Source organism: Oryza sativa, chromosome 3, assembly GCF_034140825.1.
Source record: "Oryza sativa Japonica Group chromosome 3, ASM3414082v1".
In the NCBI taxonomy this organism is placed as follows: domain Eukaryota; kingdom Viridiplantae; phylum Streptophyta; class Magnoliopsida; order Poales; family Poaceae; genus Oryza; species Oryza sativa.
The window spans coordinates 9,247,225-9,369,120 of NC_089037.1; the positions used below are offsets into that span (position 1 = coordinate 9,247,225).

The 121,896-nt window shown below is 44.6% G+C and overlaps 9 protein-coding genes and 3 long non-coding RNA genes across 16 annotated transcripts; 8 read left to right on the forward strand and 4 right to left on the reverse strand.

Annotated features, from left to right (window-relative positions):
• Positions 1-5,668: 5,668 nt before the first annotated feature.
• LOC4332401 (uncharacterized protein C24B11.05) lies at positions 5,669-7,783 on the forward strand. Its single transcript, XM_015777750.3, has 8 exons — positions 5,669-5,801; positions 6,000-6,084; positions 6,211-6,276; positions 6,370-6,467; positions 6,576-6,613; positions 6,700-6,787; positions 6,875-7,150; positions 7,253-7,783. The coding sequence occupies exons 2-8, from the start codon at positions 6,024-6,026 to the stop codon at positions 7,475-7,477; spliced, it is 852 nt and encodes a 283-aa protein (XP_015633236.1). The 5' UTR covers positions 5,669-5,801; positions 6,000-6,023; the 3' UTR covers positions 7,478-7,783.
• Positions 7,784-22,041: 14,258 nt separating this feature from the next.
• On the forward strand, positions 22,042-27,325 carry LOC4332402 (oxysterol-binding protein-related protein 3C). The gene is made up of 10 exons (XM_015776571.3): positions 22,042-22,447; positions 23,228-23,321; positions 24,718-24,834; positions 25,304-25,376; positions 25,452-25,570; positions 25,686-25,807; positions 25,894-26,070; positions 26,306-26,450; positions 26,575-26,753; positions 26,859-27,325. Exons 1-10 carry the CDS (start codon positions 22,332-22,334, stop codon positions 27,106-27,108), a joined length of 1,392 nt encoding a protein of 463 aa, XP_015632057.1. The 5' UTR covers positions 22,042-22,331; the 3' UTR covers positions 27,109-27,325.
• Positions 27,326-29,481: 2,156 nt separating this feature from the next.
• Positions 29,482-30,518, forward strand: LOC136355731 (uncharacterized). Its single transcript, XR_010740047.1, has 3 exons — positions 29,482-29,633; positions 29,723-29,830; positions 30,143-30,518. It is a non-coding gene; the product is annotated as an uncharacterized lncRNA (long non-coding RNA).
• A 20,133-nt stretch (positions 30,519-50,651) lies between these two features.
• Positions 50,652-55,831, forward strand: LOC4332403 (telomere repeat-binding protein 5). 4 transcript variants are annotated; one of them, XM_066308611.1, is made up of 10 exons: positions 50,652-51,104; positions 51,721-51,908; positions 52,013-52,871; positions 52,986-53,165; positions 53,248-53,307; positions 53,399-53,478; positions 53,601-53,845; positions 53,930-54,253; positions 54,326-54,389; positions 55,083-55,831. In XM_066308611.1, exons 2-10 carry the CDS (start codon positions 51,819-51,821, stop codon positions 55,257-55,259), a joined length of 2,079 nt encoding a protein of 692 aa, XP_066164708.1. In that variant the 5' UTR covers positions 50,652-51,104; positions 51,721-51,818; the 3' UTR covers positions 55,260-55,831. The 4 variants fall into 4 exon arrangements, with proteins under 4 accessions (XP_066164708.1, XP_066164707.1, XP_015631846.1 ...); XM_066308610.1 differs by having other exon boundaries at positions 50,652-51,084; XM_015776360.3 differs by having other exon boundaries at positions 50,652-50,782.
• Positions 55,832-63,030: 7,199 nt separating this feature from the next.
• On the forward strand, positions 63,031-63,955 carry LOC136355732 (uncharacterized). Its single transcript, XR_010740048.1, has 2 exons — positions 63,031-63,402; positions 63,490-63,955. It is a non-coding gene; the product is annotated as an uncharacterized lncRNA (long non-coding RNA).
• A 179-nt stretch (positions 63,956-64,134) lies between these two features.
• On the reverse strand, positions 64,135-66,223 carry LOC112938199 (uncharacterized). Its single transcript, XR_003241240.2, has 2 exons — positions 65,947-66,223; positions 64,135-65,694 (listed from the first exon to the last, which is right to left on the reverse strand). It is a non-coding gene; the product is annotated as an uncharacterized lncRNA (long non-coding RNA).
• A 3,025-nt stretch (positions 66,224-69,248) lies between these two features.
• Positions 69,249-73,352, forward strand: LOC4332404 (uncharacterized). Its single transcript, XM_015776343.3, has 4 exons — positions 69,249-69,361; positions 70,048-70,300; positions 70,987-71,234; positions 72,680-73,352. The coding sequence occupies exons 2-4, from the start codon at positions 70,054-70,056 to the stop codon at positions 73,085-73,087; spliced, it is 903 nt and encodes a 300-aa protein (XP_015631829.3). The 5' UTR covers positions 69,249-69,361; positions 70,048-70,053; the 3' UTR covers positions 73,088-73,352.
• Positions 73,353-73,427: 75 nt separating this feature from the next.
• LOC4332405 (receptor-like cytoplasmic kinase 176) lies at positions 73,428-76,553 on the reverse strand. Of its 2 annotated transcripts, none has more exons than XM_015776341.3 (6): positions 76,351-76,553; positions 75,583-75,905; positions 75,320-75,455; positions 75,076-75,218; positions 74,857-74,980; positions 73,428-74,072 (listed from the first exon to the last, which is right to left on the reverse strand). In XM_015776341.3, the coding sequence occupies exons 1-6, from the start codon at positions 76,418-76,420 to the stop codon at positions 73,750-73,752; spliced, it is 1,119 nt and encodes a 372-aa protein (XP_015631827.1). In that variant the 5' UTR covers positions 76,421-76,553; the 3' UTR covers positions 73,428-73,749. The 2 variants fall into 2 exon arrangements, with proteins under 2 accessions (XP_015631827.1, XP_015631826.1); XM_015776340.3 differs by having other exon boundaries at positions 75,583-75,911.
• Positions 76,554-88,548: 11,995 nt separating this feature from the next.
• LOC4332406 (probable protein phosphatase 2C 31) lies at positions 88,549-92,078 on the forward strand. The gene is made up of 4 exons (NM_001417499.1): positions 88,549-90,149; positions 90,349-90,462; positions 91,090-91,354; positions 91,461-92,078. Exons 1-4 carry the CDS (start codon positions 88,749-88,751, stop codon positions 91,574-91,576), a joined length of 1,896 nt encoding a protein of 631 aa, NP_001404428.1. The 5' UTR covers positions 88,549-88,748; the 3' UTR covers positions 91,577-92,078.
• An 8,013-nt stretch (positions 92,079-100,091) lies between these two features.
• LOC4332407 (E3 ubiquitin-protein ligase XB3-like) lies at positions 100,092-103,223 on the reverse strand. Its single transcript, XM_015772558.3, has 8 exons — positions 102,927-103,223; positions 102,767-102,826; positions 102,611-102,682; positions 102,390-102,511; positions 102,134-102,274; positions 101,897-102,004; positions 101,491-101,764; positions 100,092-100,849 (listed from the first exon to the last, which is right to left on the reverse strand). The coding sequence occupies exons 1-8, from the start codon at positions 103,107-103,109 to the stop codon at positions 100,412-100,414; spliced, it is 1,398 nt and encodes a 465-aa protein (XP_015628044.1). The 5' UTR covers positions 103,110-103,223; the 3' UTR covers positions 100,092-100,411.
• Positions 103,224-110,683: 7,460 nt separating this feature from the next.
• On the forward strand, positions 110,684-115,463 carry LOC4332408 (uncharacterized). Its single transcript, XM_015775245.3, has 11 exons — positions 110,684-111,164; positions 111,255-111,389; positions 111,837-111,903; positions 112,063-112,159; positions 112,271-112,367; positions 112,452-112,535; positions 112,755-112,795; positions 113,429-113,494; positions 114,754-114,813; positions 114,912-114,963; positions 115,041-115,463. The coding sequence occupies exons 1-11, from the start codon at positions 110,993-110,995 to the stop codon at positions 115,115-115,117; spliced, it is 948 nt and encodes a 315-aa protein (XP_015630731.1). The 5' UTR covers positions 110,684-110,992; the 3' UTR covers positions 115,118-115,463.
• Positions 115,464-116,982: 1,519 nt separating this feature from the next.
• Positions 116,983-119,929, reverse strand: LOC4332409 (putative clathrin assembly protein At2g25430). The gene is made up of 2 exons (XM_015775246.3): positions 119,690-119,929; positions 116,983-119,264 (listed from the first exon to the last, which is right to left on the reverse strand). Exon 2 carries the CDS (start codon positions 119,147-119,149, stop codon positions 117,194-117,196), a length of 1,956 nt encoding a protein of 651 aa, XP_015630732.1. The 5' UTR covers positions 119,150-119,264; positions 119,690-119,929; the 3' UTR covers positions 116,983-117,193.
• Between the last annotated feature and the right edge of the window lie 1,967 nt (positions 119,930-121,896).

A 121,896-nucleotide genomic window follows, 5' to 3' on the forward strand; every position in this document is an offset into this window, starting at 1 on the left:
CCATGAGAGGCAATTCACGCTACATCGCTGCCACTTTCAGCTCAGCATGTGGAGGGTTTTGCCCGAGCCTGTGCGGGCCCGTTCACTGCACCCTTCACAGTCTGAAGATGGCTTCTGGCTGCATTCCGGCCAGCTCTTGCTCGTGTAGCAATCAGAGCTGTTTGCATTTAGCAAAGCAAACAGTGCTCTTTCAACGAGCAACTCTCAGAATCCTGTGCCTCTGACGCGTGACTAGTGCATGCATTGTCGTTTCTGACGTTTTAAGGCTTAGAGGACGGGATGGTTAATCAGTAACTACAACTAACTTCCAATTTGATTCGATTCAGATGTCCTGAATCTCTGAAACTCAGCTAGTCAATTTGACTCGTTTGGCAGGTCCTCGCACGGAGCTACTAATAAATACTCCAAATCTGAATAGTATATGCTATGAAGCAATAGCATATATGAAATCCAAATTGAACATTAGCCAATGGACACTACAAAATTGTGTCAGTTGTTGGATGACAGTGGCAATGAGACCAACAATCAGCAAAACTTAAAAATTGTGTCAGTTGCTGGATGACACTAGCTATGAGGCTGACAATCGGCAAAAATTATAGAACTGTACTGATAAGGAAGGGAATTACTGCGGCAGTGTGAACAACAAAGGTGAGTAGTTTCTCTGACGGGCTTCAGTAGTTAACACTCTCAAACACACCAAGCGGATCTTCCAATCTTTTATATTGACTACACCTATAAACAACAGCAAGGGATGCCATCATGGACATAAACAAAGGCTGTGGCGCGTCGCATTGACGGCTTCTTCTTGCAATATTGTAGAGTGCCCTGACCAGCAAGGTCGTCGTCAAATTATTGCTGCGTGTTAGCAGAAGCGTCTACCATACAGGCACCGTGACACCGGCCCCAACCGTGGGTTTACTACTCGGCGGCATGATCAACGTTTAATTAATATACTTCCAGTCGCCTCCTAACCACTGCTATTTTGGTTTGACACTCGGTGTTCAGCATTAGTTATTCGTTGTTATTAGCTGGAGGCAGCAATCAGAAGATTTTGTGAGGAACTTGGTGTGTTCATACTCCATACTTTATACTTCTTCATAAGGCCCTTTCCTGCTAGGTAGGAGTGGTTTTCTCAAGGCGATGTGTAAGGATGCAAACCATGTGAATGCAGGAATGCATGCTCAATGAAGAAGGATGGGCAAGGAACTGAAGAAGACCAGCAATTAGCACACGTGGTTTTAGGCATGTTTGACATGCATGCTTCATTTCGTTCCTTCTTTTCTTTCTGGAAAGATATGTTGGTGAAGCAATTGATTTTGAGAATCTGCTTTTTATCCTTTGTTGTACTAAAGTAAATGTTTCCCTTGCAACCGTTTGGGTCTGGATGGTCATTTTCCTTCCCAGCAAATAACCATCCTCTCGCTTGTGTCATACTCCCTTCATTCCATAATATAAGACACAACCACTTTTATTAAATGTTCCATAATATAAGACATGCATGCAAGCATGGAATTAACTGTGACATCTTCTTCATTAAATTATAACTTTTTTAAATCATCCACTCTCATGTTATCTAATCCTATTGGATGCATGCATTATATTTATTAGGATAATCCAAACTACAATATGATAATAAATATTTCTTGGTCTTTGGATTAAGGGTGGTTGTGCCTTATATTTTGGAATGGGGGAGTACTATATATCTAATTAGACAAATTTTACAGTTTTTGAGAGATCTAAGAGATGCTTAAAAAATATGATATCTCGCGATACCTCTCAATGACTGTAAATGACTCATCTAATTAACATATTGGAGGAATGTGTTTTTCTCAAATTTTGAAAAAAAAATGCTATTCATGGAGACGACACGTGAAAAAGTTTGGCTACAGAGCAATCCGGTTGGATGAGCTAGATTGGCTGCAGGAAATTTTAGCTTATCGCTAACCTCAGTAACTAGCTTTCGCTCTATCAAGTTACTATTGCTATGCAGGGAAGCACAAGTGGCATGGTGCCATAGTCGTAGGTATACACGATCTATCCCCATCAAGGTTTAAATAATAATTTTTTTTAAGATATCACATGCACGCAAATACATTTTTAACTAGAAATTTAGTAAGACCGAACATTTATGAGGAATTTTACCGTTCTTTAGAAAGTACCTTGAGATACATAATTTTTACATAAAAATTTTTAGTACTTTAAGATACTTAGTACCAAATTTTACACTAGAAAATATGTTAGTATCTCTGAGTACTATCTTAAGGATGATAAAATTATCCAACATTTATAGTTGGCTTTCGTTTATTTGAACTGTGGTATGTGTTCCGTGTAATATGAAAATGTTTACTATTGCCATGCAACAGTTTGGATCGTGGATGACAAGTTTCCTTCTCAGTTTGGATCTAGTAGTGTATAATTTTCCGTGTAATAACAAAACTTTTACTATGCTGTGGGAGTACGTCATTTTAGCTTACAGTTTATTAGCAAAACCCATTCAGTGTTCAAGCATTTCCTTTCTGAACCAATCACCAAATGCTCGTAAATTCTGTTTCCCGAGTCCTGACAAGCAGCAAAAATGGACAGCAGTGCCGGGCTTTGGCGAGGGATCGATATCCTGACAGTTTGACACAATTCAAGCTGCCGATTAATTAGGTTAATCTGGAGGTTTATGTGATGCATGCAACTTAAAAAAACGTTGGCCACCGATTAATTAAGACACACAAATGGCTGCCAATGATTAGTCACAAGTACTAGAGCATTGGTTGCACGGCATAGCTTGATGTGCTGTCTCTGAATTATTGAGCCTCTCCCCCCGGATGCTTCCCTTCTGGGTCAGTGATAATCAAACACCATTGCATAGCACTCCCAAGTCGATCTTATCTCCAGTTTCCAATAATTTCGCCCCAAAGAACAATCCAAGCTTCCGAAGTTCAAGTGGCTGCGTTCACTTCAGCCCAACCAAAACAACAACGATATTTTCGTTAAGGAAAAAACACTATAGTATTTTTCGACGGATTACGACGTGTTTCTGCCCTCCCTGACAATGGCAGCTCGGTCGCAATTCTTGCCAGCATCTGGGAGCAATGCAAAGGGACGACGTACCTACGTACTTGGAGAACGGGAGGTAGTAGCATTACATTATTGGCTTTACGTGGTTTTGGTCCCTGCATTTGCTAGCAGAATACGGCAACGGATGCCTGCCTGGCGATGGTGCATCGCAGCTCACTGGCAGCTGCACAGCAGCAAGCTGTAGCAGCAGCAGCAGGGGGTGAGGAGGAGGAGAATTATTGGCTGCCGGTTGTGCTTAAATCGCACGCAGAGTGTGCGTTCGTGGTACGGGTCTGTACTAGGGGCCAAAGATATTTGTGCTTTTGTTGCAGCTGATTGCCCGTTCCGGTGGGTTGATCTCACTTGGACACGCTTTTATTAGGGTACGTTCCATGCATGACACGCAGGCACGATGTTTAATTCCGTCTTTGCTCCTGAGGTTGGGGGATCAGGATGCCGTGGTGGTGTTTATATTAGGCACCCCATGGATTTGTATTCGCGTTAATTGGGATCCCTGATTCCCTGTGCCGAGATTGACCCGTTTTACAACTCCACTGCCCCCAAACCGTATATATATGTTATCAGTGTCGTTTGAGGCAAAATTTTCTTATCTCACACGGCAAAATGTGGACACGAGCTAACCGAGTCGAGTAACCAAAAATCAAATTTGTGACGACGCGAAACCAAAACCACGAGCCGGCCCGAGAGCTGAAAGAACCAACACGGTCGCTGCCGTAGGTAGCACGTACTGGAAAGCGGGCCACCTTCGTCTGCCTGACACTCTGGCCGATTAGCCCGTGTGTGCGGGCGGCGCAGTCACCCACGGGAGATATTTTCCGGTCGTCACGAAGCCTTGGGCGCGCGCGGGCGACGAGATCGATCGAGAGAGCTCACGTGCCCACCCCGGCGAATCGGACGTGCGGCCCCGTACGCCGCGCCGTGCGTGCGCGCGCGCGGCTGTGAGCGATCGAACGAACGGGTGGTGGTGGGTGGTGGTGGGAGGTGGTAGTGCGGGCGGGCGGGGCCAGCCACAGAAGCCCACGACGCGGGCGGGCGCGCGCAGGCGCAGCCACCACCCAACGCGGCGTCGTACTCGTACTGTGCTCGCGCGATGTCAACTCAACCCTCGTCCTCTGACTCCTCTCCCCTCCCCGCGCAGCGCAACGCAAGGTCGTCCCTACCTTTTTCCGCCGAGACAGCCACTCGTGCCGCCCCCGCAAAAACCCCACAAAGGCGAGCCCTGCGACCGCATCCCGCGCGCGTTAGTGCGACGCCCACATTGAACTCTACTCGTCTCGTCGCAGCGCAGCGCAACGGCGACTCACGCATGATTTTCTTGGGCTTACGAGATGGGGAAGTGTATGATGGGGGTGTTGACGCGTCGGCGTGCGCAACCTGGGGGGAAAGAAAAATTTGGGGGCGAGTTCCCGGCGCCACGTGGCCCGGGCACGAGTATTATCAAATGATTTGCCTCCAATAATTGGCCTGTCAAATGATTTGCGCCACTGGCACTCTGTACCCAACTTCTTCTTTACCTTCCCCCCCAGTCCCGGCTGCTGATACCAAGTTATTTTCAGTTTCTATTTTGCCAGGTCAAGCTTCCTATCCATCCAGGAGAAAAAGGCAGGATAATGTCGCGTTATCATGCTCAAGGCGGTAACGTTTTTTTACGAAATTTGACAAACCTCGCGATGCGAAATTTGACAAAAATGTTTCAACCGAAAGTCGTGTCAAAGAAAAGATAAGAGGGATGAGCGAACTGTGTCAAGCAGAAGAAAAGTTGTGGGAGGACAAAATCTGTCCTGCGACCGAAGGAAGAGGCCCAAGTTTGTTGCGCCTACACAGCCACATGAACCCCTTTTTATCACCCTCTGAATCTCTGATCCAACCATTCAGATTTTTGCCGCCCATACCCTCGATTCCTCGTGATCTCGGGATCGTCCGCGTGGATATTCCTCTGCTAGTACTCCCGTACTTACGGCCAACCATCTGTCCGTTCTCGCCCTAAAATCTGTGCAACTGATGAGTGACCACCAAGTACATTTTTTTCGTTTAATCATTTTTTCATCTTGTTTCGGCGACACTTGTTGCAGTGCCCGTTCCATATGGAAGCTTGAGGTCACATGATTTGCCTCAGGCCACACGTCACTCGAAAGGAAGAAATGCCACAATGGTCTCCCCAATTAATTCCTCTGAACAACTTCCTCGTAGTTTAATGGCACTGCTATAATGTGTGTACGTATGTATGGTTCATTATCGTGCAACGCGCTCTCTCTGGTCTCTTCTCCTCTCTTCGTCTTCGTCTTTGCCCATGAAAATTCCCTGCCTTGTCCCTCCAGGCAACATTGCCAGGTCAAAATTATATACAGGAGAGAAGAGGGCCAATTCGGGGAGAAAAATAATTTAGGTTTTGTTTGCTAGGACCAATCATGGGGCGACAGCTGGGCGGCACTGGCCATGGAGGCCATTAACAACACGGAGACCTCCCCGTGCTTAGCGAATTAATTAGTGTGGTAATCAGCTGCTAACTACGACTGCTAAATGCTAACCCCGGGGTCGCGACGCCATGGGCTTCACCTCCTCCCCCTATATAAACCCACCAATGCCTGCCTTTTCTCCTCCCCCCTCCGCCTCGCACTCTCTCTCGCTATAGCCTATAGCGTCTCTCCCGAAGGCTCGAGACACCACACCTCTCTTCTCTTTGGCTCCTCTCCTCGCTGCATTGCGATCCCAAGAGCTGTGAGCTTTAGGAGGTACGCTCGTGTTCTTGGCTGTGGATTAATTCATGGCAAATGTGGCTCGGTTTAAGAGCTTTTGATGAACGTCGTGTGAGGAATGAGAGGGGAAATGATGCCGTTTATAATACATTAAAAATGATGATAAAATTGATATGAAACTGCACGGAGAAGTAATCGAAGGACCTGCTGATTTTTTCTTGATTCTTTCTGCAGCTTGTTCATCACGACCTGAAAATCATGGAGTTCGAAGACCGCTGCCACAAGGTCCAGGAGCCCAAATTCGACTGCCTGCTGTTTGGTAAGCTACCCAGTTCTTGCAGAATGTCACTCTCTGTTGATTTGTACATTCGCTTTCTTTCCCTGTTTTTTCTTTCACTGAATGCGAAAAGGTCTTGATCCTGTTCTTCCCTGGGGAACTCTGCAGACCTCGATGACACTCTGTACCCACTGAGCTCGGGGATCGCGTCCCATGTCAAGAAGAACATTGGAGGTACGATTAACTGAAACGCAGACTGATTTATTATTAGTTTAGTTAGTGAGATTTGTAGCTGAATGCGTGATTCTTGTCCGCCATTCCGTTCAGATTACATGGTTGAGAAGCTGGGTATTGAGGAGAGCAAGATTGAGAACCTTGGCAATCTGCTGTACAAGAACTACGGCACGACGATGGCCGGACTCAGGGTAAATTAATCAGCTCCCCTGATCCCTTACACTGTTCTGTTTTTTATTCTATAATTACTCGGTTACTGAAATTTTTTTCTTCTTTTTTCCTTTGCTTTGATCGATCAGGCAATAGGCTACAGCTTCGATTACGATGAGTACCACAGGTACAGACACGAACGCATTAAGCCCATTCATCTCATGGCAATCCTCTGTAATGATCTGCTTAACATCTTCTGTTCATTTCTGACAGTTTTGTCCATGGAAGACTGCCCTACGAGAACATCAAGCCGGACCCTGTCCTGAAGCACATTCTCAAGAACCTGCGCATCCGCAAACTCGTGAGTTCCTCCAGACCAGAATCGAAACCAATCTCACATGTCTCATGTAATCGTGTTTTGGTTCTGAACTGGCACGCGTCGTTGCAGATATTCACCAACGGCGACAAGGACCACGCCGTGAGAGCCCTCAAGAGGCTGGGGCTGGAGGACTGCTTCGAGGGGATCATCTGCTTCGAGACCCTCAACCCGCCGTGCCCGTCGCCGCCGTGCGACGGGGAGGCCAGCATCTTCGACATCGCCGGACACTTCTCCATGCCCGGCGCCGCCGCCGACGAGCTTCCCAGGACACCCGTCCTCTGCAAGCCCAACGTCGACGCCATGGAGGAGGCCCTCAGGATCGCCAACGTGAACCCTCACAAGGCGGTGCGTCACTCACGTCACTCCTGACGCCAAAAGGATCGTTCTTTTTTATTCCTCCCTTCGCTCGATCGATTGACCTTCGTTTTTTTTTCTCAATTTCTTCAGATTTTCTTCGACGACAGCGTGAGGAACATCCAGGCGGGGAAGAGGATCGGGCTCCACACGGTGCTGGTGGGCACGCCGCAGCGGGTGAAGGGCGCGGACCACGCGCTGGAGAGCATCCACAACATCAGGGAGGCGCTGCCGGAGCTGTGGGAGGAGGCCGAGAAGGCGGAGGACGTGCTCATCTACTCCGACCGCGTCGCCATCGAGACATCGGTGACCGCGTAGGCCACACCTACTGTCTCTCCCGACTCCGGCGAATCGCTCAGAACGAGCAACCATCCATCCATCCATGTCCATCCCTGGCCGGGCAGGTGATCATCAGGTGGGAATTCAGAATTGGCCGGGACAACAATACGTTCCAAGAAAAAAAGAGGAGGGTGTTCCGTGGAAGTTCAGGATTCAGAATGTAACAGCAATGTTGGAACGGGTCCTGTAGTATATATATGTATCGGTCAGATCTTTGCATGTAAATTAGTACTCCTAGAAGCAATAATAATAATAATTAATAAAGAGAATGGGGGTTATTTATCACTTCTTGATTGTGTATTTATCTCTCGTGTTTAACTGAAGCTCTGAAGGATTTTTATTAGCCTGAACAAGTGAGCAACAAACAAGTGTTCTGATCTGCTCTGCTCTGCTCTGAACTGATGACCAATTTCGCTTTCATTTCCTCTGTTACTTGGTGCGTCAAACTCCTCGACTAGGAGATGGGGGATATATCGTATCCGCGTGGATAGAAATCGGTTTCGCCAGTCGTGATACGCCAAAAGCTGAAGCTGTGCGTGCCTGTGTGCCTTTGGCTTGCAGGCTTGTGCTACTTGGGGCTTTGGAAAGCATCCACACGGATGAACACACACATCTGATCTACCTGCCCAGGAAGCAACACATAAAGAAAAACAAAGAAAAGAAGAAAAAAGGACCGTGCGTGAAGCATGTGAAAACATTTGTGTCATGGTCATCAACATCTCCCGGAGCCACTAACTGACTTTGGAGCAAGACTCCAAACAAAAGATGCGACACAGAGAGGAAACTAAACTACTAGTGATGATGAAGGTTGGGGAGGCTGCTAAACTAAGGCTTGTTTGTTTCCAATTTTTTTCCCTAAAAACGTCACATCGAATTTTTTAACATATGTATGGAGTATTAAATATAGATAAAAAAAACTAATTGCACAGTTTGCATAAAAATCACGACGAATATTTTGAAACCTAATTAGTCCATGATTAGCCATAAGTGTTACATTAACTCACGTGTGTTAATGATGGATTAATTAGGTTTAATAAATTCGTCTCGTGTTTTTCAGACGAGTTATGAAATTAGTTTTTTCATTTGTGTCCGAAAATCACTTTCGATATCCGATCAAACGTTCGATGTGACACCTAAAAATTTTCTTTTCTTAAATTAAACAGGGCCTAAAGCATGAATGGATTGATGGCTCTGAAATTACTTCCTGGTTTCTGATTATTATATCACTCAAGTCAGTCCCGTGTAAAAAAGATTTGGTATTCAGGTCAACACCGCTGACGCAGTGTTGCCTGTGCCTGTCTCAACTTTCCTTCGTGCCGTGACACCATGAACAAACTGCTTTGCTTTGCCTGAAATTACCTTACAGTTTCACTTCAGTGGATTAGAACTGATGTTTTGATCAATATAAATGAAACAGGGTTCGAGAAAACCATTCCAATGCACATAGGATTACTACTCCCTCCATTTCATAATGTAAGTCATTCTAATATATTTTTCACATTTATATATATCTATCTAAATTCATTAACAATAATATAAATGTAAATAATACTAAAATGATTTACATTGTAAAACGGAGGAAGTAGTAATTAGCAGTACGCAGCGATGATGCCTCCCTGATGAGATATGGAGTGCAGATCGAGAAGAGCCTGAAGAAAGGACTGGACCTTACTCCCTCCGTCCTATAATATAAGAGTTTTGAGTTTTTCTTCACTTGTTTGACCATTCGTCTTATTAAAAAAATTTAAAATTATTGTTTATTTTTTTACTTACTTTATTATTTAAAGTATTTTAAGCATAATTTTTCGTTTTATATATTTGCATAAAATTTTTTTTAATAAGACGAGTGGTTAAAGAGTGTAAGAAACAAAACTCAAAATTCTTTTATTATAGGGTAGAGGGAGTACTACTTTCTGATGCAAGGAATCAGACAACAACCCCGTACTACTTAATTAGCTAACGACATGATTGAAGAGACCTCTAGTAGCATGTATTAGTTGTTAAAAAAGTTTAGGACTGGGCACTCAAAAGAGGAAATATTTAGTGTGCAACTTGTGCAGGATGACAAAGGCACAGAAATGTCGCAACGTCAAGCCCCCTTTCCGTTGATACTTAGCCAAGCGATCCTGATTATTTTACAGGATTATCGCCCAATAATTAACGGCGACCGGGGTGCTAGTAAACAAGCTTGAAAGAAACATGTAGTTGCCACTGACATCAGGACAAGTGACAACGAACCATCAGTGCTTATTACCTCCGGGTTCAGGTAACCACCGGATTAGCACTAATCAATACCCATGAGTAATTTATATACTGGCCTATTGATGAGTATGAATGTATGAAACACACTCAACACATGGATGTCAACACCTCAATACTATTATAGTATCGCGCTTAGCCGCGTGAGTATCCAGAGTTTTCTCGCCGAACTGACAAGATTGTAGAGTACATCTATCATTGTTCTTGTACTTGTAATTTGTAGCAGAACTCGGAAGAGGATCTCAAGCTCGGCATTAGCGTGTTTTTTTTTTCTGTGTGTGAGAGAGAATGAATCATGAGAAATTTTACCATCTTTGAAGGTTTATTTAAAGTATCAAAATTATAGTACAAATTTTCGTACATGTTAGTATTAGAGGTACCGAGATGTTTAAATTTTTAAAAATTTTATAGTTCTTAAGGAGGTAGCATGATAAAAAAATTTAGTGTAAAATTTAGTATCTCCTAGTACTTTGGTATCAAGAGATATCAAATTTATAATAAAAAAATAGTACCTCATGGTATCTCCTTAAGGACTATAAAATTACTCCTAAATTTGACATATTCACCTTTCAATATCTCCTCTAGAATTATAAAATCTCATGAATCATACCCAGGGTGAAATGGAAGCATGCTGGCCGGTTTCAAATTTCAGTTGACAATAACATGCTACTAGTACACGCTTTAAAAATATACTAAAATATACTATTATAAAAATTTAAAATATTTTTGCCGGTATTTTGGTACGTCATCCCCGTGTATGAGGTGATTTTTAAATTCGTTCGTTTTTGGAAATACATATTCGTATTTGAGTCAGTTTTTAAGTTCGTTTGCTTTTAGAAATATAGGAGTCATATAAGAAAATCTCTTAAAAAATTCATATGCTAACTTAAAACAATTGGACTCCTAATTGCGACTCATAATTTTCTAAAAAAAATATATATCGAAGTGAATTTCACTTTAAATAAACCGTATAACAATAATAAAATTAAAATAATCTTCACTCGTTACAACGCACGGACATTTTTCTAATACTATATAAATACACCCACGAAGGTTCAGAACACCCTCTGAAAAAAGAGGAGGACCCACAACTCCATCTCTTGGCAATTTATTGATATGTCCTTATTACTGAACTTCAGCTCAAATTAATCAAGAAAAGATCTCGTTAAAGTTCTAAAGTTCCATTAAATTGAGACAAGGCAGCCGTAACTACGAAAATTGTTCACTTCTCAAACCTAAACTATCAAAACCGTTTACATTTCAACCCTATAGCTCAATATAGACTGGCTTTTCTTAACTGGTCGTGTTGACATGCCCCAAAGACTCTTAACGAATTTTAACAATTAGTATATGACTTTTGAATTCAGAAAATTCTGAGAAAGTCAGCACTTGCATTATAGGGTTTTAATGTTTTATAACTTAGACAAACATCGTACGAAACAACAAAATATCCTTTGGACCACGTCACCACATCTTCCCAAACCATTCTAAATTTGGGCTAATACTGAAAATAATTGAACAAGATTTATAGTGCACGACTGAATCAACGTCCAGTTAGAAAGGTTATGTTGCTTTTTTCCTAACTTTTATTTAAGTTTAGAGTTGGAAAATGCACCTTTTAAGTAATCAAAACAATTAGTACCCGAATGTAGATGTCAGTATGGCTAGTAAAAGGCCTCATATAGATAAATACTTCATAATTGAGTATTACTCCTTCCATCTTAAAATAAGTGCAGCCATGGTTTTCCGCGCACAACTTTGACCACTCGTCTTATTTGAAAATTTTTTGAAAAAAAATTAAAAACATAATTCACGAGTAAAGTAGTATTCATGTTTTATCATCTTATAACAACAAAATTGCTAATTATAAAAAAAAATTCAAATAAGACGGACGATCAAAGTTGGGCGCTGAAACTCATGACTGCACTTATTTTGGGACGGACGTAGTATCTCGGGTGTGCGATGATGCTGATGATTTGATCAATGATGTGATGTGCTGCGCAAGCCTACGACGACAGGCAATGGTATACTCCTACTTGGGTAAACCAAATGAATGATTTAGTTATAAAATACCTCAATTGCAATAGTAATCCTACGAAAAATAGCAAAGTGAGCGAAACTCAACTGGTTTAGGCTTATGACGATGGAACCTACCCATCCGAGTTAAGTTCTAGACTTGACATGAATACTTACATTTACAGCTACATAGTGACATCGTCACTCTCAGAATATGTTAGTCCAGTCTCTAGATATACTCATAGGAAGTAAATTTGCGTGTGCATATAAGTGCATATAAGCATACGTGTTTATACCGTGTTTTAAAAAAGATTAAATTTCACAAAACTACATGCACTTTGCCTAAACTATCATATATAAAACTACAGATTTAGGACGATATATCACAAAACTACAAATTTATCGAAGAACTCCATATTTAATATGGAGTATCATAAAATTACATGTTTAGTAATAAAATTATCACAAAATTACATGGTTTGCACCAAGTTAAGTACAAAACTACAACATCTATAACTCTAACATAATAGTAGTTGTAGGAATTTAGGACCTGTTTTGGGGAGCTTCTAGCAGCTGCAGCTTCTCCTAGAATCTCAAGTTGCCAGAAGCTCCCCCAAACAGTCCAGCTTTTTACCCAGATTCTGAGAATCTATAGTTGTAGAATCTAGAAAATGAACTAGAAGCCAGAAGCTTCTCAGAATCTTAAACTCCAGCTTCTTTAGATGATCACCAGCTAGCTTCTCAGCAGTTGCTTCTCAGAATCTTAAACTCCCCCAAACATGCCGTTAAACTTGTAAAATATGTAGTTTTCTGATAATTTAAGTTTGAGAGAATCCATTATATGCCACTGACTTTATCACACGTCTACGATTTGCCACTGACTTTGTCACGTTCTACAGTATGCCATCGACTTTTGCTTAACTTCTACGATTTACCATCGCTGTCCGGTTAGCCTTCGTTGGTACTGTACAAATTTGTCGAAATGACCAAAATACCCCTAGGACAAAAACTTCCAAATTTTGGATAAAATAATCGAAATATCAGATTTCAAGTTTTTGGCCAAATTTTGGATGTTTACAATCTTAAGTTTATAATACGATATTTCAATTATTTTATCCAAATTTTGGAAGTTTTTGTCCCAGGGGTATTTTGGTCATTTCGACAAATTTGTACAGTACTAACGGAGGCTAACCGGACGGTGATGGTAAATCGTAGAAGTTAAGCAAAAGTTGATGCATATTGTAGAACGTGACAAAGTCAGTGGCAAGTCGTAGATGTATGACAAAGTCAGTGGCATATAATGGATTCTCTCTTTTAAGTATTAAATCTACAGTTTTGTGATACGACGTCTTAAATCTGTAATTTTGTGATAATTCGATCAAAGTACATATAGTTTTTCGTACCTGTAGTAAAAAAAATCCCTTATATTATAAGACAGAGTGAGTATATCATAAGCTCTTGTTGGCAAGGCAAACCATTGTGCAGTCATACCTATCCACTCAGGCACAAAGCACTGGTGGAGAAACCATCTTTGGTCGGTCGACCAAATTCGACAATAGTCCCGGTTAAAAAAAATTTGATCTTTAGTCCCGGTTGGTACTAAAGATGATTTTTAGTGCCGGTTCATCCCCTGTCAGAGGCATGTCAGGGGGCCGAGGATCTTTAGTCCCGGTTCATACTACCAACCGGGACTAAAGATTACCACTTTAGTCCCGGTTGGTACTACCAACCGGGAGTAAAGATCATTTAGATCTTTAGTCCTGGTTGGTATTACCAACCGGGAGTAAAATTAAACACGTAGTATATAATCCATAGTCCTTATCCTCTCCTCCACTCGCAACCACTACCTCACCCACAGATCGATCCTCCTCTCTTCTCCCCCTCCTCCCCTCTCCTATCTTACACAGATCCTCCCCTTCCTCCTTCCTTCCCCTCCCCTTCCTCCTCCCTCATCTGGAGATGGATCTTACACAGATCCTTCCCTTCCTCCTTCCTTCCCCTCCCCTTCCTCCTCCCTCACCTGGAGATGGAGGAGGCCGCGCCGCGCGAACGCGGTGGACGGACGGACGCGCGGCGTGCGGCGCAGACGTGCGTTGCAGGGGAAGCACATGCGCGCAGTAGTAACGATAGCGGCAGCCGGCAGTAGTGGGATTGATATTTTGTGATTGATTTCTTGAGTAGTAGCACATCCGACAGCTTGTTTTCTCTCTCTCTCTCTCTCTTGATATTTTGTGATTCACTGAGATGTATAATTTTGTGATTCATTGTATGGATTTAAGATGTATAATATGTGTTATATTTGATTTGTGTAAATTTTTTAGGATTTGTGATGTATTATATTGGTGTGTATAAGTGACTTTAAGATTTGTGATGTGGATTTAGGATGTTACTTTGATTTGGGGATTTGGGGTTTGATTTTGGATGTGCATGCCATCCGATTCGGGAGAAAATAAAAAAGTAACAAAAAAAAATAAAAGGGGACCATCCGGGACTGTCCCTATCCTCTCCTTAGTCCCGGTTGGTAACACCAACCGGGACTAAAGATCCCTCTCTTTAGTCCGGGTTGGTGTTACCAACCGGGACTAAAGATTGATCTTTACTCTCAGTTATTTCACCCGGGACTAAAGATAGCGATCTTTAGTCCCGGATTTGTAGTCCCGGTTGGAAAACCGGGACTACAGGGGGTTTACAAACCGGGAGTAAAGACAGTTTGTCCACCAGTGAAGCCACAAACACTGGTACTAAGGCCCTCTTTGTTTAGGCTTAGGCTTATTGGCCTAGACTTTTAAGTCAGCTTATTGGCTTATATGATTTATAAGCCAGTGGATTTAATGTCCTAAGTTTAGTGGTGGAGTCATACATCTATCTCATATAAGCCAAAAAAGCTTCTCCAACCTAGCTTTTGGCTTAATAGTGTTAGAGTGGCTTATGGCTTCAAAAAAGCTAAATAAAAAAGCTGCTTGTTTGTTTTGGCTTAGACTTTTCGACTTATAAGTTGGCTTATAAGCCTAAACAAAGAGGGCCTAAGACTTATTGGCTTAGATTTTTAAGTTAGCTTATTGACTTATATGATTTATAAGCCGGTAGATTTAATGTCCTAAGTTTTGTTGTGGAGTCATACATCTACCTCACATAAGCCAAAAAAAAAAAGCTTCTCTAACCTAACTTTTGGCTTAATAGTGTTAGAGTGGCTTATAGCTTAAAAAAGCCAAACAGAAAAGTTGTTTGTTAGTTTAGGCTTAGACTTTTCGGTTTATAAGTTGGCTTATAAGTTTAAACAAAAGGATCTAAGTCTCCCTCTTGAAGTGTAAGCCAAAAATACCGGTATTTCCCTTGAAAAAAGTATGAGGATAATTCATCGTAACAAAATTGTTTGATAACAATATAACAGTAGTATTTTACTTACCAGTTAGAGACATATCATAAAAGTGCTATTTGTACTTACGTCTATTGAGGGGCTTATCACGACAAGCAAGTATATTATAGTGTTAAGCATATGACATGGATTGGATCCACATCAACAATGGTAAACGGAAATGATAGACCCATGAACACTTGTTCGTTTTTGCATTTGCTGTTCAATTTCTTTCTCGCATGCTGTGAGTCACTCCTGCAGCTTTTCCATTCGTGAAAAAAACCATCTTGTAAACCAATTAGCCAAGCCACCCCTTTTGCTACCTAAAGTACTCCATTTCCGTGAAACTACTCATCTGTGTGGTCCACGAAAGTGCTCAGCTTCAGTCTCCGACGATAACCTTTATGTGAGCATTGTCATCACTGTCATGCTTGCAACAAGCTAAGCTAGCTAGCACGATCGATGGTCTATCAGCCCACACAACTTGCCTCTATCAAGCCACAACTTGGTGGTGTTGATTAGTTGTCGCTAACTAGCATGGAAACTTCACCCCGGTGATGACATCTCAACTGTTGAGCTTGAGCGCTACCTAAGGAAAGGAACCTAGACATATTATAGGGAAGAAGTTCAGGACCAGTGTACTTACACACAAGAGTCCACTGAAACTTTTGGGGTGCTTTTGCCTGGATTATTACCCAAGTGGGAATTAACCACGGGTTGCACGCGGTGCCGTTGATCTTGGTGCGCGCCAAATGTACGTGCCCGATCTGATCGAGGAGCCAGCTTTGTCGGTGAGGATGGTGTTCGGCAGTACAAACCCAATATTGTGCGTACAAAGTGAACCACGAAGAAATTGACGGTTAAAAAATGGTCAACTTGGTGCCGCTTTTTTTCTTGGCATATATGGTGTGACACAGTAGTAAAATATTTCAGGCTCCAGTGTGGCGATTAGCAAATTAAGGGGAGAAGAAAACAAAACTTTGGCCGGCGTACGTAGCGAGAGCCCGCGCGGGCGCCGGCCGGGAGTGCATTGGCCCCTGCCTTTCGGCGTCCGTGGAGTGGACTTGCAATCTCGTCGTTTTCACCCGCGGTCGATCGAATCAGCGACGGGAAGTGACCGCCGCGTCGCTGTCGTGTGTGCTAACGATCCCTGGCCGGCGCCGGCGTCGCTTTTTTTTTTTTGCTCTTCGGCAACAGGAGCCACCACTGAGAGATCGATCGAACGAGCTCTCGCAGCTAATGGTGGAAAATTTCCCACCAGCAACGATGATGCCTCTTTGGTTAATTACTCGTGCGCGCTGCTGCAACCGTGTTTTCTGTCCGATTAATTAACTTCTCCTGCCCTGGATAATCTCATGCTAAAAAGTTCTCCTAGCTAATTAAGCTAGCTATAGACTCCAAGCTTAGCTAGGTGGGCGTAAAGCGTACGTGAACTGAAAGTCTGAAAAGGGAGTTCAGAAGGAGCAGCTTGTGCTACTGAACCATCAAACTTTTTTCTGAGCTAGTAGAGTACTTGTATTAAGATAAGGAAGAAAGGTAGCCAGTGTAACCTATATAGCTAGTACTAGATATTAAACATATCATGAAATGTAATATATTCGCCTAGTTTTAACATATCGTGTTTTGTAATACTCCCTCCATTTTTTAATAGATAACGCCATTGACTTTTTCTCACATGTTTGACCATTTGTCTTATTCAAAAAATTTATGTAATTATAATTTATTTTGCTATGAGTTGTTTTATCACTCATAGTACTTTAAGTGTGATTTATATCTTATACATTCGTATAAAATTTTTGAATAAGACGAATGGTCAAACATGTGAGAAAAAGTCAACAGCGTCATCTATTAAAAAACGGAGGTAGTATATCATATGTAACTAATATATATATATATATATATATATATATATATATATATATATATATATATATATATATATATATATATATATATATATATATATATATATATATATATATATATATATATATATATATATATATATATATATATATATATATATATATCTACTACTACTTAAAAAATAAGAGGTGCTTCCATCGTCCGTCAAAAAAAACCGGGTGAAAAAAAACCGGGCGAAAAAAACCAGTTTGTCCGATCCAAAAAAAACCGGTAAAGAAATTTAAACAAACTCCCATCTGTTTTCGTTTGAGCTGATTAGGACTTTGTTTCTGTTTGGGCGAATAGGACTTGGTTTGAATTATACCAAGTCCTATTCGGTTAGCATCACCAGGAGAACCGACACTATTCACAGAGAGAGAGAGAAAGAGACGACGCCGCCGCCTCTCCTGCCCTCGCCGGACCACAGCCGCTTCCATGCCGCCAGATCTGGCGGAGGCGAGGTCCAGCCCGCCGCCCCTCCCGCTCCCGCCGGGCCGCAGCCGCCTCCACGCCGCCGTTGTTCGGGGAGAGGGCGCCGCGCCGTTGGTTGTGGGGGAGGGCGCCGCCGCCGCCGCTCGCGGGAAGAGGGGCGCCGTCGCCGCCGCTCGGGGGCGCGGAGGGGAGGGCGGCGATGTGAGATGGGAGGGAGGGAAATGGGCTAGGGTTTCGGCGGCTGAGGAGAAGGAGGGGTTTTGTTTCCCCGATATCGACGCTCGGCCGTCCGATCAAAACCCTAAAGATCGGACGATCGGTGTCGTCCAGGCCGAAATCAGCCCAAGAGGGATCGAGAGTGAGGCCACTTTTCTGGCCCAAGCCCAGGTTGTGGCCTGGGGAGGGGAAGTGCACTTGCGCGTGCACAAAAGGCCGTGGACCGACCGGCAAGGGCCGGAAATAAGTCTATTTTAGGTCCCTCAGGCCCAAAAAAAGAGAATAAGTTCATTTTTAGTGCTCATTTTTTCAGAAGCATTACAATTATAAGTTATTGAATGTGTTTATTTCGAAGCAAACCTAAAAGGAAGTATTTTCTTTCTTTTTCCAAGTAAATAATTGTTAAATGACGTTTGTATTAATAAAATTAACAATTAAGCTCTGAAAAATTCAAATATAATTTCAAAGAGCGTAACTAATCATGGAGAATTTAAAAAAAATTAAATTTAACCATGTCATTTTATTTCTCACACTTGCTTTACTTGTAAATTTATTTAATTATACACATACCTACTTAAAAATACCAAATATTTCAGCGAATTTGTATTTTAATTAATTGCATATTTTTCTAATCTGTACGCTTCACATTGTAACACACAGGCACTTTTGCTAGACCAAACAACACTTTTGGTCAATATACACACTCCGTAATCACCCGGTGCAACGCACGGGCACTTTTGCTAGTATATATATATATATATATATATATATATATATATAACACACACACACACTACCGGTGTGTGTTGCTTGCATCCATCCATCGAAAGAGGCTCTCAACCACGAAAGCATGACACACGACGAGTGGTTCCCGTGCGATGATATATTCTGTCGACAGGAGACGAGTCAAATCCGATGATGGAAACAGAAGGAAGGGAGTGTATATACTAAACACAAGGCTGGCAGCTAGGGGACAACCACCCCCATGGAGTGAGGCCACATCTGCTAGGCCACTAGGTGCCCTGAACTAAGACAACGTTGTTAAGAGAAAAATTAACGCGATCGATCATAGCCATCAGAACCAATATTCTCCAGCTCAGCGCTTATCCCCACGACGCTGCACAAGTGGCCATCGATCGCTCGCTCGGTCGTGATTATTTACCAGCGAAATTAAACCAGCAACCGGGGCTCTGAATTTTCTGATGCGGATGACAGCGGCGGCGGCGGCGAATACGCAACATTGTGGACGCTTGTGGCCGCCGTTTGCTGCCGCGTCGGAGCTGAGCTGAGCAAAGGCGCCGGCAGGGGAGAGGAATGATCGATCTCGCTGGTCCACGAGCGATCACGTCTCGCATGATTCGTGGGCTTTTTGGCATGATTGGGTATTTGGGTGAAGAGCGTTTTACGTTGGGGTCGTTGGGGCCTGCGTGTGACTGGATCTCGTTTGGACTCACCCTGCTGCTCCTGCTCCTGCTGCTGCCTGTCGTCGTCAGTCAGTTCAAATAATGTGTGTTCGCGCGGATATGATCGACGTCCGTCGCGTGCAGCAGTGGTCTGAAAACATCGCGAACTTGTGTGGGTACAGATCGCGGGAACTGCAGATGGATTTGAACGCGATGCGTTTCCCCGCTGTGTGCCGTCCATTTCATGCTCGCGTGGCATGCTGTTCGGTGCTCATCTCATCTATCCCGTAGTATATGCTCGTCTATAGTTCGCTTCAGGTTCCAGCCCAACACGACCATTCAAGTAAAGCACACGGGATCATGGAAAGAAGCCCACATCAGAAATCACCAAGGCCACTACCATGCTGCTGCGAAGGAATAACCCTTTTTGGGCTGAAAAAGAGAAACTAGAGCTCGTGTGGGAAATAAGTCCACTGTAGGTCCTTTAACTATCGGCTGAGTTTCATCCGTGTCCCTCGACCGCAAAATTGGGTACAGAGTGTCCTCCAACTATTAAAACTCATGCATGCGAATTGAGTCCCTCAGTGGATTGGACAACAGTTTTGCCCTTTATGGCATCCACGAGGCATCTTGACCTAGCTTTTGTCTAATGGGATGAAAACTGGATATGGAATCGCATGAGTATGTGGCGGCGCTCTGATGGCCATATGTGTCCCGCAAGGGAAGGGGCGGGAGAGGCTTGGCGTGGAAGGTGGGAGCAGGGAGAGGAGTGACAACACGGTGGCATTGAGGTGGTAGGGGCAACAGAAGGAGAGGGAGGCTGAATTGGAGGGGTAGAGGTAGACGTAGATGGCGAGCATGGATATTAAGGCCCTGTTTGATTTAACTTAGGATTATTATAATCTGGATTATTAGAAGTAAGCTGAAACAAATAGGTAGCTTATTGTGATAGATTATTACAATATATAAGCCAAATTACTATAATATGGTAATCCACTTTAAAGGTGCTTTTTTAGATTATTGGGTGGCTAACAGCTAACATACAGCTAATAATATAGAGAAACAAACGGCTTGTTAGCTTATTATATGTCGGCTTATTATAATTCATTTTATAGTAGTCTCGCTCAATAATCTAGATTACAGTAATCTTAAGCTAAACTAAACATAGCCTAATTTAGGTGGGGATGTGGAAGGGATGGAGACAAGTACAGCTGGGAAGAGGGAGTCAGGTGTGCAAGTATAGCGGGAACAAGACCACATTCGATGTGTTTCGCATGGAGTCCATGGTTGCACTTGGGCAACAAGTGCACCTTCTCGACATCCGCCACTTTGGATTGGTACACCACAGACTCAAACTTCTCGTCATCGCCCGTCGTAGGCTTCGCGTCGACCATCGTCGGGAGCGCCCAAAGCTCGGTGGTGAGGAGCCCACCCTGTGGGAATGGGGAGTCGAGGACAAGTTGAGGAAGAGAAACCAAGATGAATGCCATGGCAGGGAGCTCGCCGGTATGCAGGGCTATAGGAGAGGAAGGTGGGAAAGGGAGTGAGAGAGTGGAGGAGGGCTAGGAGAGGGAGTAGAGATGTTTTTTAAAAAATAAATAAAAATCAATGTGACTGACGTATGACACAGTCTTTTAGTGTTATTGTACAATTACCTCCGACATATGGGTCCCACAATTTTTTATTTTTTTTCGCAAATTGTAGTTACACATAAGTTCCGCGTTGAACGAAGACTATGCCAATATGCCAAGTGGGATAAAGCCTCCGAGAAACCCTATTTGCACGGGTTTTAATAGTTGAGGACCGTTATGTAACCAATTTTGTGGTCGAGGAATGTGAATGAAACTCGATCCGTAGTTGAGGTACCTAAAGTGGACTTTGTCGTCCTAGGGCGAGCTCTACCCAGGGAAACATACTAGAGGACCGGGCCCGTTCGAAACGACCAAACGGACCAACACGGAACACGTCGAAACGGGCCCAGCATCTCATCAGAAACTTGAGATCGCGGACGCTCACGTTGTTGCTGTTGCCGCGGAGAGATTGGGCCCATGAGAAGTTCCCTTCCAGCGAAGATCCACGCGGCGAGGCGGCGTTCGCATGTGCCGCGAGACAGAGACTACTAGAGGAGGAACCTGTCATGATTCCATCAAATCAGGGCCGTTTTGGCAGCGTGCGACGTGAATAACGAAGTGAAACACCGTGGACCAGCTCAAAAGGACAGGGCATAAACATCATCTGCCAGCCGGCCAAGCCAGCAAGGTTATCTGGAAACATACCAGTAGAACGAATCATAAAATCTTGCTGTCCTGGCTTTTTTTTTTCTTTCATTTCACTTGATGTCTTTATTCCCTTTCAAACGTGTCAAAAGTCCACGATGCCCTCCTCCAATCCAACGCGGCTGATTGTGATTATGGTTAGAATTGTGTGTTTGATCTAGAACGACAGCTGTTTCATACTTTCATTTACAAAATGGTAATTGAATACGTAAGCCGAACACTATGCTTCTAATAGATATTTGCGGGTACGTTTTCCAAACGACTAGGACGATATGGTCCTTTAAGAAAAAACTTTCTATGTAAAATATTAAACAAATCTATATTTAAACGGTTAATACTTAATTAATGATACGATAATTGAATTTATTCTCTCCCAGCCAATCGGCTAATCAGCCAACGAAGGAAAAAGAGTTTCAACCGAGAGAAGAAACCTCGTGTAGAAGAAACCGCGTCGGTCAACAGAGTTGTACCTGTACTCTATCAGTTCTTCCGTCCAAAGACTTTTCAAATCTTCGTCTGAATCAGGGCGGCTTGGGTTTTACTAGCCAGCCCGCACACACCACATTGTTGGCATTGGCAATGTGGAGTCGGACGCGGAAAAAGCCCAAGAAATATCGCACGCGGAGGTGGGAGGTGGGGGGGCACCGTGGTCATCTCGCCCACCCAGCCACGACGCAGCGCATCCGCGCCTCGCCTTGCTTGATTTGCCTCGCCTGCCCTTTTTCTCGCGCGGCCGCCTCCGAGATTTCTCCTCCTCCTCCTCCTCCTCGACTCGACTCGACTCACCCCCCACTGAAATCTTCCTCCCACCACCGCGCCGCGACGTCGCACGCCCCCGCGGCCGCCGCCGACGTCGCTGTACCCCCAAACCCTAGCCCCGCTAGCGGGAGCGGTCGAGCACACACGCACGCGCGCGCGCGCGCGCGGAGTTCTCTCTCTCTCCTGTTGACCACCTGCAGATCGCCCGCGCGATGGGATCCAAGGACGGGAGTGGAGCCGCCTCGTCGGGAGGCGGCGGGGGCTTCTTCTCCTCGATCGCCGCCGGCGTGCGCAGCTTGGGCACCGCCGTCCACAAATCTGTCAACGGGTGAGTCTTCCCCACCCCCCTCGCGCCGGTCTCTCAGTTGCTTGCAACCCCGTGCCCTCTCAGATCCCGACCTGAGCTCCCCCGATTTGTTCACCCCCACTTTGGGCTGATCGGTTTTAGGATTGAGGCCTTCTCGCCCTCGTGATCTGGCGCTTCAGCGCCTGATTCAAGCTGGTGGGCGTTGATCTCTGCCGGCGGGGGTTCTAGACGAGTTTTGAACCGCGTCGTTTCATTGAATTTCAAGCTCTGGGCTTTACTGATCGTAGTATGATGTGGCGTCAGTTGATTGCCAACTTATAATTCTTGTTACTGAGTTATCTTCTGTACAGACTCCTAAGATATATAGTGGTATGATCTGCGTGTTAAATATGCCAATCCATCAGCCCTTCAGGCTCATACTTAGTACGACGAAGTGAATAATTGGTTATAAAAGCTCAGTCATTTATTTTCTGGATGCTGTAGTATATACCAGCCGCTAGCATGAATTGTGATTTACAGTCTATTTTTAACTCTTCAACCTAAATAAGATAAGATGTGTGATGTGGTCTGTACTTAATTCTCATGTCACATTTTTAGTTAATGAAACCCACCTTTTACATGCATAGCATTTGGTGCCTCTTTGCTTTACTTTATTAGTATTTCTTCTGTTTTAGTCTTGAATTCTTCTTCAACTTGCACATTTATTGGATGTGTGCTAAGCTCTGTTGTCAAGGGACTGTTTTTAGCTGGAAAAACAGTTTGTCATGCATTTTGTAACGAGCAGTTATGTGCTGTACATAGGTTGGTCGGCTATGAAGGACTTGAAGTTATTAACCCAGATGGAGGCACAGAAGATGCGGAAGCTGAGGCTTTGAGAGGGCGATGGAAACAAGAGGTGAGAATCACTGAAATGTCAACAAAATAGTAATTTTATTTCTTGAAATACAAGCATGTTATTAGACTGACCATTGTACTAGTTTATGTGTATGTCAATTGTGTAATTTTGAATTAACTACGGTCAACAAATGGTAATGTCATGTATGGAAAGAAAAGCATATACTTTTTTTATACAAGCTGTGGCATATGTATTACAGACACTATTCTGGATATGTGTTCACCAATCACCATCCTGCAAGTGGCAGTAAAAAATAGTTAGGATGAAAATGTTTGAGAACTTTTCGTAGCTAAGTTTCTTAGCACACCCATTGCCTATATTTTGGAGAAATTATATATAAAGTTTCAGGTTTTTATTGGAGAAATTGGCTAATGGTATTTCTGTAATCTGTACTTCTTTTACTCATACAACCTGTTCTTAATAACATCTAATGTTGGGGGCTGCTTTAGTGTTATATACTTGTCTTTATGTTCTCAAAAGCCTTTGTACGACAAATGTTGGACATGCTCGACAAAATTGTACTATGTTTGGCATTAGTGGTAAGCATTTACATGTTTTAACCTTTGCACATAACAATAATTTTTATTAAAAAATAAACCTTCTTTTACCTCATATTAGTGAATTCTTACTACTCTTGGTGAGGATACTCTTAAGTCTTAACTAGCTAGATTCCACTGTTTTGTGCAGCACAACACTGAAACGCAAGCTAGCTTTCAACGTTTATTTACTGAGTGACAGATTATTTCTGTTGCATTAGCTTATAAGTATGTTCTAATATATGGGAGTTTCAAAACCCCTAAAGCACGCGTAACAAAGCTGTAGTTTTCTCGTCTCTATTTCCAGATTTATCTTGTATGTGCCCACAGCTGTCATTTGTATATCATGTGCACTCTTCACAATTCCTTCATGCTGCAGCAGTTTTACTTGGATTAAGATTTGGGATTTCACATGCACACTGATGTGATTAAATGTCTGCCAAAAAACTGACTTGTTTAGTCGATTATATCCTGCCTGAATTATTGAACCTGCTGGATACTTACTGATGTCGTATTTATAATTTTTATGGTTCGTTCATGATTCATGATCCATATAGGGACGTGTTGAGATTCTATTTTATATTGTTCAAGTAGACATGTAGTATGTAACATCATTATTCAAAAGTTGAACCCTAGTTCTACTTGTGATGAGAAACAGGCAATTTGCATTACTTGCAGTTGGCTTCATCAAACAATAATTTTTGTGCATTTTGTGCCAAAATGTGTGATAACCTTCAGTTGGGCTTGAATTGGCATACTAGATCTTTCTAGAGGATGATTGGAACACCTTTGTATTTCAGCTGCACAGTGTTCTCGTGTATATCCCTTCATATGCTCTTGACATTCCAATTAATCTGCAGGATCGTGATAGTTATTGGAAGATGATGCACAAGTACATAGGGGCAGATGTTACATCACTTGTGACACTTCCGGTCATCATTTTTGAGCCAATGACAATGCTTCAGAAAATGGCAGAGGTTTGTACTGTTAAACTCACATTTAGAGCGCAGTAGCCTGTGTTCGTCTTCTCATCCTGTGCATTGGCAGAATGTTACGTTCATTTGCTTAGCGTAGTATGTTCCCCAACATATTAGCATGCTGCCCCTTGGAAAACTATTAATCTGGTGAGAACTCAAAGTTGCCATATAGTCTTTGTCTTGTTTCTTGGGCATAAAATCTAAGCTATTATTATTGTTCACTGAAGCATATATGTTATATAGTCATGGACTGTAAAGCAACAATTTCTTGTTCACAGGATACTTGTTATATCTGTATGTCAAAAGTCAAATAATAAAATTCAGGAACAAGATACTTTTGTGAGAATCTATTGTTAATTACTGTTGCAAGCTATAATTTGGCCAGTCATCCTTTTGTGCATCCATACTCTTCCTGTTAAAGTCTTAATACTCGATTGCTAATGATGTTAGCTGCATGTTCTGAATGCAGTTGATGGAATACTGTGAACTTTTAGACAAAGCAGATGAATGCGAAGACCCGTACATGCGTATGGCATATGCCTGTAAGTTTTGCACCTTCCCTTGTGAGCAATGCCTTTAATATCCTTGTTGTTTGATCTTTTAACTTAACTTTTCAGCTGCATGGGCTGTATCGGTCTACTTTGCATACCAGCGTACCTGGAAGCCTTTCAATCCCATCCTTGGGGAGACATATGAGATGGTTAACCACCAGGGTATTTCATTTATTGCTGAGCAGGTTAGTGATATCACCATTGCAGAAACCTTCTGCAAACATCTTCTGCCAGCCAATGATGCTGGTTCCACAGTTCTTTACTGCATGCCATCGATAATTTTTCATTTTATTTTCTCAGGTAAGCCATCATCCTCCGATGGGTGCCGCTCACTGTGAAAATGCACATTTTACATATGACATCACCTCCAAGTTGAAGACCAAATTCTTGGGGAACTCTCTGGAAGTTTATCCACTTGGAAGGTAATTTTGTCAAACTGTGATTGTTTCAGGATTATGAATAAACCAGCTCTTTATATCCTAAATGGTTTTTTGTTTCTGCATCACAGGACTAGAGTGTCACTTAAGAAGTCCGGTGTCAAGCTGGAATTGGTACCACCACTCACGAAGGTCAACAACTTGATATTTGGGCGTACTTGGGTTGATTCTCCTGGAGAGATGGTATTGACAAACCTGACAACTGGAGACAAAGTTGTGCTTTTATTCCAGCCATGTGGCTGGTTTGGGTATGATAACACTAATCCTGACTGTCTACTGCAATCTTCAGCCTTGAATTAATATTGTAATTTTATGTTTCCTTCGTTTTAGAATTACATTGAATGTTCCTGATTCCTGATTTAGTTGGGAAGGTGGTGGTATTAATTCAAATATATATTTTTTTATCTCTTGCCTTTGCCTTTGTAGTGTATCCAAAGCTTTAAGTTCATAATGCTTAATTTCTGAGTTTACTCTTCATTGTAGGGCTGGTCGGTACGAGGTGGATGGCTATGTGTATAGTGCAGCTGAAGAACCCAAAATAATGATAACTGGAAAGTGGAACCAGTCCATGAGTTGTCAGCCATGCGATCAAGAAGGCGATCCTCTTCCAGGAACTGAGCTAAAGGAGGTCAGAATTTCTTCGGATGTCCATTATTACACAGAACATTTGTTATATAAAGGCAAAGCTAATTAATACTTCTATAATAACTGTGGATATCTTCTCAACTCTTCAACATTATACTTTGTCCCAGATATGGAGAGTTGCTCCTACTCCACCAAATGACAAGTACCAGTACACGCACTTCGCGCACAAAATAAACAGCTTCGATACGGCGCCGAAGAAGCTATTGGCATCGGACTCCCGATTGAGGCCTGATAGATATGCCCTCGAGAAGGGTGACATGTCAAAATCAGGTTCAGAAAAGAGCAGGTAATTGCTCATTTTGTCCTAAACCTGCGTTGTTTTAGGTGTTTAATTTGAGGCATGTGGCAACCATCCAATTATCTTGACATTTCATTTCGTGGAAACTTTCAGGCTTGAAGAGCAACAAAGAGCTGAGAAAAGAACACGAGAGGCCAAGGGGGAGCAATTTACTCCAAGATGGTTTAACAGGACCGATGAAATCGCCCCTACACCCTGGGGCGAGCTGGAAGTGTATGAATACAATGGAAAATACACCGAGCACCGCGCTGCCATTGACAGCTCAAGTGTGGCCGACGACGATACAGACGTCACTTCGATCGAATTCAACCCGTGGCAGTACAGTAGCTCATCTTCCCAATGATTTTCGTAGGGTCTGAAACTGCACATCCGTATTTTTATTATCCAATATGCTTCCAGGCCTTGCTTTGCACGCTGATTCATCTCAGCAGAGTTTTCGTGCCTTTGTAGTATTATGACCTTCACTTTTTCCCTTCTTCATGCTTCTACTGTTCAGGAAGTGATGGTGTATTCGATGTAGTCCATATACTGTCGTTGTTAATCTAGCGAAAATTACAACATTTCCCTTGAGCCATTGTTCTGTCCAAGCAGGCACACCGTACACCTGCCTCGCACGGTTGGACGCTTGCACTCTTCTGTCACCTTTGCACCCATCCACCCAGCTGCAATTTGAATTCTTATCGTTCTCTGCCTTATACCTGCTTTGATTGGAACGTGATAATCTCCTCTCCTTGCCGTAAAAACTGAACAGTTTTTTCCTTTCACGTAATTCTGGTGAAATCCCATTGTTGCAAAGTCCTTTGGACAGGTAGCATTTGATTTTGATCCAACTGCAGGACAGGAGAGAGAGAGAGAGAGAGAGAGAGAGAGAGAGAGAGAGAGAGAGAGAGAGAGAGAGAGCATTGTGGATCTCGCTACAGCGGCCAGAAAGCTGATGAAACAACTGGCGCGGTTAGCATTGGAAGAGTGTACTTTGATCTGGGACGCTGGCAGAGGCAGGGCTGCGGATTAAAATCATGGCAGAGCGGTTTGTGGGTCATCAGTGTTCGATGGGCGGCACTAATGGCGTTGTTCGGTGATGAATGTGATGTGGCCCTGCCTGCCTTGGCGTCTTGCACCTGCTACGGGCGATGCCGTTTGGTGCAGCCGGTCCCCCGCTTTACCAAATGGCAGCTTAAGCTTAACCCCATTTCTCACCAGCGTCAGGTCACTAATAATGTGCGTAATGCTAACTCCTTGTCTTAGTACACTCCTCCGTACTGAATTCCCCTCCAAGAACCCATTTCTTTTCGCCCCAGAAAACCGGCACCAAACGATCATTTAGTACATCTAAAAGAAGGTAAAAAAAATCAGCTACCGGTAGGAGCAAATGGCGTCGGTTTGATGCTGGTATCTGCAGAAAAATTCCCCTGCATATGAAGCCAGCCATCAACTTGTGTTGTTCGACTGGCACGGAAATTCTCTGAGCTGAGCTGAGCTGAGCGGGAGGGGAGAAAAGAAGAAAAATAAAAAGGGCAGGGACAAGAAGATAAAGGTCACGTGGAGTGCGTCGCGAACGAATGACGCGAGGAGCAGCGGTGGCCTCGCCACTTGTCGCGTTGCTCAGCATGATTGGATCAAGCGTGTGTGGCGTCCCATGATGGACCTGTCAAAATATAACATCGAATTCAGATCACTTCTGCTGATCAAAACCGTGCGCAGCGTGCAACCCCCGGCCCAGTTCATACTTCCATTTCAACCAAAAGCGTCTGTACTGCAATCTGATTGAAGCTTGTGTGTGTGTGTGTGGCCATTTCGTCAGCAGTGGACATAGCTCAGCGGTGCAACTCCTTCCAATCTGTCATGAACAGATAGAATTTTGTATGCTAGATTGCTAGTACGACTCTGCAATCTGCATTCTTTTTTCAGGGAATTTTGGTTGGACAATGAGCGATGATCCAGTTGGTTTATTTCGACGATAATATACAGCTCTGTTGCACGGATCAGTGGTGGGCACTGTGGTCTGAACGTGTGATCCAACAAGCCCGGAGGAGGAGGAAGAGGAGGAGAGCACCTAACCGTCTCTCTGCTCTAGCTGGACGGCCACCATCTCCAACCCAAACCACTTCAGTCAGATCAGGAGATGGACCACTCCTCCCCCCCTCTCAGATGCCCTCCCCCCAATAAAACCATCGCCATCACAAGCACACCCACAAAAAGAAAAAGAAACCCCAAAAGCCCCCCCCAAAAAAAATTACAGTACTACACTACACATGAGCAGTTGCAAAACCGTGCAGCGGTGCACCGTCTCACACCGTGTCGTACTCATACGCGTCACGTACACCGGTACACCCTGTTGCCGTGCTGGCCCCAACGCAAACCAAACCAACCGAGCGCACGCGCGCGCGCGCGAGAGAGAGAGAGAGATCGAACGTTGCACAGCTCGACGTTCTCGCGCTCGGCTAACGCGGTGAATTCACGGAGGAATCACAGGGGAATTCACGGAAAAGGATGGTACACGATCGAGTCCCCCTCGCTTTCGGTTTTGGGGGGGGCTCGTGGCCGCGGCGGCCTCTTCGGCCCGGGAAACGAACGAACGAGACGGGGGGGACCAAGCGGCGAGTGCGTGCCCCCAGTTTAAAATGTTTTGAATGCCACATGCGTCCATGTGTACTTGGAGGCGACGCGAATTATTGGCTGCCCCTCCGCTGCGCAGCTTGGATTCTGGATGGATCACCCTGGATGGGGTTTTGGATGAGGGGAGGGCCTCAGGCAACAAGAGGGGAATCTCTCCCCCCCAAGTTCGGATAGATGGTGATTAGCTTAGCTAGTGTGTCTTATCTCCTACTACTAGTAGTAGATCCATCAGTTTCCGATAATTCTCATGAGGTGACAAACTGACACTCCTCCAATCTCAAATCTGTTGTTTCTGATGAGTTACACAGAGATGATCTGTTTTGAACGCATGAATTCTGCAGGATTTTTGCGTTTATCTCGCGGATGGGTGTTTCTTGTCTGATCTCCATGCATGCATGTCCAGTTGTCCATTCATCTCTGTGTAAAAACAGAGACAGATCAATGAACAGGTGATTTCCTATTACTGTCTGATCATAGTATGCCGTTAGCAGGTGGGGCACTGCAGAACGGAATCTATGCAAGCACACATCATCAAGCACGCGAATAAACCCCACATCCGAGCTGAGCATGCTTGTGCCTAATCCAGATGCAAAAGCAGCCACTTAATTAGCATTTAGCAGCTCGTTCCTGGAAGTAGAACCACCCCCCCACACACAACCCACTTGCAGTTTTGCATATCGCTGTACTTGCACATAGTAGTCAGTACATGTCAATTTAGCTGTAAATTTGCCCTCTCCTCTCTCTTTTTCTCCATGAAACAGATGGATTTGGATGTGACCCCAAGGAAAGAATATACCATTCATACATCCCTTTCTTTAAATTGTGGAAAAGGGAGGTAAACAAAGACGTGTTCATGGGAAGTCGGCTCACTGAAACTTCAGTAGCACATTTGGAGAGATTCTAGAGTAATTCTAGTACAAATAATTTCCTTTTGCTAGTGTCATTAATCTTTTAATTTTGTTGATTGTTTCTGCGCTTTTTCCTATAATTATATGTGGTTCAACTATTTAGAGAGCCCATTTGTATTTTCTGAAGGAAGATGCCTTTTCAACGGGATAGTGTCAGTGTAAATTAATGTTCTTAGGCTTGTAATGATATGAGTTGTTAAAAGAAACGCCCAACAGCATCCAAAGAATACATTTTTGGTTATCTAAAGAAATAATATGTTTGTCATGTGATCTGATCACAGCTCTAACTTTAAGCGTACCGATCCATGTGATTTCCCAACCTGGCTACATTTGCTCAACAAAAAGAAGAGTTAAAAAATGTAATTAGAGGTGAAAAATATTATTTGATCCAATGGCCTATGGGGAACTAGGCGTGACCTGTTCCTCCAGGAAGCAACAACCTGTTCTTGTAGAGTAGCATGGAGGTAGCATGTGACTGAGGCTCCCTTCACATGACGCCTTACTTTTCTTCTAATCAATATAGCAAGAACCAGTCTGGTAATTTTGTAATCACTTGTCTTTGCTTTAAAGAACAAAAATATTCATTCTCAAGTGGAGTTTTGTATATATAGATTTATAGTACTCTGAAAAGATAGCAAGGATTTTGGAAAAGTATATTCATGCCAGTTGGTATAGGGCAGCTAGCTAGCTAACTTTATTAATCTCTCACCACCAATGGCACTGGTGGATAATCTTAGGTAGGAGATAGCTAGGCAACTTTCTAGATCAAGGTGAAAGTGCATTAATGATGAACTTAAAAATAATTAGCCAATTTTAAGCTCATGGCAATATATGTTCACTGAAAAGGTCAACTCATTAATTGCTCTCTTACATGACAAGGGATCAAACTAGTCAACCCATGAACTATCTATTTGCAAAACCCTTGTATGGTCTCTAGATACAAAAATGTATGTTATTCACAGAAAGACAGTTTGATATTTTTCATGGTTTTGTCCAGTTTATTTAAGCTCTCACAAACTGATCCTATCAACAAAAAAAATCTATAACCGAAAATCATCATAATTTTAAATTGAGAATGTGGCAAGACATTGCAGTGGATTTCACACCCAGAGGGACAAGATTTACCCTGCTCCAAGCAGCTACTAGGAAGGCCATTTTGATCAAAGCATGTGATGAGACACTGAGCCCACACCTCCCATGTGAGCTACTATCTTCACTTGTTAAACCCTTTCTTAAACCCCTCCTACTCCAATGATCCAATGTCACATTTCCACTATATATGTACATATGAAAACTTGACAAAAGAAGAATTTTCAATAGCAGCAGTAGCATTAATCAAATAGGCACCACCATTTTCCTCTTGTCTTAGTTGGGAAGTTGGTGAGAGTGGCAGCTACTGCTCCCCAGTGCAGACAACCAATGTGATGCACGCCTCATTATTCCCTTTCTCCTCCAAAGATGGGGCCCTAATTAGAGGGGGGAGAACACCTTAATGATTAGCTAATTTTCTTAGCAAAAAGCGTCTTGCAGCACCACAGAATCTTGTGGTCAGTGAGGCTGCATTCTCACCTTCCATAAACTATATCGACAAAGTTCTTGTCACTAATAACTCTGCCGTAACATTCAGAACGGTAGCAATCCTCAAAAATACTACATCAGCTGTAACTCATGTTTGCTCTGAATCTCTGAAAAAATTGCAGCCAAAATTGGTGGATTTTTGTGTGGGTGTGCTTTTAAGGGTGACTGAAACTCTGAAAGCGTCGTCTTCTAGCTTGTTTTTATTTCTGATATCAAGATTGGAGCCAACCACCGGGCGATTCTGACCATCTAACAGATCGGCCGTCAAATGGAGATCGCTCCAGCTGACACTAATAATCAATATTATTCAGTGTAGACTTGAGGCGACTGTGACCTTTTCTATTTTTTGAAGCTTTCTATGATTGCGGTTAGATCGAACATTGTCATCACTGGCTGCATGTGACACTTAGCCTCCCCTTAATTAGCTATATATACATCCAATACGTAATTTGCTCTCCATCTGTTGCTTGCTTAGTCACAGCTAGATAAAAATAAAAATTAAAAAAGAACATATGGCACAAGCATGTGAATATACCATCCATTGTCTACCTTCTTCCCCTCTCCTCTCCAGCGTATCATGTGGTATGTATACATCAAGATTTCAATAAGAGAGAGAAACCATGTATGTGTGTATGTGTGAGAGAGAGGATTGTGTGGCTTGTAAGCAAAAAGCTCAAAGGTCCACTCTGAGAAGCAAGCAAAACCGATGGGAAAAAGCACAAGGGAGGGAGGAAGGTGTGTGTGTTCCAAGATCGATTAGAAACACCTTAAATACATTGGTTTCCTGGCATTTAGACCTGTGAAGCAACTGGCAATGCCTCATCTTAACAACACCAAAACAAAAAAAAAAATTGGCACAGGGGATCGTTACAGTCTGCAGATGAGATGAGATGAGATGGAGCTGTACGCCACGGACAGCGATCGGCATTTAGGCCGGGCGCTTTCAGACGGTGTGGCGCCTCCATCCCTGGATATGGCACCGGCTCTCTCTCTCTCGCCCACAAATTCCCTAACTACTACTGCTATTTTCTGCCATTCTGTGGTCATTGGCAGCGTTAGCCACGAACGAGAACCGGAGCACATTCCCCATGTTGAGATGCTCAGTTTCGCATGTTGAACGGACGCCTTTTGTTCTCTGAACGCTATGCTTCTTTTTTCCTTATCTGGATCTTCTTCTTTTTGTTTGGGTGAGATTAGGCCAACTGAACAAACTGCTCCTTGGGGGGCTCTAGCTCCTGCCAAACCAAGATCAGCTGAGAATTAGCTTTCTCTTTTTAGTGAGGAGTGCAGTAACAAGTTGTTTACTAATTACTGACAGTAACAGTGACTGTACGTACTGTATACTGTAGTATAGAACTATATTTGATTAGTGGTGGCAAATGGCAGTGCATGTTGTTGTTGAGCTAACCGTAGCTCCAAGTAATCATGCACTACTGCCCGATTAAAATACGTAACCGATCGATCTTATGCTTCCATTGGTACGGAGAAAAGGCCCCTGATTATATTTATCTTCCATCAAACGGGTGTTCCCCGTACTACTCACTCGGCAAGCCGATCATTACTGTCTCCAAGGACCACAGTGTACATAGCCCAACCATGCATGTGGCGTATTAGAGCGAGATTTCGCCTGATATAAACCCCAGCCACGATAACAATCACTCTTCTCCATGTGACATGTACAACATTAAATATTTAAAATTTAACTTGTATATATACCCACATAATATAATACTAGCCTTGATCTGTAATCAATTGATTTCATGTTATTTACATGTACAGGAATCAATCTGCATCATTTCAGTTTTGTCCTGACTGCTGATTTGATCGTAACTAAAAGCTGGAGTTATCTCTGATACGATCTTGGACGAACGGGATTGTACATAGGTGGGCAATGCCGAAGGTGTCACGCAAGAGATACCGGTAGCAGTAATAACACTAACAATTAATAAAGGCCACATGGCCAGCCCATAGAGGTTGTCTCACAGCTTGGTAAGGTAAAGAGGATGAGACCCATGAGAAAATTTTCATGATGCACGAGAGGGAAAGGAAAGGGAGGTGCAAGTAGAAGGAAGGAAGGAAGAAAGAAAGAAAGAAAGAAAGAAAGAGGAGGGTGAGAAGTGAAGAAGACCAATTGCAAGTTGCAGCTAGCTAAGCTGCCCGTTTGGTGGTGTTGCCATGGGTTGTGCAAGTGTGCGCAGCTCTGTGAGTGTGATGCTACTGCTCTTTTTCCGGTCTTCTCGTTGCTTGCCTTTCCTACGCCTCTCGGCTCTCCCCGTTGCCGGCCTTACACGTCAAGCAAGCTCACCCCCCCGTAGACCCACGTTTTCCTGCGGCCGGCCACCGCGCACCACCGGGGAGACGACCGTGCTTGGCACAGTTGTGCCGCTGACGGGTGGGCCCATAGCTCCCTTGCAGCTGGGAAGGGGAATTAAAACAAATGCGTGGAGTCAAGAACAATTCTGTTTTTAATTTCTTCAAGTAACCTCTTATTGGAAATTGAATAAATTGTACTTCATCTGTTTCACAATGTAAGTCATTTTAGCATTTTCCGCATTCATATTGATGTTAATGAATCTCCGTTTCACAACGTAAGTCATTTTAGCATTTTCCGCATTCATATTGATGTTAATGAATCTAAATAAATATATATGTCTAGATTTATTAACATCAATATAAATATAGAAAATGCTAAAATGACTTACATTGTGAAACGGAGGAAGTACAAGCAATGTATTGGAAAAAAAATATAGGTTACGTACTTGCGTGCTTATAGGAAATAGCGGTTCTAAATGGAAAGGCGACACACTCGTTACCGATGCCAACGGTGACTAGGGTTGCTAGATCCAGCGAAATGGCCTGATGTGGTATCTCTCTAGTAAGCAAAGCAGCTACAACACGGAGCGGCACTGTCAGAATGATAGCGGATTGGTTGCCACTACCGGTGATCGCTGGGACGCGATACTGGATTTGTGGGGTCTAAGTGCTGCTTAATCTAGTCCATTCGGATAGAGGCAAGTTACGTTGGAAATAATTATTCTCTATTTTTACTGGATGGCATTTGATGAGCGAAGGCACTTGCAAGCTGTAGGATCTAGATCGTATAGATTTGGCCAAAGGTACTAGTATAGCGAAGGAGCTTGTTAGAGGTGGATGGAATAAGGATGGTGCATGAGTTTTTCTTTTTTGCAGCGGGCCAGGCTCATCAGGCAACAAACATCATAAGCTTATAAGCTTAGTCTTGTACTCCCTCCGTTCCATAATATAAAGGATTTTGAGTTTTTGTTTGCACGGTTTGACTACTCGTCTTATTTAAAAAAATTTAGAATTATTATTTACTTTTTTGTGACTTACTTTATTATCCAAAGTATTTTACACACAACTTTTTGTTTTTTATATTTGCATAAATTTTTTGAATAAGATGAGTGGTCAAACACTACAAGCAAAAACTCAAAATCCCTTATATTATGGGACGGAGGGAGTAGTATTTATTTTTTAAAAAAGAAAATTGTTGTCTCTTAGTTAAGTCGGAATCTAAGCATTTCTTTAACATTTGATTGTGTATATCCAATTTTGGATATAGAGATCGGATTTCTATCCGTTACTTAAAAAAAAGAAATAATAGTTCACTGCTAATTGTGTGAGAGCCGTGGAAAGAAAAAGAGTACATGTGAGATGGCTAGATATTGTACTGGTGATTTTGTTAACAATAGCGAATGATAACAGACCAAGGGAGAAGCATCAAGCATGATGCTGCCTATTTGCGTCTATAATGATGGATAGCTAGTGCGTTAAGCAAAAGCTTGCCGAATTTCTCTTTTTTTTTCATGAGGCAATGTCATGTTAAGTTTTGGTGTGGTAGGGGTGCTTATTGGCAATATTTCTATATACGGAAAACTATTGAAAGCAACATTGGTAGAAGCATTAGGCATTGCATATATGATACTATTTGACTTTCCACATAAGTATTGGAGTGCATCGTAGGCCATTGCAATCGTAATCGCAACAAGCACAATATATTGTTAGTGGCTTAAACATATTCCTCGAATAGATAGTGTAGTTAAATGCTCAAATAATAAAGAGGAATATATATATATATATATATATATATATATATATATATATATATATATATATATATATATATATATATGCCCTGACTATCAACTAAGATAAATTTTATGGTTCTTAAAATGGTATCTACATGTATCACAATTTTACATTAAAAATTTTGGTATCTCAAGATAAGTAATACCTAATTACTTAGAGGTACCAAATATGATACCGCTCAATATCTTCTTAAAGATGATAAAATTATTTATTAACTAAATTTTTTATGTCTCTTAGTATTACTTTATCCGTTCTATATGGTTGCAGTTTTAATAATCTTATACATGCAGATCCATTCCTCGTGGGTTAACATCTATCCTTTTATTAAATATAAAATGACAATGTTACCTTGGCTCATAATCTACTTGTGAAACCTTACAATATGATAGAAATCCCGTAAGGCAGAGGACCTGTTTAAATTGGTGTCATTTTAAATCATACTATTTTTTTTATAAAATTGATAAATATATGGACATATTTAGTTTGGTACCACACATTGATAATGCCTAGAGATTTTTTTTTTGCAACACCACGTGTAGCCTATCCTATTAAAATTTGATAATGTTGCCAATTTATCAAAATTTTGGTATTGTCAAATTTTGGAAAGGTTCATTTTGGCACTAATCTGAACATGCCTAAAATTTTCGGCTATGACCAAAGTTTGGACACTAAATAATTCAAATAAACAAAATTTATATTCCTAGCTGTGTTTTGATTTGGGAAATTGGTGCATTTTTCCTGCTGTACACATTACCATGCTCAGCTCACCAACTGAGGATGTGATGTGTGTACCTGGAATTTTTGGCCGGCCAAACACAACCCTGTCAATATATAACATAACTTCCTCCAAACAGAACAATGAAACAGTAGAAAAAAGAAAAGACACTTCCAAAGCAAGGGTACTGTACTTCAGGAGCTCAGGGTAGCCGGCCGGCTGCTAGATCTCTGTCAGCTTTTTATGGACCGATGGAGAACAAAAGCAGAGGACATGGCGTCCCAGCAACGATTGGTATATATCATTAGCAATGGTCTATGTAACCAAAGGTGAATGACATCCCTTTCCAAGAACGTTTGGTATCTTTGGCGTTTTTACCCTCTTTTGGCAAACAAAAAGAAAGAAATAAAAGAAAAAGAAACACCTTCGTTGCTATAGTTGCCTCTGCAGTTCACGTGCAGGCAGGTACGCAATCTTTCCCTTCCCATCACCTCTGCTTTTTGTTTCCTCCTAATTTGTTTTATCGCCAGCAGCATAAATTCCCAGAATGCGGCTGGACCAATTTTAGCTTGTTTGTGCCGAATTTGATAAGGACATTAGGGATAGAACAAAGAAAGGGAAGTCGTTGAGAAAAATAAAATATTTGCAAAGAAAAAGTCTTGCTATGTACTCCGTATGGACATATCAGTATTACATTCTCTATATGAGGATGGGTCATATACACATGATATTATATTAAAACACATGGTTAACTTAAGGTAGGTTGGACAACCGTATATATGGAAGGAAAAGAAAAAGATATGTTGGACAGACTTAGGAATAATAATAGCTGAGCTTGGTTGTTGTGTATGCTGCGGTTGACTTAAAGGCTTAGTTATTTTCATATTATTTATCACATTGTTAAAACGGATTATTTGCTCCATGTTTCAAAAAGTATATTTGAAATAAGTATTCTTCAGTTGACCAATTGTTTTAAGTTATTTGTTAAAATTATTTATTATAATATTTAATATTATCGCTATAATCAATTAGATAATTTGCACCCATAATTCAGTCAACAATATGTTTCAACTTAGACTAATTTTTTAAGTCATGCCTATTGTTGTCATATATATTTGACATCATCTTATCATCTTTTCGTTTATACTTATGCTTATAATTATCAGCCAAATTTTGAATTTTCAACCTTAAATTTGAAGTTGATTTGAATTTTTTTTCATCGAAGTTAATTTTTCAGCCTTTGCTTTTAGATCGCTAAAACATGTATATAAAAGTTTTATTCACAAATTAATTTTCGTTTCCAAATATGCGAAACAATGGGGCCATTGGTTCTGCAAAGAATTAAATAATCATATCCGGGTGCATTATGTACAAAAGCAAGAAGTTAAGTGCACCGCATTTACACATGACAATGGGCTAATTTTGGATAAAATATTATCACAAAATCAAGGAATTTCTTCCTCATCTATTTTTGATAGTCATATTTCCAAATCTGAAAAAATTATTTTTGATAGGCATATTTCAATCCAACAACCTATTCTCTTAATGACTTTCTCGGATTTAATGCGTGACTCTTCATTCTTCCACACAAAATTGGCTACATGAGCATCGAGAAATGTGAATAGTAATGAATTGCTTATTTACGAGGAATGACTAGTAGCATATTTAAATAGATGATAAGTAGAATTACTTATTCTTGATCTGTGTGCCAAGATGAAATATGACTATCAAAAGTAGATGGAGGTAGTATTTCGAACTCCTTGTTCGTCACATTTCTCCCTGGTCTCAAAATAAAGAGTAATATAGCCTGTGTAGCCATCTTAGGCCATCCACAATGGGTACCCCTGGGTCGTCCCCCCGCTCACGTCGTCCGCCGTCCGTCCGCTACGCGTGTCCCTGGAGAGAGGCGTGACCCCCACGCGGGGAACACGCGCCTCTAGCTCCTCAGCTCCCTTTTTCTAGAGACACTCCCTCGAGGCTACGCATTGCGGCGACCCGGCGCCCCGTTCCCTGTCTCCTCCCCCGGTGTTTCCCCTTTTTGCCCTCACCGGCGGCATGGCGATGAGAGAGAGAGAGAGAGAGAAAGGAGAGAGAGGCGACGGCGACGAGGATCTGCGATGGCGACGACCAGATCCGGCCACCAGCCGGCGACGGGCGAAGACGGCTTCCTCGCGCCGCGGCAACCGGCGGCCACCAGCCGGCGACGGGCTCGGCTTCCGCGACGGAGACGATGACGATGACCCGACACGACCCCGCATGCGCCTCGGCTTCCTCTGCCGCCACCGAGCCCACCACTGTCGGCACCGTCACGGTCTCCTAGCGGATCTGGCTGCGGGGGGGGGGGAGATCCGCCCACGACGACGCCGGATCTGCCCCCTCCGGCCGGCGGCGAGTAAGAGAGGCAGCGGCGAGGGAGAGAGAGAGAGCGGCGCGGCGGCGAGGGGGAGAGGGAGACGCGAGGGGCGGCGGAGAGGGGGGAGAGAGAGCGGCGCGGCGGCGAGAGGGAGAGAGAGGGGCGCGGCGGCGAGAGGGAGAGGCGCGCGGTGGCAAAGAAAAAGAGAAGAAGGCGTGGTGGCAAAGAAAAAGAGAAGAGGGGTAGGAAAGTAAAAATATGAGTGGGGGCTTTGTGTGTTAGGACACCCATTGTGTACAGGAGTATCTCTACCAGGTTGCTTCAGATCTTGAGGAGTCCATTCAGGGATACCCTACACTGCAAGCTGAGTTTTTTTACGGTGTCCTCGGTTAGTGAGAACACTCTAGGAGTGTCTCACATTATGGATGCCCTTAGATGAGAAATCGGCTGCATTTGCATGACATCCCTAGGTCATTCTAAAACTTTTAGCGATTAATTTGCCGCTGCAAGCAACAGAGGGCGTCAATATATATTGTTCGGAGTATATATTAGCAAGCATGATACATACTACTAGTACAGTAGTAGTACTATATATGTGTGTGGACCATATCACCATACTCTTGCAACAACACGTTGTAATAGCACACTCGAAAACACCTCCTCGGTAGTGTTTGGACCAGCTAGCTAGCAGCTATCGTTTCACAAATTAAGCTGCGTAACTTCGAGACCACATATCCCTTGCCGGATCACAGCAAGAAACCGGTCATGTGCACGTCATTGCTTCGTTTTCTTTCCTTTTTCTTTTCCTTTTTAAATTTTGTCACCTCTATCTGCTAGCGATCGATCGACCCAGCCATTTGGATATATTGCACACAACATAAGCGTACTGTACGTGATGCACGTTGCCGATATCATCCCTTGGCCCACCGACTCCTCGCCGCCGTGGTCTCGCGCGCGAACGCACGCACGCACGCAGACGCAGGCATGCATGCACGGAAGTGGTCTTCCTCTAAGGCCCCACACGTCGCGGCTGCAGCAAATCCAGCCGTATATCTGCACGCGTGTACTACTACTTGTAGCTTCTGCCAATCTGCATGGCATTCTGGATGTGCGCCTCGTTTTGTAGGAGTATTTTTCTTTCTGTACAAAGGAATGGAAAAGGGTGTATATATTTTTTATTATAAATTTTGTATCTCTCGATACTAAGAAATATTAAATTTAAACTAAAATTAATTTTGATACCTCCTATTATTTCTCTTAGATTCTAAAATTTCTCATTAATGCGTGTTGTCGGTGACATGGGACCGGGAGTATCATGACTTAGAGACTTGAGGCAGACACGATCACCCACGTGGCCTAACCCCCTCGGGGGGGGGGGGTCGGGCCCGAGGGTGATACGGCCGCCCTTCTCTTTGTCTCCCCGAGGGGTCGGACCGCTCCCGTCTCGGCCCCGAGGGCCGAGGTGCCCCGACCCCTTGTGGGTTTTGCGCCGCGTATATGGGGTAGATGAGCATAGCGGGGCTCACCTAACCGCATTTATTGCGGTTTGGACGAGCGCCTCACGCCACATGTAGCGCAGTATGGCACGCTCGTTTATCCGGTCTGTGACCGGTCACAGATCGGTCAGATTGCGGGTTAGGTGGCAACAGGCCATCTGACACACGCCTCGCCCCGTCCCGTCAGGATGAGAGTCTCTAGGCACTCGTCCCTAGCCGGAGCCAGCGTGCTAGCTCCTGGAGATGGCACGTTGGTCCTGGTCAGATATATGCCAGGCTTTATCCCAACCATTATAAGCAAGACGTTGTATGAAGAAGGGCGAACATGCAGATTGTTAAACTGACACGTGGTGGACAAAGGTGACCGGTCTGTGACTGGTCTGACACTGGTTATGTCGCCGGAAGACAACCGTGTTCCCACGTTGCACCTGCTTCCGGCGGAGTGGAGGTAGGTATGGGCCGTCCCATCAGAAGGGTCACTCGGGCAGCAGCCGTTGCAAATCTCCGCCCATTTATGAAGAGATGACAGGGTGATCCCCGAGGTCAGACGAACGAGGACGCGTGGCCACACTCAAAAACAGGCAGTGTTTCAGCTTCCAAGAGAAGGCAAGCCAAGTTTTACTATAGATAGGATGGGCCCCCACCCAAAAAGAGAGAGAAGGAGAAGTGGTGCATGTGGTATCCCCTTGAGATATAAAAGGAGGACCTTGCCCACTTAAGAGAGGAGGTAAAAAAAGGGGGGGATGATCTGGAGAGGAGATCCCACGAGAGAAAAAAAAAAGGAGAAGAGGGTTTTTAGAATAAGAGCTCTCTGGCTCTCCAGCCCTTTGTAGCTTCTTCATACACAGATCCACCAGAACACAGGAGTAGGGTATTACGCTTCTCAGCGGCCCGAACCTGTATACATCGCCTGTGTCTTGTGCTTTTTCCATTCTCGCGAACTTTCCACAGACTAGGAGCTTAGAATCTCACCCAGGGCCCCCGGCCGAACCGGCAAAGGGGGGCCTGCGCGGTCTCCCGGTGAGGAGCCCCACGCTCCGTCACGTGTTCCGTCAAGCTGAGCCAAATCAGGAAACGCTCTTTTTCTTTTATATGTGTGAGGACATCTTCTTGATCCCATTATGCGGAGCATAGTTCTCCCCCCTTTTAGATTATAAGACTTTCTAGCATTACCCATATTCATGTATGTCTAGATTCATTAACATCTAAATGAATGTGAATAATGTTAGAAAGCCCTTATAATATGAATAGATGAAGTATATATATATAGCCATATACTTTCTCTGTTTTTTTTAAAAAAATGTTAATATTATATCAGTACACCGAATTTAGACATAGAGTATCTTTAGATTCATTATATTAGAATGTATTACATCCTAATATAATGTCAGTTTTTTTAACAGGGAAAGTATACTGTACTATACTAGGGGTGCACTCTAACATTAGTGGTAGTGGCGTGTGCGTGCATGATCGAGGCCATGATGGGGTGTGTGGGTCTTCCATGCAAATGCATCGATCATGCGGCGCTACAGGGACAAATTAAGCGAATGGTACTACTATGGTAGGCTAAATTCGTAAGCCAAAGCAACGTACTCTCCTCCTCCTACTTCGTCATGAATGGTGCCGTTTTGCTCATGCTCATGCATGGCCTGATTGCGCAAGATGGAAAAAGTTATCTTTTCCATCAAGTGTGTCAAAGCGGCAGGCGTACGAATGTACGATGGGATTACTGCACGCTAAAGCCAGGAATTAGCGGACAGAGGAGTCAGACGCGGCAGCTGGGTCCTACGGAGGGAGTACACCCTTCTGTCTGTTCACAGTGCTGCTGGTAGGGTAGGGTAGGGATGCTCTTTCTCTGGCGGGTGGGACCCACGGGTCGCTTCCGCATGTGGCCGGCCACCGGCGGCGCGCTCGATTACCCGGACTCTACAGTTTGCCCTGTTGTTTTTAGCTAGGAGTACTACTAACAGGGCCTGATTAGTTCGTGAAAAGAAAATTTTTGAGTGTCACATCGAACGGTTAACCGATGTTGGAAGGGGTTTTTGGATACGAATGAAAAAACTAATTTCATAACTCGCCTGGAAACTACGAGACGAATCTTTTGAGCCTAATTAATCCGTCATTAGCACATGTGAGTTACTATAACACTTATGGATAATCATGGACTAATTAGGTTTAAAAGATTCGTCTCGTGATTTCTCCCCTAACCGTGCAATTAGTTTTTAAATTTACGTATATTTAGTACTTCATGCATGTGTCCAAAGATTCGATGTGATGTTTTTGGAAAAAGTTTTTAGGAACTAAACAAGGCCATGTACAACCTTAAAAAATATGAGTATAATATGACAACGAATATATATAAACAGATTCATAGTTTTAAAATATGTCGTAATTATCTTTTGTTGTACTGTATTTGTAAAAACGAAGAAAGTAATAATATGTTAGAACTTATTTATTAAACAAATTTAAATAAATTTGTTCTGTTGTACTCCTTTCGTCCCATAAAAAAAATTAAATATCGCAAATACAATTATTCTTATAAGACGAATGGAGTATTGCTTAAACGAATTGTTCTGATCCACCTGTTAAGTTTGTTTCTTGAGATACATAATTTTATCTCTAAATTGGAGTATATAACGTATTGCAAAAAATCAGTCAATGAATACTCCTAGATACGTATTGGTATCGTCTCTCGGTGACACAGTATAAAAGCGATCGTACGGTGCACGCGTTCGTACGTATTGGCCGGTGAATTAGGCCAGTCACAATGGGGGTTTCACTGGTGTGTCATGCACATTTAATAGGGGTAAGACTGAATAAAAAATGATTATTTGCATGAAATGGGGATGAGAGAGAAGGAAAGAGTTTCATCCTGGTGAAACTCGTCAGCGTCGTTTCCAAGTCCTCGGTAACAGAGTGAAACCCCCGTTGAGGCCGATTCGTTTCATTCACCGGATCTCTTGCGTCCGCCTCCGCCGTGCGACCTCCGCATTCTCCCGCGCCGCGCCGGATTTTGGGTACAAATGATCCCAGCAACTTGTATCAATTAAATGCTTTGCTTAGTCTTGGAAACGTCAAAGTGAAACCCCTCCACTGTGGGGATTGTTTCATAAAAGATTTCATTTGAGAGAAGATGGTATAATATTTTGGGTAGCCGTGCAATGACACTAGCCATTGTGACTGGCCTTAGTACCAAGTCGTATTTTTGGCTGAAAGGCACAACAGTACTTATACGACCAGATTCATTCATCACTTGGCACGGTACAAATGCACGTACGGCGTGGCATGGAAAATGTGCAGTTGCTAATTGGCTGGTATGGCTATGTTATTTCAAGCCGTCGTACGGAGTACTTCGCTAAGGTCTTCAGCCACGAGCAAATTAAAAGCATGGACTACCTTTAGCTTGACTCGTGGCAGTGGAAGTTGTTTTTGGGTAACAGTAGTAATGGTCATTAAAAGCTGGCAAAAAATTAACTTTATCGTAGAAAAACTAATTAATTAAATAGTATATAATAACATAATGTATTAATTGTTGAACTGAGAAAAATGAATGTAGCTCAACCAGTGCTATTATAGTTATGTTTCTTCGAGTGGAATAGGTTCATCTGAATTTAAATTTTAAATTTAATATGTATTGCTCATATTTACAACTAATAATTCTTTTAATTATAGATGACTTTAAAATGTGAGTCCAATTTAACGCATGTATTTATATGAATAGAGTGTGTGCACGAACGTTTATTAGTGAGTGTACTCACGTGTATATAAGCATTTGCATTTGTGTTATTATAAATTATTTTTTTAACTGCCACGTTATTATTGAAAGATGAACCGAGATCAATCGATCGAGCAGGTTCATTGATATATTCTTACCAGATGAGGGGCTTGTTCACTTTGATGTCATTTTCAACCTTACCAAATTTTAGTAAAATTATAAAAAAAAAGTAGTATATTTAGTTTGCTGTCAAATTTTGGTAACTATATAAGAAATTCTGTCAAGTTACTAAAATGCCAAAATTTGGTAAGGTTTTTTTTCACATCAAAATGAACAGGCCCGAGAATATACTGCACCGACGTGTTAGTGGGCGCCCACCATCTGCACACCTCGACCACGCGACTCATGTCACGCACGTAGAGCGTGTTTGGTTGCTGCCCTGGAGCAAACTTGCCTGGCCTGAAGCCTGCCGGATTGTCTCCATGCATTTGTTTGGTTGGCATCCTAAGAAGTAGCCTGACACAGGCGAGTGAGCTCAGGCTCAGGCGTAGGAATATGGTGGCCTGAGTCAAGCAACTAGGTTAAGAGGAAAAGTTGGTTCAAATTGGAATAGTCATGCCATGTGTCAACATGTGGTACTGGTTGCTTGTACTAAATACTTGAGTTCTGAATATTTTATTCTTTCTCTGTTTGCTTTCACGTGATTCAATTTCTCAGGCCAAAGTCACCAACCAAACAACACATTTCATAGAATGCCTGGCCAGGCAAGTATAACCTCAAGTTTTTCTTCCACACAGGCTTGTATTTTTCTCAGGCACCTTGCTCAGGGCACCAACCAAACAGGTCCGTACTACCGCGCCGCCCGCCCACCCGCGCGCACCGCACCGCGCCGCACCGCAGCGGCAGCGAACCGTCGATCGGCGCGACGCGACGCGACCCGCACCGCCACGCCTCCTCTCCCGTGGATCCAGAAGTCCTACCTGTCCTCCCACGTGTCACCCCGGCCCCACCGACCATCTCGCCCGCGTGGGCCCGCGCGACGTCAACGTGTGGGCCCCACCCCCATCGCCCACGGACCCGCATCCGCCGTCGGTCTCTCTCCGCGCGCGCCGCTCGCCCACCGTTCTCCTCTCCTCTCCCCCCTGTCCCTGACCAATTGGGCCCACCACAACCGCGACCGGTTTGAGAAAAGAAAAAAAAAACAGAGAGACTCCGATCCTTATCCCCTAACTCGCCGTCACCGCTCCCGTCGAGGCGCCGTCACCTCCCGTGGACGGCGGGGCCGCCACGTGCGGCGGGCGGCGGCGTCGCTGACGGCGGCGAGCCGGCGACGTAGCCCTCCAGCCTCCTCCTCCTCCACCACCTGACGCGACGGCACGGAGAGGGAGAGCCCCCCCCCCGGGGGGGGGAAATTCAATTCAACGGGAGACGTCACGTCGAAACTTTTCTTTCTTTTTTTTTTTCGTTTTTCCATTCCATCTCCGACGGACGCTTTCTCCATCGCCCAATAAGAAAAGCGCAAGAAAACAGAAACTGAATTATTATCTTTTTCTGGGCTCGGGAGTACATGATGAAACCGAGAGGAATTGATGATTAAAAAGGAGAATAAAATGTTTCTTGTTGTGATTATCCATCGTCTCCGTGGGGGAGATAACGAGGGCCATGAAAATTTCCGGCGAAAAGTGACCGGAGGAGGAGGTAACGGAGGTGGGGAGGAGGATAGGCCGGCGGATAAGCGTAGGGGAAAAGGACCCAATCGGGGCGTACCGCATCGACACGTATGTCGCCTTTTTTTTTCTGACGTGGCAGGAGAACTAAACAGTATTTACTCCTTTTACACTATAAACTCTACTGGTTGAGACATGCAAGAAAAATACTAGCACACGAGCAGACGGGCTCATATTGGAGTAGATTTAAATTTTTCATCCAGAGCTACAACTGCGGTGGATGTTAATTAGGAGTAGGAGATATACTGGTAAGGTTAATAAACGATTTGTGACATACTCCCTCCGTTTCAGAGCGTATGTCATTCTAGTATTTTCCACATTCATATTAATGTTAATGAATCTAGACATATACCTCCTCCCTTTCACAATGTAAGTCATTTTAGCATTTTTCATATTCATATTGATGTTAATGAATCTAGATAGATTCATATTGATGTTAATGAATCTAGATATATGAATATGGGAAATGCTATAATGACTCATATTGTGAAACGGAGAAAATACTAATTAATTTATGTTTACGATTATTTATACCTTCTACTATTTGTACGATCTTTGAATCTTACACACACTCAACGTTTAAATCATGATTATTATAGACGCGTTTACAATAATAATTGAGTGAGATTCATCGTTAATAGTATCTCTGTTTCTTTAGTGTGTGTTAAAGGGTACTCTTTGAAGGTGTGAGTATACTGTGCGTATCCTCTATGTTATCTGAATCATTCTTAAACATGCTTAATCCTTAATAGGTGACATAGTTTTTACAATGGAATAGCAAAAATCCTTCCATCGGGTACCCGATGGGGAGTAAAAATCGGGCGCCCCCACGCCGCGCCTCCCACGCGCACGCACCGCCCCCACCACATGTCCCCACTACGCGCGCTCCGTTGCAACAACCGCCTGGATAAAACGGAAGCGTTCTATTAGGGGGATTCGTTTCTTTTTTTTTTTCCATCAACAATGTTTTAGTCAGTGTACTTGATGTTTCACTATGTGTGGATGAAATGCTTCAATGGATTTTTTTATAATGTTTTAATAATTTCATCTTGATAGATACGTGGTTGTTGATGTACATGGGGTTTAAGTGTTACAATGACTTTAATTCGTTTGTTGCATACGTTGAACCAAATTGTTTCATCTAACGATATGACTGTGCTTCACTTTTTTTTAAGAACTGAAACATTCTTTCGCTATTTGCTGACACAGTATTTTTATATAGAGTGAAACAGTGTCCGGTTTTTTTGAAACCGTTGTTTCATACGTTGTACCAAAATATTTTATGAGGTGATTTGGTTGTGTTTCAGCTTTTTATAAGATTGAAACATTTTCGATCTACCTAGTGAAATATTTCCGATCTACTTTGTGAAACATTTCCGATTTTTGCAAAAATAAATCGGACGTCCGATTTGTAGGCGCCTCCATATAACGGTGTGGCCCAACTTCATGAATTTTTCAATGGTATATATGAATTTGAAGACAAGTGAGATGAGCCAACGAAAAGAAAAAATATCTTCCATTTTACTATCTTTTCTTTTCTTGACCGTCATGACTCCTTTGCTTTCCTGATCATTATGCCCTACATTTTTATTTAGCAGTATTATCTAGTGTTGGATTCAGAAACAACTATAGGATTGTTCAGCAATGCTATCCAATGGTTACACATAGAGATGATAAAAAGGGCGATGCCACTTATCAACCTCCTTATAGTTGTGATACAATGGGTCCTATCCATGACATCCCTAGGTTATATGAGAAAACCACCAATTCGTTTTTAAGCCGTCTGATGACATGATGGGTAAACACTACTTATATTTTTTAACCATTAATATGTGGTTGGTGTTCAAGTCTATATTGAATCATTTCAAGCGATAATGTAAGGCCCTGTTTAGTTCCAGGGGTGAAAGTTTTTGGCGTGTCACATCGGATATATGGACACGCATTTGAAGTATTAAACATAGTCTAATAACAAAACAAATTACAGAATCCATCTGTAAAACTGTGAGATGAATTTATTTAGCCTAATTAATATGTCATTAGCAAATATTTACTGTAGCACCACATTATCAAATCATGATGCAATTAGGCTTAAAAAATTTGTCTCGCAAATTACACACAATCTATGTAATTAGTTTTTTGTCTACATTTAATGCTCCATGCATGTGTCCAAACATTCGATGTGACATGGTGAAAAGTTTTTGCGTGGGAAATAAACAGGACCTAAGATTATGCCTGGTATGAATGAGTTTTTCCCTATCATGTGTACAAAATACTGCCTCTTCAGAAAGTTGATGAAGCTCTAAATAGTGCCTAATTTGTGCATGTAGCTGCACCTTCTTGTGTTTAAATCCTAATGCTCATGTTTATTACTCATTTCTTGATTAGCATTTCACTATGCATTTCAAAAATGCTTTCATGAGGCTAATTAAGAGAAAAAAGTTATAACTTTACTATATGCATACGAACACAATTTAGTTCAGTTCATTTTCTATCGATAAAGCGTGGCATACAATACAAATGAATAATCACCTAATTGTTTTTCCTTCCATTTCATATTATAAGTCATTTGGATATTTTCTCTAGTTAAAATTATTTAAGTTTAATCAATTAATATAGAAAATATAGTAGCATTTTAGAAAACATATTACCAAAATATATTCAATGTTAGATTCAATTAAACTAATTTGGTATTTTAGATGTTGTTAATTTATTTTATAAACTTGATCAAACCTTAAAAAGTCTAATCGGGAAAAAAAATCAAAGCGACTTATAATATAAAATGGAAGGAGCACATTTTAAATAACAACAACTACATATTTATACATAGCACATCAAAATAGAGAAGTCGTGGACACATGAGGCAGCATAGGAAGAGCGCTGAGCGGACGAATGTATTGAGATGGTTTGATTTAGCTTAGAGAGTGTTATAAAGGATTGATGGATTTTTTGAGTGTTATAAAGGATTGATGGATTTTTTAAAGATGAAACTGAGTTAATAATAGCTATTTGAGAGCATAATTAAATACTAGAAAGTTAAAAAGTTTCTCAAAGAAATACCGATAAATAAGGTTATCTGTAAAAATCATACCGTTCACTAGCTTGAGAAGCATATTCGCTATAATCCATCCTCCGATTATTGCACATATGAAATAAAATAGGGAAAATTGGAACCATGCCATTATAATTTTGCAAAATTTGAGATATGTCATCCTGACCCACATGTCATTGATTCATATGGGTTCTACGTGTCATTGAGATACCGATGCCATATCTCAAACTTTGCAAAATTACAATGGCATGGTTACAATTTACCCAATAAAATAATAGCATAACCATAATGAATTTAATGCTTAAGATAGGACATGGAAGGATATTAGGCATTGGATGTAGTAGATCCGATGTATCACAGCCTTCAGTGTAAATTTGCTGCGTACACTTAAAAAAAAGAGAGTAAATGCTCCTTTTATTTTACAATATATGTATGTATAAGTTTATATGATAATAAAAGGCAGCAAGCATAGGTCTCAAACAAGCAGCAGTGAACTGAGCTTTTCAATAACAGTAGTTTGATAATGCTTATCCCCTCCAAATCCTTTTTATCCAAAGCTCAGCAAGATTAGCAATATTTACTCCCTACCAAATTAGACTGGATAATGCACGGTCGGTGTGACAGTGTGGTAACGTTTACAAGGAGTGGGAGTTAGTTCCATTTTTGCAGATGATGAGGCCGAATTGTACAGCAGGGAGTAACAAAAAAAACTCACCTCATTTTTTTTTGACGACGGTGTGCATGGCCGGAGGAAGACAAAGGCCACGAACTTCTTATCTAAAATTTATCTGGCCCCTGCTGCTTTGCTGCCTTGGAGAACCTCCGGAATCTTAGCACCTTTTCGAGCATCGTCCCTGAACATTCTCCTCCACGAACACCACGCTAGCCTCTCAAACCCCTCCAAAATTAACAAAACTTTATCGAAAAATAGGAGAGAAAGAAAAAAAAAGATAAAAAGTGGGAGAAAAACCCAAATTAAACCACAGGACAGACAGAGACAGACAGCGCAGGGAGAGGGTGGGTGATTAACCCCTCCTAATTTGCACGTTTTCTCCCTAACTAAAAACGCCCCCGCTAATAATCCTCCTCCCCTAAAACCCTCCACCCCAACCCACCGATTAATAAGGATCACTCCTCGCGTTCGTGGTCACGAGGGACTCCCGGGATCCGACGGTGGAGGAGGGACTCCCCGCCTGGAGCACCGACGGCTCGGATCATCGACACGTGGCGCCGAGCCGTGGGCTCGCGGAAAGCTCTCGCGTCTGTAATAGGGGGGAGGAAGAGCGAACCGCTACCCGCTCCCTTCGAGGGGGAGGCGCCCGCGCCGTCGGATCGGGGACACGTGGACGGCTGTGAGGGGGTCGGAACCGGTCGTTGGACGCGAGAGGGGTGCGACCGGGTGGGGCCGGTGGCCGCGTGGGGGTTTAACCGGGGGCAGCCGGTGGCTGGGGCGCGTGTGGGTGGTGGTGGTGTGGGAAGCGGGGGTTGGGGGGGTTTAAGAAGGGAGGGTTGGTTTTGAGGGGTTTTGGCCAAACCACACAAGAGAAAAACCAACAGGAGAAGAGAAGAGGAGAGGAGGAAAAGGGAAATAAATAAAAAGGAGAGGAGAGGAGAAGGGAAGAGAAGCGAAGCGAGGCCTTCTTCGCCGTGGGAATAATTTTGCGCTCGGGGGATCTTGATCTGAGGAGGAGGGGGTTGTTGGTGTTGGGGAGAGGGAGCGATCGGAGCCAGGGCGCGGATCGCAGGCGGTGAGGTGAGTCTGGGGACTCTGGGGGTGGAGAATCCGGGGAATTCTCGCTGATTTTGCCGATATGGTGCTGGGTCTCGCTGTTGAGCTTTGTTCTGGCGGTTTTTGGGTCCAATTCTGTCCGAATTTTGGTTGGTTTGCTCTGGAGGCCTGGTTGGGGGGCTGAATTCGCTTCATTTTTGGAGGATTTTCGCGCATTTCGTGGTTGCTTCTTCGGATTTGCGTCGCTTTGGAGGGGTTTTGGCGTCGAATTGGGTGAATCGGGCGCTGAGATCGGATCTGGCGCTGCAGAGGTCCGCCAATTCTTGGTTTGTTCTGCGCCTGTGGGGTTTGTACTTCTTCCCCCCCCCCCCCCCCCTCTCTCTTTTTTTTTTAACCGACGGGCTCGCTTTCCTTTTGGCAGTTGCTTAATCCTCACGGATTCCGATGCATGTGAGTTTTTTAAAGCCTTTTTCCCCTTCTCTCTTTGATCGCTTGGCGTGCTGGTTTACCTGGCGAATTTATTTTTCTTTGGATGCATTTAATACGGCTGGGGGAATCCATTTCCTCCCCCAAAACCCAATTCCTTTTCTTCTCTTAATTTGGATCACGGGTGGTGTACGAATTCTTCCCGTTTGCTTCGTTCTTCAGGTTTTGATTTGATGCAATTAATTCGCTCTTTTGATATGCTTTCGAGCGCTGGTGATTTGAAATTCTAATTCGTTTCGGGCGCCCAAGCCCGGATCTCCAGTCCAGGGTTTTTTGGGATTCTCAATTTTTTTGCTAATTAATTGCACTGTTAACCACGATCGTTCTCTGTTTAATTAATCTCGGAAGGGTTTATCCGAGATTTATCCCAAAGTTCTTCTTGCGGAGATCCCAATGAAATGATTTCCTTCCTTCTTTGTACCAACTGGTTTCCTTCTTGCCAATTGCTGATGTGGTTTTCAACAATTCCTGCGCAGATTTGTGTTCCGGGACAAGCCATGAGCAGCGCAACCACCGGTTGTTAACCAAGCAACCCCCCTGTAAATTGAAAGCAACCGAAGCGAAGCGCAAAGAAATGGTTTTTCAGAAGAGGTCATCGCTGGAGATGGAGTCGGGAGGCGGAAGCCACGTCGCGGAGATGCCGCGCGTCCCCAAGTCCGCGAGGGTATGGGGCTTCTCACCGGCATCATCAAAATTCGGCACCTTGCTGCTCCGGTTGGCGAGCCCTGACAGCGATGGCGTTTCTTCTTGTTTGGTGAAATTGTGCAGGGCAAGAGATCAATTCGGAAGAAGGAGAGCCAGGGTCAGGTGATGTGCGCGTTCGACCTGCTCGCGACTGTGGCCGGAAAGCTGCTTGATGAGGGGGAGGGTTCTCTGGGGAACGCGAGCTCAGGCACCCCGGCCGTGGACGCGTCGCCCAAGGATGTCCGCGTGAAGCAGGAGCAGTGCGATGAGGAGGCGAAGCATTTCAAGAATGAGGTGATGGATCAGGATAGCTGCAATGAGAGTGCATTGGTCTCCCACATTGCGTTTCAGCGGCCGGTGAATCACCATGGGCGGAAGGGGGAAGATCCGGAGGGGAGTCATGCTGTGATTGAGGACCCCAAGGCCAAGTCCGAGGCACTGGACAAGGAATCCTCAATGATAAGCTGCACCAAGGCTGAATTGGGTTGTAATTTTGCAGCGATCGCTGATAGGTGGTCGCCTGAATCCGTGGAGTCAGGGGCCTTCACTGGGGATGCAGCTGCAATTGCGATGCCGGCTACCACATCAGGCTTCCACAAGAATGCTCCAGATATGTATAATCTGCTCGATCCAATGGATGTGGATGTAAAGCCGCCTCCTTTGGTCAGCTCTGACAGCACCGGCGAAATGCCGTTGTATGGCAATAAAATTCGCCGATCGACCTCTTTCCCGAGGGTCCCCAAGGGAGGGGCGGGGTTTACTGTAGATAGAGATGAAGATGATGATGATAAATCTTCCGGGTGCACTCATCCGAGCACCGCTACTAACAGGGGTTTCAGGCCCAATTGTACAGCTGGTCATAGTAGGGTAAAGAAGTTGCTCGCCTGTAAGCACAGGAAAGTTGCTCCAGCCAGGATGCACAAAGGAGATCTTTCCTATAGTGGTGAGCATTGTGAGATCCCATTCACCTTTTCCTTTTTTGAGGAGCACTGCATTGATGGCACTCATATTCAAACCTGCTTACTCTATTCTTACTTGAGTTCGTTGATCCTGCTAGATGTTGACCGGAAGCCTTCTTTCCGCAACAAGAAAATGTATTATACACGACAAAGGACACAAAGGAGCACATTCAAGCGGAGGAAGATGTTTGATCGTCATTCAGCCCAAGTTTCTGAAGAATATGCAAAGGCAAACACAAAGTTTGCTGCAAGAGACTCGCACGCGGTTTCTTTGGAAGGTTTGTTTTGCTTGAACCTGTGAATTCTTCTTCGTGCAGCTGCCCCATCTTTTAACTTACTGGGGCAATATTTCTTCTCCAGCAAACAAGGGGACCAATTCAACAGCATTCCAGAAATCACAAGAGTCAAGTGACTGCCACGGTAAGTTTGGCCCCATGAAAAATGTTTTTGATATTGTAATTATTTTGGTTTTATGGCCATAGTCTAAGACTGCCTGTTTTTCTCCTTGCAGTAAAACTTAGGATCAAGTCTTTCAAGGTGCCTGAACTTCTAATTGAGATCCCAGAAACTGCGACTGTTGGTTCACTGAAGGTACGGAAAAAGAGACATTTTGCTCCTGTTTTCTCATTAATTGATCAGCACAAAGAGATGTTGCAAGAATTTCACCTTTTGTCGATGATGTTTCCGTGTTTTAATATGTATTTATAATGCAGAAAACTGTTCTGGAGGCAGTAAATGCCATACTTGGAGGTGGTCTGCGTGTCGGTGTGCTCCATCATGGGAAGAAAGTCAGAGATGATAATAAAACCTTAATGCAGGCTGGGATTTCTCATGATGAGGTACTGGACAACCTGGGTTTTTCTCTTGAACCCAATTGTGCACCGCATCCGTCACAACTCTCACCTCCCGAAGATAATGAATTCATGGAAACTGTTGATACTACTGAACCCCTAGCTAGGTAATGAATATTCTCCATAAGAAATCATTGTAAAACTCGAATGTGTGTAGCCTAACCCAGCCTTATGTATTTCGCTGGATACAGGATTGCACCTGCTGACTCATCTTCCAAGCATGGTGAAGTTGATGCTTCACAGGAGCTTGCATTGGCACCCTTATCAGCAAACTACCAAGGGAGTGATCATGACTTTGTGCACTCTCCTGGGGGCATGTCTTCACCTGATAAGGCATCCACAAACTCGCGAGCTATTGTTCCAGTTACTCCTGCAGATTCCAATGCTGGGGCTATAGTTCCAGCAAACAAAGCAAAGAGGTCACCTGAACAAGGGCAACGCCGAATCAGGCGTCCGTTCTCTGTTGCCGAAGTGGAAGCCCTTGTGCTTGCAGTTGAAAAGCTTGGAACCGGAAGGTATGCTGCTTACTTCACTCATTTGACCTTACATTTTCATAATTTCTGTTTCTTACTGTATTTCTGTTTCAGATGGCGAGATGTCAAACTTCGGGCCTTTGATAATGCAAAGCACCGGACTTACGTTGATCTTAAGGTAATTATTATTGTGATACCTGTCAAATGCCTTACAAGCTTTTTCATGTCTAGTTAAAGCAAATACCTTGGCATTGCACATGTTTGCAAAATATGATCATCACTTTCCTTTAAAGGTGGTCATACTTATCATTATTTCTGATCCATTTATCAATTCCCATGATTTTTCCTTCTGTTTGTGCCAAGCTTTTAGTTCTTGTCACAATTGACTTACATCTTGGGCTTTAGGCAAATTTTGTAGCGTGTTGCTAGGCTGATTTAACAAACTGTTCGGTGCTTCTGGGTTTTAGGTTCCTTACGCAGTATGGCAGTCTAACCGTACTGTTTTTGTGTTAGTAGCACATTTCAGTCAGGCTCTTGTTCTGGAAAACTTTTTGTCGTTATGATTCAGTTAGTCCTGTCCTCACGCATCAGCTTTGTTGTTTGGACGGGCCAAGTGGGTAGTAGTACCAGAATGGTTCACCTAGAAAATAAAAGCTACCTATTCTTGCACGTCAACTAACTCGGTCCTGGCTTTAGAAAAAGTCTCACCAAGGGATCAGATAACCTTTCCTTTACTAGAGTGGAAGCTTCTTGCTGCTTTGCATTTAGGCAAATTGACAGAAAATGCATGCGTTCTCTGGTCAAACTCAATGAAAGATTATTAAGTTTGAACTTGCATTTACTAACCGTGTCAAAATTGTCATGCCAACAGGACAAATGGAAGACGCTCGTGCACACGGCGAGCATCTCGCCCCAGCAGCGGCGTGGCGAGCCGGTGCCACAGGAGCTGCTCGACAGGGTCCTGGCGGCTCAGGCCTATTGGTCTCAGCAGCAAGCCAAGCTCCAGCCTAAGACGCCCCCGCTGGCTGAGGCTCTCCTGCTCACCTAATAACCTGATCTCAGCTAATGGTCTCTTAGGAAACCATTCCAGCTTTTGTATAAAGTCAGTCAGTCCATTCAAAGGAGGTTAAGGAAGATATTAGAAAAAAAGATATATATAAAAAGGTACAAGAAATATTGACCGATTTGTTGTAATATCTACTCACCAATTATTCTTTCAAGCCAGGGTTCTCTCTCCTTGTGAATTTAACCAAAGGTATGGGGTATTTCTTTGGCAACTTTGTACATGATGGTGATGGAGGAAGAAGATGATCCATGAACTGAGATCTGCAGTGACTACTAACTCACAATTTTTTTACAATTGTGGTTTAAAAGAGAAGAGATTAAAGCTTCAGATTCTTTTGTCAATTCAATTCATTCTTTTGTTAGGATGAGAATGGTGAAAAGATAAGGAGGGATGGATCATTGCTTCCCCTTTTTTTTTTCCTTTTTTTGTTATCCTAGGTGTACTATGTTTTCTTCACCAATCTTGTAGTTATCTTGGTCCCCTCAAAGTTGTACTTGATCATTATAACAAATATTAAAAAGAAATTGTTTATTCTCCTTCTTACCCCCCTTAAACTATGTCTCATGCATGTGATATTTTGTTATTATGACTAAAAATGTGTACTAAAACTCTGAAAGAGATCCTGCTTGGGATCAGAGCTTAGATGCTTGGCATTATTTATAGGTGCCCTGTTACAGTACTGCCACCAGAAGTTAAATTATTGGAGATTCTTATCCACTAACCTCAATCATAATAATCCATGTGCTGAAAGTTTACTGCTGCCAACAATGATTCTACATGAACTGTTTAATGGTAGTGCCAGTTCTTAATGCGTATACTGTTTGCCTGCATTATTGTTACTAAGGCTTTAAAACTTCTCCAACTAATATCTTACTAACTAACTCGTACCACTAAAAGTTGACTTGACTGCTGGTCGTATATGTTCACATAGTTATCTCATTTTGCCTAATTACAGTGACAAGTCAGATTTTCAGATATTTTAACAGTCCCAATCTGACCCTTGGTTTGGTTATTACAGCCTAAGAAATATCAACCTTCTAGTAAGACTGTAGAACAGCCATCTCCATCTTGCCTACATCTCTGTTTCGTATACCGGAAGTATACCGCGTTTACGTGCGATGATTGAAACGATCAAAAGCTTAGAATATTCCCATGTGTACATGGCGTGTATTAGGATTAGAAAACAAGCTAGTAGGCAAGAAGCCAAGGAAACGAAGGGAGTCGTAGTAGTAAGATAGGCAACTAACAAACAGGCTGGCTGTTGCTTGTAAGAAACCCTTGTGGCCTTATCATCAGGAGGAACACCGACACCTTGCCCCCATTGCACAATTGGACGCAAGCTACACAACACGAGAGACTCGCTGATTAAAACAAAATGCAGGAGTTAATTAAACCCCCTTTTTTTTTGTGGCCAGATGGATCACAATTAGTTGGGGATCAGATCGATCAGATCAGACCAGATCAGACAGTACTACTACTACCACCATTGTTGCGAGTGCTCTCCTACTCTGCACAACCTGGGCCCAGCTTCGTTGCAATCACTGCTATGATCGCAACAATGGGGAGGGCGATTGCTGTGGCTAGCTAGGCCGTGTGGTGACATTTTTTTTAATAATGGAATAAACAAAAAAAAACACTCGAATATTCTCACTTTCTCAAATCTCAGTGTAATTATTACTTTCTTTTTCTACTCTCGAAGCATTTATTCACCACTTTCAAAAATTCCAATATAATGACTCTTTAAAAATGAACTTGTTTTGAGATAAACAGAAGAAACTAAATATAAATTTATGCTGAGACGGAGGGAGTATCCCTCATGCATTGATGTGCCCATGTTTGTAATTATGCGTGTGCATACGCCTGCCATTATCTTGACACCAAAAGACGAAAACATATTTAAGCACATGCACATATATATTAATTTCTGAAGAGATGTATAAGTTTTTTTTTAATGCAAGAGTTGAGCCGTTGAGCCTAGACGGCATGTCATGTTCACTCCATGTGGCGCTCGCCGAATTTTAATACGCGAGACTACGATTTGGGGGCAAATTACGACGTCGGCCGATCGAACCGACGAGTTTGTTACGCTGGAATGGAACAGCAAACCCCCCCTCACATGAGCTGAGCTATGGAGTTGCTGGTTAGGCTAGTTGCAGCCAAGCTGTTCGGCCGGCTGGCCTGAATGCGTCTGAGATCATCTGCATCTGCATCTGCTTTGCTTTGTACTTGGGTTCACGCATGTGCTGTTTCTGGAGTACAAACATCCCGATTTGGCCCATGCGATTAGGTCGTTAGACCACGTTTGCAGAAATGGGGAGCTTTCTCCGATGTTAGATCCACGGAGGAATGAATGACACTGTTTCGATCCTACTGAATTCTTGCGTTTACAAAAGATATAGTAGAAAGGGTCAGAGATTTTCAGGCAAATATGCACTGGTTTGTGGTTATTGAATACTATCCCAATCCCAAACTGGACCTGCACCTTCTCTCTCTCACGTCAGATATGATCTCAGCAAATGATCCGACGCCGAAACGTACTGTTTGTCAAATTTTTTAAGCTCCCATTTCCTATTTCCTTTTTGTAATTAACCACGTAGGGCTTAGCTAGCTAGGAGGCGATATATATTTAGGTCAATTTGAGGAGAGAGAGAAGAAATAGTGGTTGGTGGCGGTGGTGGGTGACGATGGATGGCTACAGTTGAGTTTGCTTAGCGTTGCGATGTGTGTGGTCCACTGTTTGTCGCTTAAATTGATTAGCTTGCTTGGTGCGGATGATTGACATTTGAATCCGTCTCTTTGCGAGTGAGCAAAGGGTTTAGGGTATTCTTTAGCCGCCCATCAAGTTTTTGTGGGGGGAAAAAAGAAGCAAAACCCCAGCTTTGATTATTCTTTAATTCTTCTCGCTTATGATATCGTTGCCATGTGCTTCTCCGGTGTTTATTCCAAGGAAGCAAGCAATTCCCAAGCTTTGGATACGGTTAAAGCTTATATCAACGCATGGTCATTGTCGATCCGATTAATTACTGTTTCCCTTTCAAACTTAATTCCCCTTCTGCTGATGACAAGAGCACAGAATTAACTAAGGACATTCCTAGCTGCTATACATGAACTTTTCTTTAATCATTTCTTCGACACTGATCAAAGGAGGCATGAATAAATGAATTGGCATCAACTCATGCAGGCTTATGTACTCAAGGTGAAGAAGAACACGAACACGCAAACGATATATGTAACAATTGCCAGGCCGGCAAGTTTCACGCGCGAATAAACGCATGCTAGCTTCTGGTAAAGTCCGGAGTCCAAGTTTGCCAGGTAACTAAAGACACGTAGTACCAGCCGTCGGATCACGGGCTGAAGTGAAACGAACACGTGAAGAACAAGGACTCTCTATGGTCTTTTACAAACGGCTGTAACCTCCCCTCCCAGCCAATCCCAACGATTACCTGTTCATCGGGTTATCTATCTCATCTCGCCGCCGCCAGCCACAAGAAGGGGATTGATGAATTGATTAATGGACGATTCAAAGCTAGCCGTAAGAGACTAATTAGAGCAAGTTTCATACTATAGCCAATAATTAGCTTTAAATCATCTATATTAATTTAATATTTAATTCTTACAATAGTTATCTATAAATATATACTACATAATTAATGTATGGTCACATCTGTCGTACACATATATGATGTAGCCCGTGCTGCAGCTGACTACAAATCTGTAGCCCGCTGCTTTTATCTCTTCTCTTGTAGCTTGTTTATAGTCTGCTATTGTATCTGCTGTTATTATCTATCTGCTAAGTAGTAATTAACCGGACGCGCTGGCAACTGTGTCACTGTCAACACCAAACTGATCAGCGCTAGCTAAGCTAACATCTATGGAGATGGAAGCTTCTGCATGATGCTGCCGCTGGCCTTGGCCTAGTGTGCGTGTGGCGCGCGGTGATTGTGTGTGGGTCAGAACACGTACATGTGCTAAGCTGCTTTGACCGGGATGGATGCGCAGACGTTTTGGACTCGCCCACAACGCGGTTCTTCGTTTCGTTCTTCCCTCTTGCTCGCGCCGTCGCGCGTGCAGGTGTTGGTAGTACGGCACGAAAAGAAAGAGGGGGGATTGGAATTTTTGCCTGGACTGGCTCTGGATGCTTCATGCCGGCTGCTGTTTGCTGGAAAGATTTTGCCGGTGATATGGAATATGTTCGTGTTCGATCCTGATTCCTGCGTCACTGGGGTTCTTGTGGTGCCATAGGGCCAACAAAAAGTGTTGTTCTTTTTTTTTTCCTCTTCTCGTCTTCGTTAAGAGCTAGAGAATCATGGCTTTTCTGTACTTGCTGTTATGGGATTTATAGCCTAGTAGAGCTTGAATGAATAAGTTCTCTGCTTCGATGGTCGGTAGTCCTGAATTCGCCATCGTTTGCTCGGCAAATTTTCTGGTTTTTCATCAGAAATTCAGTACTTCGGTAGTTCGGTGGGAGTTGGAAACTTGGAATCACGAACGTCCGAACATCGTCCAGCAACGACCAAATGTGGGTTGAGCCTACTTCGGCCGTTTAGGCCAAATATGGGCCGCCATGTCCCGGCCTACCGGTCTAATCGGGGTGAAACTCAGCGATCCACCCCAACACGGCCCAAAACCCAGCGCTCCACGCGTAAGACGGCCCAATATTTCAAGGGAGGAAAAGCACAGGGGAATAAGTTCACTTTGTGTGTTCCTTATCTTTACGTCAAGTTTAATTGGCATATTACCATAAATCTTTACCCCCATCTTGGAAAAACCATCCATGTCAGGCCCCATGGCAATGTGGATGGATTATTTTATTGAGGTAGCATCCTAATCAATAAAAAGAGAATAAAAAGAATGTGGGACCTACATGTCAGCACCCAATTCTTTTATTCTCTCTTTTTCCTCGACCATGCACGCGAATTCAGCGGAGGAGAGGACGCCATCCCAAGCGAAAGATGAGCCAAGGCAGCGCTGTCCTTGGCTATGTAGAATAGTGATGACAAGCAATTGCTAGTCAGCTAGAGAAGAAGCCGGGGATAGTGGCGGTAGCCTCAAATCCGCGAGGGGATGGACCGATGGATAGGATGTGGTGGGTCGGGGCGGGCGGCGCGTCAAGGAGGATATCAAGGGAGGTCGACGGGTTGACGAGATCGACGAGTTGACGGCCGTAGAACAGAGCGCCGTAGAACAGAGTTAAGATCGATGGCGGAGGCCTGTCGTCATGGAGTAGAAGATAGAGGACGGGGCTAGCAGAGTGGAGATCGGTGCGAAGGTGTAGCCGAGGTTGACAGGGACGGGGCCCGCCCGAGCGTTAAAGCATACGTCGGCAACGTCCAATGGAGCACAATTGGAGATGGCGTAGAGGATGAAATGGAAATTGACGTGTGGATAGCACCGTGGGGAAGTAGGGGTGAAAACAGTACGGAATTTTTCCGGATTCCGGTCATGTTTTCGGAAACGGAATCGGCCGGTCGGAATTTTTTCGGAATTTCTCGGAATCGGAATCGAAAACGGAAATATTTTCTCGGAAACGGAATCGAATATGATAATAGCAGTTTCCGTCGGAACCCGGAAACGATCGGAAACATTCCGGAAAAATTGTCGGAATTTCCGAAGTTAAAAATCCCATAGATTCAATAGTCTATAATTCATCCCTAGCTTCCCAGCCCAACCCAAATCGCGGCGGCATCTACCCTAACCGGCTAACCCTATAGGAGAGAGACCGTCAGACTCAGAACTCAGACGCGACTCGCGAGTTGGAGGCGGAGCGGCGGCTGCGGCGTCCAGATCGCGGCATCGCGGCGCCGGCGTGCCCTCACGCCCACCGCCCGTGGCGCCGGCGCCCCACCGCCCACTGCTGGTCGCCTGGCCGGCTGGCCCCCGCCGTCCTCGCCCCCACCATCTCGCGCCGCCCTTGCTCTTCGTCGTTTCGCCGCCGGCCGCCGCCACCATCTCGCACCTCCGCCGGCCTGCTCGGTCCCCGCCATCTCAAGGCGCCGTCCCAGCGCGTCTCGCCGTTTCACCGTCGCCACCACCGCCGCCGACGACGGAACAACCACCACACCGACGAGGCGACGACGACACCACCACTGCAGTCTCTTCCTCACCGCCACCAACGCCGACGGCTCCTCGCCTCGCAGCAGCCAGCAGCCCAGCGGCAGCATCTGAGCAACCAGCAGCAGCAGGTGTATATAGTGATTGACTTTGCACTTTTACTAATGCTCTATCATTTTTTTTGAAGGCTAATGGAACGGAACAAGAGACAGAGACAGTAGAAGCGGAATGTTCTAATGAGGATGGCATTGCGCCAATGGATGTTTGAAGAAAATGTTGGTCAATTTAATTTTCAAGTTACATCTAATTTCAAGTTTCCATTTCAAATTAGTGTACTCCTGCTGCACAAGTGGATGAGATATGTTTGAACCATGTACTGATGTGTTTTGTGATTGAACTATGTTTTGTGATGAACTATGTATTTATAGGGTGATGTGTTTTGTGATTGAACTAAGTACTGAAACACTGATGGACTGATGTGCGTTGCTGTTCTGTGATGATTGATGAACTATTGCTGTTCTGTGATGATTGATGAACTAAGTGTTGATGGACTGATGTTCTGTTGTTGTTCTCAAACCCATTTCCTGGAGTGATAGGCTGATAGCAGTATAGCACCTGAATTTTGTATACCTTATAGGCTTATACCATTCTGTTTTGCTGTATTCTTTTAGAATATTTGTTATGCAAATTATATGAAGTTATAGAAGAATATATTTTGCTGTGAGGCTCAGTTTGAGGGGTTTATGTATTCCGATAAATTTTCGTTACCGTATCCGCGCCGGTTCGTTTTCGCTCCGTTTTCGGTTTCGATAATATTCGTTTCCGTTTTCGTTTCCGGGGTTTCCGATTTCGATTCCGATTCCGAAAAAAAATATGAAAACGAAAACGATAAAGGTTGTTTCCGTCCGTTTCCGTACCGTTTTCACCCCTATGGGGAAGAGCTCGATGAGGATGGGGGCCGTGTCTATGCACCAGAGGATGAGAGGTGGTTTTACCAAGATTATGGGTGAATATTTCTGGTGTTTAAGGTTGGGAACTCACCCCCCGTGCACGTAAAACAGAGCGACGCATTTTCCAATGATTGATGAAGCATTTACATTTTTTTTTCTGAAAAATAGATTAATATGATTTTCTAAAGCAACTTTCGTATATAATTTTTTTTTGAAAAAAAAACATACCGTTTAGTAGCTTAAAAAGCGTGCCCGCGAAAAACGAGCGAGATGGGTTTGTTACTCACAGGAAAAAACACAGCCTAAATCCGTGGTAAAGATAAGGGATGGTCAACGGACTTGTTCCCAAGCACAGATATCCTCGCGAAATCTGGCCCAAACTCCCCGAGCGAGCGTCGCGCATCTCTTGCTAGGCCGGTAGGCGCGGCACCTAAAATCGCCATCAAATTCGGCCACTGGGCCGCTACGAAACGGGCTGCGCTTCCACCACTGCACCACCGCTTTTTAGGCGGAATAAGTTCACTTTAGGTCCCTCTATTTGTCGCGCTGTCCGATTTTCATCCCTCGGCCGGAAAACCGGGTATGACGGGTCCTCGAACTTATGAAACCAGTGCAACGTAGGTCCTAAGGTAGTATTGCGAGCGGTATTGCTGATGTGGCATCCGACGTAGAAGGTTGACCCCGGTCTCACTTGCTGACTCGGATCGGCCGTTGGGAGGGGCATAAATAGGGCCAAAAAAATGGCGCGTGCCACGGCTCTCTCTCTCTCTCTCTCTCTCTCTGCGCTCAATCCGGAACCCTAGATCGAGATTTAGGGCGACGTTGGGGGCGAGCTTGGTGCGGCGGTGGGGTTGGTCGAGGCGGCCGAGGGCTCGTCCGGGTGCGCGTTGGTGGTGAGGAGGTGCACAAGCTGGCGGTGAGGAGGTGCAGGGATGGCGAGCTCAAGGAGTGACTGTTCATCGTCTTCTTCCTGACGACCGGCGGTCTCTCCCGTTCCATATCGGGTAGGTCCAATGGACTATCAACCACCGGTGTTCTGTGATTGCAAGGCGAAAGCGGCGAGGTGGATTTCGTGGAGCGTCGATAACCCTGGTCGCAGGTATTTCAAGTGTCGGGACGCCCGGGTAAGCATTTGAGTTGTGTTGATTTTGAATTTGTGGTTCGATTTTTGTTGGATTTGGTTGGTTTAGTTCTAGGGTTTACTGTTGCAGGCTGGGGGAAGTGATTTTTTTTTGCTTGGTGCGACGGGCCGACAAGCAATTTTCTGAGAGAGTTACTAAACGACTTGCGAGATACTGTGATGTCTCTTAGGACGGATAAGCGGCATTTGCAGCAGGAGGTTGAAGATTGCAGGGCGCGGTTGGAGGAGGAGAGGACAGGGTTTGAAGCAGTAAGGAAAGAGATGGTAGCAGTTAGGGAGATAGTCCAGGATAATCTAGCTAAGTTGACTGCTTTAAAAGCTAGGATTAGCAAGGTTGAGGTTGAGAGAAATGTGTTTGTGCTTTGTAGTGTGGCTTGTTTGTTCGCTCTGGCTGTGGTGTTGTGTGCCAAAAACTGAATGTTGGCAGGTATGAAAACTGCAAAATGGTAGTTTGTTTAGCATGGGGAGAAATGTATGAAATTTGGGATGTATGAACCTTTTCATGAATTATGCAGTGATGAATGTGTTGAGCAAAATGGTAGTTTGTTTATCATTGATTCACAGTTGGTGCCCAAACTGAATTTTGTGTTGAATCCCAGTCATGCAATTTATATTTGGTGAACATCAGGGCAGCTAAAAGTTAAGTACCTCTGTATCAAATATTAGTCAAGCAAAATGAAATGCATCAGAAACTTGCAGTTCAACAACAGTGGTCTAAGCTGAACCATTAGTGGCACACATCAAGTGGCATACATGATCAGGAGCCAAATTGTCTGGCAAACAACACAGGTAGGTAATAGTTTGCAAAATACAGGCATGAGCCTGATTGTCTGGCAATCAACACAACACAAAAAGCTAGATACATGGGCTACTTGCCCTGCAAGACCACATATTGCATAAACATAGCAGCAAACATTTCACAGCTTGTCAGACTCCCATGGCAACAGAAGAAGTGCTCCAACTGTCTTCTTTTTGGGTCTGGCATTTGAGGGTTCTTGAGCAGAAACACAAACTGAAGCTTTCCCTGAAGTAACCTTTACTGATGCACTTGTGGAGCTTATGTGTGACAAATTCTAGGATGGGTTGGCAGCTATGAACTTCCAATACTTCTGAGCAATCCTTGTGGCTGTCACCATCTTGTTATCCCTCCTTGGTGGGCAAGCATGCAAGCTCTCATATGTCACAATTTGCCAACTGTCAGACCTGGAGTTCTTTGATAGCAAACAGACCCATTGACAGGTATCCCAGTCACACTTGCCCCTGACCCTTTTCTGATCATCTTTTATAAAATTGATCACCTTCTTCTCAGCTAATGCATATTTTGTGATGGCCTTCTTGAACTGATTCTTGCAATTGAACTTCATGCCAAGTTCAAATGTGGGAACTCCATCCTTCTTCTTATATCTTGGATGTTTGTCCTGCCTTATCCTAACCTCCCCATCACTGCCAAGTTCTTCAACTGATTAGTCATCTTCACTTTCAGCATATGGGGTTTCATTCCCCTCATCTGCAGCTGCCTGCATACTTGGCTTGGACCTGTCTTGCTCAAAGAAAACAGCATCTAGGTCTTCTAACTGTCCAGTCTTAATCTTCTTCTTCACTTCTTTGTAATGCTTCTCTATTTCAGCAGCCTCTTCATCATCATCAGATGGACAAACATCACCAGGTATGTAGTCACTGTCAGATTCACTCTCTGAAGGTGCCAAGCTAGCCAGGGGAGCAGACTCAGGGTAATATACAACAAGCATCCTATCATCTTCATCACCTTCCATCACACTTTTACCCTTCAGCCCACTAGCATTAGTTTGATCACATTGAGCAGCTGTAGCTTTACATTGAGCAACATCTACCTCTACAGCCTCTTCACTTTCCTTATCACTTTCCACTTCCATATCAGCATCGGACTCACTATCATCATCTGAATCATCACACAAATCTACTACTTCTGGTTCCTAACCATACACTTCTGCCACCCCCCCTCCACAATGCAGTCAGACATGTATGTACATACAGTGTCATCCATTAAGATACGCAGCCCAGTCTGCATATCTTTTCATGGAAACAGCCAATGCAGAAGTGTTCCCACAATAAAATTGCAGTGTTCACGCAAATGTTCCAATATTCCACTCAATGTGACCTTATCCCTAGCTATATATGACAATGCCTCCACACCATCAACATATTTCTTCTCTCTACCTTCTGTCACAAATTCACCTTTTATATGAAACCTCACCACAAGAGTATCTAGCACGTCCATGGCTTCAATACCAATGGCCTACATGCATAGCGAAATAAAAAAAAGTGACTTCGGTGGACTATTATACTGTCATGAACATGTAAACAAAGCCAAATCACAACTTTTCTGGGGCCGAACGAATAAACTATTCCTAAATTGCACATATCCAAAATTTTAGTAAATAAACTACTCCTCAAGTACACCAAATCCAACACAACAACTACCTCAACCATACTTAAAAGCTAATCGTTGATCCCAAAACTATAAGCACCAATGCCGACTGAAAATTACATGTCCAACGCTGCATCTCTCTCCTGCACCCGCCGCTACGAGCTTATGCGGCTCCGCAGAGCTAGCCACCGCGCTCGCCTCCACGGGGCCAGCCACCGCACCGCCCTCCACGGGGCCAGCCACTGCGCCCTCCACCGGCTCCACTGAGCCCGCCAGCTCGCCCCCCGACGAGCACTCGGCCGCCTCGACCAACCCCTCCGCCGCACCAAGCTCGCCCCCAATGTCACCCCAAATCTCGATCTAGGGTTCTGGATTGAGTAGAGAGAGAGAGAGCAGTGGCAAGCGCCATTTTTTTAGGCCCCATTTATGCCCCTCCCAACGGCCGATCCGAGTCAGCAAGTGAGACCGGGGTCAACCTTCCACGTCGGATGCCACGTCAGCAATACCGCTCGCAATACTGCCTTGGGACCTCCGTTGCACTGTTTTTGTAAGTTCGAGGACCCGTCGTACCCGGTTTTCCGGCCGAGGGATGAAAATCGGACAGCGCGACAAATAGAGGGACCTAAAGTGAACTTATTCCTCTTACGCCGACACGACATGGAAATTAATTAACAGGCAGCTTCATTCCCGGGCCGAGAGCCCGTATTCACTTGTGTTGTGCTCTGGAGGGTGGTGGGCCGGCCAGGAGGCCGCGTGGATGCGCAAAGCAGCTCGCGGACGCGGGAGAGACTGGTTGAGCAAGGTGGTGGGTGATTGCGCCAAGAAATTGCGTTGCACCACATGTGTATCGACGTACGTCCGGCCACGTCTCGTCCTCTCTCCATCCTGCTTCCGGCCGGGGCAGGCGGCGGGTCAAGGAGGATATCAAGGGAGGTCGACGGGTTGACGACATCGACAAGTTGACGGTGGTGGAGCAGGGCGCCGTAGAACAGAGTTAAGATTGATGGCGGAGGCCTGTCGTCATGGAGTAGAAGATAGAGGACGGGGCTAGCAGAGTGGAGATCGGTGCGAAGGTGTAGCCGAGGTTGACAGGGACGGGGCCTGCCCGAGCGTTAAAGCATACGTCGGCAACGTCCAATGGAGCACAATTGGAGATGGCGTAGAGGATGAAATGGAAATTGACGGGTGGATAGCACCGCGGGGAAGAGCTCGATGAGGATGGGGGCCGTGTCTATGCACCAGAGGATGAGAGGTGGTTTTACCAATATTATGGGTGAATATTTCTGGTGTTTAAGGTTGGGAACTCACACCCCGTGCACGTAAAACGGAGCAACGCATTTTCCAATGATTGATGAAGCATTTACATTTTTTTTTCTGAAAAATAGATTAATATGATTTTCTAAAGCAACTTTCGTATATAATTTTTTTTTGAAAAAAACATACCGTTTAGCAGCTTAAAAAGCGTGCCCGCGAAAAACAAGCGAGATGGGTTGGTTACTCACGGGAAAGAACACAGCCTAAATCCGTGGTAAAGATAAGGGATGATCAGCGGACTTGTTCCCAAGCACAGATATCCTCGCGAAATCTGGCCCAAACTCCCCGAGCGAGCGTCGCGCATCTCTTGCTAGGCGGAATAAGTTCATCTGATGTCCCTTAACTTTACACTGAATCTGATTTTCGTCCCTCGATCGGAAAACCAGACACAACGGGTCCCTCAACTATTAAAACCGGTGCAGATTAGATCCCTCGGCGGTTTTAAGAGCGGTTTTGGCTGACGTGGCGCCTATGTGGCTAATTTAACTCGGTCTTTGTCCGACGTGGCATTGACGTGGCGCTTACGTGGCAATTCGACCCGTGGGACCCACATGTCAGTCTCACATAGAAAATAATAAAAAAAATCATGGGTCCCACATGTCAGTCCAACTCACCCCCTCTTCTTCCTCCTCTCTCCCCATCTTACTCTCTTCATCTCCCTATCTCTGCTCTCTCCAGACGCCACGGAAGACAACGGCACGCGGTGGCGCGCGGCCGGCGGCAGGAGAGGAGGGAGCAACGCGCAAAGACCGGCGAGGCGGGCAGGGAGGGAGGATGCAGGGAGGCCGGCGATGGCCGAGCGCTGTGGGTGGGGGCTTGATGGCGACGAACGAAGGGAGAGGTGCACAGCCGACGGCGGCCAACGGGAGAGGGAGCGGCGACCGCCCTCCGCCGCAACCTGCCACCACCACCGAGCTCGTCAGCGACCGCCCACCGGAGCGAGGAGGACGACGGCCGGCAACGGGTGAAGAGGACGAAGGCGGCGGTCTAGAGCAGAGGTCGGAGGAGGGCCCCCAGCCGCCAGGATGGCGCTTGATCCGTCGCGTTTCACCACCACCGAGCTCGTCAGCGGCAGCCCACCGGAGCAAGGAGCTTCCGCTTCCCCTTCCCCCATTGACGCCGCCGCCACAGCAGCTGAGGCGTCGCTCCCCATGCCACCGCTTCTGTGGCGCACGCCGGATGCGGACGGGGACGCCATGGCCGTGGACGCGGACGACGTCGACATCGACCTCGGCATCCTCGGCGACTCCCAGGGCCCCCGCGCCGCCGCCACTATCGGGTGGAGCAGCGCACGGCGGACGTCCTCCTCCTCCGGCTGCCACCGCCACGCCTCCCCGCATGGCTGCATCTCCTCCTCCTCCGACGGCCATCGCTGCACGCCGCCCCTTCTCCCCGCCGGCCACCGCCCTTCTCCCGGCCGCCATTGCCGGATCTCGATTGCCGGCGCTGCTCCGGGGGGACCTGCCGCCGCCCGGGTCATCTGTTCCGCCCACCGCCGTCGCCGATCCCCTTTTATCGCCCCGGCTTTCTCCTCCAACTCGCTGCTCTCGCCGGTGGGCGCCGGTCTCGCCGCCCCCTCCAGCTCGCCACTCTCGCCGGAAGAGGAGAGGGGAGAGAGATGAAGAGAGGGAGATGGGGAGAGAGGAGGAAGAAGAGGAAGGGTGAGTTTGACTGACATGTGGGGCCCACGATTTTTTTATTATTTTCTATGTGAGACTGATATGTGGGTCCCACGGGTTTTATTATTTTTCCGGGTCGAATTGCCACGTAAGCGCCATGTCAATGCCATGTCGGATGAAGACCGAGTGAAATTAGCCACGTAGGCGCCACGTTAGCCAAAACCGCCCTCAAAACCGCTGAGGGACCTAATCTGCACCGGTTTTGATAGGTGAGGGACCCGTTATGTCTGGTTTTCCAATCGAGGGACGTAAATCGGATTCGATGTAAAGTTAAGGGACCTCAGATGAACTTATTCCCTTGCTAGGCCGGTAGGCGCGGCACCTGAAATCGCCATCAAATTCGGCCATCTTGGCCGCTACGAAACGGGCTGCGCTTCCACCACTGCACCACCGCTTTTTAGGCCCTCCTCCGTGTTGTCCGATTCTCCCAATCCCACCCCCCCACCGCCGCTTTGTGTGCGTCTGCGCCTGCGTCTGCGCCACCGTCACCTTCGCGGCCGCGCCGGCCGCCGCCGCCGCCAGCCGGTACACACCACCGCAAGGTGCGTTCCTTCCCCCGTGCCCTCTCTCTCTCTGTTCCTCCTGCCCCGCGCTTTGCTGTGTTTCGCTGGGGAGACGATGGATGTGGCTGAATCGCGCGACGTGCGTGGCCGGCGTGCGGATAGCTAGTTACTCTGGAATTAGGGTTTTCCGGCCTAGCGTCGTCGCTAGGATCGATTCCGTGTCGGGGGCGCGGGGCTGAGGTTCGTATGCTGTTGCTGCTCGCTGGATCGACTGGAATCGTGCAATCTGTTATCCAACTGCTAGCGAATTACCACTTCTGTCGCCGAGTATTCGTGGCAGAAAACTAGAAATTCGGGAACGCATATGAGGTTTATGGGATCCAGAAGTCTTATAACGGGATATTTGTTTGTGGCATTGCCGGTTTTCCAGGGGGTTTGTTCATGATGTTGCCTCAGGCAAGATGATAGTATATGATTACATAGCCCTGCTGCCCTGTGCTACTCTGTGTTATTTAGGTTATATAGTAAATACTGCTGTGGGGTTTTACAATGGGTTCATGGTCCGCATTCAATGTCGGGATGTTAGTTTGTTTGTCTTCTTAGAATGTTCAGCTGATGACGTGTTCATTCGACCAAGATTCGTAATTGATTGTCGCTATTCGTTATTACCAGAATTCGCACCATATGATTCCTACAGTGTTTGCTTTTGTAACGTCCGCGTTCAGGTTAGGATGAGGCGACAAGGACAGGGGCAGTACGGTGGAGGAGCAGACATAAACTCCATGGTGGCTGCTCAGTTGCATCACTACCAGACACAACAAAGGGTTCAGCAACACCCTGATAATAACTACCCTGGAAGAGATCCTGGGAAAGCTGCTGAGGAGCAGCAGTATAGCGCCCCAAAGGTGAGGCAGAGTCAATGGGATCGAGGTGGTCCAAATGCCCCGAATCAGATTCCAGCGTATGCATACAATGAAGGTATGAACTACTACCATTGGTTATTTTGTGTGTTTTTTTTCGTTGGAATAGCATGCTTCGTTCGCGCCCAAATATAAGGGGTATTAATTTCTGTGGCATAATTAATTTTGCATGGCCAACCTATATTTCGCAACAGAAATAGTCGTACAGGATCGGTTATTAAATATTAAATGTAACAATGATTAGGCAAATCCTAAGTAGTGCTTCTTGGTTGCCTTATATAAGCATTGTAATAAAAGTTGGATCAGTGAGGAAACTGTCTGAGCTTTCGGTTTACCGCGTTCGGTAAATGGTTATGTATATTGTACCATGTGTATTCCATTTCCAACACAATGAGTTGGTTGGATGGTCACGACGGACTTCTGCAACTCGCAGTCCTGGGATCGATCCCCCACCAACATTTCCTTTTGAGGAAATTTTTGGATTAAGAACGATGTTGTGGGCCTTTGAGGAGAGATCACTTCCGTTTGTTAATAACGATAGAGCCCAATTCTTCCTAGCTAGCCGGTCCAACTGGTCCTGGTTAAATTATGGGTTCAACGCGCTACCGCAGAACTGCTCGGTTCAAAGCGGTTCGATTTCCATGAGTGGTCTTTCTTTTTCGTCTTTTTCTAGTGAAACGACCAATCCAGTCCATCCTTTGTCATCCATGCTTATGAAAACTTGCATTGACCTGTATTATGCAGGTCAAAGTGCTCAGGGTGCACAAACCTTTTATGATGGACAGAGATCTGATTTAAAGGTTGGTCTAGAAAAGCAGCCCAATAAAGAATCGAGGGATCGGCCTCGTAATGATAGGTTTGAAGCAAGGCGCGAGGATTATAATCTCCCTCGTACATTTGAAGGTCTAGAGCAGAATTTTCATGAAGACATTGTGATCCTATCCAAGGAACTACATGATGCAGAGGATGCTGAAAACGCCAGGCACAGGGAGGTATGATAAATTATTTTCTAGATAGTTTATTACTACATGATTCTGCCTTGTTCTCCTTACCTACCAAGAATAGCGTACCTGCAGCAATGCAGTATATACTAGTAGTAGTGGTTCAATATTTTAATCAGTTTTTCTCTCTATTATTAATCGTCCTTGCATCCTACTACCAACAGGAAACATTTCTCCATTCCTCAAGAGGATTAAATATTTTATCCTTTATTTCTTATCACTGATTGAGTTTTGCTTCTCACTGGTTGAGTTACTGTTTGGTATTATTCATCAATGTTTGGTGAGATCAAACTTGAGGAATAATTGCACGGGGTATATTGGAAAACATACAAATATACAATTTAACTGGAAGCTCAGGAAGATTGTATTTTTTTCTCTTATAAGCAGGTCAGCTAATGTGCATTCCTGTTTCGTATAACAGTATCAGCACACACTCCGCATTATGCCAATAATTCATACTTATTAACGAGAATTAAGTTGTGTGTGACACAGTCCACGTCTTTGGAAGGGAACTGGAGAGAATTTACATTTAGTTCTCACAATTAATATCAAAAGATGGTATAGGTTCCTGAAACAAAAAATATATATATAAATCATTATGATAGTTTCATTATGGTAAAAAAAACTGAATGGGTTTCTGCTCACCTTCGCACAGCTTAAAGCTTTTCCAAATATCCATTGGTTTACCCTACCATCGCATTTTATTTGATCATAATGCTTGGACTCGCTTCTGTTGCTAAAATTGAATTGACTGATGTTTTGGTGGCTTTGCTCAAAATGCGCCCTCTGCACTTCATTAAAGGCCAAAGTACACTCATGCATTTTTCGCTATGCATGTTGTCCTGTTTAATGTGCAATTTCTAAATAAGTTTTTGCGGGCAACCCCTGTTGATACTGGTCTTGTCACAGCCCCTGGATGTTTGTTATGGAAGCCATATTATGTACGATTCACCAAGCTGTTGCTGGCATTTATACTAGTTTTGATTTCTTCTTGTTTAGAAACTTTCTTTTATTCTATTTGCAGTAGCAGTGTGGTATTGCAGTATACCAGCATATAAGGCTAGTTCAGTGAAATATTAGGAAGGAGTCAAATATCTGTTTGGACATAGGAGATCAGAGATAGAAACCAAATGTGTTTCCATAACGTTAGAGATTAGTTTCTTATGGGTGAAGTTGGTCCTCCCTCTTCCTGTATATAAATAGACCCTATGTAGTCCATTATGAAGCAAGTGATTGAGTCTCTAAAGTTAGTTCGATAAACCTTAGAGCCTCTCTTAGCTCAACAGGGAGGAGCCCTGCCGGGTGGTAATTTTGAGGACGAGTGTCCTATCCCTTGATATTTGGATCCTTACCATAGTCAGTCCATAACACAATATACATTATTAGTTAATATGTTGAAGACAAATGCTTCATTCCTCTTATTTTTTTGTGTGCAGAGATTGAATGAAATAAATGCACAATACCAGGAGAAACTGTTGGCACTTCGAGCTCGCCAAGCAACCTATAGAGAAGAATTCTTACGCAAGGAGTCTCAGGCACGCCAGCAGCAATACCAACAGGCTAGCATGAGCAGTTATGCAAACAATGTAAGGCCCGGGGAGACTCACGGCTATACTCCAATTGCAGCAAAACCGCCGCCGCCTCCACCTGCTGCTGCTGCTACAGCTGGTGGTACTTATGGAGAAGCTCATCGGGGTTATACTTCTGCCCAGTATGACAACTTCAGGGAGCGTCCAGACTACCCAGAGTTCCGTGGTCGTGGCCGAGGTGAAGGTCATGTTCTTGAGCACCGTGGTCAATTCCCTGGTGGTCGTGCTTATAATTCTGGTGGCCGAAGATTCTAGAGATGGCTTCTTCAAACACAGCCAATTGGCTCATCTTTCTTGATCTCAGCTTGGTGCGAAATGCGAATTGCATTAGATGCTTGGTTGCAGTCTCGTTTAAACCTATATACATGGAAAAGCTGTTTACAATTTAAACTGCTGGTATGCAACCATCAAACAACACCAGATGTCACCGGCACTGTTGTGCTTGTTGTTTCCACCTACAACCCTGTAATTCTGCTTCTTTGTAACTTGGTAGAGAAAGATGAGAATAATTTATACCATACTCCCATGGCTTCTCTGTTGTTCATCCATATCATGCAATGAGAATAATATCAGGGAGGCAATTCTGCGAGCAGAATGTTCCAAGAGAAGCAGTTCAAAACATTTATGAGGACAATACTAACTGAAGTTTCTGAGGTGTACTGCTAAGGTAGCACAACAGTTTAACACAAGCCACGGGCTCGCAGTTGGAGCAAAGGAGCAACAGCTAGCTGTACAAAAAGCAAGATATATTACACATTATGTTCTCACGGATTCAGAAAGCCTGTCCTCTGATCAAGTCCCTCATCACTCTAGTTCCTGTTTTTAACTCCTATCAAAGTGTCTCACGATCAGGATGCTCCAGGAGAGGTAGAGACTGGTCTACTGGAGACATTTGACGACACCAGACAGCCATAATTCTACTTGGCTGCTTTCTTTGCACCTTGAAGCTGCTCCAGCGCGGTCACAACCTGATCCATGCCCGGCCTGCATCGTGCATCCATTGACAGGCACTGCACCGCAAGCCCCGCGATCTTCTGCGCAGCTGGAAGCGAATACTGGGATCCCAGGCGTGAGTCGAGGACATGGATGACCCTCCTCTTGTTGGTGATGTAAGGTCTAGCCCACTCCACCAGGTTGTGCTGCCCCGGAGGCCGGTTCTTGTCCAGGGCGCGCTGCCCGGACAGCAACTCCAGAAGAACAACTCCGTAGCTGTACACATCGCTCTTCGCGGTCAAATGGCCTGCGCATAATGTGGGTGAGAAGAACACAAGGTACCTTCAGAAAACCGCTGTTGACCTTTACTGTTAGAGTATGTGCACAAATGTAGATTTAAAGAACATGATGCTGCAATTAGTATCAGGACTAGTGTGTTGACTTAAGTGGTAGGAAAACGCAAGTAGGCACGGCTTCTAATTTTATGGTTGTTCATGCTGAAACCAGCTGGAGAATCTTAGTTTATCTTCTTTTTTCGGGCTATCCAACGACGTGGCAAGCATAAAGTACCATTTTGATTAGCAGAATTGGTCACCTCGATGTTTGCCCCTTTACAGGATGTCATGCATCATTCTTGAGTATTTAATTCTTAAGCGTCACATGGATGGATCAACAATTGTCAATCTTAAAGGGATTGCTCAGAGGCATCAATCATGTTATTTGCTACTGAAAAGAAATGTTTTATACCTCTAAATCGTTATAGAGAAATCTTAAATAAAATGCACATCTAAGCACACTTAGTAAACATAGCATATAAAACTTAAGTGAATCTAGTGGATATGGCATGCACACCATGAAGTATCCATGTCTTGCAATGAAGATTCTCTCTCCATAACAAACGACAAGTCTTATGACCCACTGTCAGCAAGGCATCTCAGTATGTTGCAAACAATGTTGTTACTGAACATAATTACCAGCAACAGTTATGACCCAGTGTCCTTTTGTCATTCATGCATGAATCTAAGATGCAGAAAATCATAGAGACACAGTAGTAGTATATGGTTTGTTATATGTCATGTTGCAAAGATCACCTGTCGCGAGATATTCAGGGGCAGCATATCCTTGTGTCCCCATGACCCTGGTTGAGACATGGCTTTTGTCACCACTAGGACCATCTTTTGCCAATCCAAAATCAGAGAGTTTTGCATTGTAGTCCTGTGTGCAGCCAAAGGGCAAAAACAAACATTTAGATCGAATCTGATTTGACTTGCACATATTGCGTATGTAAACCAATCTGCATGCTCACTCACCGAATCAAGAAGAATGTTGGATGTCTTGAAATCTCGGTAAATAACTTTGGCCTGATCACTGTGCAGGAAAGCAAGCCCCCTGGCAGCCTCGAGCGCGACCTTCATCCGCAAATTCCATGGGAGAGGCTGGAAGTGTGATCCCCCTGCAGCACCATACATAAGCATTGCCAATCTTTCATTCCCACGCACACAAAGAATGAAAACATATGATGAACATGACACAAAAACGTGGTGGACTGCTTACTCCTGAAAAGGTGGTGCTCCAAGCTGCCTCTCGGCATGAACTCGTACACCAGAAGCCGCTGTTCGTCCTCGAAGCAGTAGCCGATGAGCTTGACAAGATTTGGGTGGGAGAGCTGCCCAAGGTAATTCACCTCAGCCTGCAAGATTACAGTTTTTTTTGGGGGGGACACAAACAGATCAGTTAAAATCACTTTCAGACAGCGCTGACGCAGGCAGCAAGAATTGAAAAAACTGAGGAAAAAAAGAAGAAGCAGAGGCACTGACCAGCCATTCCCTGTGCCCCTGGAAGCTGTCAAGCTTGAGCTTCTTCACGGCGACGATCATGCCGGTGCCCGGCTTGACGGGCGTCAGCGTTCGCTCATCGATCCACCCCTTGAACACCGAGCCGAACCCGCCCTCCCCAAGCAGGCTGTCCGGCCGGAAGTTCCTCGTGGAGCCCTTGAGCTCGCCGAAGGTGAACTTGCGGAGGTTCGACGACTGCAGGATCTCCGTCTCGCTCCGGGGAGTCGGCGGCACCGACGACGACGCCGACGCCTTGGTGCCGAACGTGCTGGAATCGGCCCCGTTCTTGCTGCTGTTCTTGGAACCTGTCCCTGGATTGCAACCACGACGGTCAGCTCACAGCTCACTCAGCATAGAAACTCTGCTTCTCTTTCCTAAAGAAATTCTCGTGTGAAGCAAACCATTCTTGGAAGTAGCTCTGCTTTCTATATCTAGACAAAGCCTAACTCGCCTAGCTCAAAATTGTGAAAAAAAATTGTCATCACTGGACAATTGATGATAAATCCCAAAGTGGAACCTCACTAAAATTGCTCTTTTACTATAAAGAGAGCAAAAAAAAAAAACAGAGAGATACAAAATTGATACCAAACTGAAATTTTGACTCTTTGTAGAGGAACCCTGACTCCCAAGAACAGAACCAAACCAAACCACCGCAAAAATCCACCAAAAGAAAAGGTAAGGCAGGCACCAACACTGCAACACATTGATTTGGTGCAACACTGCAAAAACCAAGAAACAAGGGCCTGGCACCTGACGAGTTGGGAGCACTGAACGAAGGGTTGATCTCGGCGTTCCCCTGCACGCCGGCGCAGTTCCCCATCACGAGCACACCGGCGCCGCCCGATCGACGTGCGTGCGTGCGGCGGCGGCGGCCGGCGTTCCTGCCGGTTTTCTGTCGGGGTTCTTGCAGACTAGCTACGAGCTTAGACTAGAACAACACTGGGTTTCTGACTGGGTAGAACGAAGCTCAAGGCCGGTGTGGCTTTGTGGTGGTGTCATCCCAGCGTCCCCTTCTCCTTCTCCTGCTTGGCTAGGTTGGAAGACCTATCATTGCTGCCCGCGAGTGAAGGGTGGTGGGGGCAGGAGGGGGAGCCGTGGGGTCAGTCGCCTCATTGATGAAGGAAAGAGAGCAAAGGGAAGGCTTTTCTTCTTCTTCTCCCACTTCGCTTCTCTTCCTTTACAGTGATGTTGTTGCCCTCTCTTTGGCGTCCATGTGCTTCGCCGGTGATTTCCTCCTGCAATTTCTGCATTTCCAGCGAAAACGATCAACCACCCTTTTCACAGAAAAGAGAAAAAAACATTCTATGCTACTCTCTTCGTCCCAGAATATAGCAACATCGGATGGACGTGTCAATTGTCTAGATTCGTAGTCCTAGAAAACAGGCTTATCCAGAATACATTTCATTCGATTTTAGGTTCTTATATTCTGGAGACGGAGGGAGTATTATCATTTCATTTCACTTTCTCATTTAGTAACAGGGACGGATCAAAAAAAAGTTAGGGGGACTCAACATACCGAGTACACCGATATAAACATATAATCTCAATATTAAACTATGCTAAAATGCTATTATGATACCTTTAGCATCTCCTATCTTATCAACTATGATGAAAAAATTGAAGAGAAGGCTTAGGGTGGTATCATAGGTTTTGTGGGTATAGGGGGGACTTGAGTCCCCCTGCACCCACGTTAGATCCACCCCTGTTTAGTAATCTGGCTATCTCAGCGGACTAGAATGCAAGCGTGTTTTCCTTACCATAACACGGTCTTCTTCTTCTTCTTCTTCTTCTTCTTCTTCTTGAAGCTAACTTATATATATTCAGCACAGCTCATTTAGCACTTTGATGTACTCCTTCTAGGACAATTACAGATGAATAAACACATGCTAAACATCATTATCGGAGATCCTTTCATCATTTATTGATGTTTTCCTTACATCGTTCTGCGAAGATGTATCCGTTTATCCAAGCAAATGTATAGTACGGGTTTTTCAAAGTCTTTTGCGTAAAACATCACGCAAAAGGGATCGCATGCCGAACCGTGATATGCCGCTGTTCGGCTGAAAGGATGTTGTACGTGCGAATAGCACCCGCGAGAACAGTGATTGGGCATTTGATTCCGTTCTGAACTCTGTCTTATCTGCCAAATCAAATCCGAGACGTCCAACGTTTACTATTAGAAAGAGACTCGTACGTGGTAACTACCTGCATATTAATACGTCGATCTGATCACCAAAATCCGCTGCGTTCGGTGCGAACCTACGACACACATGATCATCTGCAGCAAGCAGCATCAATTATCTACGCCTTTTTGTATTGCGTATGTTTCTCAATTATCTGGCAGCATTGTCAACCAACCCTAGTTAAGTACTGACCCAGTGGTCAACAGTCACCTAATGAAAGCGCAGGCGCCTGAAGAGCCAGTGGAGCACGCAAGAGCGAATGGCGATGCAATTTAGTGGCAAAGCGAGATACACATCGATCGTACACACATTATAATCCTCGATCACCTAGGGCCTGTTCAGATTCCTGCTAAAAATTTTACACCATGTTACATCGAATATTTGAACACCTGCATGAAATATTAAATATAATCTAAAAAAATAACTAATTCCACATATTACGACTAATTTTACGAGACAAATTTTTTAAGCATAATTGCTTCATGATTTGATAATGTGGTGTTACAGTAAATATTTGCTAATGACGGATTAATTAGGTTTAATAAATTCGTATCACAATTTACAGAAGGATTCTACAATTTATTTTATTATTAGACAACGTTTAATAGTTTAAATATATGTTCGTATATCCGATGTGACACTGCAAAAATTTTCACCCCTAAACACAGCCCTAGCTAGCTTAAGTAGTAAATCTGTATCTGCAAATCGGGGACGAGTTGGTTGGGAATTGGCGCGTCGCTTTCGGTGACGTTGGAGAGAGAGTCCACATTGCGGTTGTGGCTACCATACCATTGCGTTAGTCCAAGCCAAACAGCCTCGCGCGCACTCAAGGATTGACCCCTGATGCGTGAGCCTTTTTTGCTGATTGTTTCTTATTTTATTGTGGAGATGGAAACATGTGTGTGTTGTTTAGATGGTGTAGCAGCATACATAAGTATATGATATTAGTACTGCTGGATTCGATTATAATTTCTATCTACCAGCTCAGTACGCAGTCAGTATTACTAGCTAGTACTAGATTCAATTGGGAACAGCTATATGGTGGTCCATTGTTTTGTTGGCAGAGTATCTCACTTATCCTAGAGCATTGTATTATTCATGGAACTGCTTTACAAGAGTCAATGTTTTTTTATTTTTGAAGTCGTCGATGTCTGACCTTCATCTGACCTTCTCGACCAACATATGTAGGGGGGCAATCTAGCTAGCCGCAATCTGATTGATGCTTGCAGTGGGATGCATATAGGCGGCAACTATGGCGCATTAGTGTTGGCGGAAGGAGGTTTAGTGGGAAGATCGGAACAGAGCGTAATCTACCAATGCAAACATGGAGATCTAAAACATGGAGCGATGCACGCAATCGGTGTTCGATGAGACAGAAGGTGAAGCTCATTGGTGATTATGGCGTATCGGATGAGAGACACTCATGAGAAAATTGCTTTTCTTGTGAGGCAAAATATGTCGTCATATAATATAACCGCATATGCATATAAGGAGTAATTCTGATGAATAATCCGGATAAACACCTGTCCAGATTTATTCCCCAAAACTATTTCTTTATGACAAATGAAAAATGAAGTATATTTGTATGGACATTATAAAAACCTGTCCTTTAGCACATCGTTACAAAACTCAGCTCTGAATATCAGATAAACCATATCTATCCAGGCCGAAATGTAAACCACCATGCTACATTGATAATATATACTACAGACCTGTAGTACTTCATTCCTGCCAAAATATAATAATTTTTAGTATCTAGTATTTGTCTCAAAATATAACTAACTTCTTCATCTACATTATATTATCTTCTTAACCAATCAAAAAACATTTCTTCCTCACCTAATTTCTCCACGCAATCAATCACAACTTTATCATATTTAATTACACATACTTTCTTAATATTTGTGTTTATTTTTAAAATTTATAATTTAGAACGGAGAGAGCACTGCTCACTACTCAGTACTCACGGAATTACTTGTAGATCTCTCGATCAGAAGAATCGCGCGTGAACCGTGAAGCCCAAGCGTGGCGTCGGATCAGACAATGACGTACTACCGGATCGGCGAAAAACCAAAGACGATCCAGAGAGCGCGGGCCATCGTCACCCCCACCCCCGCCGTTGTATACCACGGTACCACCTAGCGGAGCCGAGGTAACGAACCACCAGAAATTAAACAAACATGCATGCCCTCGAGCTCGCGTCGAGGGGGGCGCAGCGATCTCATCTGCTGCTGCTGCTCCGGCAGGATTGCAGTAACCACCACGGCACCACCACCACCACCACCAGCAACAGCACGTACCGTGTGGCGTCAGGCCGGCTGCCGATCTGTCGTACGTACAGTACGTCGCTAGAGTGTCATGGGTTTCAGGCAATTCTGCATCCCTGCATGCACGCTCGTTGCTAGCTGGCCGTGGGGTCAAGCAAGATTGATGGCCCGTATCCGGGCACCTAGGATCCACTGTTGCTTTCAGGCGAGAGACCCCCCCCCCCCCCCCCCCCCCCCGCGGTCAGCTACCAGCAGCGTCGTAGTATACGTCGTCATCGTCTCCACTGAGGCACTGACCACTGCTGCGCCATAAAATTCGATCAATCGACGCACTGCGCTGCTAGTAGTTCCTCGGCAGCAGTTGAATCATTCGTCAAGCGTGATCTGAACGCCGCTGATATCTGATCTTCTCTCCCGTCATTCCCATGAAGTGAGTGAATTGGAGAGCGGTGCTGAAAGCCTGAAACCACCGGCCGTCATGGTGATGCTGCACGTACGTAACGCGTACGCTGGGAGCATAGTTGGATTCGTTATTCGTACGTGTGTATACTGTCGCTGCCAACTGCTTGATTACCAACAGCGCTCTGTCAAAACACAGAATAATAGTATTTGATCTAGAACCAACACTGCACGGATTTTTTTTTTCGTTCAGTTAATTTTGCACGGATCGATCAGGATACGGAGTAGTAAATCAGTACGTACCTTTCTTCGTCCATGGAAAGGTGCACTCATGAGTCGAGACCACCAGTAAGCCCACGTAATTAACAAGAGCGTGACAAGCGGGAAAATTTGACCCCCAAGAGCAGCTAGCCCGACGGTGACAAGTGACAACCATTCTACTGTTCTAGTAGACGACAATGCAATCCTTTCCCGTTCCAAGGGGGAACCGAGATCGACGATGGATCGTTTGACCACGGCGCGTGTACATTCCCGGTCTCCGAAGAAAATTAACGAGTTACCAGTATAAACGAAAAGACAGGTGACACTGCACTGCACATCGGCGCCACCGTCTCGCCGAGACGCCGAACTCCTGGCCAGTCGCCCAGTCGGTCCATGTAGAACCAAACCGATCAATCGAACGAACGACGCGCGTTTCGTACTTGCCTCTCGCTCGCGGCACCGCGGACACGGCCCATAGCGCGCGGAGCGGAGCCTGGCCCGCGCATGCGGGGGAACGCGAAACGTGACGGGCCGCAGCAGCGGGAGGAATGGCCGGTTGGGTTGGGCGCTGCCGCCGCGTAGGCTCCACCGCTCGAGCGTTCTCGGACGGGAATAAGTCCACTTTGGCTTCCTCAAATACTGCTTCAATCTTATTCGTACCCATCAAATGTAATACCAAATATCTTAACCCTCTAGCTATTGAAGGTTCAATTGGACTCCCTCATCGTTTTTTAAGCAGGTACAATAGCAGACTATTAGCCAGCTACAAACATATTCTAATGAGATAAAAGATGAGATAGAAAAACAGCGGCCTACAGATCTGTAGCTAGCTGCAGCACAGACTCCAAGATGCAATGTGTGTATGACAGGTGTGACCACATACTAATAGTATAGTAAGTAATTATTGTATTAATTGACTATGGATGAATTAGAGCTAGTAGTGGGCTATACTATTAAACTTGCTCTTAGAGTAGTTTTCGCTGGCATCACTCATTGACTTGGTCAACCTTATCTGACATGGCAATAGTCACAAAGTAGAAGTGGGCCCATATGTAAGTGACTAGAGAAAAAAACCATGGCCCCACTTGTCATACTCACTATCCTCCTCCTTATCTCTCTTCCTTCCCTCTCCTCCGTGGCAATGGCGACTGGTGACGGAGGAAGTGGTGGTAGGGGCCCGGGGCAGCGGTAGCCACCGGCGTCGGAGAGGGGGTTAGGAGCCTGGCGTACCGCCGGAGCTGTTTGCACAATGGTGGAAGGGAGATGGGGGCTCCGGTAATAGGGAGTGGAGCGAGAGGTGCGAGCGATGGCCGCTGCGGAGGATACCGAGGAGAGGAGGAGGAATGGGTGAGAAAGGAGTGGAACCGGCGAGTGGAGACGGAGTAATGGTCGTGGCGACGGAGGAGCTCGAGTTCCGTGATGTAGAGGGGCGTTGCTGCCACGGCAAGGGATGTGGTGGCTGGCACAGAGCCCGTGGACTCTGGGAGGGACCAACGGGTGGGAGGGCACGGGCAAGTTCGTTGTCCTTGTCACAGTCCATATGCCTTTGCCACGGTATCTGCGCGAGGTGTCGCCGCTACCACTGCCGCCCATCCGCTAAGAGGAAGTAGATGGATGAGCTCATCACTTTGGACGGAGGGGACTGAATAAAAGGGTGGTGGTGGTGTTGCTTCCTTAGATCGAGATGGACGGCTTGCGCATACATGCTGCCGCAACACCTGCGACGGTGACAGTCAACACACTGTGGCCGTCCCGCAATGACACAGCGAGTTGGGCTTAGTCCGCAATGTTGTTCCCAAGCCCCTGCGCCACTACGACATGCGTCGCCGTCATGCACTGGATGGAAGAGAGATAAATCCCTGAGCGGGGAGGAAAGGGAGAGATAAGGGTGTGCGCATAACTGGGAGGATGACGCTGTTAACGACCAAATTTTATAATATCAGTATCAGAGATGAAGATTAGATTGAAGCGGGATCGAAGATGAAGATTGTCGCGGAAACAGAGTAAGAATCGGCTGAAGTCCGGATCGGCTACGATTGGATCAGCTGAGTTGGAGTCAGACTTGGTTAGGTGATGCAGCTGATTCCAACAATATGACTTGGTGTACGACATCGGGTTGGGTTGAGGTGCTTCAAGATGATTGCCACGCATGGATAGAGTCCTGGGAAGGCAATTGTATCTATTAATTAGGGCATTTTATGTAATTTCCTTAGAGATATGCTTGGGCAAAAATCTGCCGTAAAGACTTGTGGTATCTTAGAGTTTGTTAGAGATAGTAGTCGTGTCCGGTATGGACATATCTTGTAATTCTCGGGTATAAATAGACCCCGAGCCCTATGTAAAAACACACATGTTCAATACAATTTCGGCGCATCGCCACCTTTTTGCTTTAGTTTTATTTCGACGAGTTCTTGCTTTCGGGTTGAGCTGCATCGGTTTCGATCTTTAACAAGAGGTAAAACTTGTTATGATGGCTTGTGTTCTCGGGATTAGTGCTTCCATCTTTATGATACTCTAATCTTGTTTACATAATTCATCGAGTTATCATATACCGTACATAATCTCTGGCAATATCACTATCTAACCTACAATCGGCTAACATCTGTTAGTAGAGGGCAGCCGATTAGGTTAGATTTTGATGTTGATTTAGATTATATAAGATATCCACCACTCTATGAAACTTCCAGCGGCTTGATTGTCTAGATATTGTTCTTCTTTTCATACTTAATGCTGCATCAGTTGAGTTTGATCTATTAAGTCGTGCTTAGAATATCAATCTCTAGCCTGCCTTCTGGTTGCCGATTAGGGTAGTATCGGAGTTTCAGTCGATCTTATCTGATTTAACCATATTCGCTCTATATGCTTCAGTGACATGTTAAATCCGCCCTTTATGTCAAGATCTTATTGCATTTAAGTATATTAAGCTTTTGTTTGATATATTATACTTGTTTTAATATCCTGATATAGAGTAGTATCGGAGTATTAGCCGATACATGCTAGATCTATATGATCGGCTATGCTATAAACATATATAGTCCTGTTATTAATATATATTTCGATCCAAGTGATTTATACTGTCTCGGCATGGCGACCGATCTATCCTAATCACTTGATTTAAATATATATCGATATAAGAATTATATATTGGTAATATCTACAGCCGATCGAGTAAGTTTAGTTCTTTATTATCTATTTATAGTTGCCGATCGATTCACATATGACATCGGCTCAAAGATAAATGATATGTCATCGGCACTTAGCCGATCGGCTATCATTTATAGATTTAACCGCGATCTCTTTGTTTCTATTTCTTGTTGATTGCAGGATCAAATCAACTGGCACGCTAACACACCCGAAGGCAAGCTTTGGACCTGCACTGGAGTTAAGCAGATCTCCCAGGCCTCGTGTTTTACGTCAACAGACGCCCAAGCGGCACGGCGCGGTGGCAGTGATGGCAGCAGCGTCAGGGTTGGCGTGTGGTCGAGAAGAGAAGGGAGAGCATGCTCGTCGCTCGCTATTGAGACTTGTGGTGGCGGCGGCGGCGGCCGGAGCAAGTAGCTCGCCGTGGCGCGGCATGCTAGCCGCGGTGCAATCCCTTGCCATCGTCACCCTGCTGCCGCCCGCCGCCGTGCACCTCCTACTGCTGCCGAGAAAACATGGGAGAGAGATAGACGGGTAGAGAAGGAGGGAGAGTGAATGGGAGTATGATAGGTGGGCTCCACTTTAATTTTTATTTTCTTTGATGATTAGGATGCCACGTGGACGTCACATCAGCAAATACCACTATCAATACTATCATAGGAATTAAATTACAACAGTTTCAATAATTAGAGGGTCAACATATCTGGTATTGCGGTTGAGAGGTACAAATCAGATTAGAGAGGTAGTCGAGGGACTTAAAGTGAACTTATTCCTTCTCGGACGTGGACCAGAGACGCGGCCCATCGGTGCTGGACCGCCGCAAGCCCAACCCGTACGTGCAGCGTGTAGCAAAGCGAGATGAGCGGCGGCCGCGGCCGCGACCGCTCGCGTGACCGGGCGGCGCGGCGGGATGGATGACGACCTCGTCTCGTCCGCCGAATGGCGGTGGTAGAGTGGCGTCACACGGGACGGTGGCGGTTGCTGTTGGCACGTCTCCCGGGCCGTCGGATCGTAGCGCATCTCACACGGCCTCAATCGTTTTGACGACCTGTCCCCGTCTCCGGCCTCAACTCCGAACCACCCCCCCCCCCCCCCCCCCACATTTCTGGCAATTTCCTCTCGGTTCACTCGCCGCTTTCTACGCGGGGCGCGGTTGAATTTCGCCTCTCTTTCCGTTTGTGTCCGCGACACAAATTGCACACTTCCGCGCGCACACGGACGGCGTTCACGCGGAGGAAAAAATGTAGCGAGTGTGCGTTCGCACAATCTTGCCAATTTTGTATGCACAGAGGTAGCTGAAATGTGTACTTGACACATGAAAGGAAAAAAAAACGCAAAACAATTCCTGATTGTGTCCCACACACACACACACACACACACACAAATCTCCTGGTTCTATCAAAATGATTTTGACACATTGCTTGTGGGAGTATGTTTGATACAGATAGGGTTGAGGTTTACTCCGTGTTCTAAGCATTATATGATCATTGATGGATGATTTATTTTAAAAAATCATGATGAGCAACCTTTTGTTTTGTAAAAAATGTGAGTAGTCGCAAAGTTATGTGTTCACACGGCATACATTTAACTATATGCCTTTTTTAGTCATGGTACACCAATGGATTCAAACAGAGCTGATAACCCTGAAAAAAACAAAGCTAATAATCACATCATTTGCTACGGACACCCAGTCCATCTACTTTGTTCTTTATGTCAAGGAATGAGCTATAGAAGTATAAACGGTATGAGTGGATCGCAAAACAAGTCCAAAGGATGACATCCCATTTATTATCTCCACATATGGAAAATTACTGCATTTAAAAGGTATATACATAAATAGTAAGAATGTAAATGATTATTAATGAGGTGTGTAAGAATCGCTAAATATGTTATATCATTGACATCGTACCTATATCACATAAAAATGTCTATTTCAAAATTAAATCTAACATGTTAATGTGCACTTGTAAAGCAGGTTAGCACAATTGTATGTGTTTGATTTAAAGCCCACGCCGCTTCTTGTAGCTAGAACATTTTGTCGCATCCATCTTGCTGAGCTTTGAAACTATCTGACTGCATCTAGAAGTAGGTGTATCGTGCATCACCACATCTCCAAGATATACTCAATAAATTCATAGACGCTCATTCTAAACTTGTATGCATTATTGTATGCAGCCTATGCGCGCCCGTATCAACTCTATATAACTACATGGAGAACACACTAGAACTAATCTAACCTCCATAGATTGCACTTCTAGATGAAGATGTATCTAGGAATAGTCGAAACTGTAATGATCATTGTGGTAAGTAAAAATCAATACATGTCATGTAATTGACCTTATACTCCCTCCGTACTCATAAAGGAAGTCGTTTTGGACAGCAACACGGTCTCCAAAACACAACTTTGACTTCTTGTTGCTATAAAATATTTATTGAAAAATGATTTATGTATATTTTTATGAAAGTTTTTTTCAAGAAAAATATATTCATATAATTTTTACATTTTCAAACTCAACAACTTGAGAGTTATTTATAATTTATATTCCCAAGGTTTAACTTAAACATTGTCCTAAACGACTTCTTTTACGAGTACGGAGGGAGTATTTGTTTGGGAGTTGTGTCTAGGAAAGGCGATATGTATCTTGACGTCATACATATATATATCATAAATAAATATATATAGTATATATTAAACCAAACGTGTCAATGTACACTTGTAAAGCAGGAAAGTTCTATACCTTCAATTTATCACCCCCGCCGCTTCTTATAGCTAGAATGCTTTGTCGAGCTTGCAAATGGAAAGTAGGTGTGTCGTTTGTCACCCCATCTCCAAGATGTAGAAACTAATATATCTCGATAAATTTATAGACATTCATTTGAAACTTACACACCATGCTCGTATCAACTCTATACAATCGCACGGGTTCACACGCAGGGTTTACCAAACCGTTTTGGGTGGGGTTACCGTCACACCACGGTTTGGCGGTTATAGCGAGGTATACTGTGGTTCAAAAAACTGAGAAGGTTACCGCACGTGATAACCACAATAACCGTACGATAACCACGTGGTTTTGTAAACCCTGTTCACACATGAACTAATCTAATCTTGAATATTGTGTATTAAATCTATTGTGTTACTGTACACCTGTAAACTAGTAGCATGACGGTATACCTTTAGCTTATCGTCCACGTCGCGTCTAGCTTATAGATAGAACATTTTGACACATACTTCACGCTAATGTTGAAACTGTGTGCTTGCACCTAGAATTAGGTGTCCAGATCATCACTCCATCTCTGGAATGTATACGCCGATATATCTCTTAGATGTTTGTTTCGAATTTATTATTGCCCGCAACGTACCCACAACCTCATCGACTCTATAGAAATTAACCGATGGAGAGACGATTTCCATCCCATCCTAAGTCCTTTAAAATCTTGAGAGCTAGTGTCTCCTAAGAATCATGGTAGTGATTCTGATAGCAGAGGTGTCCCTAGAATAGAGTAAGATTGCTAATAGTTTCATCTTGTCATAATTAAGTTGTGTAAGGAATAGGTTTGTTAGCCAAACCATTCTGAATAAAATTGGATTTCGAAAGCGTGAGAGATAGTATGTACTACCTCCATTTCAGGTTATAAGACTTTCTAGCATTGCCCACATTCATATAGATATTAATGAATCTAAGTACACATATATGTCTAGATTTATTAACATATATATGAATGTGGGCAATGCTAGAAAGTCTTATAATATGAAACGGAGAAAGTAGTAAGTTGCGGGATGAACACAATTTTCTGTAGAAGTTTGAGTGCTAGTGTATCTCTCCTAGTAATCATGGCAATGATTTTATCGAAGAGGTGTCTCTAGAATGTAGTAGAATCGGCGGCAAAGGTTTCGCGCAGTCAGTTGTGAAAGGGATAGTTTTGCTAGCAACACAATCCCCCCTCCCCCCCCTCCTAACACACACACACATCCACACATATCTTTGGCTTCTCGTCTACATCGCGTCTAGCTTATAGATAGAACAATTTGTCGCATACTTCTCGCTAGCGTTGAAACTATGTGCCTACAGATAGAAGTAGGTGTCCCATCATCACTCCATCTCTAGGATGTAGACGCCGATATATCTCTTAGACGATTGTTTCAAATTTATTATTGCCCACAGCCCACAACCACATCGACCCTATATAAACCGACGAGGAACCATTTCCATCCCATCCCAACTCGTTCAAAACTTGAGAGCTAGTTCCTCTGAGGAATCATGGCTGTGATACCTATAGCAGAGGTGTGTCCCTAGAATAGAGTAAGGTTGCTTGTAGTGTCATAAGTGGTGTAATGAATAGGATCGCTAGCGAAACCATCTTGAATGGAATTGGATTTCGAAACCATTTTGAGTGGTGTAATATAATTTTTCGTTGAAGTTTGGGTTTTAGCGTATCTCTCCTAGGAATCATGGCAGTGATTTTATTGAATATGTGTCTTTAAAATATAGTAGAATCGCTAGCAAAGGTATTTTGCAGAAAGTTGTGAAAGAGATAGTATTGCTAGCAAGAAAACCCCCCCTCCACACAGACACACATCCCACCCCACCCACATACACACACACAAACAGTAAGTTGTGTCTTGTGAGAGAATTTTTTTAAAAAAGAAAAAACTGTGGGAGGAACAGGGTCGCTACCAAATTCATCATGGGGTAAGTTGCAGGGTACCCGGAGCAGGATAGCCACCGTTCACTCAAAAAAGGGCCTACCCTTTATTGCATCACTCGACTCCAACTATAGTCAACTCCCATAAACAAAACTAGGCTCTCCTCTGCCCTCCCTTTCCTAAAAGGTCAACTCATCTCTCCATTCCCCCCCGATCCCCAAAATCCAAAGCCCGAGAGAGGGAGAGAGGAGAATGGGCAATGGCATCACCAAGAATCCGTGCTTCTCCGGCGACCCGTACGCCGCCGCCGTGGCGTCCGACCCTCTCCCGGACGACAGCCACGGCCACTCCTTCACGTACGTGCCGTCCTCCGCGGCCGCCTTCGACCACTCCCCGAGGTCCGCCGCGGCGTCCTCCGAGACGTCATACTTCTCGCTCTCCGGCGCCGCCATCAGCGCCAACCCGGCGACGTCCGCGTCGATGCCGTCGTTCCGCCTCTACAACGAGCTGACGTGGCCGCCGTCGACGGCCTGCACCTTCGAGAGCTCCCGCTCCTTCGCCGCGGCGCCGCTCATCCAGGCCGCGCCGCCCAGGCTGTCCATGTCCGGGCCGCTCCACGCGACGTCGGGGCGCTTCTCCGAGGCGTCGGGATCGGCCTCCACCGCCTCCGACCGCTTCTCCGACCACCCGTTCATGGACGGCATGCTCGACCGCGCCTCGTCGGCCTCCTCCACCGCCAGGCTCATGCCCAGCTTCTCTCACCTCATGTCTGAGCCCCGCGTCGCGCAGTCCGGCCTGAGCAATGAGCGATCGCTCATCCGATCCCTTGTCAGGGTCGCCTCCAAGCTCCGGTTTGGGGTGCCGCTCTCCGGCCGCCGGTCGAATGGACCTGCCGAACCGACGACCAAGAGCGACGGCGACTACCGCTCCACGCCCAAGGGCAATGTGGAGTGGGCGCAGGGCATGGCCGGCGAGGACCGGTTCCACGTCGCCGTCTCCGAGGAGCACGGCTGGGTGTTCGTCGGAATCTACGACGGCTTCAACGGCCCCGACGCAACCGACTACCTCTTCGCCAACCTCTACGTCGCCGTGCACCGCGAGCTCAAGGGCGTGCTCTGGGACGACATACAAGGCGTCGACGTCGTCACGGACAACCTCCCGGACCCTGCTCTGGCCAATGCCACACACCTCTGTTTCCTTGACGCAGGCGGCGTCGGCGGCGGTGGCGACGACGACCCCGACGCAGAGCGCAAGGCGAAGAGGGGGCGGATCGAGCGCAATGCCGATGACGACGGCGCGTCGTCGGTGCACCGCGACGTCCTGAAGGCGCTGGCGCGCGCGCTGGCGAGGACGGAGGAGGCGTTCTTCGCGGCGGCGGAGGAGCGCGCGGCGCAGAGCCCCGAGCTGGGCCTGGTCGGGTCGTGCGTGCTGGTGATGCTGATGAAGGGCAAGGACGTGTACCTGATGAACGTCGGCGACAGCCGCGCCGTGCTGGCGCGGCGGCGCGAGCCGGACTTCAAGGACATCTTCTTCAGGCCCGACCAGGACTTGCAGCTGCTCAAGGCCGAGGTGATGCGCGAGCTCGAGGCGCACGACAGGAATGGCCTCCAGTGCGTGCAGCTCACTCCCGAGCATAGCGCCGCCGCCGAGGAGGTAAAATAAAAAATAAAATTGCCCCATTCTTTTACACTATCTTCTCATCCTTTGTGTCGTAGTATGAACACATTAAACTATCACATCTTTTGTTAGCGTACATGTACTGTAGCTTAACTGACAAAAGAGAAAAAAAATGAAGTTATTAGTTGATCAAATTGCTTGTGGAATTTTTTTTATTTTTTTTGGGTTGGTGCAGGAAGTGAGGAGGATCAGGTCCCAGCATCTGACTGATCGGCAGGCCGTCGTCAACGGCAGGGTGAAGGGGAAGCTCAGTGTTACCAGAGCATTTGGTGCCGGCTACCTGAAGCAGGTATGGGCCTATATAAAGTGCTTCTTCTGTAGTTCTGTTTCTTTTGTACTGTGCCACATCAAGTACATATTTCTATTGTCAAGAGTCTGCTCTGTTGTGCATCATGCAGTTACTGATTTATCTTTTTCTTCAGCATCTAGCTCACTGAACACGTGCATTTCTCTGAACATGTTAGATGTAAGTAGTAGTGGTCGAAGAACTTACTAAGAGTAACGTCCTGTCACAAGAAAAGAAAAGAGTATTAAAGGAAGTGTGTGAAACGAATGATGTAGGTCTTCTCCTTAAGACAATCTGTTTTCGTCAGGCTTTGGCATCAGTAGGCCCTCTAATTCACACGTCCGTACTTGATTAGGCACTGTCCAACAGTTAGCTGAACAGCGATGCTATAGGCTGTGCTTGTTGACGAAAAACCTAAAAAAGGGCTGCGATTGTGACTCGCAATTCGTGCATCGATCCCACCCTGAAATTTCGACATAACCCACACTAGCAAAGAGAACAGTTTATCCATGTTCATCTCGATTTTCCTCTTTGCATTGAAACTACAGCCAAAAACCACCGTATAGTTTGCTCATATATCAACCTGGTTATCTGACATTTTCGGTGCCTCCGTTTTTTTGTTCCTCGCAGCCAAAATGGAACGACAGGCTGCTTGAAGCCTTCAAGGTTGATTACATCGGCGCCGAGCCATACATCAGCTGCACGCCGTCGCTGCGCCACCACCGGATCAGCTCCAACGACAGGTTCCTCGTGCTGTCTTCTGACGGGCTCTACCAGTACTTCACCAACAAGGAGGTGGTCGATCAGGTCGCCATGTTCACCGCCGAGCAGCCCGACGGCGACCCGGCGAAGCACCTCGTTGGAGAGCTCGTCCTCCGCGCCGCGAGGAAAGCCGGTGAGCAAAATACAATGCCCTCCTGTTTGACATTTAACAGATTGTTGCAAATTTAACTTGATTTCTTGAGCTTAGCTTGACAATGCTGTCATGATCGATTATGCAGGCATGGATTGCCGCAGGCTGCTCGAGATCCCGCATGGCGACAGGAGGAACTACCATGACGACGTGTCCATCATCGTCATGTCGTTCGAGGGGAGGATATGGAGATCGTCCGTTTAGGCTTTGCCAGGCCTGAACAAACGCCAGAAGCTTCAGAAGAGAGTCGGATGCCTTGCTTCGTTTAGGCTATAGTAGGCTACAGTAGACATCGGAAAAGGCAAAACAAAACAGTAGTAGTGCCCAAGCACATGTGCTCAACACCTAAAAAAAAAAAAGAGCACATGTGCTGATCTCCTAAAAAAATCTAAAAAAAAAAAGAGAAAGAAAACCAACAAGTGCATAAGCTGATGTGCCATGATCGAACTGCCTAGTTCGAATCATGTGTTCTTCTTTGTTTGTTTGTTTTGTTTTTTTTTTTTTTTGCCGAAACTGCTGTACATAGTTCGGCAGGAGGAATGATGGTAGGTTCATGTAATTAGGTTTTTCGGCATGATGGCGATATAAAGAAGAAGAAAGCATATGCCCAATAATAACTGCTGTGTTTGTCGGTCTCAACAAGCCAATTCTGGAATCGATTCGGATTACCTTAGCAGCAATGGGCAGGATTCCTATTGCTGAAACCAAATTATTCTACATGCATTCCATCATGCACATCTTGAGTAACCGAGTTACTTGAGGGGTACTTGGTTTATTTTTGCCTGCCCTTCTTTCTCTTCCTCGTATGCAATGACTTCATAACTAAAAAAAAACGCATACAGAGAGAAAAATGCACCTCTAGAACAAGAAGAAAAAACAGAGAGGAACGGCTATAGAGTTTTGACATAGCAAACAACTGGTGCAAGCCCCATGTACGTCACTTGTGTTATAAAAAACCAGAAAGGTTTGAGCTCTGAACAGGCCAATTTTTAATGTAGAATTGATGGAGATGAAACAACAGAAGCAACTAATTAAAGAAGACACAATGGACAACAACATCGACAAATTAACTCCCAACTGGTGTGCCTGGAAAAACGACAACAGTACGTACGTCAATGGAGCTTTGTATTTATAAAATGCTCTCCAGAGAAACAGAGGAGAAGAAGAATCTACGTTGATTTCCTGGGTTTGAATCTCCCGGTCCAAGTTGAGAATTCGATAACTTCGGAAAGCTTTCCAGAGGAGGGAGAGGACTCGCCGTCGCCGGGAACATTGTTTAGGCCATGTTTTTGCTTAGGTCAACTCTCGCATCCATCCATCCAACAAGCCTAGTGTTGAGACCTATGCTAGCGTAAAAGAGAGCGTAGAAATTTATTTGAGCAAGTGGCAATAAAAAGGCCGCATCGAGACATGACCCGTGTCTATGTGCTAGATATCCGATCGACGATGTATATAGTTTGGCTTTTGAGTGAAGGAGTTTGCACGTTTTTCTCGTCAATTTTAATGGCTGTCCAAGTGCGTATTCTAGCTTGCGGGGTAATTAAGCAATTTTAATCTTTGTGCTGTTAATCTAAAGAAGAATCATATCATTCTCCATGTACTTGTACTGCTAATACTGATGTACACGTAAAATTCACATTTGTATCGAAAATCATATTACCTCTGGTTATAAATATTTGATGTTTAGAATAAAATTTGATTAAACTTTTAAACTTTAACTATGATTTTTTATATTAGATTGAGTTTATAAAAATTAATGAGTTTGTGATATTATGATAGCACTGGTCAAGGCAAATCTATAAATATTACTCCTACTTGACATTTTCTTTAACATTTAGGGCAAGATTCCGTCAAACTATTGAAATTCCAACAAATAATTTCATATTAGAATTAATTTATAAAACCTAATAAGCGTGTGATATTATGATTGTACCTTTTTTTTGGCAAATCTACTCATGCATTTATTTTTGCCTCTATACTTAGCATGTGAGAAATTATTGGTTATAGTGATTTTTTATAGGAGGGAGTTTTTATTTTATTTTTAAACTAATCATTCAAGAAGTTGTTAATGGTCGAAGTTTTAAAAGTTTGATCAAATTGTATCCTAAATATCAAATATTTGTGATCAGAAAAATTATTTATATGCACGACATAACATCTAAAAGTCTTTGAAGTACCAAAAGGTACTATACCTTGTATTGTCCACATCTAGCAACTTGCCAGTGGGGAGGTATCAAGAGATAACACAAATTAACAATAGGATATATGCTTATCTTCCCTATCACTCAACCGTAATATTTCAATGGTGAAATATTTGCCAACAACTACGGCGATTAAAGTATATCACTAATGATCACCATAGATATGTTGAGCTAGAGTTATCGATGATCTACAAGGTGTGTGCATGACATTTCCCTTAAGGCATGTTCAATAATGGAGTCCACAAGCTCCATTGTTTCATCTTCGGCCTATCAGTCGCAGCCAACATTTAAATTCTAGAACTTAAGTTTAGAGTTGCTATAAAATGATATCTATACCATATAAGGTATAATTGTTGCAATCTATTAGCTACATGATTTTCTACTAAAATGACCTCTCTTACCATTTTCCCCTCATTATCTTTCTTATCCATTTTATTTCTCCCTCCTAGAGCACCATAGCGTATACTCCTCTCCTTTATATTCCTCATTTATCCATATGTGTAAAAATGTGACATAAGCATGCTATAAGCTCACTGATATTGTATTTTCTTAGTAGAAATATTAGTTGTTTTCAAAAGAAAACCATATTTTGTTTATTTGTAACAACTCAACCTAGTTTTTTTAATCATTATAGGAGCATACTCAATATCCATGACCCAGAGTGATCAAAGTTGGAACACAAAACCTATTTTAATTGCCATAATGTTTGATGACGACGAGGGCCCTGTAGTGGTTCCCACGTCCTAATAAAAACACGCCGAACCACCTCTACCGATTTCCCAACCACCCCTCCGATTCAACACCGGCAGCCCTTGGATGCAAATACAACATCAGCAGCAGCCCTTGGACGGGAGTACAACGCCAGCGGCATCCCTTGGACGCGAGTACAACGCCAGCAGCAGCCCTTGGACGCGACTACAACGCAAGCAGCAGCCCTTGGACGCGAGTGCAACGCCAGCAATAGCCCTTGGATGCGAGTGCAACGCCAGCAATAGCCCTTGGAGGCGAGTACAACGCCAGCAAAAGTCCTTGGACGTGAGTACAGCGCAAGCGGTAGCCCTTGGATGCGAGTACAACGACAGCAATAGCCCTTCGACGTGAGAACAACGCAAGTAGCGGTCCTTGGACGCGAGTACAACGCCAGCAGCAGCCCATAGGCTTGGATTTAGCACCGATAACTATTGTCGTGTGTGAATCCAATGTTGGATTCAAGGTTTGAGATTGACCCCAAGTTCCTTCACAATGTTTGTCGCCAAACTTAGGTGTCTTATGATAAAGTTCCACGTTATTGAGGATGCTCTAAATGTCATCAATACCATGTAGGAGAATGTCAAACGAAACCCATTATGAGTAAAGAAAAGATATGATATCCAAAAGAAGAAACCTAGGTAGAACAATTTGGTCAATGTTAAAGATACAAAAAATAGAGAAATTCCTTATATAACTTGAACATGTTTAATTTAACCATTATTTTATTTCTACTTCTAATAGGCATATCAAATAACCTTAATGCTAGCACCTCGTTTATCAAAAACTATTAATCCATCCATATATGTATGAGACGCATAGACCGAACAACAGAACAACATAAGTAGTATTGCATATGAGTCTGATGTATGGGTCCAACTTATTACGTGGACCATGTTAGTAGAGTTGCTTTTTTATATATACAAAATCATGTGCTAGATAGTTCAGTTTTCTTATAGAGAAAAACCCTTGTGTACCCCTGAAACTTTACCCAATCCCTTAATATGCCTTGAGTTTTGCTCATTCCCTTATATATCCCTAAAATTTTGGTTCCATTCTACATCATTTCCGTTAGTTGACCATTAAATTCTTAGTAAAATGTTCATTTTACCCTTTGGTATAAAGAAACATATAAATTTATGAGGTTTTTATATTTATGACTTTGTTATTATTTATGCCAAAATTTATTTTAAATATGACGTAAAAGAATAATATTTATTTTTAATTATTAAAAATCTTATAAGTAGCATATTGTTGTTGACTGTAGTACAACATATTTGTTGTATAAGGCAAATCTATTTATATGCTACATAAACAATTTTTAATAACTAATGAATAAATTTTAATTTTAGTGTCACATATGTAAATAAATTTTATCTAAATAATATCTCGCATAACAAACTAATAAATATAATAGTTTCATACTACAAATTGTTACCCTCCAACAATATACTCCATATATTTATACCCAAGGGAAAAAGGTGGATAGGTTCCACCACAAGTAACCTAACTAGTTAAGCCACGCCCACTTCACATAGTATATAATATTCAATTTTAACTTTACAATCAAGTAGATAATATCAACTTCAAAAACATAATCGGTCAACGTTCATCCATGAATATTCTAATTAGAACGAAATCTAAGTTTATTTATCTCTTTTATATGTTGAACATTACTATAGTGTTGGCCTGGTGGGCGACTCCATAATATGTTAGAATTGGAGGGGTGGACTCCAATAGTAGTCCAGGCAATGCTTAAGGGGATAAGAGGGATAGAAAAGAGAAGAGAGAGGAAGGGAGGGGGGGAGAGGAGAGTCTATCACATGTGAGTTCCACCAGCCACGTCAGCAAACAACAGCTTCCTAAACCACTGAAAGAGTCGGTTTGCACTAGTTTTCGAAGATGTGGGAGACCTTATTCCAGGTTTTGTGGTTGAGGGAAGCAATTCAATGACGAGCAAGATGATGAGGGATGCAAAATAGACTTATTCCATGATATTAAACTAACTATAATTATTCAGGCCTATTTTATCCTGGAATAAGTCCACTTTGACTCCCTTAATACAATCCTAATATAATTCATATCCATCATCCTCAATACTGGAATCTTGATTGCTCCAACTATAAAAAATCGGTGCAATTTAAGTCACTCTACGGTTTTGAGGGTGGTTTTCACTAACAAGACATCTTGACTTGGTCCGCCCTATGCTGATGTGGTTGCCCAGTCATAAAATAAAAGTAGGTCTCACAAGTAAGTGACTATAGAAAAAATAAAAACAATATGGGCTCACTTGTCATCCTCACAATCCCGCTCTTTTTCCTTCTTCCTAGCTCTCTTCCCCAATCTCTCTCCTTCCTCTTGCCCTGTTGGCAATGGCTAGGGAGGGAGCAGTGGCAGGCGCTCAACGGTTGGCATGGGAATTAGGGAGAACGAAAAGAGGGAGAGTAGTAAGATAATTACTTCCATGTGGGTCCCATGACTTTTTTAAAATTTTTATTTGCTGACTCTGCTGTCACGTGAGCGAAAACTGCCATCGAAACTGCTGAGGGAGTTAAATTGTACCGGTTTTAATAGTTGGGGTCAATATATCTCGTATTACGGATGAGGGATACGAAACAGATTATAGAGCCATATAAAGGGAGTCAAAGTGGACTTATTCCTTGTGTGGTCTACCGTAATGGCCTGATAGTAAGCCCAGCAATGCTTAATGTGCTGATAGTACCACAGTCCAGCCCGTTTCATGAAAAGCGCGGTTGGGCTCGGGTGTTTCCCAAAGGAGTGGAGTCCCTTCGCCGTGCCGTTCCGTCTGGCTCCTCCGATCTCCCCCAGAAATCGTCGTACGCCCAGTCGCCTTCGACGGCGCGAGGCCGGCGCATGGGTGCGAACGAAGGCGGGGCAGCATGGTCCGCTCGGCACGGCTGTCGGCGGCCGCAGAGTTCGCCCGCAAATCGTCTGAGAAGAGGCGCAGGTATGCACCCCCCAAACCCAAACCCGAAGCACGATCGCCTGAAAAAAAAAAAACAACAAACACTGTAGTGTTTATTCGCTTGCTGATCAATCGCCAGCAGGAGAATCCCGCATGTTGCATCTCGGGACGAATAAACAGAATCGCTGGACTGCATCCTGTTATTGCGTTGTTATTTATATACTCACTCCGTTCTAGAATAAGTTATTAATAATGTGATATATCCTACTTAAAACTTATAGTATTAAAATATATGTCGAGTATTAGTAGTACTTTATCTGTCCTAAAATATAGTAAACTTATATTAGATGAGACACATCTGGTTATACTAGCATGTATCTTATCTCCGATATAAGGTTGCTATATTTTAGAACTGATGGAGTAATATTTTACGTTTTTCTGGATCTGGAATTCGGGATGGGATATCATAGATAAAGCTCTGCAAGGCAAGCTTTTCGTGGTGATGCAGGTGGGAGTGGATGGTGCAGGCGTGAGGTCTGCACATTGAGCAGGTTCTGCCCATGATCTCCTGTTTACTGCAAAAACTAATGCATACAGAACATTTAACTCGCCACACTCCATAAACCATACAGATCACACTTATTGACCTGCATAGAGTATTAAGATCATTTGGCCGTGTGCATCAACGATTCAGAGATTGGCATTTTTATGACGCATTTTGGAGACCATTGCACAACACTCTCTGAAGCTCATGTCGTGCACCTGACGAGTAAAACTATCTACTCCTAGTAACTTGGGAAAAAGTAAACCGGTAATTAGATTAGACTGCGGAATTTAATCTTTCGGTACGGTCCAATTACACCTTCCCGTGATGGTTTTTAGCCAATTGGCCCATTTTTTTCGTTTTTTTTTTCAGACACGCTGACAGCAGTATTACTTCTTCCACAGACCCTGTGGAGGTGATTCGTGTACCCTTCCCTTTTGGTCCCATCCACTGCTGACCTGAAGTAGTAACTCCATAGTTTTACAATGTTACATGTCTCTTTCGTTTCTCCCTTTTTCCTCTCGCTTTGCCTGTTGTAGCTCATGCCTGCTTGTGCCTCCTGGATATTCTTTCAGGCTTTTTAATCGAAGTGATAGGTCAGTTTTGTTATCTATACTGCACCACTACGTCTAGTACTAGTACACTAGCACTATACTAGTTTGCTTATCCTTTCTTTTAACTCTAAAGAGGATATACTTTGAAGTACCCACTGTGTAACTGGAAACAATGTTAGGGCAATAAACAGTAGTGGGTGACCTGTGCATGATTGTTGCAATTTAATGACAAAGCTGATAGTATTAATCAGGGAAGATAAAAGGCATTTGATTATCTGGTGCCTAATTTTTATCTTGTCTTGTGGATCCTTTTATACGTGCCATGCTTGCTTGTTGCTTGTAAGCTGGAGGTATTGGGGCATAGTGTAGGAGCCTTCTGTCGATTTGTTATCATGATGATGCAAAAGGGGCTCCATAATTAGTAGTAGTAGTTGTTGTTGTTGTTGTTGTTGTTTATTGTTGTGTCCAACTTTTCTGCTGATTGTTCTTAGGGTAGTAAAAGAACTGTTAAGTAGAGCAGTACCAAACTACTAGTACCAATTGCCTCTGGTAGTTGGCTAGAGAAAACATTTTTTGCACTTTGCCATAGTTAAGTATCTTATCTTATATTACTATATGATGATAATGATACTATTACATCTTATCTTATATTACTATATGATGATAATGATGCTATTACTATACTAAACCAGGCATTGTACCGGTTCTATCTTGGTGAAGAAGTTTTGCGCCGGTTTCTAAAAGAACTTCTGGGTGGTGACAGCGGCTGTCTGGTTGGTAGCAGACTAGCAGCACATAAACACAAGCATACACACACTCAGAGTTGGATCTGGACCCTGAACATGATCTAGCTTGACTTTGATGAGATGCTGAACAGTAATTATTTCCGATCTACGCAAGTTTCGTCGTCACTGGTTTGGTCTGATGCTGATTCTTGACTGCCATTGAGAGAGATCCTTGCAAAAGGGCAAAAGGGTATGGGAAAAAAAAGAAAAGGAGAGAAAGGTCTACTGTGACGTCTCTCTTTCTTCATGGTCAGGTGTCGCAGCGTCTCCTTCCAATCTTCCCCTGGACACTTTCTGCGACGTCGTCGCTTCTTTCTGACGAGAGTTTGCTATTCCTGAGTCCTGATGAGGATGTGATGTCAAGTCGATTCTCCTCGGTTTCCCCACAAGGCTGACTCCATTCAGGCATCAAGTGAGGAGTCGCTGTCCCTCTTCCTTCACCATCTGTTCCTGCCATTTCTCCTGCTGAACTGAACCATCCCTCTTCCTGATGAGCTCAAGAATGCTCCATGCCTCCATGGCAAATTTCACTGCTTCTTGAGACAAAAATGTTGCTCATTTGTAGTGCTCCCTCACTGCTTCTTGAAACAAAAATGTTGCTCATTTGTAGTACTCCATTTCCCAATTTTTCTTGGGGCTTGTCCTAGTAAAGCACAAGTAGTAAGCTGTACAGTGCCATAAACCCATACCTATATGAGCTACACATGCTGACTGGAGTCTGGAGACAGCCATGAAGGCATGAACAGTGTGTAGTACATTTGCCACCTCAGCGCAGTTGATCCAAAGGGAAAGTTGCAACAATCTACGTCCCCAGTTTGGCCATTATTAATGGGATCCTAAGCTTCAGTCATCATCAGATCACAAATAAGGACCCCAAAACTAGACAAGATTGGACAAAGTCTGAAGATAGCACCTGAGCAATGTAGCCCCATCTCCAGATAGCCAATTATAAAGCAGTCACATGGATTTGTTTTGGGTTCTCATTATCATATCGGTCCAAATCTCTGAACCTGGCATTTACAAATTTTCAAGAACTCCACTGGAAGTGCTGGGGGCTACCAAGCATGCAAGGACTGCTTATTTGGATTTACACAGCGTAATACAGCATGGCTCAAATCTACACAGATGGAATAGCTCATTTTCTTGAGGAAAAAATAATAGTAATAATCTACAAAAAATAGTAGCTCATTTGCCGATCGGTTGAAGAAGACTACGACGACGACGACAATGGCTTGTACCAGGATGATCGTGTCCACTCTGACTCGATCCGATGAGTTGCGTGCTAGGGCTTGTCGACGTCGACGTGTTCGCTGCTGTCGGTTCGCCGTCTGCCCATCTTCCCGATCGACGACGCAATGCTGCCCATGATGCTGCTGGTGCTGCCGCCGTCGCCGCTGGGGTGGTTCACCGCCCGGCGAGACCTCCTGTGCAGCGGCGACGCCAGCCTGCTGCCCGCCTCCTCGTCGTCCTCCTCGTCGTCGCCGCCTGCTCTGGTCTTGGTCGTCGCCACCACCAGCCGGGAGATGCCGCCGCGGCAGAACGGGCAGGTCGGCAGCGGCTGCTGGCACGGCGTCGCCGCCGCCGCGCTGGGCTTCGCGTGGCAGCACAGCGCCAGCGTGCACGCCGCGCACATCTGGTGCCCACACTCCCGCACCTCGATCGTGCACGCCTGCTCGAAGCAGATGCTGCACACCTCGCCGCCGCCGGCCGCCGCCGCCTCCTGCACGACAACGAGCACACGACACGATCAGTCATGAGGATGGGCATCACAGTGCTCCGGGATGCATGTCTGAGATGCAGCACTGATCATGGCATGTGCCCTGAGGTACATCGTTTTGATTGCATATACGAGATTGAATAATGATCTCCAGGCATATGGATCGGCGCAGTTGCTCAGACGTGCACCGAGGACTTGTGGCTTTCGTGCAAGTGACCGTCTACAGATAGGAGTACATGCCGCTGCCCGTGGTTTGACAAACATGTGCCTAACTTGGCGTTACCAATGAGTACAATATTATAGACTAGTACAGTACACCAGCAACCATTAGCAGTAGCCATCATGCTGATGAGTACTTAAGAACCATTTGAAAATAAAAATTAGCATCTCCAAGGGCATCATTCGTTTCTCTCTCTCTCGGATCAAGATAAGTGTGACCCGATGTGTGAGACTTGATAATGCAGTCTAGTAGATGAAACCGATGTTACGATGCATTCTGGGATAATGGCTACGAGATCAGTACCGGTGCAAGTGTGCAGTTGCTATTGTCAACTCGAGTTGTTTCCATGGTCATTGTCCAAGATGTGACGAGAAGGCAGTAAAGGAGTAGTACTACTTGTAAAATTTGCACAATTCGGTACTACCTCAGAGATGGCGGCGTCGTGCGCGCCGTCGTCTGAACGCGACGGCGATGGCAACGCCAACGGCGACGCGCTCCTGGCCCCTTTCAGGGTCCTCTTCTCCCTCTCCCGGTTGGCCTCCATGAGCGCCGCCTCCAGGAGGGCTTTGGCGTCCGGCTCGAGCTCGCTGATGAACTTGAGCGGGGACGGCCACACCAGGGGCTCCGCCGACGACGGGTTCAGCAGCGCGGCGCACGCGACGTGCCCTCGCTTCATCGCCACCTCGTACGGAATCCTCCTGCACACAGAGAGAGAGAGCGCAAATTCGTCGTCACCGCCATGAAGAGAGAGAAAGACACGAGCTGGCATTTTCGAGTTCTTCAACTGATGAATTGGACAGGGTGAGCTGAGCTCTGCGATTGCAACTCACCCGACGGAGTCTCGCTGGAGGCGGTCGGCGCCCCAGGAGAGGAGCTGGCGGACGCAGTCGAGGCTGCCGCCGCGCGCGGCCAAATGCAGCGGCGTGCTCCCGGGGAATCTGCAAGAACAACGGGCGGGCGCGCGCGCGCGCGTCAAATGTCACGGCTTTCCTAAAAAGGCGCGAATTTTCGCTTGGAAGAAGCGCGGGGTTTTGACTTTTTGACTTGGGGGGGAGGAGGAGCTTTACCCAAAGGCGCTACTGGAGGCTGACACGATGGCGCCGTTCTCGAGCAGGACGTGGACGCAGCGCCGCCAGCCCTGCCTCGCCGCGAGGTGCAGCGGCGTCGCTCCGGTGTCGTCCCTCACGTTCACGAACCGCGCGAAACCCCTGCAACTCCACACAGCTGAGAACACATGAGCAATGCCGCCCAGCGCGCGGGCGGCTGCTAGCTACAGGAGGCGCAGCGGAAATGGCGTGGGGGCTCCGGGAACAGAAGGCCAACCAGGATTGCGACACCGGCGCCGACTGCGCCGCCGAGAGGATGGCCCGTAGGCAGTCGGCGTGGCCGTAGTACGCCGCGTAGTGCAGGCACGTCCGCCCGTGCGACGAATCGAACATCACAATCTGCGCCCGAAACAGAAGCACCGGTTAGTCGAACGCCATGAACAGCTCTCCGAGCTCCGACCACTAAACACGGACACACGGTGTTCGCTTAAGTCTCACATTGGCGCCGGCGTCGAGCAGCCGCCGCACGCACTCGGTCCTCCCGTGCATCGCCGCGAGCATCAGCGCCGTCTGCGGCGAAAAAGAGGTGCAAGATTTGAGGAGAAACTTCCCCCAGGTGGGAGTGACAGAAGCAAACAGGGCTGCGCCGCGAACCTGCTTGTGGCGGTTAACGACGTCCGGGTGCACGCAAAGATCCAACGCCATGGACACCACCTAAAACAAACACAAGCAAGAGTACAGTTAGCACGCCGCGGTCGGCGCGGCGGCGAGGAGCATGAGAAGCAAGCAAAAAAGATGGTCGGTTCTAGCTTACCTGGAGGTGGCCGTGGGCGGCGGCGATGTGGAGGGCGGAGAGGCGGTCGAAGAGCGTGGTGCGGCCGAGGAGGGAAGGGCGGGAGCGGACGGCGGCGGCGAGGCGGGCGAGGTCGCCCGACTGCGCCGCGCCGAAGAAGTCCACCTCCTCGCTGGGCCGCCCGCAGCTGGCGCCCTGCCCCATCGCCGCGCACGCCCTCTCGCCGGCCGCCCGGCGAGCTCGGCGGCGGGGCGCGGGGGGGGGGGGGATGTGTGGGTGGAGTAGACCGCGACGGCGAAAGGGGAGAGGGGGGAGCTTACGCTGGGTTGCGCTTTCGTCTGGTTTTAAAAGCTTGGTTGCCTGGTTCAGCAATTTCTTGCTGTGGATAAACTCTTTCATTGTCACCTGCTAGGATATTTGATCTTTTTCCAATAAAAATATCCTGTCATTTTCCATCCTTTTAGTAATTGGCAAAATTTTTTGCAAGTTGTTTGTTTGGTTTGTTACCATTTTCTTGCCAAGATATATGTTACAAATTAATTTGGCAATGCCGATTTTTTTTTTTGCAAACTATACACTGAAGAAAATATTCCTAGTTACCCATGAGAAATTATGCGCATACATAATTACACAGTATTGTCTTGTTTTCTTTCACCGAGAATACGGTTAAAATAATCTTCGAAAAAAAATAACGCGGTAAAAAAACTTTACTGCTACTGATGAGAAACTGACATCCTCTCGTTCAGTCGTTCTGTTTCTCGCCCCCCACCGCAAGTCATGTTCATTTGTTATCTTTCTCTCCCCCACCGCAAGTCATGTTGAGAGTGCATATTTTCCGATTGGACAACCACCCTATTCGTACCCGGAACTCCTCTGAGAGTACATTTTTCACACTTCAGCTATTTCTGAAAACTTAGTTTATAAATATTCTCTCACCCAAAAAAATAACCATCCTACCTGTGTCCAAATTCATAGTAAGAATTAGATTTTTTATGGGATGGATTGTATAGACCATAGAAAAACTACTTCTAATTTTGGACACTGGTATCAGCGTTGGCATTGTTGATGCCGAGGTGCAAAGCCATGGCGCCAAATAGGGGTGAAAACGGTCGTAATCGGTAGCATCTTTTTAGGATGACACTCGATCAGCTGGTAATTAATCATATTTATCATTTAAACTATTTAGTTTCAACATTAATACAACTCAGAAAGAAATTAGAAAAAAAAATATAAATAGCCAAAAAGGTATGGTTGAAAACAATACCCCTCATACAGAAGCGACACTCGGTAGATTGGAAATTTCCATGACTGTTTTCACCCTTAGCGTTAAAGTCCATGGCGAATGGCGCCATGCTCCTACTTAAGTGGAAGGAGAGCCCAGGCTGGCGTGGCCAAGGGTCGATGCTACCAAGGCTGTGTTTAGTTCAGCGCAAAGTTTGAATTTTGGTTGAAATTTGAGATGATGTGACTGAAAAGTTATGTGTGTATGACAGGTTGATGTGATGGAAAAGGACTGAAGTTTGGATCCAAACTTTGGATCTAAACACAGCCCAATAGCTTTGATGCCGACCACACTTCCCTCTTTCAGCAACTCGATATGACAATGAAAGCGAGCAGACGAGACCAGCTGCGCCCTGGTAAATGGCACACCCTCTGTTTCATATTATAAGTCGTTTTGACTTTGATCAAAATCAAACCACTTATGTTTGACTAAGTTTATAGATAAACCAAATTAGTTTCATTAAATCAATAAATCAATAATTGAATACATTTTCATAATATATTTGTTTTGGGTTAAAAATGTTACAACTTTTTTTTTACAAACTCGGTCAAACTTCAAACAGTTTGACTTTGACTAAATGACTCGTAACCTGAAACGGAGGGAGTAGCGATCAAACGAGACTAGTTACTTACTCCCTCCGTTCTAAAAAAAACTCAATCTGTGACCCCTCCTATCCTAGATTCGTTGTCCTAGGATCTATAGAAGGGGTCACAGGAGGGGTCCTTTGTCCAGATTTGTTGTTCTAGAAGGGGTCACAAGTTAAGTGTTTTTTTTATGGAGGGAGTAGACCACTTGTTATAGATTCTTTTTAAGTTTTGTAAAAACATTTAATTTATCCATCCAATTAAGTAATAATACATTCAATAAATCATTTTAAAGCGGGCCAAAATTACAAAGCTCGATCAAAATCTTCTATGGCTATGTTTAGATCATTTTGTAAAAATTTTCACCCTGTCACATCAAATGTTTGGATACATACATGGAGTATTAAATATAAACGAAAAAATAACTAATTACACAGATTACGTGTAAATTGCATGACGAATCTTTCAAGCCTAATTGCTCCATGATCTGACAATGTGGTGCTACAGTAAACATTTGCTAATGACGGATTAATTAGGCTAAATAAATTCGTTTCGCAGTTTACAGACGGATTCTGTAATTTGTTTTGTTATTAGTTTACGTTTAATATTTAAAATGTGCGTCCGTATGTCTGATGTGACACGCCAAAACTTTACACCCATAGATCTTGACACAGCCAATATACAGTAGGAGTATTTGTTTGGTTGATGCATCGTTTCCTATTTAGTTTGCTCTAGTTGTTTGGTTACGCGTTCCTAGGGTATCCTGATCCTCCCATTAATGTGCAGGTGGATGAAATGTTGGATACCACTATTCTAAGCTTGGTCAGGATCAGTTTGTAATCCAACCATGGTCGTGTTTTGATTCAAAATTTTTTCTTCAAACTTTCAACTTTTCCGTCACATTAAATGTTTAGACATATGCATGGAGCATTAAATATGGACAGAAGAAAAAACCAATTGCACACTTTGCATGTAAATCGCGAGACGAATCTTTTGAGCCTAATAACGCCATAATTTGACAATGTGATGCTACATTAAACATTTGCTAATGACGGATTAATTAGGTTTAATAAATTCATCTCGTAGTTTACATGTGAAATCTGTAATTTATTTTGTTATTAGTCAATGTTTAATACTTTAAATATGTGACTGTATACTTAAAAAAATTTTAGCACACGAACTAAACACAGCCCATAACCCAGTATAAAATCCTATCAGTTTTAAGATGTTGAAGTGAAACCGTCCTGTCTAATTTAGTACTAGTACTTCCTCATAATTTGATTCATTTTGGATAGAGGGTAGCTGGTACGGAATACATATTACCCGTAATGAAACCCCTAGTTCTGTATTCTGAAGTAATGGATCACACGTCCTCCAGGAGCTCTTCCTCTTCTCCGAGTACGCCACTAGCAGAGCCATACTAAACAGTATATTTACAAATAAAAAATAATTTATAAATAAAATTTTTATATATGTGTTTGATTTAAAAGTAAAAGCTGAAAAATAAACTTTGATGAAAAACCTTAAAATCAATTCTAAATATAAAGATAAAACTTTAAATTTTTACCGATAAGTATAAACATAAACGAAAAGATAATTACTCCTTCCACCTCACCCTCCCCATGTATAGCGACTAGCAAAGCCGTATTCCTCCCACAATAATCTCTTACCATTAATTCCCTAGAGAGACCAGACAAGTTAGGTAAAATCACCGGCTACACCACCACCAATCCTGCTTATAATCTCAACATTCTTCCGACCAAACACACCACCTTTAATCTTTACACGCTCACCCACTCCGTGACTTCTCCACTGTAGCATCTGTAGCACCAGGTCCCCCATGTCCATGCATCCACTCGACCGAAGCTTACCCTCGCCGAGTTTTTACTCACCCTCGCGTGGCCGCCTGCCTGCCTGCCTGCCTCGGTCGGAAGCAGGGGCGGATACAACGTGGGTGGAGGGGACTCGAGTCCCCCCTACCTCCACATATGGATACCTTCAGAGCACCCCTTTAATTTTTTCATTATGAATGATAAATTAAGGTTTCTAGACAGCTGGAGGTTGAATAAATTGTGTAATTGAGCCCCTTCAATTTTTTATTTCTGGATCCGCTCTGGTCGGAAGCAGATCAATCACACGTACTAGAGCAGTCGCGGCCCCGTGAATGCGGCGGGGGGCAGCGTTTCTCAACCGCGAATCGGTCTCGTGCCGTTGCGTTGCCGCTTTCACCGATGGGGGCACACCCTCGCGTTGCAACGCATCTCGTTGCCGCTTTCACCGATGGGTACCTTCGCGGATGCGATGCGAGTGTGTGCAACGCGAACGTTCTACCTGCAGATAGTGATTCTTTACCACACGCGCCGCGGCGATATATATGTAGGAGAAGGATATATACTACTATTTTTCCTTCCCGTTCTGGTGCCAAAAGAGAAAGACCCTCCGGCAAATCCGTCGGTGCGACCGTGTACATACGCGCGGCGCGAGGGTAGGCATCGAATCTTGCAGGCTCGATTGGCTGTGTTTGGGTTGGTCACGACACGATCGATCTGGTAGAACGTACTGTACGTAGATACGGAGTCTAGGGTAGCGGCAGCACGGGCTTTTGGTTAAGCGCGAAGAGATTTCGCGAATTATTACGTGTGTGGTCCTGTTGCAAGGAGCTACTACTACTATCACTATGCTTGCATGCTGAGACAAGCATTGTTCCTAACGGACCCACCTAGAGGCTAGAGTAGAAGCTGCTAGCTAGCGCACGGCGGAACGTACTGACCGGGAGGGAACGTAAAGGTGGGGAACCTGTTTATGTGAAGATTTGCGGTGCCCTTTATGGTCCAACAAGTAGTTGCAAGTTGGGTGTGATACGATATGAGACTTGGTGACCTGGTACTCCTACCGTCCTAGTACGTGGAGCATCTCTCTTGCTGTGATATGAGCAAAGGCGAGCTGATCAGTGGTGCAACAAGAGGTCACGGCATTACTCTGTCTCAGTCGAGAAACTGAAGCTACTCCGCCGTGAACTCATTTTACTCGTCACACGATCCACCAAGCAAAACTCGGAGCCCGTACTGGCGCGTCGCGCACCGCGCGCGCTAAACTTCACGTGCGATGCGACACCTACATGTACACGGAACGTGACGCACCCTGCAACAATCGCGCTCGCGCGTCGGTGGCTGCGTGCGCTGCGACCGACGCGCGCGCGGGTGACTGGGCGACTGGCTACCACCACCGAGAGGCCGTGCCTGCACGGTGCGGTGAGATAATAGAAGAGTAATACTCACGTATTAGTGTCCTTCTAATAATAAATTAACGTGCAATTTTTTTACGCGTCCGTAAAAAAAACATATCAGTGACTATAATCTTAGTAATAATATTGTTCTACAGGAAGTATCAATGTTCCGGTCCGTGCGGTGCCGGTGGGTGTTATAACAATATTGTTATCCCATGCACTGACGTGTACTAATTTGTTTAAGAAAATCTAATCTTAAAGATGTATTTGGACATAATATGTTCAGATACATTTGTAGGATTGTATTTTTTTTAATGGTGAGGGTAAGATAATAAGAGGGTAAGATTCACATGTTAGGGGCTGCAATCTTTGTAACATTATTGTTCTGCCGCAAGCATCAGCGCTCCGGGCGTTGCGTGAGTGCCAACGCGTCGTATCCCTCTAGCTAGGCTCTAGTGAGCGCTGTCCCGGGCAACAGATCTCAGCGGGCCGGGCTTCCAATTGGTTGTTGTTTAGACATCTTTTACGTGCTACTCATTGCTACGGTCTACGGCAATCGTGTAGTCACTTCAATTCGGATACGTACGCACTGGGGCACAGGATTGTGTAGCGGTACAAGTACGCTAGTAGTATATGTATAGGTTACAGTACTAATGTTTCACCAAAAACGGCGTCCAATTGACCCTCAGACTGTTTCCCTTTCACCACAGATTTTTTCTTCCTTTTTTCTTGTGGTGAAACCATTACAGTAGAGTAGATTTAAATTTTGTGTTACACAGCCAATTTTCGCAGTGGCAGGACAAATGGAACGAGCGTGACATGCTACGTGAGAGGGGGTAAAAACTATACAAAGGATGAGATGACGACAGAGTTTAAAAGGCCACTCCACTCCCAGTCCCACAGCCCATGGCAGAAACACATGAATGGCCACGCAAATATTCGGACACGCCTATAAGGCTATAACCCGCATGTGTACCGTGTACAGTCTCCTTTTCGTCGCGACCAACTGACCAAGCTAGGGACCGTGCACGTGCCATGCGTGGTTAGCCGGCCGGCCGGCCAGCTCCCCTTCTTTGTTGCGACGCACTCGGATTCGTGTGGCTTTCATAGCAAAGCCACGAAAGACTGGACGAGAGAAAAGTGAATTACTACTACTGTGTGTCCAATGATCAAATATGTACTAAATCGTGACAACACAGTAAGCCAGTAACAGTAGTGAGTAAGAGGCTAAGAGCTGAGTGACAACACAGTGACAATACGTACGTGTTGGGCTGTTTCTTTCGTCCGGTTTGACCACCTCGGGCAGCCACGCCTATTCGCCTTCACGATATAGGATCATTTGTTGGAGGCCCCATACGTACCTTCGTGGATCCAATCCATGACTCGGGCTGCGGGGATTCACTTGAAAACTTTTTTTTCTTTTGAAAACTTCACTTGAAAACTTGGTCAACTTCAGATTTTAACAAAGTTTCAACATTTTATAAATCCAACGCAAATAAATTTTTGGAGTTCATCACCCCTCTAGTGTTTGGATTCGATATCCTTCATTCGTCAACCTTCTTCTTCCTCCTCGAGCTCGTTTTTCTTTTCTCCTCAGGCAACCAGACATTACCGGTCCTCAGCTGAGGGTTTAATTATCACGCGATGCGAGAACAGGAAATAGGAAGAGAATGATGCTGCTTTTAGTTGACGTGTGTGGCTTTCTGTTTTTGTTTTCTCTTGGTATAAACGGGGTATTAACTCGTACTGATATACTTCCTCCGTTTCGAAATGTTTGACGCCGTTGACTTTTTATTACATGTTTGACCGTTTGTCTTATTCAAAAAAAATTAAGTAATTATTAATTCCTTTCCTATCATTTGATTCATTGTTAAATATATTTTTATGTAGGCATATAATTTTACATATCTCACAAAAGTTTTTGAATAAGACGAACGGTCAAACATGTGCTAAAAAGTCAACGGTGTCAAACATTTCGAAACGGAGGGAGTATATATGTATCATCCTGTTATACCACCCGATAACAGCTTATACTGACAAGTATCGAATATGATATCCACCTATATTATCATTCGTGGTACAGAAGCACTCAATTTGATGCAATATTTTCTTCTCCATATTCAGCCTACAAAAAGATCCTCAGTAGCAATAGAAGTAGGAAAAAAAAAAGTTAAGAACGTACATTTTCATTTTATAAATTTGCATTGATATACATTACCATAGGAAAATTGTGATAAATATACTCGTTCCGCGCGCGCGAAAATACAAGTAGGTGACACGTGTGGTGCGAAGCTGCAGGACGGATAACTGGGACTGTCCCGCATCCAAAAACGCGACCTAGAAATGTGGCAACCCACTGGCCATCGGTATCGACACGGTCCCACGACTCAAGCGTGCAAGAGGCGCGATCCTGTGGCCTTGTTCCCGCAAACCCGACTCGGTGCCACGCGCCCGAGTCACAGGACGTGCCGCTCTACCGACACATAGGACCGCCCCAACAATCGGTCTCACATCTCCGCACCATGTTGTGTGAGCTGCTCCGCATCCCGTGTCATGATAAGTGTTTATTTTCATAAATTCTCTGAATGTATGTATATAACGTAAATTCTTAAAAAAAATTGTGCATTCCTAAATTGTTTTCACTAGAAATTATACAAATAGTCCGCCGCTAGTTTGTTACCCGCTTGCGACTTTTCTGACACCATATGTGCCCGCTGCTTCAACTGTTACCACACACGCATAACACCATTCTACTTTGGCCACTGCTGCATGTTCGACGAAATGCCCACGCGAGTACGCCACTAAGATTCGCCCCGCATCTACGTCGATTCCCCGGTTCCCCCTCGCTTCCCGTCGAGGAATCCGGCGAGATCGAGGCGCCCCGCGCTAATCCGGCGATCCTCGCCGTCCCGCCCCGGCTGGATCTCCGTGCTGGGTGGGGGGCGGCCGCGGCCTTGATGGTACTTCGGATCCGGAGGACGAGGAGGCGGCGGCGATGAGCAGGCTGGCGTCGGCGTCGGGGCTCCACCGGCTGCGGCGGTCGCCATGGGAGGTGCTGTGGTCGGGGCTGGCCTCCTGCGGCCTCACGCTCCTCTCGCAGCTCGCCGTGGCCATGGTGCCCCGCCTCTTCCCTTCCCTCTCCCTCCTCGCCATGCTCCCCGTCGCAGGTTCGTGCCCGCTTGCTTCCTTTTGCTCCCCCACCCCCACGCGTCTGATTATGTGCGAATTTTGATGTGGTTTGGTTGCGTGGTGCGCAGGCGTGGTGTTCCTGGCCGTCATCGTGGTGGGCAGGTTCTGGAGGAGGTTCATCGGAGTGGCGGCATCGGCGCCGCTGTTCGTACTGTTCAACATCCTCTTCTTGTGGGGCGTCTACGTGTTTGTCATCCGGGGAGGTGAGGTTATGGAGCATTGCATCAGTTGGACTCCGTAGGATGGGCAGCATTCGCGATCTCTAGTGTTAGAACTTGCATAGTAGTTTGCCGTTGTGATATGGCATTGTTCTGAGTAGAAGGAAAGCATTATTGACAATGCAATGCACTGGATAATGTCTATTGGTATACGCATATGGCATTTTTGTGGTGTCGCGTCGATTTGGGTGAAGTTAATCACCTTTCCTGGTGAGTTGCACTGCACAGCTTAGCTAAATACATGTCACTTCAGTACGATTTAGGGCTCAATGCAGTGTTCATAGGTTGCCATAAATGGGTCTAGGTATGTAGCTTGTTAACCTTTGATATTTGGAAATTTATTGCATTTATGATGTCACCTGGTAGTAGTATATAGGTGATGAGTGTATCTAGTTTCTGTAATGTTTCTATAATTGGTTGTTTGCTTTGCAGGCACTTCTTCCCTGTTAGATATGGTAATTAATGCTGAATGTGCAATGCTTTTGTTTGGACTTTACAGGTTAGCTCTTCTGAATGTTCTTTCACAATGCACTTAGCTAAGTCTAAGATACATTAGTCCATTTACATTATTGCTGTGCAATTCATAAGCTTAAGTTTACTGATATTAGCGAATTATTACCTTGAGGATGGAGGGTTTAGTTCTGTTTCCCGACTGCAGGATATTTTCTGGTGATCCTGGCATTGTGATCTATGAATCTTCATTTTTCGAAGAAGCTGGCTGTAAGGATTTTGTGGAAGCTATATGCCCGAGTGAGGTGCTGAGGAATTAGATATTTAAATGGTTCTCTTATTTTTAGTTACTAATAATACGAGACGTTGAGTTGTTGCATTAACATGTTGACATGTATTCCTCTTTTTTGCTATAGAAATTTTCATCACTTCCAAGGGTAAGGCACTGTAACTGCTGCAAAGCAAATGTTAGAGGTTATGATCACCATTGTCCTGCATTTGGTAACTGCATAGGTATAATGTCCCATTCTTTTGTGTGGAGTTTTCTTTATCATATGTTATAAGCACATATTCTGAATTGCAGTGTGTATTCTGCAGGACAGAAAAATCATCGGCTGTTTATGGCCCTTTTGACAGGCTTTGTTGTCGCTGAATCGACATATACAATGTGTTCAACTAAATGTATGTATCTTAACCTCCTTGCTCTGTAAAAATGAGTTATCAGTTTTCTTGAGTTAGCAATCTGCATTGCTTTAATAACCATAACAATATTCTATCGTTCAACTAACGATAGCGAACGTGTAACAGTTATTTATGGATTTTTCACATGTCATTTAGCAAAATAGCATTTCAGAGCCATGGATTTCTACATTAAAGCTTCTTTTTCACTCTGCTTTACAGATATCACTAGATGCATAAATTCTGGAACTATAAGATCGGAGGTATCATCTGGCATCATCTTACTTTGCATATGCTGCATACATGGCTTGCCAAGTGATATAAAAACTACATTATCAAGGCAACTATGTAATTGTGGTTTTTGCACATGCTATTGAACTCATCTCGACAAATAATTGTTCTTTTAGGTGCTATGTCTTTAGGAGTGTCCACTGAGTACCTTTGAATAGTTCTATACCATGAGCTGAACAAAAAGATATTTTACTTCTAACCTTGTACTACCATTGCACTATTTTTGAGGCAGTTTGTAGTGTGGATAGGAGATGGCATCGAACTTGCAAGCCTCATTGTCAAACTTTAGGATAGTAAATTTTAGCATCTTTATGGTATTTAGGCACAACAGGTGCATTTGTGTTAAGTGGTATTTTCTTTTTGTACGGTAGATTCATAGTAGCCAGGCATTTTTTTTTCCTCACGATTTTAGATGCATTAGAATTAACATGAGTGACCATCCATGTGTAAATCCTTTAGGCTGTGTGATCTATTCATGATCTTATCATTCATTAAAAAAACACAGAGTCCCTCTTTGATTTGTCCATAAAATAACATCAAAATTTCTGATCAAATGTTAATGTGTTATAATGACTGATACTGAGGGTACTTTGTTTACTTCACAGAATCCTATGTCTGTTAACATGGTAATCGGCACAATGCTCTTCTCTGTTCTCCAAGTGCTCTGGCAGGTTTGTCCTAATCACTAACAACTGATGATGGATTTTACTGCTAAGAGATTACCTCTGCACAATTGCACATGCAGAAGGGAAAGATATTGTTTTGAGAAAAAAAAAATCCCATGCTCCAGAACTGTTGGCTTGGAATTAATTGCTAACGAGGTAAATCTACCAGAATACAGTAGATGTCTTGTTTCACAGGATATTCTGAAAAGATGTAAAACTGAACTCATGATAATGAAGGAATGGTGTGTTTAAATAATGCTCAATGCCATCGGATCGCAGCTGGTGATGATAAACTATCCAATCAGTAGTCGACCAGTATTCGCTGGGATAGATCCAAGATATATAACTGTTTAGAAGATAAAATGTGTACATAAGGAAAAATGTCAAGTTGCATACAAAACAAATTGTTCCTACAATCCCACTGAAACTAACGTCACAAAATAATAAAATGAAGACAAAGCGCAAGGTACCTGGGGATTTGGAACAAAGTTACATCAGTATATCATTGTTGTCAACTTGTGAAAAACAAAGTTGAAGAAATGCAACCAAGCAACCATTCAAATATTTATTTATTTATTTTATTTTTTTGAGAAAGACCATACGGCCCAGCCTATATCGAAGGCCAAAACGGCAACATATCTGGGGGTTGCCCAGTTTACAAGAGTGCAAATAACAGGAAACCTGGCTAAAGTTGCCCAAACAGACCAACATCAACACCTCAAAAGGACTGACCAACATAGAGAGAGAAGCTAAGGACCAGAAACTCTAAACACACAACCTGAAGCAGACTAAATTGCTAACCATTCGAATATTGATCTAGTCTATTTTGTTAGTCTGTTCTTAACAAAGTTCAATCCAAAAGTGCTCACACTTGTGGTTACTATGGGAAGTATCAACACCAACTTGAGAACCCCACATGTTTATGTCGATGTTTCTTATTAACTTCAACAAATATTGTAGACATCCCACATGGTTCTTCATTGCCCATATTTTAATAAACGATTGTGGGCTGATTGGTGACCGTTGAACATAAGTACATCACCACTATATCCTGGTTATTTTCATGTTTTACAGGGCGCCAATCTGGGTTGGTATTCCATGTGCTAGTTTGGTCTGTCATTCCTTTGACTAATTTGCTAAGATAGAGTATTCATGGATATCATCGAAGACTGGCTGCATTTGTATTTATAATGGACGTTCTAACTAAACTTTTTACTACCTATTTTCTAATCATGCCACAACTAATTTGGTTGCTTCCTTGCTAGGCTGTGTTCTTGATATGGCACATATATTGCATCTGCTTCAACATCAAGACAGATGAGTGGGTAATGTCAAACTTCCCATGCTTTGGACTCTTCCTTCATCAATTGCAGGCCATCTTCTCGTTTGCTGTTTCTTATAGCTAAGAGGTGAGATTTTCCAGATAAACTGGAAGAAATACCCTGAATTCCAGATGAAGGAACAGCCTCAATCAGGTGCCTTTTCATGTACATCCTGTGGTTTAGTGCACATTTCCTCCAGTGGTATATTGACCTGATTCGCCTCCGTGCAGATTCTGGAGTAAAGTTTGTGAATCCATATGACAAAGGCGTGCTCTGTAACATTATAGAATTTCTGAAGCCGAAATAACACGAGCTGATCCTAAGTACAGACGTTAAAAACATGGGAAATCATTGCATCAAGTGATCTGGAATTCTGAAAGATTGTTTTGCTTCTTACAGCCAAATTGATGGGAATTTGTTGTGAGCATCATTTGGCCACTAGTAGCTAGTTAGATCAACACGCAATTGACACTCTCTGAAAACTTCCTTGTTGAGCGGGAACTGTATTGCAATGGATGCTGCATCGGACGTGATTTGGGCGTTCCACCCAAGTACATACATCTTGTAACTCTAGAAAATGATTCATTGTGTGGATTGAAGGAATACACATCGTATTCCTGCAAGCAATATTTTGATGCTTTGAGGTGCCAGTATATTTTCTGACCATGTCGTTCTGTCGTGCTGAAATCTTGAGGTAGGATCCAGCAATTAGGCAAAGATGGGCTGGCTGAGTCTGCAGATCAGGATGGAGGTTTACTTGGTCCAAGTGTTCTGCTGTCATCTTCTCAGCCGCCACTAGAAATTATCGTAAGAAAAGGATGTTCCAAGGCGTGGAATGGCCAAAGCCCAAATTGACAGCGACGTGCTGCTTATCTTACCGGGTCAGGTTGTCGCCGTCAAGAAGAGTGGGCATGCTTTGCCGTGTCAGGAAAGCGCGCACTCAGTTTTCCCAGTAAACCCAAAACCCTCAGCTTTAGTAGCCAGCTTTTATTAGTACGTGAATCATTGACACATTCTTTACCCATTACTCATCATACTTTATACTCGTACAGCTCCTTTAACGAATGGGATTAAAAGGTGTTACACTAATCACTATGGATGTTATGGTGTACTATTACATTCTCTCCATTGATCCCAATCATTTTGTCGCAGATGTGCCATTGGAAAAGAATGGCCAAGTGAGGCGCACTTGGAATGTGAGAACTTTCCTGATTATGCAGAAATACTTTCCTGATTCATGCGGAAATTGGAATTCAAGGAGGCCCATTTGGAATGTGAGAGCTTTCCTGATTATGCGGAAATTCTTTCCTGATTCAAGGCAGAAATCGGAATTCAAGGCAGGTGTCATGCAGAAATCGGAATTCAAGGCAGGTGAATACTCGCTTATCGCTTAGGCAGGTGGATACTCGCTAATCACAGTTGGGAAAACAAGGTTCCAGGTTTCCCTTTATTCTTTTCACAATCCTGATTGTTAGTATCTGACATCAATTATGGGAATATAAGAGATTCCCATATGGCCATCCTGATCTTCGTAGACATGAAAAACGAGTAGGCACGTCTTGTATGCTTTTAGCCAATTGTTGAATTATAATTGAAAAACCACCCAGGAATTTGAGAAATTTCCACAACCATCACTCATAAATATCTGAAGTGTCATGTAGGAAATTTGGAATTTGAATTTCACCAAGTTAATTTAACGAAACTTTCTATGTCGGGGGACAACTAAAACATGATAAGGTCCTAACAAGAACAGATTCCATAACTTACACCGGCCGCAAGGTAAAACAATTCACTGAATCCTGTCCTAATCATGTCATAGCTTTATTTCGAAGGCTGTGTTTAGTTGGATCTAAAGTTTGGATTTTGGTTGAAATTGTAGATGATGTGACTGAAAAGTTGTATGTATGACAGGTTGATGTGATGAAAAAGGACTGAAGTTTGGATCCAAACTTTGGATCCAAACACAGCCGAAGTCAATTTCCGAAACCATATCATGTCAACAAAAAGATATAATTGATTAAGCCACCAAACATGATACCCTTGATACCAACAACCAATTAACCTTTCCAACAAACAAAGGCGATCTAGATCTGCAAATTCGGAGCATTAGCAGGTAAGATTATAAGATGTGACATGCTGTACCACTGTCAGTTATACCAATAACAACAACAGTGAGAAAGAACAAGAACATAAGATTATGTAATCAACTATAGCCACCCTTAGATGCCGCAATTGGTTCCAAACAAATAGAATTACATATAAGAGACCAAAAGGTTTGATCCAGAGGCAGGGGAACAACAACTGATACTGGACAACCCCAAGGCTATGAGATCACGATACAGAACAAAATTCACAGCAACTGTAAGGATGAACAAAGAATAACTCAGTAAGTGGGGTAGTAGTACCCAGTATTTGCAGTGTAAGCCATTGGCATGGGGTTCGTGTTATATGCTGCAGGCATCCCATAAGGCATGGCTGGGTTGGGGGCGAAGCCATTGTTGTAAGCCCGATCGAGCTTGGCCAAGCTTGACTGGCCCTGCATGCCATCCCTCTGGTACTGCTGCCACATCATCTGTTCCTGAGTCAAGAACTGCTGCTTCTTCTCCATCTCTGCCATCTGAACATAGGACGGTGGTGGGAAGCTAAGGGACGCCGCAAACGGGTCTCCACCAACATTCTGCATTGAACCATCTGGTGCTGGCAGAGCCAGCACTTGTGTTTTCTGTCCAGCCGGAGGTAGAGCAACGCTGCTGGCACTCCCAGTTGTCACTTGTGCATTGACATGCTGGCGCACGGCACCCTGATCATACATACCATTCAGTAGCAATGGATCCATACCACCTGTCATTGTGGCCTTCTGCTTGGACAGATTGCTCGCTGTCTCCACAAGGGCAAGTTCCCAGTCAGCCTTCCCAGGCTCAGCTGCAGGATTCTGCCATGCAGAAGTCACCTCATTGCCACCATTTGAGGGGAAGGCCTCCCATGAGCCATTGCTTCCACCAGCTGCAGGTGGCCCTTGGAAGAGGGCCAGAGCAAGCCGGTTACCTTGCTCATCTGCAGTCACAGTTTCTTCTCTAAGATCCACTAAATCACCCTGGGGTTGCGGTGGGGGCTCTGGCTTTACTTCCTCCTCCACCTTCTCAGGTTCAGGCTCCTTGTAGTCTTCTGGTGCTGGCAGTGCCTTGATTTCATTCATATCTGGCTCAGGCTCTTCCTCCTTTACAGGTTCAGGCTCAGGCTCCCGAGGTGGGCTCTTGGGCCGCTTTGCTCGGTCCCTCATAAATTCCTCCAATGTCTCCAGCAACTTATCGGTAACACGCTGCACCTCTGGGTACTCTGATGACCTAGCGACCCCAGTTTCCTTACACCAGCCATAGAATGCACAAAGCTCGTCAATCTGCTTTGCGGCGCTGGCATATGCCTCAAATGCCTTCACGCACTCGGCATACTCCATGTCAAAGAACCTATCCAGCAGCACTGCGAGCACCTCACATATATCAGCATAGAGCTGGAAGCTCTCTCTCACAATCTGATACAGCGCGACCAGCACCATCCTGCTGTGCTTGGCACCACCTGTGGGGCGGCAAGCAAGGAACCTGTCGAGCAGCTGTTGCAGGTGGTGCATACGGGCAAGGACCCGTTCTGGCTTCATGTCTCTCACTGGGGTCGGCGGCTTCTTGTCATCAGTGTTGTTGTTGCCGTTCCTCTCACGGTAATCATCATAACCACCATATCCATACCCATTTCCGTTTCCAGGGGGTGAGGAGTATGAGGGTGACCGGCGACCATATGGGTCAGGTGATCCCCAGCGGTCACGCGGTGACGGGCCATTTGCACTGGAACTGGCGTTGGAGCCGGAGCCTTGCTTGCGCTCATGGAGGAAGAACTCAAGGCGCTGGTCGAGGTACAGCGCATAGGTACGGACGAAGGCAGAGTGGTCCCATGAACCGGAGTGAGCCTCGTCGCGGAAGTCGGAGAGGTTGAGGAGGCGAGTGCCCCTGCGCGTGGCGTGCAGGAGCTCGCGGTGGAAGGAAGGGTCGCCGTCGGCGAGAAGGCGGTGCACGAGCATGAGCGACTTGAGCGCGACGACGTAGTCGCGGGTGCGGGACAGCCTCCGGGAGCATCCCGCGACGGCGGCGGCGACGTGGGCGCGGGAGCCGGAGGTGAGGTGGAGGATCTCGCGGATGTGTCGCTCCTCGGCCGGCTCGTCGTCGTGGCTGGTAGCCTTGACGATGAGCACGTCGAGCTCCGGCGCGATGTTGCTGGTGACCTTGGCCAGACCGATGCTGGTCTGGTCCTTCACCGCCCCCAGCGCCTTCCGGATCGTGCTCGACGACATCTCGCCGTCGCCCGCGCCTCCTCCTCCTCCTCCTCCTCCTCCTCCTCCTCACCAACAAACCACCAACAACCGCGGCCGCAGCAGCAGCAGCCGCCGCCTCTTGCTCGGTTTAGATCTGAACAGAACAAACACCCACATGAGAATCGGAGATAACTTCGCCCTGTTTGTTGTCTGTTCTCGCGCAAACAGGGCAAAACCAGCGCGGGATTTGCTCAAAACCAAACGCGGATCCCTGAAATTCCGCAACCTTCTATCCTCAAAACCCATCGGAGTACCTACCGAGCATGAGATCCGCGGAGTCGGGAGGCGAGATCTCACCCGCGGAATCCACCCAACACCGATGAAATGAATAGCTAGATAGAGATATTAATTAATACTACTAGTCGACTCTTAGCTTATCATCAGCATCTATAGCAGCAGCAAACCGTAGCTAAGCCGAAGCTACTCTCTCCCAGCCAAAGCGGCAGCCGGCGCCCTCCGGCTTCATCGTGAAAAAGGCACGGATCTAGCGAGCGAGATCGATCCAAGCGAAAGATTTACCTTTGCGGTAGATCCGGGAGCTCGAGATCCGGGCGGTGGCGCGCGAGCACACGCCCTCCCCTCCCCTCTCTCTCTCTCTCTCTCTCTCTCTCAGCTCTGTCTCCGGCCTCTTGGGGTGGGAGACCGGGAGCTCTGGGGCTCGTCTGAAACTGCGGTCCGCGGAGGAGGCGAGGGAGACGAGGGAGGAAGAAGCGAGGCAGGCGGCGTGTGTGGTGGTGGCGCGTTTTTGTGTTGGGGGGCGTTTGGTGCCTTGCTGTTTTCAGATTTTTATATTTTGCGCGAGGGGAAGGGAAGGAAAGCGAGCTTCGCGTGGCTTCCTTCCGCGCGCGCGCACCGACGCGCCCCCTCGGCCGTCCGGGTTTTCCCAAAAATATTTTCCACTGCGAAAGGAAAGTGGGGTGGCATGCCGTCGCGCGGGGGGAAGCCAAGGCCAAGCCGCGGTTGACCGCTGCGCCGCCGGCTGTGTTGTGCGCACACGCAAAGCGGCGGGCGGGTGGGCGGGGGCGTTGCACCGTGCAGCTCCCGGGTGTTTGGGGGGGGGGGGGGGGGGGGGTTTGGGGGCTGCGCGGATGTGAGGCCGGGACGGGAGGGGTCGGCGCGCCGTTGACATCGGCGTGTGCGGGTGCGGCGGAAGCTGGCGGGTTGGTCGGTCTGGCTGACCCGTCACGCCAAAGGTGACAGTGTGACACACACCCCTGCGCTGCGTTGGGGGGGCCTGTGGTTACTTCTGGGCAGACCGCATAGGCTAACACGATGGTCGTCGGAGATAGCTAAAGCAGTTGATGGTTAATACTATACGGAGACTATTCAACTCTGTTATGCACGATGAAAGAAACTGTCATAATGATTATCAGTTCAAATATAGGCTTTGCTAACGATCCAATGAGAGTTGCAAGGACTTTGGTATTTTTATTTTAGTAGTATATATTAAAAATGAACTTTTCAGCATTTGATTCCTTACTAACATACAATTGAAAATTATCCTATAAAATCGAAGTAAGAGGTTGCTAATTAGTTTAGATTAATCCTTAACGGTCGAGTAAAAAAAACATAAAGAATATTGTAACAAATGGACATTATAACATTTTCATTACTTCTTCAAAAAGTGTTTCTTTTTTATGTAAAAATTTTCTTTCCTTGTAATTGGACATAATGCATAAGAAGGGTTTAAGCTGCTCAGTAATTAGTATCATGTGCTTGTCAGGTTCGTACATAGATCCTCCATTTTATATTTGTAATTGAAAGACTCCTTTGTTGCTAAATACTCCTCAATTGCAGGTAATAATTGCATCACTGGTACATCTACAAATAAAAAATTTAGTTAGCAATTATTTGAATGCCCATATTGTATATTATATATCGACAAAAAGAAAAACGTTGGGAAAACCCCTCTTGATAGGTTGCGGTGCTCTATCTAAATCAAGCTAGTTAATTGCTAAACTGCTTAATTATTGTAATCACCTCCACAACACCACTGATACATCTTGCTAGATTAGATCTTTTATCTTTCAAGGGGATTAATATACAATCTGGTACTAGCTTTTATTTGTGGGGGGAGAAAAGGGCATTAATCACAATCTGCTAGTTTATTTTTTTTTGGGGGGTTGTCTGGTAGTTATACCACGCAATGATGTAATCGAAAGAAATAGATGCTCTGTTCAGTCACTAAAACCAATCTTTTGGATTTACCTCTAGTCGAGTGACTTAATTTTTAAGCTCGAATATGTTCTATTATTCATGTTGGATAATTCAAATTGTACTAGTAATTTATTTTATAAACTATACTTCTACCATCTACTCCTCCATCCTATAATATAGCAACTTATTACGGGATGTGATATTTTACAGTGCAACGAATCTGGACAGGAGGATGTATAGATTCATTATATTATAAAATGTTACAGCAGTTACTAGGTTGCTATATTATGGGACAGAGAGAGTAATAGTTTTGTTTCATTTTGCGTATTACTAATATACCATGATGATAAATCTATATATTGGGTACAACAAAGTCCAAAACAACCTTTTTTTCCTCATACTGTACCTTATCCACATTTTTTTTCTCTCAAATTGCAATCAGACCACAGTCCACATGTGCACATGATACTATATACATTTCCCTCATTTTGTTTACAAACTAGAATTGTTGTTTGGGTCGTTGCACATGAAAACAATCATAGATTTCACAAAAGCTCTATAGGCCTAAT

Excerpts from the sequence above, each read along its gene's own strand:
- LOC4332402 (XM_015776571.3), top strand. The coding sequence starts at position 22,332 with ATGGGATCCAAGGACGGGAGTGGAGCCGCCTCGTCGGGAGGCGGCGGG. Across the intron at positions 23,322-24,717 it reads GAGGGCGATGGAAACAAGAG|GATCGTGATAGTTATTGGAA; the intron begins GTGAGAATCACT and ends ATTAATCTGCAG. Across the intron at positions 25,808-25,893 it reads GAAGTTTATCCACTTGGAAG|GACTAGAGTGTCACTTAAGA; the intron begins GTAATTTTGTCA and ends TCTGCATCACAG.
- LOC4332406 (NM_001417499.1), top strand. The coding sequence starts at position 88,749 with ATGGGCAATGGCATCACCAAGAATCCGTGCTTCTCCGGCGACCCGTAC. Across the intron at positions 90,463-91,089 it reads GTGCCGGCTACCTGAAGCAG|CCAAAATGGAACGACAGGCT; the intron begins GTATGGGCCTAT and ends TGTTCCTCGCAG. Across the intron at positions 91,355-91,460 it reads CCGCGCCGCGAGGAAAGCCG|GCATGGATTGCCGCAGGCTG; the intron begins GTGAGCAAAATA and ends TCGATTATGCAG.
- LOC4332407 (XM_015772558.3), bottom strand. The coding sequence starts at position 103,109 with ATGGGGCAGGGCGCCAGCTGCGGGCGGCCCAGCGAGGAGGTGGACTTC. Across the intron at positions 102,827-102,926 it reads CCGCCCACGGCCACCTCCAG|GTGGTGTCCATGGCGTTGGA; the intron begins GTAAGCTAGAAC and ends TGTTTGTTTTAG. Across the intron at positions 102,005-102,133 it reads GCCTCCAGTAGCGCCTTTGG|ATTCCCCGGGAGCACGCCGC; the intron begins GTAAAGCTCCTC and ends TTGTTCTTGCAG.
- LOC4332409 (XM_015775246.3), bottom strand. The coding sequence starts at position 119,149 with ATGTCGTCGAGCACGATCCGGAAGGCGCTGGGGGCGGTGAAGGACCAG.
- LOC4332405 (XM_015776340.3), bottom strand. The coding sequence starts at position 76,420 with ATGGGGAACTGCGCCGGCGTGCAGGGGAACGCCGAGATCAACCCTTCG. Across the intron at positions 75,219-75,319 it reads GGAGCACCACCTTTTCAGGA|GGGGATCACACTTCCAGCCT; the intron begins GTAAGCAGTCCA and ends ATGGTGCTGCAG. Across the intron at positions 74,981-75,075 it reads CCAACATTCTTCTTGATTCG|GACTACAATGCAAAACTCTC; the intron begins GTGAGTGAGCAT and ends GGCTGCACACAG.
- LOC4332408 (XM_015775245.3), top strand. The coding sequence starts at position 110,993 with ATGAGCAGGCTGGCGTCGGCGTCGGGGCTCCACCGGCTGCGGCGGTCG. Across the intron at positions 112,536-112,754 it reads TACAATGTGTTCAACTAAAT|ATATCACTAGATGCATAAAT; the intron begins GTATGTATCTTA and ends TCTGCTTTACAG. Across the intron at positions 112,796-113,428 it reads CTGGAACTATAAGATCGGAG|AATCCTATGTCTGTTAACAT; the intron begins GTATCATCTGGC and ends TTTACTTCACAG.
- LOC4332403 (XM_066308611.1), top strand. The coding sequence starts at position 51,819 with ATGGTTTTTCAGAAGAGGTCATCGCTGGAGATGGAGTCGGGAGGCGGA. Across the intron at positions 52,872-52,985 it reads AGGAGATCTTTCCTATAGTG|ATGTTGACCGGAAGCCTTCT; the intron begins GTGAGCATTGTG and ends TGATCCTGCTAG. Across the intron at positions 53,166-53,247 it reads GCACGCGGTTTCTTTGGAAG|CAAACAAGGGGACCAATTCA; the intron begins GTTTGTTTTGCT and ends TTTCTTCTCCAG.
- LOC4332404 (XM_015776343.3), top strand. The coding sequence starts at position 70,054 with ATGAGGCGACAAGGACAGGGGCAGTACGGTGGAGGAGCAGACATAAAC. Across the intron at positions 70,301-70,986 it reads AGCGTATGCATACAATGAAG|GTCAAAGTGCTCAGGGTGCA; the intron begins GTATGAACTACT and ends TGTATTATGCAG. Across the intron at positions 71,235-72,679 it reads AAAACGCCAGGCACAGGGAG|AGATTGAATGAAATAAATGC; the intron begins GTATGATAAATT and ends TTTTGTGTGCAG.
- LOC4332401 (XM_015777750.3), top strand. The coding sequence starts at position 6,024 with ATGGAGTTCGAAGACCGCTGCCACAAGGTCCAGGAGCCCAAATTCGAC. Across the intron at positions 6,277-6,369 it reads TGTCAAGAAGAACATTGGAG|ATTACATGGTTGAGAAGCTG; the intron begins GTACGATTAACT and ends CATTCCGTTCAG. Across the intron at positions 7,151-7,252 it reads ACGTGAACCCTCACAAGGCG|ATTTTCTTCGACGACAGCGT; the intron begins GTGCGTCACTCA and ends CAATTTCTTCAG.